The sequence below is a fragment of the Sardina pilchardus genome, chromosome 5 (assembly GCF_963854185.1).
Source record: "Sardina pilchardus chromosome 5, fSarPil1.1, whole genome shotgun sequence".
Classification (NCBI taxonomy): domain Eukaryota; kingdom Metazoa; phylum Chordata; class Actinopteri; order Clupeiformes; family Clupeidae; genus Sardina; species Sardina pilchardus.
In genome coordinates this window covers 35,162,524-35,269,332 of record NC_084998.1, presented here as the reverse complement: position 1 = coordinate 35,269,332, position 106,809 = coordinate 35,162,524, and the positions used below count along the sequence as shown (strand labels likewise).

The 106,809-nt window shown below is 40.1% G+C and overlaps 2 protein-coding genes across 2 annotated transcripts in view; one reads left to right on the top strand and one right to left on the bottom strand.

Moving 5' to 3' along the window:
• Positions 1–2,557, bottom strand: part of LOC134080769 (ectonucleoside triphosphate diphosphohydrolase 5-like) — a 10,734-nt gene extending 8,177 nt beyond the window's left edge. Inside the window, exons 1-4 of the mRNA XM_062537373.1 lie at positions 1,996–2,557; positions 1,483–1,562; positions 1,122–1,265; positions 519–594 (exon numbers count right to left, since the gene is read on the bottom strand). Coding sequence (XP_062393357.1) covers positions 519–594; positions 1,122–1,265; positions 1,483–1,562; positions 1,996–2,359 — 664 coding nt within the window. The 5' untranslated portion in view covers positions 2,360–2,557. The remainder of the gene's footprint in view (positions 1–518; positions 595–1,121; positions 1,266–1,482; positions 1,563–1,995) is intronic.
• Positions 2,558–45,193: 42,636 nt separating this feature from the next.
• On the top strand, positions 45,194–105,302 carry LOC134079682 (basal body-orientation factor 1-like). Its single transcript, XM_062535770.1, has 12 exons — positions 45,194–45,300; positions 45,496–45,748; positions 58,625–58,690; positions 63,032–63,175; positions 63,258–63,338; positions 63,649–63,719; positions 69,616–69,760; positions 83,447–83,799; positions 83,887–84,027; positions 94,729–94,833; positions 100,724–100,783; positions 105,080–105,302. Exons 1-12 carry the CDS (start codon positions 45,260–45,262, stop codon positions 105,168–105,170), a joined length of 1,551 nt encoding a protein of 516 aa, XP_062391754.1. The 5' UTR covers positions 45,194–45,259; the 3' UTR covers positions 105,171–105,302.
• The last annotated feature ends 1,507 nt before the right edge of the window (positions 105,303–106,809 follow it).

Below are 106,809 nucleotides of genomic sequence, written 5' to 3'. Positions count from 1 at the left end.
ACACACACCTCATACTGGATCACAGTACCAATCCTCAGTACATTCATGCACATTTTATCCATAGTATTTTACTGCTCCTTTAGTCATGTTGATTTGTTGATTTGCTTTGTATTTTCCTGTTTACATTGTATTGTATGTTGTGTGTGGTGTCTTAAGCTGCTGGGACCTTGAATTTCCCCTTGGGGATCAATAAAGTATCTATCTATCTATCTATCTATCTATCTTTATTTATGTGATCCCACCACCGTGTCGTCCATTATCCCTTACATGTCAAATTATAGAGAATTTTATTCATTACTTGGTAGGTTATTGGTTTGGTTATAGGTTTGTAATTTGTCAGAGAAGCTATCATTGTTTTATAAATTATGAAAATTTGCAAAACATTGTAGTGTGTTCCTATGGCAAAGGACTTCCAGCACTGTGTTGAAGACCAACAACATTCAGATCCATAATGTATCTGCTGCTCACAGATCATAAGTGGTCTAGATTACATCATCAAAAAAGAATATATTATATACCTTCATTAGTGCCATTCATAATTGACACACTGTTGTTTGGAATGAAAAAAGGTGACTCATCAAAGACTTCTTTAACCTATAAGGATATATAAAAAAGAAATATGCCTTATATTCAGACTCAAAAACATTATTAATTACTTACTTTTTCAGAAATGTTTAATTTATAATATGTTTTTTTTCTCATTTCATTGCAGTATATATCTCTCTCTCTCTCTCTCTCCCTCTATATACAGTATATACTGTATACACATAGTATTTGTTTTAGTATAGATGATCTCAATAGCACAGCCATGAGGGTTTTCTCTTCCTTGCATGACAGGGATCTGAATGAATCTTGGTCTGAGGGTGTTGGTGTACAAAGCTCAGCTTCTATGATAATATACAACAAATGACTAATATACAACACATGCCCCAGACAGTCTCTGGAGAACAGTTTTAGATCCCTCACCCAGCCACTTTTACACATCCACTATTTATATCTGTTCTCTATGTCTTAGTTCACATTTCATGAATCACAATCTGTCATTGGTGTGATTTGTTTTCTTTTCTAGTAAACTGACAGAAATATGAGAGGGAAATAGAATAACAACACCCAGGTCTCACCTCATCTAGAAGGGCTTTGGCCTTCTCTTCTGGTAGCAGGCGGAGGCCTGCTGTGGCTTTCAGTATTACAGGGGTCTGTTTCCACTCAGTCTTGGGTACAGTCTTCTTGGCCACCTTCAAAAGCTGCCTTATAGTGTCCCCACCCTTATAAAAAAAATCATTAAAACAACTTTAAAGGAATGCACTCTTATAGTATGACTACCAAGCCACATGGTTATATCTGTACATACAAACGTTTACATTACTTTACCAGTTGACTTATCTTGGCTGCCAGTAAATGTAAGTGAATTATTATATTATAAATGTATGCATATTTAAAAAACAAATGATAATAATAAAATAAATACATTTATGAACCTACCACGTCAGGCTTATCTGCATATGCAGAGAGTCCAGGCTTCACAGCATGATACATTTCATTGTCCAAAACCGGTAACTCAACTGAAACCCAGTATCAAGAAAACAGGTGATGTCATATTGTGAGAAAAATATCATATTTCAGTCTGAGCATAGTCAGAGAACCATATGTAAGACAATTTGCAGTGCTAAAACATTTTAATTATGAAATGCTACATTACAATCTTAATACAATAACCTAATTTGAAGAGGGATAAATCAGCATTTTCTTTCAATGATATTGCTGACATTAAAGGTACAGTATATCATAGGTTGAATTCCTACAACATTGTAGAAGTGCTAATGGTGTTTCCAAAAAAACTCCATAAGTCTCCATAAGTATTAGTTACACAATAAGCCTGGTGAAAGCAACACACACTATATGTATTTAAAACTCCCTTTGCTGCTACAGTATATTTATCTTGATTATACAGCTGAGTGAAACATCAAAATATTGTTCCAATGCAACAACACTCACCTGGATCCTTTTGGATGAACTTGTAGATGTGGATTCGTGTGCCTGTGCTGCCCGCATCAAACATTATCCCATAGTACACACGGCTCACATTGACTGGCTGCTGCATGTCAGGAGATCCAGACACCTCTGGAAGCCCAGAAATGTCAGTACCTCCGGAGAGCTCTGGAGCATGAGGCTCAGGCTCTGATGGGAGCTGGTTGTCCATGCTGCCATACTGTCTAGGGGCAGGATGACTGGGCATACGATGGCTGATGATATGGGAGTTGTAGATGTGGTGGCCATAGTATGTTCCCTCCACCAGGAAAAGCCCCCACATGAAAGCCCATATGGAGCCCATAAGTGTGAAACACCTCTGCTGAGCCATGTTATCACACGGAAGGCAATAGAGAAAAAACAGAACAGAAAGGATGTATAGGCGCAGTAGCTATTTTGCTGTGAGAAGGTTCTCTCTGGCTTAGGTTACTGGCATTGACAGTGAGAAGTGGCTGAGTGGGCAGCCTGAGCATGCAGAGGAGATGGCAAGGGAATGAAGAGTGGAAAAGTTAGAGGGACAGAGACAGAGGCAGAGACAGAAAACACAGGCACACTCAGGACTGGCTAGCCATCTGTTTACAGTATTTAAAGACATACGGGCTTGGCCAGATGCCCATCCAGAGCAAAACGATCCACCAATCATGTGGCGTTACATCACAATTCATCAAGAAGGACCCCTCCTTTTTAGAAAAAAAAACTACCTGCTCAGCAGCAAGTTTTTTTTTCAAGGGAGAGAGGATTTAGCTAGTCCTCCTTCCCCCACCATTACCACTTTTGAATGGTTTAACCACAGCTGGAAAAGCTCCTAAAACAATGACCAAGACTAGGCTACACTTACACATCAAAACAGGTTTGCTCTGCATAAAGTAAAAGGCATGGTCTTAAAATACATTTTATATGTCTGCTTAATTAAATTGCAGACACTCCACACTAACAAGGATCTCAAATTTCTGATGAATTTTTAGTTACTGTGTTGGACCTCACTGCTGAAATGAATATGATGTCATATATAGTATTAAAAGTACGAGCAACAACTTCTTTGAACATTTTTTTTAAACGATAGTGTGCAGAAGTATGCGCCAGTCTATACACACTCTTGTCTAAATGTGTACAGTTATTTATGTAATTATTTCCTGTGTTCTCTCTCTTAAACCGTGTAGTTAAATTTTGTGTGTTAAAAAAGATATGTAGACATTATCTAATTTATTGTGGGACTTTGTGGTAAGGTTATAAACATCATTACTGTTAGAGAGTCCTAAAGCACTTCTGCAGAATGCCCTTAGGCTGAGACTGTGAGTCACTGCAGGACAGGGGTTGTGCACCATGTTTCTGCACTTTACCACCTGACCTGTCCACTCTTCAAGAAGCCTGTGAAAGTTGCACTTGTTGGTGAGAGCCTCAACCCACGTGCAGCCAGGCAGACTAACAAAATCTGCACACAAGACCATTTACTGCTCCAATATCAGTGTCAGAATTTTATGTGTGCGTGAAAATCCATGGTATGTTTTGCACAGACCAAATCGCACACTCTCAGTCACATGAGCTGGCATACTCTGTGAACTTAAGAACATATGCTTTTGCCTTATACCACTGACCACTGGGACAACCACAAGATTTTATCCAAGTCAAAGTGAGTGTGTATAACAGGAAAGCCTTGAAACAAATATTTCTTATTTCTGTTCTCTCCGTGAAACTGTTTTTTTTTTTTTTTAGAACAGAAAACATATTTTATACAGGTGATGAAGAACAGCAAGAACAGCAGAATGTGGACGAAATGAAACATGAACATAATATAACACACACTTAGAAAAGCTTGAGACCTTATCTGAACTACAGTGTGAGTGTGGGTTTTCCTTTCTTCGATGAAACTGGAATTCCACCATCCCAAACAGAGCCACATGTACATCGTGTTACTTCTGAAAAACTCTGGCTCACCGAGAACATTGTGTGACCTCAGTAGGTTTTCTTCTCTTGGTCCTCTAGCTTCTATCTTTTACAACAGTACACAAAGGACATTGGTGAAAAAAAAAGGTCTGTCCCTGACGCCATGGGCTGAGAGAGCTGAACTTGGATGTGAAATCTGCAAAGGTTTTTTAAGAGAGTGGAAAACAGGTCCATGCAGAGGGCAGAGGGGAGGAGTAGAGTTTGGCATACCAGTCCCAGCTATTCAACCAAGCAGCACAACTGTTCCAACGCTGTAATTTTAGCCTAAAAATATTACACTTTCTTTCCTCCTCCCTCTTCTTTTTTCCTAAATACTGTGGTTTTCTTTCTCTTTTTTCTAGTTTGTGGTTCTCTGTTAAGGTCTTTTCCTCTCTGCCAAGCATGTATGTGTTGCATCCCTCACTAACATCTGATGATTTGGGGAGCACTCCCTGCCATGGCAACTGCATATTACGCCAGCTATGAGCTAATTCAGTAGGTGGCTGGCCCTGATTGAAGTATCATAAAATCTGACTCACTTTGTAAAGGGCCATAATATCCGGTCTACTGTCTTCTCACATGGAATCCCAGCAGATATCCTTTGTTGTTGTGTTTTGTTTTGGTTCTTTCTTTTTTCTCAAAAGCTTGCCAAGACACGCTTAGTAATTATGTTCACACATAACAGACAATTGCAGACAATTACTGAAAGGACTGCCTCTATATCTCAGGGATACAAACATGAACTGAGACAACACAATTACTGCACCTGGTGCAGAAGGATAAGATGTTAAGGACTGGTAGAAGCCATTAGGGTTGCAGGAGACAATGACATGAGACATCCTGAAACAATAGATACAGGCGGTTAGAAAGTTGCCGCCCATCTGTGGGGGAAAACATGCTAACATCACACATGAAAGTCAATGGGCTAACACACATGCCAACCAAATGCCCACCAAATTTGGTCAATTTTCCTGAACGTACGTGTCAACCACAAAAGACAACACGCTAGGTGGCGCTATAGAGTCTCTAAGCCACACCCTAGGCCAGAGCTCTAAATCTGACTATCGATAGCAATAACGCACAAGCCAACCAAATTTGGTTCATTTTCGTGAATGTGTGTGTCAACCACAACAGACAATGCGCTAGGTGGCGCTATACAGTCCCTAAGACACCCTTGGCCAGAGCGCTGTCTCTGAATAGCTATAGCGATAACACATATACCAACTAGGGATGGCGAAAACTAAAAATTTTCTTGACCGACCACCGAGGCTCATTAGCCGGTTGAAACCGGTTAACCGATTCGTTTAAAATAAATTATGCTATTTGAAATAACAGCCACGCAATTTCCCAACTCTCATCTCTCTGTCCCACGCTCATAGACACAGGCACAGCCCCGGCGCCGCCCTTTCACTTACGTCACTTTTTAAAATCCTACAGCGCCAAACATGAGTCCTGCAAACCAAGGAGCTTGTAAGTGGAGGACAAATGGTTCCTTTACTCCGAAAATGGTTTGGGTACAAGGTGATCGCGTTGCAAATAAAGGCGTTTGTCTAGCGTTAGAAGCTCATTTGAAGCTGAAATGGCCGCGGCTCACTTAAGAAAGTGACAGCTCCGAAGAGACGCAGCTTAGTTTGAGGAAGTGCGAACAATAAAGATGATCATTACCTTATCTGTTACCATTGATGACCCTTCCTGAAATGTAGATGTAATGTATTTCCAAATCTAAGCCCATCTTATGCGGAAAGTTGCCTAGACTGCAACACGATAAAACCAATGGATAAAACAGCACACTTCCAGATTGCAAAAGACGCACCCCGGCCACCGCTGTGACCTCGTGCCAAATGTTTTTATTGGTTTATTACGTAGCCTAGCCTACAAGCAGGCGTTATGAAAAATTGAGTGTGAGGGATAATGTGTTAACTTCACGCAAAAAAAGATCTTCTTGGAATGAGATGGCTAGCTGTAGTAGCGTTTAGTCCACTGTCTTTAGCCTAATTTAAAGATGCCTCTTTTTTTTTTTTTTTTTTTTTTTTAACCGACTAGCGACAACTTTGGTCGGCTAACGTGGATACGGTCAACCATCGGTCAAACAGTCACCGGTTAACATCCCTAATACCAACCAAATTTGGTTCATTTTCGTGAATGTATGTGTCAATCACAACAGACAATGCACTAGGTGGCGCTCTAGAGTCCCTAAGCCACACTCAAGGCCAGAGCTCAGTCTCTGACTACCGATAGCAATTACACACAAGCCCACCAACATAGGCGTATCTAGGTCCATTTTGGGTGGGCTTCAGCCCACCCAAAATATTTCCAAGCCCCCCCCTATAATTTTGGGTCGGATTTAAATAAATAAATAAATAAAAAATAGTGCAGATATTAACTTAACATGACAACAAAGCGAGTCAAACTATAAATACAAGTCTGTTTATTCAATGAAAGTATCGTTATGATTCCCATGCCTCAGAGCCATAGATAGCGCTCTGGCTAGCGCGGTAGGCAGGCGAGCGTGGTTAACGTTCCTGTGCTGTGGGCGGAGGACAAAATTCGCAGTGAACGACATAGTGAGATTGTAAGTTGATATTAGTAGGCTAATTGTTAATTGCTTAACGTTGCCTACATTTAACTATGCGGAAGGAAAGGTGATATTGCAGCCTGGCGATATTGTAGGCTATTTGTCTATTTCATTTGCTTTTGGCAGCTAAATGGAACGTTATGGAAAATGCCAACATCGAACAACCAAACTCAGGCTAACAGCTTCTTATTGCGAGTGAAAACTAAATGGCATTGTATAGCATTAGTTTTTGGCATGGGAACATTTAAACTGTCTTTCAATTCATTGGCTAGATGATACAAAGATGTTTCAAGAAGTTAGTGAGGAGCAGGAGAGAGAGACAGGGAGCTGATGCTGAGGTGGTCTGCGTGATTGAGGTCAGTAAAGGTCAATGAACGATGTTAAAGATGATTGAACGTTGCAAATGTCACATAAGCCGAATGGGAACCGGAGGAAAAGTTTAAAAACGTTGTGGCCGCTGAACTTGGCTTTTGCAACAGGCTTTTGACTGAGTTCGTTTTATTTTGTATGATGGGTGTGTCAGAAGCAGAAATGTCACCCTATCGCAAAATGTGTGTAGCCTAATTAGACAACAGTGTAGGCTACTATAGGCTGTGTAGACAACATGCACAGCAATATGTGTAGCCTATGTAGAGACAACATGCACAGCATTCAACTCAGTTGATTGGCATAATAACAATGAAAAGGCGAAAAGAAAGTAATCTCCATATTTATATGCATGTTATCAAAGTTGGATAAAAACACAAAACAAATAGTGATGATCCATGTGTAGGCTATAGACCTAATGCATCTCAAACTCAACCCAGGCATTCCTAAGGAATTGTCTTATTCATGCCCCTTATGCCCTTATTTCATAATAATTCTGGCCAACTTGTTGCTCTCACTGTGTAGGCTTAGCCTAAAACCTACATTAAATAGTCGGGATGTAAAAAACAGGCATAGGCTACCTTATGCATTTATTTTAGTAATAGTAGGCCTACCCCATTCCCAACATCATCTAGAAATGTTGGTTCTGATAAATGTTCTTCAAACAATGACGAAGCCTTTGTAGGAACGATGAAAAAAACGATGTAGGAACGATGACTTTTTTTTTTGCGCGCGCATTATAGAACACACTCCTTGGTGGGCATATGTGTTGTATTAATCTGAACAACTTTTACATTTAAACGATATAGTAAATCTTAGAAGAATTTGAGTTATGATTATGATTATGATTTTTGCACATCATGTATTTTGAAACACTTCTCCTAGACGGTTTATCGAAATCATGTCATATGAGCACTAAAATGATCTTGAGGGGTTGCCCGAGAGGAATTGCGACCAGATTTTTGAATTTCAAAAGTATATCGAAATGGCGAAGGTTTGAATTATGGCGTTTTATTATGAAACAGGAAGTTGGTGTTAAAGGCAGAAAAAAGGTTATGAATTGGATGTAATTTGGAAGCTACATGTGGAATTGCTTCTGCTAGTCAGAGACAGAGCTCTGGCCTAAAGTGTGGCTTTGGGACTCTATAGCGCCACCTAGAAGCACGTTAATGTGTTGTGGTTGACACAAACATTCACGAAAATGAACCAAATTTGGTGGACTTGTGTGTTATTGCTATGGCTAGTCAGAGACAGAGCTTTGGCATAGGGTGTGGCGTAGGGACTCTATAGCGCCACCTAGTGTGTTGTCTGTTGTGGTTGACATAAACATTCACGAAAATTAACCAAATTTGGTGGGCTTGTGTGTTATTGCTATCGGTAGTCAGAGACAGAGCTCTGGCCTAAAGTGTGGCTTAGGGACTCTAGAGCGCCACCTAATGCATTTTCTGTTGTGGTTGACACGTACATTCAACAAAATGAACCGAATTTGGTGGGCATGTGTGTTATTGCTAAAGTTATTCAGGGACAGAGCTCTGGCCTCGGGTGTTGCTTAGGGACTCTATAGCGCCACCTATGGTTGACACATACATTCACGAAAATGAACCAAATTTGGTTGGCATATGTGTTATTGCTATAGCTATTCAGAGACAGCACTCTGGCCAAGGGTGTCTTAGGGACTGTATAGCGCCACCTAGCGCATTGTCTGTTGTGGTTGACACACACATTCACGAAAGTGAACCAAATTTGGTGGGCTTGTGCGTTATTGCTATGGCTAGTCAGAGACAGAGCTCTGGCATAGGGTGTGGCGTAGGGACTCTATAGTGCCACCTAGTGCATTGTCTGTTGTGGTTGACACACACATTCACGAAAATGAACCAAATTTGGTGGGCTTGTGCGTTATTGCTATCGATAGTCAGAGATAGATCTCTGGCCTAGGGTGTGGCTTAGGGACTCTATAGCGCCACCTAGCGCATTGCCTGTTGTGGTTGACACATACATTCACCCAAATGAACCAAATTTGGTGGGCATGTGTGTTATTGCTATAGTTATTCAGAGACAGAGCTCTGGCCTCGGGTGTGGCTTAGGGACTCTATAGTGCCACCTAGTGCATTGTCTGTTGTGGTTGACACATACATTCACGAAAATGAACCAAATTTGGTTAGCATATGTGTTATTGCTATAGCTATTCAGAGACAGCGCTCTGGTCAAGGGTGTCTTAGGGACTGTATAGCGCCACCTAGCGCATTGTGTGTTGTGGTTGACACACACATTCACGAAAATGAACCAAATTTGGTGGGCTTGTGCGTTATTGCTATCGATAGTCAGAGATAGAGCTCTGGCCTAGGGTGTGGCTTAGGGACTCTATAGCGCCACTTAGCGTGTTGTCTGTTGTGGTTGACAAATACATTCAGGAAAATTGACCAAATTTGGTGGGCATGTGTGTTGCTCATGCACATGCCCACCAACACGCACGTTGCTTTGTGAGATTCCGAAATGTCACAGGTCTCCGCACCGCAGGTGCTCGGGCCCGCCATCGCCGCTTGCGGCTATATTTATACTTGAAATTAGACTCAATGTTCCAGAAATGTAAAATGTAGACTACAGAAGTGAAACCTACATGACAGTGTGATGACACTTCATGACATGTTCAGGAAACATCTCAGATGGTTCACTGTACTTGAGGTCAAAGGTAAGTATTCATGACACTGTCAGAAAACTATTTTGGTCAGTAATAGTTCTTTGTGACAGCTTAATGACAAGTCAAAACTGTACCACTGTAGTTGAGGTCAAGAAAAGTATTCATGACCAATTCATAATGGTGTCATGACAGCTAATTGTTCAGGCTCATCACTTAAAAAACCTAGAAGATAAGTCAGGCCAAACACAGTTATATGTCAAGTTGCCATGACAATATTGTAAACGGATTACATTTTCTTGCCTAATGTCAAGTTGTCATGACAAAGATGCCGTCAGATAATGTCATCTTGCCTAATGTCAAGTTGTCATAATGATGACGCTCAAACAATGTCAACTTGACATAACAAAAACCGAATGACATATTATGACAACAGTCATAAACATCAATAATGTGTCATTAATGTGCATGACATGTGTCATGTCATTCTTATGCCGGTTACATGACACCCTTATGTAGACCCCTTCAAATAAAGTGTTACCCCATGCGAACTAGCTAACTTGCTAGTGAGGACTTTTATTTTGAAACATTTGTTGATAGGGTATCCATGGTGGCCACTATCAGGAATAAAGAAGTTACTGAAATAAAATCATGTTGGTTGCTATGGAAACGGTCATAAACGCTTAATTTTAATGGTTGCTATGTTGGTTGCTAGGTACATGGAGGTTTCATGTAGTTGACTGGAGGCATAGTTGATGATAACTGACAGTTGGAATGGTTGAACATATAAATAGTTGAGTAGTTTAAATGGTTAAATGATTTAATAGTGTATTATTGCAGTGAGGACTTTTATTTTGAAACAGTTGTGGACAAAGGAAACAGTTAACAGGATATGCAGTCTTCAGAGAGATTGTATGCTTAAAGCCAGAGAAACTGACAGTTGATACAGGTGTAATCAATTTAACTGGCTAGTCTTAAGAGAGCCAGAGTGTATACGTAAAGCCTGAGACAGAGTAAATAATTTAAAAGTTGAATGTAGAGTCTAATTAATGTTGATAGACAGAGAGTTTAATGGATGTTGATAGACAGTTTAATGGGTGGATGAGTGAATGGTCTGAAGAAGATGAATGGATAGAAAGTTGGATGGAATGTGCCTTATATTCTTGTAGAATGGAGAGACACAGCTCTCTACTGAGAGTAGTGGATACAGATACAGGTGTAATCAATTACCAGTGCATGAAATGCAAAAATAGATAGATAATGTAGATATGGTTACTAAGGTGTAGCTAGGGTAAACATGGTGGTTGCATAGTTTACAGAGAGTTGATAGTGTGAAGGTAGACAGTTTAAAGCTGAAGCATTCCAGTTCTAACTTAACTAATGATTTCTATTCATGTTAAAAGGATAACTATGGTAACAATGATAACCAGGTTGATTGGTTAACTTAGCTACTGATTTCATGTAGTAATGGTAAAAATGTTAACTATGTTCACAGTGCTAACCAGGTTGATTAGCTAACTTAGCTAATGATTTCTAGCAGTTATGCTAAAAATGCTAACAATGCTAACTATGCTAACAATGCTAACTTAAACTAACAATGCTAACCAGGTTGATTAGCTAACTCAACTGATGATTTCTAGCAATAATGCTAAAAATGCTAACTATGCTAAAATTGTTAACAATGCTAACCAGGTTGATTAGCTAACCTAGTTGATGGTTTTTTTGCAGTTATGCTAAAAATGCTAACTATGCTAACAATGCTAACCATGCTAACTAGCTAATTTTCTAGTGAGGACTTTTATTTTGAAACATTTGTTGCTAGGGTATCCATGGTGGCCACTATCAGGAAACAAGAAGTTACTGCAGTATAATCATGTTGGTTGCTATGGAAATGGTCATAAACGCTTAATTTCAATGGTTGCTATGTTGGTTGCTAGGTACATGGAGGTTTCATGTAGTTGACTGGAGGCATAGTTGATGATAACTGACAGTTGGAATGGTTGAACAGTTAAATAGTTGAGTAGTTTCAATGGTTAAATGATTTAATAGTGTATTATTGCAGTGAGGACTTTTATTTTGAAACAGTTGTGGACAGAGGAAACAGTTAACAGGATATGTAGTCTTCAGAGAGATTGTATGCTTAAAGCCAGAGAAACTGACAGTTGATACAGGTGTAATAAATTTAACTGGCTAGTCTTAGGAGAGCCAGAGTGTATGCTTAAAGCCTGAGACAGAGTAAATCATTTAAAAGTTGAATGTAGATAATCTAATTAATGTTGATAGACAGAGATTTAATGGATGTTCATAGACAGTTTAATGGGTGGATGAGTGAATGGTCTGAAGAAGATGAATGGATAGAAAGTTGGATGGAATGTGCCTTATATTCTTGTAGAATGGAGAGACACAGCTCTCTACTGAGAGTAGTGGATACAGATACAGGTGTAATCAATTACCAGTGCATGAAATGCAAAAATAGATAGATAATGTAGATATGGTTACTAAGGTGTAGCTAGGGTAAACATGGTGGTTGCATAGTTTACAGAGAGTTGATAGTGTGAAGGTAGACAGTTTAAAGCTGAAGCATTCCAGTTCTAACTTAACTAATGATTTCTATTCATGTTAAAAGGATAACTATGGTAACAATGATAACCAGGTTGATTGGTTAACTTAGCTACTGATTTCATGTAGTAATGGTAAAAATGTTAACTATGTTCACAGTGCTAACCAGGTTGATTAGCTAACTTAGCTAATGATTTCTAGCAGTTATGCTAAAAATGCTAACAATGCTAACTATGCTAACAATGCTAACTTAAATTAACAATGCTAACCAGGTTGATTAGCTAACTCAACTGATGATTTCTAGCAATAATGCTAAAAATGCTAACTATGCTAAAATTGTTAACAATGCTAACCAGGTTGATTAGCTAACCTAGTTGATGGTTTTTTTGCAGTTATGCTAAAAATGCTAACTATGCTAACAATGCTAACCATGCTAACTAGCTAATTTTCTAGTGAGGACTTTTATTTTGAAACATTTGTTGCTAGGGTATCCATGGTGGCCACTATCAGGAAACAAGAAGTTACTGCAGTATAATCATGTTGGTTGCTATGGAAATGGTCATAAACGCTTAATTTCAATGGTTGCTATGTTGGTTGCTAGGTACATGGAGGTTTCATGTAGTTGACTGGAGGCATAGTTGATGATAACTGACAGTTGGAATGGTTGAACAGTTAAATAGTTGAGTAGTTTCAATGGTTAAATGATTTAATAGTGTATTATTGCAGTGAGGACTTTTATTTTGAAACAGTTGTGGACAGAGGAAACAGTTAACAGGATATGTAGTCTTCAGAGAGATTGTATGCTTAAAGCCAGAGAAACTGACAGTTGATACAGGTGTAATAAATTTAACTGGCTAGTCTTAGGAGAGCCAGAGTGTATGCTTAAAGCCTGAGACAGAGTAAATCATTTAAAAGTTGAATGTAGATAATCTAATTAATGTTGATAGACAGAGATTTAATGGATGTTCATAGACAGTTTAATGGGTGGATGAGTGAATGGTCTGAAGAAGATGAATGGATAGAAAGTTGGCTGGAATGTGCCTTATATTCTTGTAGAATGGAGAGACACAGCTCTCTACTGAGAGTAGTGGATACAGATACAGGTGTAATCAATTTAACTGGCTAGTCTTAAGAGAGCCAGAGTGTGCTTTAAGCCTGAGACAGAGTAGATTGTTTAAAAGTTGAATGTAGATCGTCTAATTGATGTTGATAGGCAGACTGTTTAGAATGGGTGGATGAGTGAATGGTTTGAAGAAGATGAATGGATAGAAAGTTGGATGGAATTAGGAAGACTTATGTTGATACAGGGGAACAGAAAATGTAGTCTCAAGAGAGCCAGTGTATGTTTAAAGCCTGAGAGAGAGAGAGAGAGCTGCTGCACCTGGACTGGCCACCTGGCGTAACATTCTAATTGCTGCCGTGATGTCATAATGAGCAATGTTAAGTCTATGGGGACATTGTTAATAGTTTTTAATTTATAGTTTAAAAAGTATGAAGGTGGGATACTGTTGCGCTCTTGATGAAATTATTTTTAGTCAGGTGCGTTAAACCAAAAGATATCAGGGAAAGGTAATGAGGGTTCGCACTCTGTAAAAAATAGACAAAGTCTTTGCTGAAGAAACTCTTTTACTGAGTGAGCAGACGTTTCAGCCATTCGGCTATTCTCAATGCTCGTACTGAGTCAACCACAGACATGCAATTAACAAATAGGTTACCCGACGGGTTATCAGGCTAACAAGAGACAGGTGTAATGGGAGGGGCTTAGACCAGGCCCAAGTAGTAGATACAGATACAGATACTCTTGTGTTTTCCTATATACAAAGTTAATATTCTCTAAAATGAAAACGAAAGGACAAACTGCATGAACAAATTATGCATTCATACATGGAACTACACTCTCATCTGGCGTAATAATCAAGGCAACTTCCAAACGTACCATAGGCGCAGTGATATCGTGCGCAGCATCTGAAAATAGTCCCCATAGACAACAAGCAGTAGTAGTGCCAGTAGTTTGCAAGTTGCCTTGATTATTACGCCAGATGAGAGTGTAGTTCCATATCAAATCAGCCTAGAAAAACGCCAGGTTTCATTTTCAGTTGGTCTTATTGCACTTTTTAACTTGAGAGGAGACACGTTTTAAATGGGAAAATTACCAGAAATCTTAGTCACTTTTAAACATGAAGCTAGCAGGCGAGAAGCTAATGGTCTAATCCGATTCAATGATCTATGCTAGGCTGAAGCTAAAAGTTTTATCGCCAGACTCACAGAACGGCCGGATGAACGGGAGCAAGGTAAATATCGATTGTTTTGCTCGAGGGGAGGTGGAAAATGAGCGTATTTCCAAAAATGCCGGAATATCCCTTTAAAGATGAAACATTCCAGCTCTAACTTAACTAATGATTTCTATTAATGTTGATTAGCTAACTTAGGTAATGATTTCTAGCAGTTACGCTAAAAATGCTAATTATGTTAGCAATGATAACTTTACTAACAATGCTAACCAGGTTGATTAGCTAACTTAACCGATGATTTCTAGCAGTAATGCTAAAAATGCTAACTATGCTAAATTTGCTAATAATGCTAACCAGGTTGATTAGCTAACTTAGTTGATGATTTTTTGCAGTTATGCTAAAAATGGTAACTATGCTAACAATGCTAACCATGCTAACTAGCTAACTTGCTAGTGAGGACTTTTATTTTGAAACATTTGTTGCTAGGGTATCCATGGTGGCCACTATCTGGAAACAAGAAGTTACTGCAGTATAATCATGTTGGTTGCTATGGAAACGGTCATAAACACTTAAAGGGATAATCCGGAGTGAAATGCACTTTAGATCAATTTTTCGGACTATTGGGAGTACATACGTTGAGTTGACACCAAAATCATGTCATTCGGATGTATTTTGAGAAAGTTCGAGTTCACCGTTTTTAGCCAAAACTCGTTAGCCTGTAAGTGACCGGGGCAGGTCCTTCCGCCACTACAAAACGCTATTTTTATACCTCTTCTACTGTTCCAAACAACACTACACTTACGTGTAGAAAGTACCTTTCCGGAAATGTTAGTAAAGTGTTGTGGAAGCGTTGCGCAGCTGCCGCAGCGACATTTCCGGAAGGTACTGACTCGATTAAATTCATTCTGGACTCTCTATCGGACCACATAAAGACGTGGGGATACTTCGGTTTGGCTTTAGGGACCCTCTACTCACTACCACGTAAGTGTAGTGTTGTTTGGAACAGTAGATGAGGTATAAAAATAGCGTTTTGTAGTGGCGAAAGGACCTGCCCCGGTCACTTACAGGCTAACGAGTTTTGGCTAAAAACGGTGAACTCGATCTTTCTCAAAATACATCCGAATGACATGATTTTGGTGTCAACTCAACGTATGTACTCCCAATAGTCCGAAAAATTGATCTAAAGTGCATTTCACTCCGGATTATCCCTTTCATTTTAAAGGTTGCTATGTTGGTTGCTAGGTACATGGAGGTTTCATGTAGTTGACTGGAGGCATAGTGGATGATAACTGACAGTTGGAATGGTTGAACAGTTCAATAGTTGAGAAGTTTCAATGGTTAAATGATTTAATAGTGTATTATTGCAGTGAGGACTTTTATTTTGAAACAGTTGTGGACAGAGGAAACAGTTAACAGGATATGTAGTCTTCTGAGAGACTGTATGCTTAAAGCCAGAGAAACTGACAGTTGGTGCCCAGGTGGCCGGCCACCTGGCGTAAGATTCTAATTGCTGCCGTGATGTCATAATGAGCAATGTTAAGTCTATGGGGGAAATTGTAATAGTTTTTAACTAATAGTTTAAAAAGTATAAAAGTTACAAAGTTGAAAAATACAAAGCCCACATCGCGTAAGTAAGACCTACGCGACAAAATTTGAATGGAGTTTCTACGTTAAGCGGTTGAAGCTGAATAGCGTGCGTTAGAAGAAGAACTAGAAATGCAATTCCAAGGAATTACCAGTGCATGAAAATGCAAAAATAGGTAGATAATGTAGATATGGTTACTAAGGTGTAGCTAGGGTAAACATGGTGGTTGCATAGTTTACAGAGAGTTGATAGTGTGAAGGTAGACAGTTTAAAGATGAAACATTCCAGTTCTAACTTAACTAATGATTTCTATTCATGTTAAAATGTTGATTAGCGAACTTAGCTGATGATTTCTAACAGTTACGCTAAAAATAACTAATTATGCTAGCAATGCTTACTTTACTAACAATGCTAACCAGGTTGATTAGCTAACTTAACTGATGATTTCTAGCAGTAATGCTAAAAATGCTAACTATGCTAACAATGCTAAATTTGCTAACAATGCTAATCAGGTTGATTAGCTAACTTAGTTGTTGATTTTTTGCAGTTATGCTAAAAATGCTAACTATGCTAACAATGCTAAATATGCTAACAATGCTAAATATGCTAACCATGCTAACTAGCTAACTTGCTAGTGAGGACTTTTATTTTGAAACATTTGTTGCTAGGGTATCCATGGTGGCCACTATCAGGAACAAGAAGTTACTGCAGTATAATCATGTTGGTTGCTATGGAAACGGTCATAAACACTTAATTTTAATGGTTGCTATGTTGGTTGCTAGGTACATGGAGGTTTCATGTGGTTGACTGGAGGCATAGTGGATGATAACTGACAGTTGGAATGGTTGAACAGTTCAATAGTTGAATAGTTTCAATGGTTAAATGATTTAATAGTGTCTTATTGCAGTGAGGACTTTTATTTTGAAACAGTTGTGGACAGAGGAAACAGTTTAACAGGATATGTGTAGTCTTCAGAGAGATTGTATGCTTAAAGCCTGAGAGAAACTGACAGTTGGTGCCCAGGTGGCTAACCAGCTGGGGTAACATTCTAATTGCTGCCGTGATGTCATAATGAGCAATGTTAAGTCTATGGGGGAAATGGTAATAGTTTTTAACTAATAGTTTAAAAAGTATAAAAGTTACAAAGTTGAAAAATACAAAGCACATATGGCATAAGCAAGACCTACGCAACAAAGTTTGAATGAAGTTTCTACGTTAAACGGTTGAAGCTGAATTGCGAGCGTTAGAAGAATAAGTTTAACTAGAAATGCAATTCCAAGGAATTACCAGTGCATGAAAATACAGAAATAGATAGATAATGTAGATATGGTTACTAAGGTGTAGCTAGGGTAAACATGGTGGTTGCATAGTTTACAGAGAGTTGATAGTGTGAAGGTAGACTGTTTAAAGATGAAACATTCCAGTTCTAACTTAACTAATGATTTCTATTCATGTTAAAATGTTGATTAGCTAACTTAGCTAATGATTTCTAGCAGTTACGCTAAAAATGCTAATTATGTTAGCAATGCTAACTTTACTAACAATGCTAACCAGGTTGATTAGCTAACTTAACCAATGATTTCTAGCAGCAATGCTAAAAATGCTAACTATGCTAACAATGCTAAATTTGCTAACAATGCTAACCAGGTTGATTAGCTAACTTAGTTGATGATTTTTTGCAGTTATGCTAAAAATGCTAACTATGCTAACAATGCTAACTATGCTAACCATGCTAACTAGCTAACTTGCTAGTGAGGACTTTTATTTTGAAACATGTGTTGCTAGGGTATCCATGGTGGCCACTATCAGGAAACAAGAAGTTACTGCAGTATAAACATGTTGGTTGCTATGGAAACGGTCATAAACGCTTAATTTTAATGGTTGCTATGTTGGTTGCTAGGTACATGGAGGTTTCATGTAGTTGACTGGAGGCATAGTTGATGATAACTGACAGTTGGAATGGTTGAACAGTTAAATAGTTGAGTAGTTTCAATGGTTAAGTGATTTAATGGTGTATTATTGCAGTGAGGACTTTTATTTTGAAACAGTTGTGGACAGAGGAAACAGTTAACAGGATATGTAGTCTTCAGAGAGATTGTATGCTTATAGTCAGAGAAACTGACAGTTGATACAGGTGTAATCAATTTAACTGGCTAGTCTTAAGAGTCAGAGTGTATATGTTTGAAGCCTGAGACAGAGTAAATAATTTAAAAGTTGAATGTAGTCTAATTAATGTTGATAGACAGAGAGTTTAATGGATGTTGATAGACAGTTTAATGGGTGGATGAGTGAATGGTCTGAAGAAGATGAATGGATAGAAAGTTGGATGGAATGTGCCTTATATTCTTGTAGAATGGAGAGACACAGCTCTCTACTGAGAGTAGCGGATACAGATACAGGTGTAATCAATTTAACTGGCTAGTCTTAAGAGAGCCTGAGACTGAGAGTAGATTGTTTAAAAGTTGAATGTAGATCGTCTAATTGATGTTGATAGGCAGACTGTTTAGAATGGGTGGATGAGTGAATGGTTTGAAGAAGATGAATGGATAGAAAGTTGGATGGAATTAGGAAGACTTAAGTTGATACAGTTGATACAGGGGAACAGAAAATGTAGTCTCAAGAGAGCCAGTGTATGTTAAAGCCTGAGAGAGAGAGAGAGCTGCTGCACCTGGACTGGCCACCTGGCGTACGATTCTAATTGCTGCCGTGATGTCATAAAGGGTAATGTTAAGTCTATGGGGAAATAGCTCAATGTTAAATCTATGGGGAAATCGTTTTTTAATTAATAGTTTAAAAAGTATAAAAGTTACAAAGTTGAAAAGTCATAGCACACATGTCATAAGTAAGACCTACGTAACGCAGTTTGAATGAAGTTTCTACGTTAAACGGTTCAAGCTGATTTGCGTGCGTTAGAAGAAGAACTAGAAATGCAATTCCAAGGAATTACCAGTGCATGAAAATGCAAAAATAGATAGATAATGTAGATATGGTTACTAAGGTGTAGCTAGGGTAAACATGGTGGTTGCATAGTTTACAGAGAGTTGATAGTGTGAAGGTAGACAGTTTAAAGATGAAACACTCCAGTTCTAACTTAACTAATGATTTCTATTCATGTTAAAATGTTGATTAGCTAACTTAGCTAATGATTTCTAGCAGTTACGCTAAAAATGCTTATTATGCTAGCAATGCTAACTTTACTAACAATGCTAACCAGGTTGATTAGCTAACTTAACCGATGATTTCTAGCAGTAATGCTAAAAATGCTAACTATGCTAAATTTGGTAACAATGCTAACCAGGTTGATTAGCTAACTTAATTGATGATTTTTTGCAGTTATGCTAAAAATGCTAACTATGCTAACAATGCTAACTATGTTAACCATGCTAACTAGCTAACTTGCTAGTGAGGACTTTTATTTTGAAACATTTGTTGCTAGGGTATCCATGGTGGCCACTATCAGGAAACAAGAAGTTACTGCAGTATAATCATGTTGGTTGCTATGGAAACGGTCATAAACGCTTAATTTTAATGGTTGATATGTTGGTTGCTAGGTACATGGAGTTTCCGTGTAGTTGACTGGAGGCATAGTTGATAACTGACAGTTGGAATGGTTGAACAGTTAAATAGTTGAGTAGTTACAATGGTTAAAGGATTTAATAGTGTATTATTGCAGTGAGGACCTTTATTTTTAAACAGTTGTGGATAGAGGAAGTAGTGAAACAGGATCTGTAGTCTTAATGAGATTGTATGCTTAAAGCCTGAGACAGAAGGTGCCTCTCATATAGTGTTTACGCGGCCTCTCTCGCTCCTCGATCCTCACTGATCTTTCTTTATGTAGATCATTGAGGAGCGAGGAGCGAGGGAGGGCATATAAACGCTGCTTGAGAGGCACCCACAGTAAATACTTTAAAAGTTGTATGTAGATAGTCTAATTAATGTTGATAGACAGAATGTTTAATGGATGTTGATAGGCAGATTGTTTAATAGATATTGATTGACAGTTTAATGGGTGGATGAGTGAATGGTCTGAAGAAGATGAATGGATAGAAGGTTGGATGGAATGTGCCTTATATTCTTGTTAAGAGAGACACTGATACAGCTCTCTGAGAGTAGTTGATACAGGTGTAATCAATTTAACTGGCTAGTCTTAAGAGAGCCAGAGTGCTTAAAGCCTGATTTTTAAAAAGTTGAATGTAGATCGTCTAATTAATGTTGATAGACAGAGAGTTTAATGGATGTTGATAAACAGTTTAATGGGTGGATGAGTGAATGGTCTGAAGAAGATGAATGGATAGAAAGTTGGATGGAATGTGCCTTATATTCTTGTAGAATGGAGAGACACAGCTCTCTACTGAGAGAGTAGTGGATACAGATACAGGTGTAATCAATTTAACTGGCTAGTCTTAAGAGAGCCAGGCCTGAGACAGTAGATTGTTTCAAAGTTGAATGTAGATTGTCTAATTGATGTTGATAGGCAGACTGTTTAGAATGGGTGGATGAGTGAATGGTTTGAAGAAGATGAGTGGATAGAAAGTTGGATGGAATTAGGAAGACTTATGTTGATACCGTTGATACAGGGGAACAGAAAATGTAGTCTCAAGAGAGCCAGTTTAAAGCCTGAGAGAGAGAGAGAGAGAGAGAGAGCTGCTGCACCTGGACTGGCCACCTGGCGTAACATTCTAATTGCTGCCGTGATGTCATAATGAGCAATGTTAAGTCTATGGGGAAATGTTTAATAGTTTTTAATTTACAGTTTAAAAAGTATAAAAGTTACAAAGTTGAAAAATACATTGCACAGGTCTCCTAAGTAAGACCTACGTAGCAACGTTTGAATCAAGTTTCTACGTTAAACGGTTCAAGCTGAATTGCGAGCGTTAGAAGAAGTTGGATTAATAACTAGAAATGCAATTCCAAGGAAGTACCAGTGCATGAAAATGCAAAAATAGATAGATAATGTAGATATGGTTACTAAGGTGTAGCTAGGATTCATCTAGGATTAAAGATGAAACATTCCAGCTCTAACTTAACTAATGATTTATATTCATGTTAAAATGTTGATTAGCTAACTTAGGTAATGATTTCTAGCTGTTACGCTAAAAATGCTAATTATGCTAGCAATGCTAACTTTATTAACAATGCTAACCAGGTTGATTAGCTAACTTAACCGATGATTTCTAGCAGTAATGCTAAAAATGCTAACTATGCTAACAATGCTAAATTTGCTAATAATGCTAACCAGGTTGATTAGCTAACTTAGTTGATGATTTTTTGCAGTTATGCTAAAAATGCTACCTATGCTAACAATGCTAACTAGCTAACTTGCTAGTGAGGACTTTTATTTTGAAACATTTGTTGCTAGGGTATCCATGGTGGCCACTATCAAGAAACAAGAAGTTACTGCAGTATAATCATGTTGGTTGCTATGGAAACGGTCATAAACACTTAATTTTAATGGTTGCTATGTTGGTTGCTAGGTACATGGAGGTTTCATGTAGTTGATTGGAGGCATAGTGGATGATAACTGACAGTTGGAATGGTTGAACAGTTCAATAGTTGAGTAGTTTCAATGGTTAAATGATTTAATAGTGTATTATTGCATTGAGGACTTTTATTTTGAAACAGTTGTGGACAGAGGAAACAGTTTAACAGGATATGTGTAGTCTTCTGAGAGACTGTATGCTTAAAGCCAGAGAAACTGACAGTTGGTGCCCAGGTGGCCGGCCACCTGGCGTAAGATTGTAATTGCTGCCGTGATGTCATAATGAGCAATGTTAAGTCTATGGGGGAAATTGTAATAGTTTTTAACTCATAGTTTAAAAAGTATAAAAGTTACAAAGTTGAAAAATACAAAGCAGGCATGGCATAAGCAAGACCTACGCAACAACGTTTGAATGAAGTTTCTACGTTAAACGGTTGAAGCTGAATTGCGTGCGTTAGAAGAAGAATAATAACTAGAAATGCAATTCCAAGGAATTACCAGTGCATGGAAATGCAAAAATATATAGATAGATAATGTAGATATGGTTACTAAGGTGTAGCTAGGGTAAACATGGTGGTTGCATAGTTTAAAGACAGTTGATGTGTGAAGTTAGACAGTTTAAAGCTTAAACATTCCAGTTGTAACTTAACTAATGATTTCTAAAAGGTATGTTAAAATGTTATCTAACTATGTTAACAATGATAACCAGGTTGATTGGTTTACTTAGCTAATGATTTATAACAGTTATGGTAAAAATGCTAACAATAATAACAATGTTAACTATGTTAACAATGTTAACCAGGTTGATTAGCTAACCTAGCTAATGATTTGTATCAGTTATGCTAAAAATGCTAACTATGCTAACTATGCAAACCAGGTTGATTAGCTAACTTAGCTAATCATTTCTAACAGTTATGCTAACAATGCTAACTAGGTTGATTAGCTAACTTAGCTAATCATTTCTAGCAGCTATGTTAAAAATGCTAACTATGCTAACAATGCTAACTATGCTAACCATGCTAACTAGGTTGATTAGCTAACTTAGCTAATCATTTCTAGCAGCTATGTTAAAAATGCTAAATATGCTAACAATGCTAACCATGCTAACTAGCTAACTTGCTACTGAGGACTTCTATTTTGAAACATTCGTTGATAGGGTATCCATGGCTGCCACTATCGGGAATAAAGAAGTTACTGTAGTAAAATCATGTTGGTTGCTATGGAAACGGTCATAAACGCTTGATTTTAATGGTTGCTATGTTGGTTGCTAGGTACATGGAGGTCTCATGTAGTTGACTGGAGGCATAGTTGATGATAGCTGACAGTTGGAATGGTTGAACAGTTAAATAGTTGAGTAGTTTCAATGGTTAAATGATTTAATAGTGTATTATTGCAGTGAGAACTTTTATTTTGAAACAGTTGTGGAAAGAGGAAACAGTTAACAGGATATGTAGTCTTCACAGAGAGATTGTATGCTTAAAGCCTGAGAGAGAGAGAGAGCTGCTGCAGGTGGGGCTGGCCACCTGGCATAAGATTCTAATTGCTTAACGATCCGACTGTGATGTCATAGAGGCCAATGTTAAGTCTATGGGGAAATTTTTAATAGTTTTTAATTTTTAGTTTAAAAAGTATAAAAGTTACAAAGTTGAAAAATACTTAGCAGCATGCCCCTATTGAAGACCTACGTTGCAACGTTTGAATGAAGTTTCTAGGTTAAACGGTTCAAGCTGAATAGAAAAAATGAATTTGATCAGCGGAATAATAATAAGAAGAAGAAGTTTTGGAAGAACAGTACAGTGCATTTTCATGCACTGTAATAATAATAAGAAGAAGAAGACCGAGGAAGAACAGTACAGTGCATTTTCATGCACTGTAATAATAAGAAACCTAGGGAGAACAATATAGTGCATTTTCATGCACTATAATAAGAAGACTTGGAATAACAGTACAGTGCATTTTCATGCACTGTAATAATAAGAAGAAGCCTAGGAAGAACAGTACAGTGCATTTTCATGCACTGTAATAATAAGAAACCTAGGGAGAACAATATAGTGCATTTTCATGCACTATAATAAGAAGACTTGGAATAACAGTACAGTGCATTTTCATGCACTGTAATAATAAGAAGAAGCCTAGGAAGAACAGTACAGTGCATTTTCATGCACTGTAATAATAAGAAGAATAGGAAGAACAGTACAGTGCATTTTCATGCACTGTAATAATAACTAGAAATGCAATTCCAAGGAATTACCAGTGCATGAAAATGCAAAAATAGATATATAATGTAGATATGGTTGCTAAGGTGTAGCTAGGGTAAACATGGTGGTTGCATAGTTTACAGAGAGTTGATAGTGTGAAGGTAGACAGTTTAAAGATGAAACATTCCAGCTCGAACTTAACTAATGATTTCTATTCATGTTAAAATGTTGATTAGCTAACTTAGGTAATGATTTCTAGCAGTTACGCTAAAAATGCTAATTATGCTAGCAATGATAACTTTACTAACAATGCGTACCAGGTTGATTAGCTAACTTAACCGATTATTTCTAGCAGTAATGTTAAAAATGCTAACTATGCTAACAATGCTAAATTTGCTAATAATGCTAACCAGGTTGATTAGCTAACTTAGTTGATGATTTTTTGCAGTTATGCTAAAAATGCTAACTATGCTAACCATGCTAACTAGCTAACTTGCTAGTGAGGACTTTTATTTTGAAACATTTGTTGCTAGGGTATCCATGGTGGCCACTATCAAGAAACAAGAAGTTACTGCAGTATAATCATGTTGGTTGCTATGGAAACGGTCATAAACACTTAATTTTAATGGTTGCTATGTTGGTTGCCAGGTACATGGAGGTTTCATGTAGTTGACTGGAGGCATAGTGGATGATAACTGACAGTTGGAATGGTTGAACAGTTCAATAGTTGAGTAGTTTCAATGGTTAAATGATTTAATAGTGTATTATTGCAGTGAGGACTTTTATTTTGAAACAGTTGTGGACAGAGGAAACAGTTAACAGGATATGTAGTCTTCTGAGAGACTGTATGCTTAAAGCAGAGACGGTTTATAAAGCGAGACGATTCATATGAGGGTAAATTCTGGTTTCATTGTGACGCAACTTCCACTCCCATTTAGGAGGCAAACGGAGGTATTTATACGGGAGAAATAATTCTACACCTTTCTAAACCGATTATTTCGTCACTGAACACGCCCCTTTAGGAGGCAGGAAGTGCTGCTATTTTGTTCCATTGAAAAACCCCTTCATGATTCATCTTAGTAAACTATACGATCTTTGCTTAAAGCCAGAGAAACTGACAGTTGGTTCCCAGGTGGCCGGCCACCTGGCGTAAGATTCTAATTGCTGCCGTGATGTCATAATGAGCAATGTTAAGTCTATGGGGGAAATTGTAATAGTTTTTCACTAATAGTTTAAAAAGTATAAAAGTTACAAAGTTGAAAAATACAAAGCCCACATCGCGTAAGTAAGACCTACGCGACAAAATTTGAATGGAGTTTCTACGTTAAGCGGTTGAAGCTGAATTGCGTGCGTTAGAAGAAGAGGAAGAAGAAGAAGAAGAAGACCGAGGAAGAACAGTACAGTGCATTTTCATGCACTGTAATAAGAAGAAGAAGAAGAAGAAGAAGAAGACCGAGGAAGAACAGTACAGTGCATTTTCATGCACTGTAATAAAAAGCCTAGGAAGAACAGTACAGTGCATTTTCATGCACTGTAATAAAAAGCCTAGGAAGAACAGTACAGTGCATTTTCATGCACTCTAATAAGAAGACTTTGGAAGAACAGTATAGTGCATTTTCATGCACTATAATAAGAAGCCTAGGAAGAACAGTACAGTGCATTTTCATGCACTGTAACAAGAAGAATAGGAAGAACAGTACAGTGCATTTTCATGCACTGTAATAAAAAGCCTAGGAAGAACAGTACAGTGCATTTTCATGCACTGTAATAAGAAGCCTAGGAAGAACAGTACAGTGCATTTTCATGCACTGTAATAACTAGAAATGCAATTCCAAGGAATTACCAGTGCATGAAAATGCAAAAATTTAAAGATAGATAATGTTGATATGGTTACTAAGGTGTAGCTAAGGTAAACATGGTGGTTGCATAGTTTAAAGAAAGCTGATAGTCTGAACGTAGACAGTTTAAAGCTTAAACATTCCAGTTCTAACTTAACTAATGATTTCTAACAGGTATGTTAAAATGTTAGCTATGCTAAAAATGATAACCAGGTCGATTGGTTAACTTAGCTAATGATTTCAAGCAGTTTTGGTAAAAATGTTAACTATGCTAACAATGTTAATAATGCTAACCAGATTGATTAGCTAACTTAGCTGATGATTTCAAGCAGTTTTGGTAAAAATGTTAACTATGCTAACAATGTTAACAATGCTAACCAGGTTGATTAGCTAACTTAGCTGATGATTTGTAGCAGTAATGCTAAAAATGCTAACTATGCTAATAATGTTAACTATGCTAACCAGGTTGATTAGCTGACTTAGCTGATGATTTGTAACAGTAATGCTAAAAATGCTAACTATGCTAATAATGTTAACTATGCTAACCAGGTTGATTAGCTGACTAAGGTTACGTTTCGAAGTGGAGGCTGCGACTCGCTAGAACACTTCCTTTCGAGTTGAGCGTTCTATGGAGACGAGCTAGAGTGCTGCCTAGCATTCGTGAACGTTCGAAGTTTGGAACGACTTGCTAGTGTGGAGCGTTCCCTGCTTCTGCTTTTACTACTGCGTTTTTTTTTTATTGCGCGCTTTTTTGAAAAAAAGAAATGGATGCGATTGAGTTGCTGTTCATGTACCTGATGTGGTGCGAGCTGGAGGAGGATGCTGAGCTGGAGTGTCAGCGCAGTACTCAGCGGAGGAGGAGATCGCTGTACTGTCGGCGCCTCTGCAGCGAAAACGGCGAGGTGAGCTAATTTAGTTGTTGTATTCAGAATACGTATTCTCATGATTACCAGGGCAAAGCATATTTTGTTTCAGGCTTATATAATATATGATAATGAAGAGCTTCGTGGCGGATAGGTAGTTTATAGTTTATCAAATATAAAGTTTAAGTTGATAGTTTATCAAAATACAAAGTTTGAGCTCATTTTGCTTACAAAAAAGACACATTTCTTTAGCCACTTGCACTCGTTTTTCTGACAGCTACCGTAGTGTCACGTTTAAATCCCTTTATGGGAAACGCCCCCCTTGCCACTGTTAGGGCGGGATAAGTTAGAACCACGCAACTTTTATTGACATACAATAGTCTAGTGGGGAGGGAGATGGATATTCTCATAGGATATTCTTTTGACAAACATTGCACATTCAACTATGACTGACATTGGATTGCTTATATTGACACTATTTTGTTTAAGTAGCTGTTCTCTTTAGTCGACACTATAGTATGATCAACTGCTAAATTTAATTATTGTGTTTTATTTGTATGTCACTTTGGACAAAAGCCATAACCATGACATGATAATGTGAGTCATAAATATGAGTCATAAATATGATGATGCATAGTAACAAGTAACACAGTAACAGCCCACAATTATGTTGTTGCAGGCCAGGCATTACTGCCAGATAAATGTTACGGTGCCAGTGCTGCAGAGGTTTTTTGGGGGTGAGGACACCCGCCCCGATTTCCGCCTTAGCAGGGAGGCTATTGGAGTATTCCTGGGGGCCCTGCAAACAGAGAGGCAGCACAGCTGGGGACCAACCCTGGAGACCCTGGTCTTTCTGTTTTGGATAGCAACAGGCTCTGCTTACCGGATGGTCTCCAGGGTGTTTAACGTCCCCATTACCTCAGTGCATCGGATGGTCCACAACATCGCGGAGGAAGTGGTGGCTGTCCGCCACCAGTTCATTAGGCTCCCTCAAAACCAGGAGCTCCAGGCCATGGGGGAAGGGTTTGCCCGGCTGGCAGGACACCCTGCATTCTCCAAAGCAGCTGGAGCCATCGACGGGTCACACATCCGCATCAAATGTCCTGGCGGTCCTGATGGCCAGGACTACATCAATAGGAAGCTGTTTTCTTCTATGGTGCTTCAGGCGGTGTGTGACCACAAGGGTCGATTTATCGACACTTACATGGGCTACCCAGGAAGCGTGCATGATGCACGCATCCTTAGGAATAGTTTCTTGTATGTTTCAGGAAATTACCCTCCACCAGGCTACTTTATATTGGGTGATGGTGGTTATCCATGTCTTACTGAGCCCATGGCCCTTATCACACCATATAAGCGGCCACTCAGAGACATGTCAGAGCAACGGTTTAATACACATCACTCCCGGGGCCGCTCAATTATTGAGCGTGCCTTTGGGATGATGAAAACTCGCTTCAGGTGCATCTTTTTAGAGGCACTTGAAGTACATTGTGATTTTGTGCCGAAGGTATTTATAATTCCATAATTATCCATGTTTCTTTCACTTACTGTGCATAATTATTGTTAAATCTGCTTATGGACTGACCTAATTATTAGACCTTCATTTACATTCCTTTGTCTCATGAAACCTTTACCTTGTGCAGGTGGTGACTGCTTGTGCAGTGTTGCACAACATTTGCATCGGTGTGGGAGATGAGGTTGCTGTGGAGGACGAGGCCATGGGAGATGACCCCCCTCCTGAGAGAGAATGCGGTGCTGAATCCCGCAGTGGAACTCCTTGGCGTGCAGCATTAACAAATGCCATAACCCCCTTACAAGTGGCACCACAGGACCATGACTACTTTGCTTTGGTAAATATGATAAATATGATAACCAACATAGTGATGTTATCTGACTGTGTTACAGTTTCAGTACTAACCTAAAGATCTCACCTTTTCCACAGCCTGTGCCACGGTGACCCCAACCACATTTTGCTGAATAAAGTCTATTTCTTCTTTTTAAAACCAAAATCTAAATTGTCTGAGAACTTAATTTATGCATCATATTTAAACATTATGGTAATTAATATTATGCAGGAGGGAAAAAAAAAACAAAGAAACAATGTGTCAATTTCATGTGTGCATTTATTTATTTTCCTTACATATTTTTACTGTTTAGTTACTGTTATAAACTGTCACTAAAACTTCCACTCACACCTCACTCACGTCTCTCACGCCTCTCCACCAACTGCTCAAGGAGCGAGAAAAAGCGCTCCGACCTCTCCCTTGCAGCAGCCTCTCTCCTCTCATCTGCCTGCCTCTGGTACTGGATATCCTCCCTCACCAGGACTAGGAAGGGATCCTCCCGCTCTCTTCTCCCCTGAGCTACTGCTACCACTGCTCCTGCTCCTGCTGCTCCTATAGCCCCTACGCCTGCTGCTGCTCGAGGCTGTTGTCCTGCCGCTCCAGTGTCTGCCCCTGCTCCTCTCACCTCCTCCTCATCTTCCTCCACTCTCACCCTGACCTGGCTCATGCTGGCGGGGAGAGAGCCCACGACCACTGGTGGAGATACTGATGGCGATTTGCCTAGTATCTCATCCATTACGGAGTACCAGCGCCATGTGCCTGCTGTAGGCTAGATAGATAGATAGATACTTTATTGACCCCCAAGGAGAAATGCTATCATCCTGCTCCTCACCTTGTATTTTGTTTTAAGATTGTCCCACTTCTTTTTTGCTTGAATTGGGGTCACTTTCCCCGTCAAACCCATTCGCTCAATCAATACTCTATCAACACAAGTAAATTACATAAGCTAAATTACATTTGTATGCTTTCTTTACAAATTACAAACACTGCAATTCATTGGTGGTTCAATTGTTAAATTGTTTAACATTTTATCAAGCAAGACATTCTCACCTATAGCCATTAATGGCAGTATCCCTTCCCCCCGTAAAAAGGTGTTTTGAGGCACCCCTCAAACGCACAAACTCCTCCGTTTGCTGGGCTGACCCTTAAAAAAAGAGTAAAACAAACTATACATATCAGGTAATCACTGTTTTGTTCATATTTATAGTTCTACGGTATAGCCACGTAACACTAACAAATTACTTCGTAACGTTACAACATCGGTTATAACCTATCAATGCTTTTGCAAACACGTTCAACACGGATGTCTTCGCTCAAAGTGCTGCATGTTATGGTGATTTTAATACGGTACAAAACACTTAACAACATTTAAAATAATTTCACTTACATTTGAACGTGTACTGAGTCCCTTCCGCCATTTTCAAATCGACCGCCGGAACACAGGTGAACGCAGAGGATTGTGGGTGTTTTCACTCAGAGAGGATCCATCGATGTATCCTTGAAAATTCTCCCGAATGCTCGAAAACAAAGGGTGCGAAAAGAGCGCAAAATTGTGAGTGTTCTTGACTTCGGAACAGTGCTTGGCGGCGTTCTATGACGTGGCGTCCTTGAAGGAACGTCAGTTAAAGGGATAATCCGGAGTGAAATGCACTTTAGATCAATTTTTCGGACTATTGGGAGTACATACGTTGAGTTGACACCAAATTCATGTCATTCGGATGTATTTTGAGAAAGTAAGTGTAGTGTTCCAAACAACACTACACTTACGTGGTAGTGAGTAGAGGGTCCCTAAAGCCAAACCGAAGTATCCCCACGTCTTTATGTGGTCGGATAGAGAGTCCAGAATGAATTTAATCGAGTCAGTACCTTCCGGAAATGTCGCTGCGGCAGCTGCGCAACGCTTCAACAACACTTTACTAACATTTCCGGAAAGGTACTGACTCGATTAAATTCATTCTGAAACAGTTGTGGAAAGAGTAAACAGTTTAACAGGATATGTAGTCTTTACAGAGAGATTGTATGCTTAAAGCCTGAGAGGGAGAGAGCTGCTGCAGGTGGCCCTGGCCACCTGGCATGGGATTCTAATTGCTTAACGGCTCTATTGTGATGTCATAATCACAATGTTAAGTCTATGGGGAAATTGTCATTTTAATTAATTAATAGTTCAAAAAGTGTAAAAGTTACAAAGTTGAAAAATACAAAGCCCACATGGTGTAAGTAAGACCTACGCAACAGCGTTTGAATGAAGTTTCTACGTCAAACGGTTGAAGCTGCATTAACTGCGTTAGAAGAAGAAGAAGAACTAGAAAATGTAATTCCATGGAAGGAATTACCATTGCATGTAAATGCAAAAAGGTTGCTGACTTTGTAAAACATTGTATTAGGTTAAAAAGACAACTAGGCTACACAGAAGAATAGATAAATAACAATTACCCAATTACAATTCCACTGAAATTGTATAGGCCTACTTGGAAAGTCATATTTAAAAAGTGATTTATGAAAATGCATCAAAATTGTGGATATAGGCTATTATATATATATAGGAAAATAACTCTTTATTAGAATTTAAAAGACTGAAATGAAGTTGCCAACAAACGAGTTGCAAGAGCTGACTTTAGTAGCCTACAGTGAAACGACTGGTAGAATAGCGTATGTATGATATTATATAGGCCTACATGGCTATGTATAGCCTTCATATCTACACTAATGCAGGTTAAAAGCCATAGGCTATAGACTTAGACACCATTGGAATACGGAATACAATCTCAAACAACGCCAATCAACGATGATGCAGCAACAGGTACGATCTAGCAAATGTAACGTTAGCTTACAGTAGGATATTTTATGTAGGCTAGCTACACTACACATATTACAGGATGAGCTAGTATGTTCTTCGAAGTGTTTCCAGGTGTGTGATTGTCCTAATAGGAATGTACAATAAGCTGTTAACAAAGGTTTTTAATTTGTGAATGATACTGAAAGCTTTAAATGATCGCCTGGCTGGCAAGTCCCTATAGCTGAAACGACTGCTAACAAACAAACAAACGTGAAAATGATACTGTAGCAATGCAGTTTGTACAAGAAACGACTGTGAGAAAAAGGCTTGAACCTAATTGGTGCAACTAGTAGGCGTATCTATCAGGTTGGACTTCACTTACAAAACGCTGGGTGAATGTCAGTGTCGTAGCTTAGGCGGCTCTGTCGAGATGGCTAACTTGCTTGTCGTTAGCTAAATAGCTGCTACAGTGTTTACGTTGACGTTAGGTTAGATTGTCTTTAGCTGTTGATAACGTTACGAGAGCAAACCGGTTACTGTAACGATATAAACAAATCAAGAGTAGCCTAACAGGAGACAAGACGATAACGTCCCGGTTTTCAGCAGTTGTGGCATGGTAGAATGTTTTCACAGCTGTTACAGCTGAATGAGTAGACGAACATTCAGGTTTAGCCTGGCAGCGGTGGCATGGCTTTGGATCAGAGATCCTTGATTACTGACAGCTGAGCACTGACGTAACAATTAATCTTTGCCGCCAAAGGGTCTCAATGTAAACTCTATGGGAATTTTAAACTCTATATATCGTAAATATCTCAAAAAGTATGAAGTTCCCAAATGTGAAAAATACAATCGTCAAATCTCCGTTACAAGACGTTTGTATGAGTGTTTGAATGACGTGAAACGGTTCAGTGGTTTTAAGGCAATTAACCGTTGATTTTGGTCGGAAAGAGAATAATAACTATAAGAAGAATAGGGATAACAGTACATTGCATTTACATGCAATGTAATAATAGATATACAACTAGAAAATGTAATTCCATGGAAGGAATTACCATTGCATGTAAATGCAAAAAGGTTGCTGACTTTGTAAAACATTGTATTAGGTTAAAAAGACAACTAGGCTACACAGAAGAATAGATAAATAACAATTACCCAATTACAATTCCACTGAAATTGTATAGGCCTACTTGGAAAGTCATATTTAAAAAGTGATTTATGAAAATGCATCAAAATTGTGGATATAGGCTATTTTGGAAAATAACTCTTCATTTATTAGAATTTAAAAGACTGAAATGAAGTTGCCAACAAACGAGTTGCAAGAGCTGACTTTAGTAGCCTACAGTGAAACGACTGGTAGAATAGCTTACATGTATGATATTATATAGGCCTACATGGCTATGTATAGCCTTCATATCTACACTAATGCAGGTTAAAAGCCATAGGCTATAGACTTAGACACCATTGGAATACGGAATACAATCTCAAACAACGCCAATCAACGATGATGCAGCAACAGGTGCGATCTAGCAAATGTAACGTTAGCTTACAGTAGGATATTTTATGTAGGCTAGCTACACTACACATATTACAGGATGAGCTAGTATGTTCTTCGAAGTGTTTCCAGGTGTGTGATTGTCCTAATAGGAATGTACAATAAGCTGTTAACAAAGGTTTTTAATTTGTGAATGATACTGAAAGCTTTAAATGATCGCCTGGCTGGCAAGTCCCTATAGCTGAAACGACTGCTAACAAACAAACAAACGTGAAAATGATACTGTAGCAATCATAGACCTAAAAGAAAGGTAGCAATGCAGTTTGTACTAGAAACGACTGTGAGAAAAAGGCTTGAACCTAATTGGTGCAACTAGTAGGCGTATCTATCAGGTTGGACTTCACTTACAAAACGCTGGGTGAATGTCAGTGTCGTAGCTTAGGCTGCTCTGTCGAGATGGCTAACTTGCTTGTCGTTAGCTAAATAGCTGCTACAGTGTTTACGTTGACGTTAGGTTAGATTGTCTTTAGCTGTTGATAACGTTACGAGAGCAAACCGGTTACTGTAACGATATAAACAAATCAAGAGTAGCCTAACAGGAGACAAGACGATAACGTCCCGGTTTTCAGCAGTTGTGGCATGGTAGAATGTTTTCACAGCTGTTACAGCTGAATGAGTAGACGAACATTCAGGTTTAGCCTGGCAGCGGTGGCATGGCTTTGGATCAAAGATCCTTGATTACTGACAGCTGAGCACTGACGTAACAATTAATCTTTGCCGCCAAAGGGTCTCAATGTAAACTCTATGGGAATTTTAAACTCTATATATCGTAAATATCTCAAAAAGTATGAAGTTCCCAAATGTGAAAAATACAATCGTCAAATCTCCGTTACAAGACGTTTGTATGAGTGTTTGAATGACGTGAAACGGTTCAGTGGTTTTAAGGCAATTAACCGTTGATTTTGGTCGGAAAGAGAATAATAACTATAAGAAGAATAGGGATAACAGTACATTGCATTTACATGCAATGTAATAAGAACTAGAAACGCAATTCCAAGGAATTACCAGTGCATGAAAATGCAAAAAAAGATAGATAATGTAGATATGGTTACTAAGGTGTAGCTAGGGTAAACATGGTGGTTGCATAGTTTACAGAGAGTTGATAGTGTGAAGGTAGACAGTTTAAAGCCGAAACATTCTAGTTCTAACTTAACTAATGATTTCTATTCATGTTAAAATGTTGATAAGGTAACTTAGCTAATGATTTCTAGAAGTTGTGATAAAAATGCTAATTATGCTAGCAATGCTAACTTTACTAACAATGCTAGCCAGGTTGATTAGCTAACTTAACCGATGATTTCTAGCAGTAATGCTAAAAATGCTAACTATGCTAACAATGCTAGATTTGCTAACAATGCTAACCAGGTTGATTAGCTAACTTAGTTGATGATTTTTTGCAGTTATGTTAAAAATGCTAGCTATGCTAACAATGCTAACCATGCTAACTAGATAACTTGCTAGTGAGGACTTTTATTTTGAAACATTTGTTGCTATGGTATCCATGGTGGCCACTATCAGGAAACAAGAAGTTCCTGCAGTATAATCATGTTGGTTGCTATGGAAACGGACATAAACGCTTAATTTTAATGGTTGCTATGTTGGTTGCTAGGTACATGGAGGTTTCATGTAGTTGACTGGAGGCATAGTTGATGATAACTGACAGTTGGAATGGTTGAACAGTTAAAAAGTTGAGTAGTTTCAATGGTTAAATGATTTAATAGTGTATTATTGCAGTGAGGACTTTTATTTTGAAACAGTTGTGGACAGAGGAAACAGTTAACAGGATGTGTAGTCTTCAGAGAGATTGTATGCTTAAAAGCCAGAGAAACTGACAGTTGATACAGGTGTAATCAATTTAACTGGCTAGTCTTAAAATGGCATAGTCTTAATGCTTAAAGCCTGAGACAGAGTAAATCATTTAAAAGTTGAATGTAGATAGTCTAATTAATGTTGATAGACAGAGAGTTTAATGGATGTTGATAGACAGTTTAATGGGTGGATGAGTGAATGGTCTGAAGAAGATGAGTGGATAGAAAGTTGGATGGAATGTGCCTTATATTCTTGTAGAATGGAGAGACACAGCTCTACTGAGACTAGTGGATATAGATACAGGTGTAATCAATTTAACTGGCTAGTCTTAAGAGAGCCAGAGTGTATATGCTTGAAGCCTGAGACAGAGTAAATAATTTAAAAATTGAATGTAGTCTAATTAATGTTGATAGACAGAGAGTTTAATGGATGTTGATAGACAGTTTAATGGGTGGATGAGTGAATGGTCTGAAGAAGATGAATGGATAGAAAGTTGGATGGAATGTGCCTTATATTGTAAAATGGAGAGACACAGCTCTCTACTGAGAGTAGTGGATACAGATACAGGTGTAATCAATTTAACTGGCTAGTCTTAAGACAGCCAGAGTGTGTGCTTAAAGCCTGAGACAGAGTAGATTGTTTAAAAGTTGAATGTAGATCATCTAATTGATGTTGATAGGCAGACTGTTTAGAATGGGTGGATGAGTGAATGGTTTGAAGAAGATGAATGGATAGAAAGTTGGATGGAATTAGGAAGACTTATGTTGATACAGTTGATACAGGGGAACAGAAAATGTAGTCTCAAGAGAGCCAGTGTATGCCTGAGAGAGAGAGAGAGCTGCTGCACCTGGACTGGCCACCTGGCGTAACATTCTAATTGCTGCCGTGATATCATAATGAGCAATGTTAAGTCTATGGGGAAATTGTTAATAGTTTTTATTTAATAGTTCAAAAAGTATAAAAGTTACAAAGTTGAAAAATACAAAGCACACATGGCATAAGCGAGACCTACGCAACAAAGGTTGAATGAAGTTTCTACGTTAAACGGTTCAAGCTGAATTGCGTGCGTTAGAAGAAGAATAAGAAGCCTAGGAAGAACAGTACAGTGCATTTTCATGCACTGTAACTAGAGATGTAATTCAAAGGAAACTAGAAATGCAATTCCAAGGAATTACCAGTGCATGAAAATGAAAAAAATTTATAGATAGATGATGTAAATATGGCTACTAAGGTGTAGCTAGGGTAAAGATGGTGATTGCATAGTTTAAAGAGAGTTGATGTGTGAAGGTAGACAGTTTAAAGCTTAAACATTCCAGTTGTAACTTAACTAATGATTTCTAAAAGGTATGTTAAAATGTTAACTAACAATGATAACCAGGTTGATTGGTTTACTTAGCTAATGATTTCTAACCGTTATGGTAAAAATGTTAACAATGCTAACTATGTTAACAATGCTAACCAGGTTGATAAGCTAACTTAACTAATGATTTCTAACAGAAATGTTTAATCCTAACTATGCTAACAATGCTAACCAGGTTGATTAGCTAACTTAGCTAATCATTTTTAGCAGTTATGCTAAAAATGCTAACAATGTAACTATGCTAACCATGCTAACTAGCTAACTTGCTACTGAGGACTTTTATTTTGAAACATTTGTTAATAGGGTATCCATGGCTGCCACTATCAGGAATAAAGAAGTTACTGTAGTAAAATCATGTTGGTTGTTATGGAAACGGTCATTAACGCTTAATTTTAATGGTTGCTATGTTGGTTGCTAGGTACATGGAGGTCTCATGTAGTTGACTGGAGGCATAGTTGATGATAACTGACAGTGGGAATGGTTGAACAGTTAAATAGATGAGTAGTTTCAATGGTTAAATGATTTAATAGTGTATTATTGCAGTGAGGACTTTTATTTTGAAACAGTTGTGGACAGAGGAAACAGTTAACAGGATATGTAGTCTTCTGAGAGACTGTATGCTTAAAGCCAGAGAAACTGACAGTTGGCTGCAGGTGGCTGACCAGCTGGCGTAAGATTCTAATTGCTGCCGTGATGTCATAATGAGCAATGTTAAGTCTATGGGGACATTTTAATAGTTTTTAATTAATAGTTCAAAAAGTATAAAAGTTACAAAGTTGAAAAATACAAAGCCCGGATGGCCTAAGTAAGACCTACGCAGCGCAGTTTGAATGAAGTTTCTACGTTAAACGGTAGAAGCTGCATTAACTGCGTTAGAAGAAGAATAATAAGAAGTTTTGGAAGAACAGTACAGTGCATTTTCATGCACTGTAATTACAAGTGCATGCAAATGCAAAAATGGTGAGGACTTTTATTTTGAAACAGTTGTGGGTAGAGGAAACAGTTGAACAGGATATGTAGTCTTAAGAGAGCCAGAAAGCCTGAGACAGAGAGTTGCTGCCAGGTGGCTTTGAACACCTGGCTTAAGATTCTAATTACTTAACGACTTTATTGTGATGTCATAATCCAATGTTAAGTCTATGGGAGAATTTGTTTTTTAAAAAATTCATATAAATTAAACGATAAAGTTTTCAAAGATGAAATGTACATAGCTGAAGTCACCTAAGTAAGACCTACGTAGCACAGTTTGAATGAAGTTTCTACGTCGAATGGTTGAAGCTGAATTGAACGTACGAAAAGCGTTAGAAGAAGAATAATATCGATAAGAAGATGTCGGATAACAGTAGAGTGCATTTGCATGCACTCTAATAAGAAGCCTAGGAAGAACAGTACAGTGCATTTTCATGCACTGTAATAATAAGAAGCCTAGGAGGAACAGTACAGTGCATTTTCATGCACTGTAAAAAGCCTAGGAAGAACAGTGCAGTGCATTTCCATGCACTGTAATTAACAAATAATAAAATAACATGGATTAACAAAAACACTTGTCCCAAAAGGCAAAGTTGGAGCGGCGTCAGGCTACCCGTGACACAGACATACAAGACAGACAAGACAGACAAATAAACAAAAGTCAAATAAATAATAAAACAAACAAAAACAGAAAAGTCCACGTTAAAGTAGTCCAACTGACTGCATCCAAAGTCCCATGGCATTGATGGCGCATAGCTTAATCCGGAGGGTTCAACGGCGCTATACAGGCCGGCTGGAGAGCAGCATAAGCACAGAACAGTCAGAAGTCGTGGGTGATCCTGCAGATCAGCAACTCAGTGGACCCCGACAGCGACAGTTTGCCTTTAGCTTCTGATGTTAGCTGATAGCTCGATCCAGATTCCAGGCAGCAGACCATGGCAGCTCGCAGGCCAGCAGTAGCTCGGCGGTAGCAGCACATCGCCCACAGTTGGTAGCCGGTCCTCAGCTCTCCTGACCAGTCCTGAAGCAGCGCCGCTCACGGATGGAGGATGAGCAAAAGCATGGAAGCTAGATAGACCACAAGGACCAGTGTTTTGGTCGAATGCCCTCAACCATTTTGATGATGTTGAGTGACAGAAGCATTTCTGTATGTCGTGGCGTAGGCCTACTTTTGAATTTGTGTTGGGACTTGTTGAACAACATCTGAGGCGCAAAACAACTAACTGGTGATCACTGGTGGTCACTGGAGCCTCGAGTCAGACTTGCCATTGTGTTGTGGTGGTTCGCTACCCCGACAGAGTACAGGTCGATCAGCTGTATTTTTGGTGTTGGAATTAGCCTACTACTGTGTGCATGAACATACGTGAAGTTGGCATGGTGTTGAAGACGCTTCTGCATCGCTTTGTTTGCATGCCGAGTGGGATTCAGTCTCCAAGAAACAGTCGACGGTTTTCTGCACGGGGTATCCAATGTTCAGTGATCTGACAGCTGTGCTCAGCTGTTTGCTGATTTTACGTCTCGTGGCTGTGGGTCGGACAACTCTCATCCATTTAAAGAGTGTGATGCCCTTGCCATTTATTCGTCGTAGTTAATCCGCTGAATGGAGTGATTTGTGAAGTTGAATTGAAGTGCTCTGGATTTTACCCATTCTGGCCGAATTGGCAGCTGCATGAATTTGTATTTTAATAAAGTGTATTATTGTTCTTCTGTTGTGAAGCCTGTGTGTTGGGGTAATAGGGTTGCAATCCTCTAGCTCTGACTCTGTATTCTATATTACACATGCATTCAATAAATGTTCATGCCACCACTCAATTGTATGACTATCACATCGAATTAGCAAGTAATTCCTCCTGATTGCAGAAATCACACCATCAACCTGTCAGATCGGTCAATAATGTGGCCCAGTCAGACCTGAGCCATATCCGATGTAGACACTTGCTAAAAATAGTGTGGACAGTAAGAAAGATGTGAGAAAGAATCAGATTCGCCGGCAGTCTGAACGCAGCCGAAAGCCGGCACATAGACCACTTGGATTCACACTGCAGTGGAGCTGGCAATAAGTGTACCCCCAGAGGAGGAATATTTCCGGCGTAAAATTGAATGCCAATGTGCCGCCTCCTGTGTGAAAGCTTGGGCCGAGTCGCAAAAAAGACAGCAGAATGGCGCCGTGTTGTTCAGTGTGAAAGCACCTAAAGATTCCCCTCACAGCCTAAGACAAGAGGATTTACAACGTTGAAACACTGTCACAACAACGTCAGTCTGCGACTGGCTATTTACAACTGCAGCAGTAATTGTCAATAACACAACAATTTGGGATTTATTAAGTAATATGATTACCTTACACCTGCATTTGTTTGTAAGACAAGGATTCCCCTCACACCCTCTTATGACAAGAGGATTTACAATGTTGAAACACGCCAATGGCAGTCCACCGACTGGCTGCATCCATGACCATTGGCGCAACATGCACACAATCACAATAGGCCTATGTAGCCTCACTATATTAATTTAATCAGCATGGCACAGCAACCAGGATTCCAACAGCTGAAAGGTAGGCTGTTGAGTAATAAGGTATAAGGTGGCCTGAGTGGAATAAGTGTGCCAGATTGCAGAACTTTTTACTGTACTGTTCTATGGGCTGGCTTAGAGACATAGAGTTCAATATCTGTGTGGCAGCTTTGTGAATTCTTCCAGAAAACAATGTAATAACAAGGTATGGCCTTAAGATGGTGTGTGCAAATTTTGGTGAGAATCGGATGAAATTTGAGACCAGTGAAACTTTTGGAATGTTTTGACCTTGGTCTGTTGGTGGCGCTACAGCGTTCATGGAAAATTCTTCTTAATTGGTGGGTGGGGCCATATCTTTTGCCCTTATACACTGAGAAGGTTTCAGCTTATAAGTCTAATAGCCTACTGTAAGTGTGCCAAATTTCACAACTTTTTACCATATGGATATGGGCTGCCATACAGTAGACTTCCATAGGAGAAGAATAATAATAGGAAAATGTACAAACACTATGGGTTCCTCGCAGCTTCGCTGCTTGGCCCCCAATGATTCTTTCCAGCCTCCCACAGTAGCCTATAGGGTTTTGGTTGATAGCTTTTTTATCATGACAGAGAAATCATGTAGGCATAAATAATAAATAAGCCTGATACTAAATAACCATCAAGCATAGATTAAGAATAGATTCAATACAATGTCCCCTTGCCACAGAGGTAGAACTGACAGCAGTTGACTTAACATCCTAAGAAACAGGAGGCCTTCTGGAAAACAATGTAATCTTAGCACAGAACATAATTTCAATCCATGCAGTGGCACCGCCCATGCACTGCATGCTTTTACTTGAGTCCTTTGTTGGTTTTCAAACTACTCATTTTTGTTTTTACTTTTCTGACAGAACTGGATGGAACCCAGGAAGCATTCCAGAAGCAGCAGAGGCTAACGATGAAAAGAACATACTGCAAAATGTCAGGGTGTAGCTACTGTAAACTTAATCTTATAGCTCTCTTCACTGGCATCGTGTATGGAGTTTAGGAGCTAAATATAAAGGTAATTGCTATGACAGAGACTCCCCAAAACAAGAAAGAAAGAGGAAAACATAAATAACCTAGAGCATTTTCAAAGCTGTGATTATCACTAGAATTGTAATGACAAGGTTTAAGTTTCTTCAGTTGGGCTTTTGGGTAGAACACCCACAAGCATGGAATTCCTTCAAATTGAGATTACAGGACATTAATCAGGGATTGTAGGCCTCCAGTTACAATGTGATGGATGTGTAGTAATGCAAGTCAATGTGCAGAAACTAGTCAGAGATTCCAGACCAAATGTATGCCACATTCCATATACTTTAGTTCATGGTGTGTGGTCAGTGTTACAGGACAACATTTCCCAGGGTGAGATGTTAGATGTGTGTGAGATACTGAGATGTATCTTTGCTCTTGAAATATGAAAATGTAATTGCAGTTTTTGTGCTGTGATGAAAATGGCCTAATTGCTTGTGAGTCACCTCTCTTTTCCTAAACAGATTTAAATACTGGAATATTTTTAAAAAAAAATGTGACAAAAAATTGACAGTTTAAATGAGAATGAATCAACTGCATTCTGCTATGGTAATACGTTTCCAGCATACAATGACTTCTCTGCTATGTTTTTGAAGTGGTTTGTTTTCTGTCAACAGGAGTAAATAAATATTACTACATGAACAGGAATTGGTAAATAGATGTTCATTAAATCTGGTTGAAGGGTGTAGCATGGGTCAAGGAAGAACCCATTACATTTTGGAACACATCTAAATCATAGGATGTATCCATAAGTTATTTTCAGTTTAACAAAGCAGGAGCAGATGTCCGTGCTCCTGTGCCCTGAGGGATACATTTGGAACCCATAAAGTATTTTCAAGACAACAATATCTCCTCCACTCCATCTAGTAGCTTAAATATTTCATTTGCCCTCACCAAGCCCATGGTCAAACTAACAGACTACTTTAGTTTGAGCAGTCAGTGGTTGCATATGAGAGCCAGGTAAGATTTGTAAATGTGACTGGTGTCACAACCACAACCCACAACTTTGTCCATCAAAGAATACAAATATTTTCTATGTCAAACTAAATTGTGAATTACATTGACCAGATGAGCAGCTACTGTACACCCAAGGGCGTCGGAGGCATTTCAAACCTGGGTGGGAAAAAGTAGTGGGGGGTCAGGGGGTCCCCAGGATTTTTTTTTTAAGTAGATGTGATTTCCTTTAGTCTGGTGCATTCTAACAGGTGGCCCTCCTTGAGGGCACTTCTTTTTTTCATTCACATTACATCTTGACTGTACAAGCGAACCTGGCTGAGCTGAGCAAACTTTCCAGAGTGACAGGAATTGTGCTGAATTTGGGTTAAACCACGGTTTGAACTCGATATAGCCTAGGCCTACTGTCAATATTAAACAACAACTAGGCTCAGGGCCGGTTTTAGACTACATTTGGGTGGGCTGCTAGATATTTCGAGTGGGCAACATAGCGAAGTGGTCAAATTGGATCAAAATTGACATTTAAACACAAACACAGGGAAATCGGTACTAGTTTGAGTTGCTGCAGCCAACAGCCAGGACTAGGCAGTATTTCGGTACATGTAAAGTACAAAATAGTATATTATATAGTCTTAAAGAGATATTCCGCCATTTTTGGAAATACGCTCATTTTCCACCTCCCCTCGAGCAAAACAATCGATATTTACCTTGCTCCCGTTCATCCAGCCATTCTGTGAGTCTGGCGATACAACTTTTAGCTTCAGCCTAGCATAGATCATTGAATCGGATTAGACCATTAGCTTCTCGCCTGCTAGCTTCATGTTTAAAAGTGACTAAGATTTCTAGTAATTTTCCCATTTAAAACGTGTCTCCTCTCAAGTTAGAAAGTGCAATAAGACCAACTGAAAATGAAACCTGCTGTTTTTCTAGGCTGATTTGACATGGAACTACACTCTCATCTGGTGTAATAATCAAGGCAACTTGCAAACTACTGGCACTACTACTGCTTGTTGTCTATGGGGACTATTTTCAGATGCTGCGTACGATATCACTGCGCCTATGGTACGTTTGCACGTTTGGTACGAATATTAATCATTCTATTAGAACACATGGAACCGGTTATGTGGTTATGGTTATGGTATTTAGCAGACAATTTTGTCCAAAGCAACAAACAAATAACAACAACACAATAGTTAGTAAAGAATTTAACATTTGATAGTACTATATTAAGAACAATAGCAATAATAAACAACTATGTCAATTAAATCAATAGATTAATGAAAGTAGCTAAATAATATAAAAACCATAGTGCAAGAAACGCTTAATAAATGAAGTGAATGTTGAACAGATATGCCTTTAGACCCTTCTCAATTCACCAATCGACCACAAAATGTATCAAAATGAACGTCAACGCAGACGCATAGGTTTAAAATGCCTTCGTACGTGTAGGCGCGGCGTGGATTCTACACAGAAACAACAAACACGAAGCAAGCCCAAAAGAAGCGACCACATGAAATACACGCCTCCAAAACAGCAACCCGCAAATTCACAAAAAAACAAGCCCAAATCGCTTATAATAAGCGGACTATGGCAACCCTGGAAAAAGGCAGTGGCAGGTGACTCGGGCTCAGGTGCACCAGATCACCCTTGATTGGCATGGGATAAGAAGCCTGCTCTCGCCGCCTCTACCTCCGACGTTGGCTTTTGTTTTCCATTTTGCTGTACATACTCATCATTACTATATTCTTAAATAAATATAGTTATCTGCATGTGGCCTCCCCTCTATGGTCATGCTTGAGCCGGCATGTTACATGTGGGGGACTCCCATTTATGCATCTCATTAACTTTTGATTTTGCCTGCAACACCCATTGTTGATGACGCATCCTTCGTTCGGTTCAATAATGGAGGAAATGCGGGCTGGTTCACTAGATAGCACCACAGTTCAAAGAAATCTGAACGGCATCGGTTCAATCACGGGTACTGAGAGAGAGAGACCCTGCATTCTATTATCCATCCGTGTCGCTGTCGGAGTTCCCAGGAGAAACGCAGGATGCTGCCTAGTGAAAAGCACCAACACGCCCCCTTTACTCGGACGGCGAATATTTTTACTTGATTGAACTCTGAGGAGACTGAGCAAGTTTTCCGATACGGAATCCAAGATGGCGGCGCCCTGTGTGACTTGTATATGTTTACTGTTACACAGTTTTCATTGTTTTTGGACCGCTTTGGTTGTACTGCAATTCATAGGCCTATACTGTAAGCATCACTGCCTATGGTAATGGGAATCGGTGTTGTGAGTGCGATATTGAATGATGAAAATGAGCTCATTTGCTAACTCTGGCACATTTACATTTTGAGTGTAATTGAAATGTCAATTAATGTGCATTGCCCCTTAAACATATAAATAAAACTAGAAAAGCACTTATTAGAGAGCGCAATAAATGCATCCCAAGTCACTTGATATGTTGTCTAAAGGTCAATATCTTCCTTATGTGACTTGGCATGCATTGAGATACTTCGATCATGCCATATCATTGACAATCATTTGTTCTATAATGTACTTCCATTGAAACGCATTGATTTTGACTTGACTTGATTTCCTCATTTTTGAGGTGATATGAAGTGATATCTAATATTCCCTTTGCATAGGCTTATGGTATCCAATATATAAGCAAAATGCAGCAATTATTTTGAAGCTGACTGTACCTATTGTTCAGATTTAGTTTTCTATATGCAAATTACTGCATATTTAAGTAAAACTGGTCTAATTTGCATATCTAATCATCACATTTCAGAAAACTTGCAATACAAAAATTATTTGCCTTAATGTGAGTAAACAACTGTGAAAGTTTCAAGTTGATATCTGTAGTTTAAAATGTTACCCATTTCACCTGTAGTAAATCCCAATGGCAAAATGCATTGGAAATTGCTACCTTTAACCTTGAAAAAACGTATGTTCCACTAAATATAAATGGGTAGATTTTTAATATGTGATGCAGGAGGGTTTAAGGATCAATAAAAAGTATGAAACATTACTATAGCAATTAGTTTAAGTTTTGGCCCTTTTTTGAGCTAGATTGACTGGCCTATTTGGCAAGAGCTGAAGTAGCCTAGCACGTCATTCAAGATAACGGACTTGGTTTATCAAAACACATGCAAGGATGTTTTACAAAGTCCCAGATCCTTGTGTGAAGCTCAGCGAACTACTAGTATCTGGCGAGAGTCAGGTTAGGCCTAGGCTATGGCCTTTTCCGAAACGGAGTCCCTACTCACTTCGACTCTGTTAGCGAGTGAACTTCATTTTCAAGTCACACTCTGGACAAGTTCTGGATACCCGAGAGTCAGGTTAGGCCTAGGCTATGGCCTTTTCCAAAACGGAGTCCCTACTCACTTCGACTCTGTTAGCGAGTGAACTTCATTTTCAAGTCACACTCTGGACAAGTTCTGGATACCCCAGGCCAGGCAGTCAATCTAGCATTTGACATAAAACAAATTGCAATTCCAAGTTTTTTGTGATCCCTAGGTATATCTAATAACATATTGAAAATCTACCGATTTATATTTAGTGGAACATACTTTTTTTCAAGGTCAAAGCCATTTCCAATGCATTTTGCCATTGGGATTTACTACATTTGAAATGGGTAAAATTATATATATAAACTAGATATCAAATTGAAACTTTAACTTGTTTACTCACATTAAGGCAAAGATTTTTTGAATTGCAAGTTTTCTGAAATGTGATGTTTAGATATGCAAATGAGACCAGTTTTACTTAGATATGCAGTAGGCTAATTTGCATATAAAACAGAATCTGAACAATAGCTAGGATAATACAATTGCTGCATTTTGCTATATTGGATACCAAAAGCCTAGGGAATATTAGGCTTTTGTGCACATACATGGTATTATGCTCTTATTCACTCGACTCAAATTTTGTTTTGGATGATACTCAATGTGGCCGACCCTTTTGTGATTTGTTTTGCACGTTTCGGAAAAGGCCTATGTGTGAATTAACATGCAACTGTAGGAATAGGAACGAAACCACTGGGGCCGCTGTTTTTCACTTTCCATACTGTTGCTGTGGCAACACCGGTACACAAAAGGTTACTTCTAACAAGTATTAGAACTAGTTGTGTCTTCACATTCAAGGACCATGATTAAGAAGAAAGGAAAAAAGGGAAGGAAGGGTAAAAGGTGAGAGTTTCTTAATTATTGTAACGTTAGGTAATGCACATACTAAGCGTTGAATATTAACGTGAGTAACGTAACGTTTAACCTTAAACTTCAGCTAGCTTGCCTTAACAATCCATTAACGTATGCGTGTATGCGTACATAAATAAACCAGTTGCTACCGTTAATGTTAATTGCTTTTCGTTCACTTTGTTGCAGTAAAGGTAAAAAAGAGGGGAAACAGGAGTCAAAGGGGGAAAGAGAGTCTGAAATCGAGAGGGCGAAAGCAAATGCAGCTCTTTGGGAAACCAGGCTGGGTATCACAGAGAGCTCACGCTTGGAGTACCGTGAGGCCGCCCGCAGACTTGCCCGTGCTAACGAAGAACTCACAAACCAACAGTACCGCGCAGAAAAAGAGACTGTCGATATCATTGCATTCTTGAAGAAGAAAGAAGCCGAAAAAGAAGCCAAGGTAGCTTCATGTCAACGTACAATGTGAACTGACTGATGATGTCTTCTACTGAGTAACGTGAGAGTAGATTAGAAGAGTTGTAGGCTGGGCGTCTTAATTGATATCTATCTCTCTGTCTGTTATTGTACCATTTGAGAATGTGTAAAGGCCACATCAATAATCGTCCACGAGGTGAGAACCTGGGCAATGTGCAATGCGCATGCACATTTTTAGTTAGTTTTTATTTTATTTTTAATTTATTTTTATGTTCAACAGTCCCGCCCCTCCTCAGAGGGAGCTTAGTTTACGGAAGAAAGTTTCCAATTCATTTCTCCAGTCGACATCTGGCAAAATACATGTCGAATTGTAGACCCTGAATTAGACTGACCAGTTATGACGTTACTCGACTCAACATTTCATGAATCATGTTGTTGATTATGTTTGGGGGGGGGGGGGGGGGGGTGTACGTGTGTAGGCTATGTGTTGTGTGTGGTGAAATGGGGTGTGTTATTTGGGGGGGGGGGAGTAATGGTGCGTGTGTGTGAGGTAGGTGGGGGCTACCTGTGTGTGTGTGTGTGTGTGTGTGTGTGTGTGTGTGTGTGTGAAATGGTGTGTTAAGTGGGGGGAGTAATGGGGTGTGTGTGTGTGTGTGGGGGGGGTGTTTATGGGGTGATGAAAAGGTGTGTGTACGGGGGTTAGGTGGGGGATTCCTCTGTGTGTGTGTGTGGGAGGGTAAAGACCGGTTTCAGGTCCCCTAACAACTGTCGTTAAGGATGAATTTGGACGACAAGCAAACCCAGAACCATATTCACCTTATTCCTTAAGAGAAACTATGCAGGGGTGCTATTCCCGATAACAATGGATAGACGCACTTACGAGGGTTTTCTACGATTCATCTTAAGATTGATCGTTTGGTTTTGCCGACTGTTTCCCAAACATGCTTGTAGCGTGAACGCGCGTGCATATATTTTTACTCGTTTTTGCGACGAGCTGCTCGCGATGTACAACCCTGTCTTAAGAGCATCTTAAAGGGATATTCCGTCATTTTTGGAAAAACGCTCATTTTCCACCTCCCCTCGAGCAAAACAATCGATATTTACCTTGTTCCTGTTCATCCAGCCATTCTGTGAGTCTGGCGATACAACTTTTAGCTTCAGCCTAGCATAGATCATTGAATTGGATTAGACCATTAGCTTCTCGCCTGCTAGCTTCATGTTTAAAAGTGACTAAGATTTCTGGTAATTTTCCCATTTAAAACGTGTCTCCTCTCAAGTTAGAAAGTGCAATAAGACCAACTGAAAATGAAACCTGGCGTTTTTCTAGGCTGATTTGACATGGAACTACACTCTCATCTGGCGTAATAATCAATATAATCAATCATATACATGCTGCTCGCACACATGCAGAAAAAACAAGCTCGCTCGGCTGATGTAGCAAATTGAAGCATGTCTTCGCGAAAGTTCAGTGCCCATTCTGTGTTTGTCCCGGACCCATACAGTTCGTGCATGATTGTTCAAGGACTGAAAAACGTTTGCTTTACTGTAGCGCACGGGCCTTTTCTCCTCCGTGTAGCGCTGGAAATCGTGTGGCATGTAGGCTATGCCATGATCCAATTATCCTGCCGGGCGCAACATGTTGTCAGATCATGGAGACGTGCAATAACTATAAAATGCGTCTTCATAAGTTAGGGAGGGTGGTGTTGGTGATTGCTATTGAAATGTTAAAAAGAAACAGTTGTCCACTGAAATCAGAACTTAAACAGCCTCAAAATTCTTAATGGTGACTTGGTGAGTAATGCCTTAAAAATTCAGCCAACCTAAATTATTAGTAGCACAAAATATTTTGTTGTTGTTGTTGTTGTTAAAAAATTAGGTTCCCCATGCAAACTTTGAAATGAACAAACTGAACAAGTTGTTGGTAGTGTTGCATACTGATATTAAAATATTGAAGAATCAGATGAAAAAACAGTTGTTTAAAATATATAAAGGCGTATGGGCCTACAGCTAGGGATGTAACGATGCATCGTGACACGAATAAAAATCGATACAAATGTGTGACGATTCGCACCGGTTGATAGAAAAAATGAATCGTGATGAGTCACGTGACTTATGTCACTAGGTATGGGGCACAGAACGAGGGAAGACGACGGTAGGCAAGAACTTTGAACTAGAGTGTGTGTGTCAGGGTTCGTATGGGTGCTTGAAATCCTTGAAAATGCTTGGATTTTAATGTGGTGTTTTCAAGGTTTGAAAAATACATCATTTATGAAGTTGTTTTGATTTTGCCACGCGTTCGCGTCCAGTTTGACGTGTCTGGATTTTCCGATAATGACAGCAATCTTGTGATGCTGATATTGACTTTTAATTTCTGCGCGTGTAAACTAGTCTAAGCTACTGTGCTTGAACGAAGTTAGCTGTGACAGACTAACCTATTGGTTTTCATCGTTTTAACCACAAAGCCTGTCGACCTTAGGTCTACTCAATTGTTTAGTTAACACCTTGTCATTTCGCGTTTGTCCCGCCGTTCACCTCCGTGCGCCCCATGTACATCAGAACATATGTCGGGATAGCCATCTCACTATGAGAAAACGTATGACGATAGTGCTAAGAGATTAACACGTTTGCATGCTTGGTAAACATCAGTCTTGCACATAATATTGAGCTGATTTTTTTAGTGGAAATGGCTTCCTGTAGCATTGTGCTGATAGATGGAAAAAGTTGCCTATTTAAAGGTACAGTCTGAATTTTAATCCTAGCTCTCCATTTAGTGTGTGCACTTGAACAACTATAATGATGTAGCATATAACAGTACTGCCCTACAAAGCAGAAAGGCAGTAACTGGATTTTTGGTCGGAAATTAGTTATTATAATTTTCATGACATTAAATTTGTTATGAAGATTGATAAGTACCAAAAATAAGCTAATGTAAAGTAAAAAAAAAAAAAAAAAAACTCCAATAACTGCTACATTAACTACAACCATAAGGCTAAGCAACAGCATAACTTTAAAATGTTTTTTTTTTTTTTCAGTTTGCACTCTGCATAGTTACTGCCTTTTTGCTTTGCAGGGCAGAGTAGGGCCTGCCATTTATTTTAAGAGGAGAGGTGTAGGATGTAATACTGGAAGGAGAGAGAGTGGTGCAATTTGATTTTCTTTGGAGCATTCTCTTCAAACAGCATCAATATCAAAAAGAAAAATCGTGATAAAATCGTATCGTGAACAAAAAATCGTGATCCATATCGAGTCGTGAGTTGAGTGTATCGTTACATCCCTACCTACAGCACATAATATTGATAATTTGACATTGTAAATCACCCACTATTTAGGAGGGTTACCCTCGCATAAAAGGTTGTGAGGGGCTGTTTGTTTCAAATGAGTAGCCCTCCATATGATTTCGAGTTCTTCCGGTAGCCCTCATCCCCAAAAAGGTTGGAGAGACCCCTGGTCTACACTCTCCGAACGTTCGCCTGCCCCCTTGGGGCCTTCAGACTTCCAGATGTTACAAGGAGCGATCGCCTCCTGAACAAACTGCAAGGCTGCAATAGCGGATAGGGACACTGGGGGCGGGAGTAAATATTACTGTTTTCGATAAAACTGGTCAGTCAAGCAAAACAACGATTTCTAAGCGATTTTATGACTGGAAATGTTGCATAGGGTTTCTTTATTTTTTTTTTGTTAAAGGCCAGTATGTCATTTTTGGTATTTGCTGGATTTGTCACGTAATTTGGTGATTACGGAAGGTTTGGGATAGGTTGAGGCTGCGAATGGACTCCTATGGAAGTCGTAGAAACTTTCATCATAAAGTTTGTATATTTAGACTTAGAGTTTCGTGACATCATTTATATCACAAGTTACTTAAAGGTAGGGTATGGAATTCGCTTTTTTGGCCATTTTTGCAAAATCATTTGAAATCCTATTCCTAACCCACTTATAGCACTGGACTATTTGAACTTTCATTGTCATTGTAACTTTCAAACTACAAATGACTTTACTGTAACTGACCCCAGGCAGATGGGTTGGGCCCTTGAGTCGTGGATCTGTCTGAGGTTTCTTCCTATATGTATCTCCAATTCTAGGGAGTTTTTCCTTGCCCCTGTTACTCATGGGCTCTCTTTGAATGTTTAACACTCTGTAAAGCGCCATGAGACATGTGTAATGTTTTGGCGCTCTATAAGTGAAATTAAATTGAAATTGAAATAGCCACTGAGTTGGAAGCACTGAAATGGAAATTAAACACGTCAATCATCTGTGGAATGGGCAGGGCTTGAAAAACTCCAGCCAATCACATTCTTGACCCCCTACCGTCATTTCACAGCTCGTTCGTCGATCTAACGGTCTTCCTCCTCCTCCTCCTCCCCCTCCTCCCCCTCCCCGCGCGCGCACACGACCCTTTCGGGCACATATTCAAAGCTGTTGAGCTGCGAGCAACAGCAAGTCCTAAAACGAAACAAACTAGGCCTACTGCGTCCCCTATGTTCCCCTCTTGTTGTATGTGTCACTTCATTTCTATACAAACCAAGACAGCAGATTCCTACAGAAACTCAAGCACCCACGCAATAAATAAGCTATGTAGCAAAAAGCCCTGGTAAGAACCAAAACAGATTCTGTTCAAATAGACACACCTATGGCTACTGAAAAAATGCAAGGTACATTTATCAAATGTTATTTTGGTGTATTAAAAAGCATCATTGTTTTAGAATTCCGAACGAAAGGGGCGATAGCCTATTTGGTGCTTTTACGATAATGTATAAAATCATCTGCCTTCGGGGATTTGTGGAACTATTAGCCTATACCTACAACCCTTTGGAAGTGAATAAAGAATGTAAAACTAGTTGGCTAAGTAACCAGGGGCCCGTTGCACAAAAGCAGAATTAAGACATCCGGGATAAGTTACTGAGCCGCGATCACTGAATCCTAAACAAGAGCATACCGGCTGAATTGGTTGCACAAAGACCAATCCAGGATGAGCAGACACGGATTCATCAAGCCAGGTGTAAGTTATCCGGTGTATGTGCGCGTTCTCGTTTCTCCCCCAATAACTCGCGGTTGGAATAAAAAAGACGCGAAAAATAGCGTCTTGCACACAAAGTAAACAACCGCTTTTGATATAGACTAACAACGAGGTAAAGTTTTACTTTTTTGGATGGGGGATCATGATTATTTCTGTTACATAGCGGGAGTAGGTGTGGCAGATCAACTGAATGCAAATTTACGTATGCACCCACGTGTGTGAGAGCTTCCTTGTCTCGGCACGCAACGTCATTAGGAAGCGCTTTGCCACCGCAAAGATGCACAAAGTATCTTGATTTGTCTTAAAAGCCGAATTAGTTCAAAACACCTTCGAAAAATGTCCCCTCCACTTCCAATCAACTACTACAGCAGCCTATTCATCAAACATCTGTCAAAAAAGAAGCAAACAACGAGTAGGCTATGTTATTAATTATAAGGCCACCATAATTTAAATGACATCCATATGGTATTTGGCAAACATTCTGCTGTGTTTTGCGAGTAAATGCATGTTGCAAATAATATATAAATGGAATCTACAGCTCTTTAAAAAAAAACACGTGGAGGTCTCATTTGAATGACAGCTAGCTGAACCAATCAGATAATGTAATTACCATTAGAATCAACTTATCTTGGCTGTGAGCCTGGTCAGGAGCAGGCTAGCTCCACAGAATAAATCGCCATGGTAACTTATACCATAACATATCCTGCTGCCCCCTATCCCGCTTTTGTGCAACTGGATCACGGATAAATTGAGCCAGGATAACCAAGATATCCCGGGTTAATCCCTTATCCTAGTTTTGTGCAATAGGCCCCTGCTTGGGGAAGTTGTTGTGAGCGATTGATTGTATGGAGGCTAGTGCTGTACAGACGTGCATGATTGCGCATCCATGTTCTTCGGAGGGAGGAACCATTTGGGTTGTGAATTTTCAAAATCTGCCGCCCGTTTTGCGTATTCCAGACCCAACCTTTAACTCATTCACTGCCATTGACGTCTATAGACGTCAATTGCGTTTTTCAATGGGGAGTGCTCATGGGTGAGCTTGGGAACGATCTGGCAGAGTTTCAGGCTTGTAAACAGACTGTACTAGCGATCCGAGCCTCTAGATGGCAGCAGTGCCATTTGGATGATTAGTATCTGCTTGTAGAGCCAACATGCAGAGATGCAACATGCAAGATGCAAGCTAACATACTGAAGATCGACCACAGTGGATCTAGTTTGCACGTGGTCCAGCGAATAAATATGCTTACTTCTTACATCAAAGATGGAAAACATGTGAACGGTATGATGCATTTACATTGAATATTGCTATATAGACTAACGGTGCAGTCAGACGCCTCCGTCCGCCAACGTATGCCTCATTTTGTCACATTTCTTTAAACGCGAACTGATTGGTTTGTCAGTGTTCGAAAATTTGCATACACGGAATTTCATTGGCTGGCGCTTGCGCTATCCGTCAAAAGTTGAACATTTCTCAACTTTTTAGCGGAGGCAACGTATCTCAGGCAACGCATCGGACCCACAATTCAGTGCGGCATGAAATGAAGTCCAGCCAATGTAAAGTGAATGGGAAAACAACGGACGAACGTTGGCGGACGCAAGCGTGTGACTGCGCCGTAACAACAACTTTGCTAGTGCTAGCTTGCTAAGTCTACCGTCCTGTTCAGAGTCTATAGCGACCATCAGAGCCCCTAGCAACCTTGACGAGACTGACGAGATAACAGTGCAATCGTGGTTGACATACTACTGAAACATTAACGTTAAAAAATAGATTTTCACAAAAAGATCGTTTTCTCTTTTTGGTCAAAAACAGGTGTTTTTAGCAAAACCAACCCATGTTCTACTGACGATTACTGAAGAACGGAAAACGATAAACAAACCGTTTTTCCTGATGAAAGAAGAGAGTCTACTCTTTCATTTGGTACCTTCGGTGTTTAGTCATAAAGCTCACCGTTCGGTGGATCTTGGAAAAACGGTCAAAATGCTGTAAAACGTCTGGCAGTATGGAGCGCTCTGCACTGAAAATGGCTGGCAGCCAATGAGTTAATAGGTTACCAAAGATAACGTTGTCCGATTTCAAAAATATATTTTTCTGAATTTGGGGAGGTTTTGGACATTTTTATTTTTAAATATTGGTGTATTATAACAATAAATTGCTGATATCACTAAATAGTGACGTCTTGTGGCATTAAATATCAGCAATTTATATAGGAAATACAGGAAATATTCATCACCCAGCAAGTAAATAAAATCTGGTACTTAGGAATAAGACAACAATTATGAAATCATGAAATAACAGCACAAAAAAAACGCTAATTGTTGTAAGACCAATGTTTAAAAAATAGAATTTCAATAACCATAGCCATAATATCATCTTGAAATTTCACAGTCTGAAAGCCCATTCCATACTCTTTCTGGAGATGTGTTCAATTCATTGGTATAGCTTAGGGCTGAACGATTATGGAAAATAATCTAATTGCGATTTTTCTTGCCAATATTGCGATGCGATATGCCATTATTTTTAAAGGTGTTTGTTTTCTGAATTATCCAACAAAAACAAACAGTAAATCTGGGCAATACTATAGGCCAGTCAATCTAGCTCAAAAAAGGGCCAAAACTTAAACTAATTGCAATAGTAATGGTTCATACTTTTTATTGATCCTTAAACCCTCCTGCATCACATATTACAAATCTACCCATTTATATTTAGTGGAACATACTTCTATTCAAGGTCAAAGGTAGCAATTTCCAATGCATTTTGCCATTGGGATTTACTACAGGTGAAATGGGTAAATTTTTAAACTATAGATATCAAATTGAAACTTTCACAGTTGTTTACTCACATTAAGGCAAATATTTTTTGTATTGCAAGTTTTCTGAAATGTGATGTTTAGATATGCAAATGAGACCAGTTTTACCTAAATATGCAATAATTTGCATATATTTCTAGAAAACTAAATCTGAACAATAGGTACAGTCAGCTTCAAAATAATTGCTGCATTTTGCTTCTATATTGGATACCAAAAGCCAAGTCAAAATCAATGCGTTTCAATGGAAGTACATTATAGAACAAATGATTGTCAATGATATGGTATGATGGAAGTATCTAAATGCATGCCAAGTCACATAAGGAAGATATTGACCTTTAGACAACATATCAAGTGAGTTGGCATGCACTGAGATACTTCCATCATACCATATCATTGACAATCTAATCTAATCTAATTACCATTAGAATGAACTTAGCTTGGCTGTTAGCCTGGTCGGTACCAGGCTAGCTTCAGAGAATAAATTCCCATGGCAACTTATGTAGCATCTCTTTTGTGAAACCAAGTCAAGGGTAAATTCATCCAGGATAACCAAAAGATCCTGGCTTAATCCCTTATCTAGGTTTTGTGAAATACCCCCCTGGAAGTCATACCTCAGGTGATGCATGAATTGATGAATGACATTTTTGTTTAACTAGCTACTTCAATCACGATAGTAGCCTATATTTGAACTTCCAACCTTGTAGGCCTACACATCAGAACATAAGTACTGACAAGGAAGCCTGGTTTAAACATTAAAATGAAAGTCAGTAACAAGTCACACAAACAAAAGTGCAGATTGCAAAAATATGAAAATATTATTAAATCTGTGGCTTACCACACTCAGTTTCTCAGATAATTCACTTTAATGAACGTGATATGTTCTGCATACAGAAATTCCTGATATTCATGACTACACACTGCACTGCTCTTCTTATTCCAACTCTTTAATTCAGCTGTCTGGTTGAAGTCTCAAACTTTTGTAAACAAAGAAGCATAGTTGGCTATCTTATCATAAGGCGTATTCACACCTGCCTTGTTTAGTTCAATTAAAACGAACTCAAGTTTGTTTCTTGCTTGGTTCGGACCTTTTTGACTGGTGTGAATACAATCAACTCTGGTGCGGACCAAACAAGCGGACCGAGACCCAGCTGAGGAGGTGGTCTCGGAGCGGTTCCTATCGAACCCTGGTGCGGTCTGTTTATGGTGTGAAAGCAGCCCGACCTCGATCCGACCCAGCTGCAGAAATCTACCTTTTTTGGATTTGACGAGCTCCCGTAGTGTTCGCGCATTATGGGATATGTAGGATAGCTCAGTGACACACAACAGCTGTACGCTGTAGGCTAAACGTTTTATTTTGGCAATGATTTTGCATCTCCTACCTGTTCCGTCTTCCGTAGGCCTGCTGTTAGTGTAGCATGTTGGACACACATGAGAACTCTCCTTCTCAGCTGTTTTGGTGCACGTCTTCGTCATTCCAAAATTACGAACATGATATTGTTAAACTCATGTTGCATCAAACGGTCTTGACGCTCGAGCGCTTCTGCGAAGCTGTAACTGTATAAACTATATTGCTAGGATAATAATTTCAATTTCAATTTTAATGTCGCTTATAGAGCGCCAATACATTACACATGTCTCATGGCGCTTTACAGAGTGTTAGACATTCAAAGAGAGCCCATGAGTAACAGGGGCAAGGAAAAACTCCCTAGAATTGGAGATACATAGGAAGAAACCTCAGACAGATCCACGACTCAAGGGCCCAACCCATCTGCCTTGGGTCAGTCACAGTACAGTCATTTATAGTTTGAAAGTTACAATGAAAATGAAAGTTCAAATAGTCCAGTGTAGGGAAAAAATTGTCCATTAGTAATCCATTAGTTATTTCGGAAAGTGATGGGTCACTGGGATGCGTGGGCCAAAGATTCGGGCAGGGAACCACAGCAGGCGATGGTAGGGCAGTCATAGGGATAATCATAATGAGTACAGTGAGTGCGCAAAGTTTTCATAGTATACATGGGCCAACTTTGACTTTGGCTTCCTTATTCTTTACCCCGCCTACACGTTTACCGGCCAATGGTTGAACGACCTTAGCACGTGTATTTGTTTATAAATTCTGGTCCGGTTGCAATTAATCACAGTGTGAAAGCGAACTGCACTAAGAAAAAAAAAGGAAAAAAAAGATATAGTGTAAAGCAAGTGAACTAACGGACCTTCCTGGTGTGAATACGCCCTAAGTTCCAAGGTAGGTTAATACTTTTTTCTCCTTGGGACAAGCCCTCTTAAGTCTTAAGTTGGAAAAACATCGAAAACATTGGTATATTAAAAATATGTTGCTTCAAAGAAAAAAACAAATCAATCAAAATCCCAACTTCAATAGAACTAAAAAAAACTATTTCAGTCATTGAAAAAAGTTTTTGAATGCCAAAACTATTTGAGACCCAAATAATTGCATTTGAACCCTTTTTTTCTTTGATTGAAAATGTTTTCCTTTTGGAGGTGAAAAAAAGTTTTTTTAAGTGTTTTTTCTTTTGATTCAATCATTTTGAGACAAACGTACCGCAGAGGGCGGATGCTTTCCCATTGGCAGACATATTTGACTGACAAGGGTCTAAACCAATCACGTCTTTCTGACCAACAAGTCCTGGCAGAGAATTTATGGTTGCCGGCCTGCCGGGGCAAGCCAGGGACTAGGCTAAGGAGAGCTGTGGTGGAGTTGTTGGGAAGTACATGAAGCAGTATTCAACTGATTGTTATCTTGTAATAAGCATATTCTGTTAGATATTTAGATTACATAAAGTTTGCTAACAATAGTCAGCGTTGACCAGCGTTAATGTTCGCTGTTGCCGTGTAGCCTATACCTTTACACATCTGTAGAGAGACATAACCATTTGCCTAACATTTTGTTTATAAATCGTGTAATGGGGCACCCAATGTGCGAGTTTGAAAAAGATCTGCAAAGATCGAAACACAGTTAGTATCAACACACATACAGCTTACAAATGTATATAGAATCTCTATAGCAATCATTATTCACAGAAAATTTGAAGTCTTTAGCTTGAACACATTTTGAGACTAGAAAAGCACTCCGAGAGCGCAGCTACCTCCGCATTGTTCTTCCTAGGTTGTCATACATTTGAACCGAAACTATTCAGATCGCCACCACGTGGCCATACCATGCCATTACACCACTAAGCTAAGTAAATAAATGCCTTTGGAATCCTGACAGAATTACGGATCAGTCCCAGCATTTAATCGTTTCTTCCTTGGGTCATGTCTGAGCTACCCTGAAAATCTCATCTAAACCCATTCATTACTTTTTGAGTTATCTTTCTAACAAAGAGACAGACAGACAAACAAACAGACAGACAGACAGACAGACAGACAGACAAACAAACACCGGTCCCCGATGAAAACATATACAGTACCTCCTTGGCGGAGGTAAATAATGACATCTGAATGTTGCTGCAGATTTAAATGAGGGTGCAAATGTGCCAAAAATCAGAAGGGGGGTACCATGTTCAAAAATGTTGTTCTCTGGATGTATTAGGTATACCAAGCTAATATATTGGCTAAGTTAGTTTAACTCATAGGGAACCTAAGTGACCGCCCCTTCCGGTCGGTCCACTGGACCTAAGATCGGAACATTTTTTAATGAGAGTCTATGGAGAAATATAAATTATTTTCTGGTCCCGATCGTCTTGTGCCATGAATTACACATATATGATGTTTGTCAATTTTAAAGACACATTTTTATGTAAAGACATTTGCAGTACATTTCGTAACTAGTGAATTACAACATTGTGAAATATCTTAATTCCAACGACTACAACTCATCAGTCGCGTTAGTGACGTTAGCCCACTTCACAGGCAGTCAGCCACAGCCACCGGCACCGGCACCGGCACCAGCAACAGCAGTCTGAACTTCCCCCCTTGCCGGTGAAAATACCATGAGTGAGAGCATTAAACACTCCAAATAAGTTGTATTCGTCCATAGACTGTACATAAACTACAGTAAAGTGACATAGTTGGCAGCAAGATGTAACCGCTAACTAGCATAACAGCTAACTAACTAGCGAGCCGCTCGTTTAATGTTGGTGGTGACGTACATCGTTTGAGACAAGACATGTAGTCCACTGGGCGGATTCGCACAAAACTAACATAACTTTTAAAGTCTATTGAATAACAGTACTTCATTTACGTGAAAAATTATCTTTTAAATTCACACACATCATATGTGAAATGCACAGTACAATTCGAACTTCCTTGGGTCATTTCAGATCTTCCCTGAAAATGTCATCGAAATCCATCCATTACTTTTTGAGTTATCTTGCTAACAAACAGGCAGACAGATAAACAGACAAACATACAAACATACAAACAAACAAACAAACCCCGGTGAAAACATAACCTCCTTGGCGGAGGTAATAATCCTCCTCCCACTTTGAATGAAAATGGTATTTTGTACATTTTTGGCTTCTGCCAGTATACTTGTCCACTATCCCTAGTCTAGCTTCTTGCGCCCTTTTGAGTCCTTAGTTACAACCTAGCAACCATGCACAGATAGAAAGGGGCGCCTGAGATTCCTTTTTTTCCATTATGCCTGATATAGCCTGTCATGTACAAGTGTAGGCTATACACATGATCGGACAGATCATTGTGCCCATTTAAGATATTTTAAGTTGGAAGTTTTTATGTATTTTACACAACAACAGTAGGCTAGGCCTAGGCTACACACAACTCATGAGTGACACAACATTTCCCACGATCGACTGATAGACCGCGATAGACTGGTTTTGCACCCCTGCCCTAGCAACAACCTAGGCCTACTGTTGCTATCTTTAGACCTAAATGATGGGCGATGCAGTCAGACACATCAGACAAGGTCAGTTGCCACAAAAGTAGACAAAAAAAGGTATGTGAAAGAAATATGGGATTGGCTTATTGTCTTAGTGTATCAAGCCACATATAATTTTGGGTTGTGCATTAGGCTATCCCCTTAATCGCTTATCCATGTCAGCAATAAGGATATTAAATTGTGTTTATGGTTGTTATTTTGTCATCACTTATTTCTCCCTTTCAGATTGCAGAACTTGAAGAAAAACTACATCATCAGAAAACAAAGGCATTAGAGGAGAAAGAGCAAATTGTAAGTAATAAAAATGACCACTTGGCTTGTTCTTCAAAATGTCAAAGAAATATCACCTAACATTAGAGGGGTAAGTGACTTGAGCAGAGGTGCTTAGTCTGTGAATATGCAGAGAAACTGAACACTCTACCACACTCTGCCCTGCACAATGTCTACTAAATCACATTGTCATGCTCTCCAGGGTGCATCTTGTTTTCTTGAAGGAAAAAAAAACCTGTGTAATCATACTTGATTTCTAAAAATGGTTTTGGAGTTGAGCCACACTTCTCTTTCTGTAATTACACTGATGTAGTGTTCATACATGAAGAAGTAACAAAACAAGTATAAAAACTATAACAGAACCACTGCATTTTGTGTCTTGTAAGCCTTTAACTGTGGTGTTGGGGGGGAGGGAGGTGGAGGACCTGCAGCTTGTAATTAAAACCCACACGTTTGGAAGACTCATCAGTTATCCGTCCCTCACGTGTCAAGGGTTGTTTTTAAAACTCAGCAAAAACATTTTATTGTCCTATACCTGAATGGGCATGCCAGTCCATGACAACCCATTTGTTTAAACAGTTATGCAAAACAAGTCAACAGTTAAACTATATGTTTTGTGAAAAGTTGTTTTACATTTGACTCTTATTCTATTAAAGTGGTTTCCAATAAGATCTCAGAATAGAAATAAACTCTGGTAAGAGTTGGAACAACTTGAAATATCAGTTTCAGAAATGTAGTGGCAGCGTTGCTGTACCCATGTAGCATTATTCTGGAAAATATGTTGTGGTCAGCTTTTGAAATGTAATGTGAAAGCCAGGACCACATTCTGAAACAAGAATCATGTTTTTTTTTTTTTTTTTTTTTTTTAAAGGAACAGACTTTGGGTACAGCCTCACTTCTTTTTAGGACATATAAACTATTGTACTATTACAAACTTAACAATATTGCAGTTTACATCTATCTTAGACAGATCTTACATCATTTGGAGCAATACATTGTTCTAGGATGAAATTGGCCCCAGTCCAGTGCTGTGGTAAAATGAATGGATGGGTGGCTAAAATATTCTTTTTACACTTTACCAGGACCAAAGCACCCACAGACCATGCTGGAGAGATGCTGCCACACAGTTCCCCAAATTCTTTTCATTTGTTCTGTTCCTCAGATTTCCATGTAAAACTGCTAGTAATTTCAATTCAAGTGAAGGTTACTTACAACTAGAAATGGTTTATTTGCATGACCATAATTCCAGTATGTTCGATTAATGCAGGGGGGGCGGGGGGGGGGGGCGGGGGGTTGGTTGGGCTGGGGGATCTTCCTTTATGCAGACCAGAGTAATTTTTTAGTGTTCGGATTTGTAAAAAAAAAAAGAAAAACTTAATATCAGACCATGTTTCTGCCAGTTAGGGCGGCTACCGGTTGTTAGCGAGTCAGCTAGCCCCTTAGCTAAGGTAACATTTTAAACTGAGAAATGTAATTTCTTTGAAATGACAACTAGCTGAATAAAAGCCTGCCACACATAAGATAAAAGATTCTGCTCCGATTTTCCCCCTTCCGACCAAAGACAGAAAACGGCCGATTATTTTAAGCTCTTAAGATTATTTTATGAGATTCCCTTGTTATGTAATGTGTGGTGTGTTAAGAGTAGGGGTGGGCAATGATTAAACATTTTAATCGCGATTAATCACATGATTTCCCTGATTAACTAGGAGAGGGATTACATGTGTCCTCTTTGGCTGATTGAAGACCAGTCGTGCTGCAGCATTCTGAATCAACTGTAGTGGTCTTAAAGGAATAGTTTGGAATTTTGGACATAGGACCTCATTTCCAACTTTACCGAGGTGATATAGGTCGGTGGAGACCGTTTTTATCGCGTTTAACCCCTTCCTTCAGTTGCAGCGTTCCCCTTTGCTAACACTCGCTCTGAGCTAACGCATTTCAACGGTAACATCAGTCTGACATCAACAACAGTCTTACTCACTCCACAGCACACCCGAGACAAGTCAATTAAAACGTCAGACTATCGATATACATGTCCGTGTTGATAGAATAATTTTAGAAATAAAACTAACCTTGCAACTCAATGATTTATTACATTTTGAGGGACTAGTTTCTCAATATCAATCCGCCACTGCCATACAGGGAACAAAGTAGGCTATTGCAATGCGATGCAAGGTTAGTTTTATTTCTTTTGTTTTTTTTTAAAGTATATTTTTTGGCCTTTTTGCCTTTATTATGATAGGACAGTGAAGAGGTAGACAGGAAACAAGTGGGAGAGAGAGATGGGGTGGGATTGGGATATGACCGCAGGCCGGATTCGAACCTGGGTCCCCGTGGGCACTCGGACCCGCAAATGGTATAGACGCTGTAGCCTGCTGCGCCACAGCGCCCCCAGGTTAGTTTTATTTCTAACATTGTTCTATCAACACAGGCATGTGCATCGATAGTCTGATGACGTTATAATTTATTTGTTTCGGGTGTTCTGTGGAGTGTTTTCAGTGGCAGGCTGGATGTTACAGTTGACTTGCGTTATCTCAGCACCAGGTTAGCACGAGATGAACGCTGCAACTCAAGGAAGGGCAGAAATTCACTGAAAATGGTCTTCACCGACCTATATCACCCCGACTAAGTTGGAAATGGGGTCCTATGTCCAAAATTCCGAACTATTCCTTTAAATACACAAGCAGGTAGGCCAGCTAACAGGGAATTACAGTAGTCCAGCTTGGAAATAACCATTGCCTGTACAAGAAGCTGAGTGGAATCTTGTGTCAGATAAGGTCTGATCTTCCTTATGTTGTACAGGGTATACCGACATGACTTTGCAATTGAGGCAACATGACCGAGTAATACGGCGAATATCACTATTTATTTATTTATTTATTTATTGAAGACGCTAGTCAAGGTGGCTGCCCTTTGTTGTTAAGGCGGCCGCCTTAGCAGGAAAGCGCTGCGGGAAACCCTGATCTATTAAGCATTTGTTATCTATTAGTTAACGGTTTGTTCATCATTAGTAATTTATTGTTCTTGCATAATTTATCATCAGTTTAGCATTTGTTCACAAAGTTATGAATGGTTTGTTCATACTTTATAAGCCTATTTCTAAAATACTTCTAAAAATGAATTATAGCTAATACTTAACTCATTGGCTGCCAGCAATTTTCAGTGCAGAGCGCTCCATACTGCCAGACGTTTTACAGCATTTTGACTGTTTTTCTAAGATCCACCGAACAGTGAGTTTTATGAGTATGACTACGTAAACATACAAGCTACCAAATTAAACAGTAGACTCTCTTCTTTCACCAGGAAAAACGGTTTGTTTCTATAGTTTTATAGTTCTTTAGTAATCTTCAGTAGAACATGGGTTAGTTTTGCTAAAAACACCTGTTTTTGACCAAAAAAATGGAGAAAACGTTCTTTTTGTGAAAATTAACTTTTTAACATTAGCGTTTCAGTAGTATGTCAACCACGATTGCACTGTTATCTCGTCAGTCTCTTCAAGGTTGCTAGGGACTCTGATGGTCGCTATAGACTCTGAACAGGACAGTAGACTTAGCAAGCTAGCACTAGCAAAGTTGTTGTTAGTCTATATAGCAATATTCAATGTAAATGGATCTCACCGTTCACATGTTTTCCATCCTTGATGTAAGAAGTAAGCATATTAATTCGCTGGACCACGTGCAAACTAGATCCACTGTGGTCGATCTTCAGTATGTTTGTATGCTGTATGTCTCTGCATGTTGGCTCTGCAGGCAGATACTAATCATCCAAATGGCACTGCTGCCATCTAGCGGTTCAGATCGCTAGTACAGTCTGTTTACAAGCCTGAAACTCTGCCAGATCGTTCCCAAGCCCACCCATGAGCCCTCCCCATTGAAAAATGCAATTGACGTCAATAGACATCAATGGCAGTCAACATGTGTCTAAATTGACGTTTGAAGACGTCAATGGCAGTGAATGAGTTAATATATCATGCAATACCATTTTGTTAATAAAGTATTATTTCCATTATTTAACAGTTGCTATATACATCTGCACTAATGATTATTAGTTAGGATGTGACATGTTTTATAAACCGCTTCGTAATACTATAATTCATGATTAACTCAGGAGTTACAAGTCGAATAGCACAAAGCACCACAGACTCCCAGAAACTTTTTTCAACTTTCAAATCGCTACTCAACCCCTCCACCACCTCCTCCTGCGTCCAACCTTACCGTGGATACCCTTGCCTCATTTTTTACACACAAAGTGGCGGCAATCAGCAGTCAATTCTGTTAACAAGACATGACAGGCTCAGATATTAATCCAGGTCCAAACTTAATCCTTGTTGGTGCAACCCACCCATTGTCTTGTTTGTTATCCTAGGTTGGCGAATACACCCAAACAATCAGTGATATGGAGGAGAAATTTAAGAAGAGACTCAGCGAGTTTCGTATGATCCAGGGTGAGCTGAAGACGATTAAGGAGTTTCGCAAGCAGAAAGCCCACATGGAACAAGAACTTACCAATGTATGTAGGACAACTAATAATAATCCTTTTTGAAACTGTGCAGTCTAAGGCATTGAATATAATTTTCATTTCTTTTATTCAGCTCAAAGAAAATATGTACATTGAAAATAGGGAGCACAAAGAGATGCTTGCAAGAGTGGAGCACAAATTTTTCATTGAAAAGGTACATTCAAATGAATTACGTTCAGTGCCTCTTTTGTCAGACGGTGAATCATTGGTTAATTTGAGCAGGAATCCATACAGTTGTGTCCGAGACTGTGTTTTTAGTATGTTAACAACTGTCTTTTTGCTTAAAAAAAAAAAAATGGCAAGTTGGCCCTGCGCAGGTATTGGACTAGTTGTTAAGGTTGCCTTATAGCTATGGGTTCTGTGGAATTGATTCTTTAAGATGAAGACAAGTGAAAGAAGACAATGAAAGGATAATAGAAGACTGACAAATAAAATAGAAAATGTTGAATATAATCTTTTGCCAGGTTCGCCTGGAGAAGGAAGCAGAGCAGAGAATTGCTCAGTTGGCTGAACGTGCCCACAATGAAGCTGTTGTGTGAGTACTTCCCTATCACTTACAGTGCTGCCCTGCTAAGTAGGCAAAAGACCTTAACTCGCCAAAGTGTGAAACTGAGAAAAACGACTTTAAAGTTATTTTAATGTTCTGACAATTGAGTTATAGGTATAACATTGTAGTTTTCACATTTTGTAGTGTATACCTCCATTAATCTCATCAAACATTTTGTTACTCAAATTTGACCTTTGACCCTTTTTCAGAAGTAACTGTATGCTGCCTTAGCATTGCCTACAAAATAGTAATCGGTCATAACAAGGCAAAAGACCTTAACCTCTATTTTATAGCCTACTCCGTAACACTTTACATTACGGCTCGCTAATAAGGTGGTAATTGTATGGTAATGTCTATGTAATTTCATGGTAACAATCCGTTGTTACCACTTGTTACAAGTAATTTCCATGCAGTTTCTAGTGCAATTACTCTGCAGTTTATAGGTAATAGCAATGCAAACAGCATTAATTAAGGTGGTAATTTCTATGGTATTTTTATGTAATTTCATGGTAATATTTTGTAGCCCCTTATTACTAGTCATTTCTATGCAATTTCCAGTGCAATTACTCTGCAGTTTCTAAGTAATAGTGATGCAAACAGCTTTCATTTTAAGTTTAATAAAATGGTAATGATTTAAAATGAATCTAGTTCTTGAAATGATAGTCCAGGATTTACTTATTGTTTTTGTTTAATTACCTGAAAAACAAGGAGGTAATTTCCAGGAAAATACACAGCATCAGGGCCGTAAAATACACTATCACTTATTTCCACTCAGTTACTTAGTTATTACCATCTCTGATCTGAAATAGGTAACCGTGTAGTCTACTGACATTCAACACACAACCACATGTTGAGCACAACCTTAACTTTGTTCTGCAAAAAACCATTGTTTTCACACATTTAACATGTTCTGCAATAATAAAACAACATAATCAAATTCTGAAACAGTAGGCTAAATATTTTATTTGCAGTGCACCCTAAACCTACCAAAACATTCATACAGGTACAGAGGTGACGTGTTTGTTAGATGAAAATATTATAATATTTTGTTGACTTCTTTGGGTCAGAAGCTCCTCTCGGAATAACAAAGTCGTCCATCTCAAAATTATGACAGCAGACATGGTAATCCATCACTTTAGCGTTTCGATTGAGGTGTCAATGTCCACATTCAAAACAATAAGACACCGGAGACCGACCGTATCGCAATGACAGCTGATGAAAACTTGCGGGATTGTAAACTTTTCATTTTTGTTTCGCTGCCGGGAAAGGAACAGACACAAACCACTCTGTCTTCCTTGTCCTTTTTCTTTTGTCTGTAGCATGTATCTCACCAGAGAAAAGACGGGCTCTGATCTCACTGTAATTTGAGCACCGGACTACCCGTAGTCTTTTCCGGCAATAGCTCCCGTGCGTGCTTCCGTGTGAGAACTCCATAGACAGTAAAAGATAGGAGAACTCGGACATTTCTGTGCTTCAGATAGAGTTGCAGTCTCGAACGATTTCATAGTGTGTGTACAGACTATTCCAAAGTTTACAGACTGACTGGTACTTTGTTTTATGTGTAGACACCTCGAGTTAGCTGCTGACGAGGTTTTGCACTGTTTTGAGCAATGTTAGTGGTTTAATTTTGAAAGCGTAGCCTATGGCTTTATGCCACTGTTAGCGATTTTGGGTTGTAGCTCATGCTAGCTCTGCAGGCTAGCCTACTGCGTGATCAACGAACAATACTTCTTCCATGGCTTAGTTAAATTTTCGGCGGACTTATAGGCTACTTTAAATGTTGTATGTTTAATGTTAACGTTCTTTTTTTGCAGAACAAAGTAATAAAGGTCGTACTCATCATGTGTTTGTGTGTTGAATGTCAGTAGGCTACAACATAGCCTATTTCAGATCAGAGATGGGAATAACTAAGTAATTGAGTGGAAATAGGTGATAATGTATTTTACGGCCCTGATGCTGTGTATTTTCCTGGTAATTACCTCCTTGTTTTTCAGGTAATTAAACAAAAACAACACTAAAAATGTCATAAGGATAATTGATGGGTTTATCAACACAGCTAGGTAATTAAATAGGAAGAGGCAATAGTGCATTTTACAGCTCTGATACCATATAGTTTCCATAAAATTACTTAACTTGTTCCAGTTTAGTTTTAATGTCTTCTTTACCAACTTACTACGACAATGACTTGGTTTGTCTCTTTCTTAGTAGGCTAATAACTAAGTAATTGGGTGGAAATAAGTGATAATGTATTTTACGGCCCTGATGCTGTGTATTTTCCTGGAAATTACCTCCTTGTTTGTCATGTAATTAAACAAAAACAATAAGTAAAGTTTCAAATAATTACCATTTTATTATACTTAAAATGAAAGCTGTTTGCATCGCTATTACCTAACAACTGAGTTATTGCACTGGAAACTGCATGTAAATAACTTGTAATAAGTGGCTACAAAGGATTATTCATAAAATGATATCAAAATACCATAGAAATTACCACCTTAATTAAAGGGATAGTTCGGGTTTTAAGACACAAAGTTATATGGGTTCCCTGTCAGCAACGTTGTGCATCAGCAATGACTTACCCCCCGACAGCGTCCTGTGAGCCGAGATCCAGCCGGTTTTAAAGTGTTTTTCTTCTCAAAACCATACGTGTTCAAAAGAGTGATATATTTGCACCACAAAAACGTTGTCCAGGAAAAATTCAAACCTCGTTATCACTGCACTATTTTTCTCGATTCCTATCACTGCGCGCTACTGACAGCTGGCCAACGTTTTTGTGGTGCAAATATATCACTCTTTTGAACGCATATGGTTTTGAGAAGAAAAACACTTTACTTTCGTGACCCCAGAAACTTGCCGGACTACTTTCTTCAGCATCAAAAACGATCAAAAACCGGCTGGATCTCGGCTCACAGGACGCTGTCCGGGGGTAAGTCAGTGCTGATGCACAACGTTGCTGACAGGGAACCCATATAACTTAGTGTCTTAAAACCCGAACTATCCCTTTAATGCTGTTTGCATTGCTACTACCTAGAAACAGCAGAGTAATTGCACTAGAAACTGCATAGAAATTACTGGTAATAAGTGGTAACAAGTGTAACAAGGGATTGTTACCATGAGATTACATAGAAATTACCATACAATTACCACCTTATTAGCGAGCCGTAATGTAAAGTGTTACCGCATACTCTTTGTGACAGGCATAATTACAGTGCATGAAAATTCATTGTACTGTTCTTCCTAGGCTTCTTCTTATTATTATTATAGTGCATGAAAATGCACTATATTGTTCTTCCTAGGCTTCTTATTATTACAGTGCATGAAAATGCACTGTACTGTTCTTCCTAGGCTTCTTCTTATTACAGTGCATGAAAATGCACTGTACTGTTATTCCAAGTCTTCTTCCGCAACTTCTTCTTATTACAGTGCATGAAAATGCATTGTACTGTTCTTCCTAGTCTTCAACTTCATCTTCTTCTTATTACAGTGCATGAAAATGCACTGTACTGTTCTTCCCAGGCTTTTTCTTATTATAGTGCATGAAAATGCACTATACTGTTCTTCCAAGACTTCTTCCGCAACTTCTTATTACTCTTAGTACTGTTCTTCCTAGTCTTCTACTTCAACTTCGACTTTTTATTAGTATAGTGCATGAAAATGCACTATACTGTTCTTCCAAGTCTTCCGCAACTTCTTATTATTATACTGCATGAAACCACTTTTTCCGTACACAATTTCTCTTCAACCGTTAAACTTACAAACTTCATTCAAACTTTGTAACGTAGGTCTACCAATGGACCAGGTTGGTATGACTTTTCAACTTTGTAACTTTTATACTTTTTAAACTATAAATTAAAAACTATTACAAATTTCCCCATAGACTTAACATTGGCCTCTATGACATCACAATCGGGTCGTTAAGCAATTCGAATCTTATGCCAGGTGGCCAGGCCAGCTGCAGCAGCTCTCTCTCTCTCAGGCTTTAAGCATACAATCTCTCTGTGAAGACTACATATCCTGTTAAACTGTTTCCTCTGTCCACAACTGTTTCAAAATAAAAGTCCTCACTGCAATAATTCACTATTAAATCATTTAACCCTATGAGCCCTAAGCTGTTTTAAGGGCATTTTCACTACCTCTAGTTATAAGCATTTATCCTGGTCATTGTAAGTGCCATTCACACATGCTACATATTGTTTTTTTCAGCACATTCTAGGCTACCCAGATCTGCCACAATATCATGTATAAATACTTGCATTGATTTGACAGCTCGACATGACTTACATGAACAATACAGGCGGAGGTCTGTGCTCTCTGAGTGCTTTTCTAGTTCTAAATGGTTTGTTTGTCTGTTTGTCTGTCTGTCTGTTTGTTAGCAAGATAACTCAAAAAGTAATGGATGGATTTTGATGTGATTTTCAGGGAAGGTCGGACATGACCTAAGGAAGAAACTATTAAATTGGATGTGTTTTGTAAATTAAATTTGATGTTTTGGAGTGATCCGTAATTCCGTCGGGATTCTCGAGGTATTTATGTATTTAGCTTAGTGGTGTAATGGCATGGTATGGCAACGTGGTGGCGATCTGAATAGTTTAGGTTCAAATGTATGATAACCTAGGAAGAACAATGCAGGCGGAGGTCTGCACTCTCCGAGTGCTTTTCTAGTTGTCAAATGTGTCAATTAAAATACAGGAAATACATTATGGTTCATGCTCTCTCATGCTGTGTCATTCAGAACCGAAAGCCGAAAAGGAGTCACTGTTGAGGACACACACCCAACATACTAACTTGTACAAAAGATTGCTAATGGCCCATTTTGATCTGATGTGTGAAACTGCTCATGGAGGGTAGGGAACAGAAGTCAGCTCACAGAGGGGGGGATGGTAGACCTACAGTTAGATTCCTACACTTGGTGGCTCCATTTTTTAGATGTTTACATTAGGCTAAGTTTTTTTTTTTTTTTTAAAGTATATTTTTTGGCCTTTTTGCCTTTATTAGTATAGGACAGTGAAGAGGTAGACAGGAAACAAGTGGGAGAGAGAGTTGGGGCGGGATCGGGATATGACCGCAGGCCGGATTCGAACCTGGGTCCCCGTGGGCACTCGGACCCGTAGATGGTACGGACGCTGTAGCCTGCTGTGCCACAGCGCCCCCCAGGCTAAGTATTTTTGCTTGAAACTAGGCTATACACATCCAAAACGACTGCTGTTGGGTGCATCTGCAACATATTGCCTACTCTGTTCACTGAATGCTTAGACAGTGCTGTGCAGATAATTATACAAATACTGTAGGCTACCTAAATTGGTGTTATTACTATTCATTATTTGCGTTTTCTCTCCATCTCAGAAGATGACGTTACATTTATCCTACATTGCACTAGCTTACATGCCGAGTTGGACCGCTTCAAACCCCGAACTCTTGCGTCATGGCCACGTGTAAATGGTTGACTGACTCGAACCTGTGACCGAAAGGAAAGGAAACTAAACGTTTTCCAAATGAAGAAATATTTCTTAATTGTGTGTGGTCAAAAAAAGAAGCATAGCCTGCAATTGGGATAATAATGTGAGCACTCATTCAATGTGTGCGCAATCCTCAGAAGGCTTAAATTTGAAGTGAGACAGGACATTCTATCCAGACTGATACTGATAGAGTCTGTCAACATCTTGATCCAGCTAGTGGGATAGCATAGTGAGCTACCGTTGGACACTGTGGAGGTAGGAGGCCATACGGGTAACTTTTTGTCTTGCCCACTAACTATTCGGACGTGCTAAGATTGTGACGCGCTGCTTCTCGCCTAGTAGGCTAGTACAGATATTTGGATGCAGCCAAAGACTTTAGCAAGTTCAAATAATCCCTGTTTCATTATTTGCTTTTCTTATTTGTGCAGGCAACTAGATGATGCCTCCTGTTCAGTGTTCAAGGAGAATATGCGTCTTAATGAGGCTCTCACCTACCACATGAATGAGGTGGAACATCTGAGAGAGAGAAGTGAAATCCTTGAAGAGGGAAATTCATCTCTCACCCTGCACAAGGTACACATTACACTGTTCTACAACATTCAAGGCCTATGGGGTGTTGTTCTCATTAGCATGGCTTTTTACTTAGCCTAGACGTATAAGCCATAAAGAGAGGGAAGCAGCATGTACTAGCATGTATACCAACATAAAAGCATCACATTTGGTAGAGAAACTCTCATAGGGGGTCTGATCAGATTTAGGATCGTAGGTGCCTCGTATTTGGCCCCTGGGGGCCTTGGTCGTAATTTCATGGAAAAGGATGAAAACAGAAACTAGCAACTAGCTAAATGATACATTCAATCATATTCATTTCCAACTAAAATTTAAATCCATTTCACTTGTGCCTTCAAACGAATATGACAAAATTTAATACCATGCCATCACGGTGACTGCTTTACTCGGAGGTCCGGGGGCCTTTCAGACACTTTGAGGCGGATTGCTACACCTTGACAGTTTTAAGTTTTCCATCTAACTAAAGCATCTATGCAAAAGTGGTACATATGTATAAAGTGTCCACCTTCTGCTGACAAGCCTGAGGAAGAGCTTTTGGCTCGAAACGTTGCTTTAAAAAAAAATAAAAATCACTGGGAGCTACAAACTGGTGTGCGGATACTTTTTATCTTTTTGTAGTATCGCTCTTGAGGATCCTGCACCCGGGCAAAATTGACATACCTGTAGGATGTGCGTGGGTATTCAACCTTTATCACCTTCTGCTGACACACATGATATTGCAACTCCTCCGATGGCGAGTGAAAACAGTTCAAACCCATGAAAATGTACAGACATACATGTATTGAATTCAAAGTTTTGTAGAAGATAGATACAGTATGTCATTAATTGACATTGTTAAGTTTAAATGTAGTGTAAAGAAGGTTATTGGAAAATTGGCCATAAAATATGAAATATTGTCAAAATGAAGGTGCATTGTTAGATCATAGGTGATAGATCATTATCAATCTTCACCAATTCATCAAATGGCATATTATCAACCATAGAAGAGTTTTTGAGGGAACAAGGGGCACTTGATGCACCCTAGTGTCCGCCTCTGTTGTAAGGAGTTTGATTTTCTTGTTGACATAGGGGAGGCAAGAAAACACAAAAAAGTCTCTTGCTGGTTTTTAACAAAACCCCTAACCAAAGGTTAGGGTTATGACTTTATTTAGTACAATGCAAAATAAAATGATGTTGGGGGGCACTGTGGCGCAGCAGGCTACAGCGCCCGTACCATTTATGGGTCCGAGTGCCCACGGGGACCCAGGTTCGAGTCCGGCCTGCGGTCATATTCCGATCCCCCCCCATCTCTCTCTCCCACTTGCTTCCTGTCTACTTCTTCACTGTCCTATACTAATAAAGGCAAAAAGGCCAAAAAATATACTATAAAAAAAAATAAAATGATGTTCTCGCTCTCGATCAGTGAGGTCTGACAATCCAAAGAGAAGAGAGCCCAGTTGAAGGAGGTCATTCTGTTTTTAAACTTGTCTAGCAGGCTTTATGTCCTAGTCCAAGCCTATCGCGTACTGCCACAAGCAAATGGGTCTCTATTTTTGCCTGGTAACTTCTCTCTGACCTCTGGGCTCGTATTCCGGAGATTTTTATCTTAGCACTAAGAGTACTCCTAAATCACACTAAAAGATTTTAGCTAGGAGTTTTCTCTTAAAAGTTATTCACAAAGCCTTTCACACCTACTTTTAGTAAGGAGAAACGACAAGTCCTAAACTAATATAGTGAGTCTTCATTGCTATGGTTAACGTCATTACTCTTGCACAAGCTTGATTGGCTGATGATTATAACGCGGGAATGATGGCAAAAACCTCCCCTACAATGACGAGTTGAGTGACAGGTGTTAGGTCTTAGCTGGTGAGAATGCGTGCGCTATGTCGGGCTGTGAAGGATGGAAGATGATGAATAAATAGGCATAGCCTAAATGAATAAAGAGTAAAGCAAATAGGCTAGGCATAATGAAACACTACGGACTGGAGCAGTATCTTTGCAACATGTTTTAAATTAATCTGTATGAAAACACGTAGCCTACATTTGCAAAGAAGAGAAACGATGTAATTTGATTAGGCAGAATGAGACGTTACATTTAGTTTACATGCAATGGTGGTTTTGGTTGTCGGTGGCATTATTGCATTTGCATCCTGACCCCGCGTTCACACTGTCTACGTCCGTCAACGGATCTCATTCACTTTCCATGGGGCGGACTCGAAATGCATTGTGGGTCCGTCCGTTCCCTCAGCTCCGTTGCCTCCGTCAAGAAAGTTGAGAAATGTTCAACTTTTCAGGCAGCGACGGATCCGTCAGCCAATCAGATCGCGTGTATGCAAATACACATACGGCAGACATCCTCCGAGATCCGTCGACGGACGTGGACAGTGTGAACGCGGGGTTAGTTGCAATTAGGGATGTTAACCGGTGACTGTTTGACCGATGGTTGACCGTATCCACGTTAGCCGACCAAAGTTGTCGCTAGTCGGTTAAACAAAAAAAAAGAGGCATCTTTAAATTAGGCTAAAGACAGTGGACTAAACGCTACTACAGCTAGCCATCGCATTCCAAGAAGATCTTTTTTTGCGTGAAGTTAACAAATTATCCCTCTCACTCAATTTTTCATAACGCCTGCTTGTAGGCTAGGCTACGTAATAAACCAATAAAAACATTTGGCACGAGGTCACAGCGGTGGCCGGTGCGTCTTTTGCAATCTGGAAGTGTGCCGTTTTATCCATTGGTTTTATCATGTTGCAGTCTAGGCAACTTTCCGCATAAGATGGGCTTAAATTTGGAGAGACATTACATCTACATTTCAGGAAGGGTCATCAATGGTAACAGATAAGGTAATGATCATCTTTCGTTATTGTTGTTAGCACTTCCTCAAACTAAGCTACGTCTCTTCGGAGCTGTCATTTTCATAAGTGAGCCGCGGCCATTTCAGCTTCAAATGAGCTTCCAACGCTAGACAACGCCTTTATTTGCAACGCGATCACCTTGTACCCAAACCATTTTCGGAGCAAAGGAACCATTTGTCCTCCATTTACAAGCTCCTTGGTTTGCAGGACTCATTGGCGCTGTAGGATTTAAAAAAGTGACGTGAGTGAAAGGGCGGCGCCGGGGCTGTGTGTATGAGCGTAGGACAGAGAGATGAGAGTTGGGAAATTGCTTGGCTGTTATTTCAAATAGCATAATTTATTTTAAACGAATCGGTTAACCGATTTCAACCGGCTAATGAGCCTCGGTGGTCGGTCAAGAAAATGTTTAGTTTTCGCCATCCCTAGTTGCAATGCACAATTATTCCCTTGCATGACAGCTCCTGTAACCGCACGTTCATTTCAAAACATCGCGACGTGACATGGCACTAAAAGCGGGTTGTGAATAGGTCTTAGTGAGTTACAGGGGAGCTACACCAGACGCGTAACTGAAGCGTTCCGTTCGTGACGCGTAAAATCCATTTTAGAAGATGGGTCTATTTTTTTCGAATGTACGCGTCTGGTGTAGCTACTTCCATTGATTATAGTGATTATTGACTGCTGTAACATACGCGTCGCGAACGGAAGGCTTCAGTTGCGCGTCTGGTGTAGCTCCACTGTTAGAAGTCCTCTCGAGTAATTTTTACCTGTCCTAGACTTAAGCCTACCTTACATTGCCAGACTTTGCAAAGATTTGGAAAAGATTTTTGAAAGACTACAGTCTCAGACCCTCTCACATCTAAAGACAATTCATTGAGTTTTTAGTCACAGACTAGTCACAGGCCAGTCTCAGATTAGGATTTTGCAAAGACTGTGGTCACTATTTACAAGACTGCTGCTAGATTCCTTCAAATTATTTCCATCGTGCACTAGGCTATACGTCATCATCAACAGGAACTCACATGATAGGCTACTCATATCAAAGTAATTTTTTTCGCGTTTCTGCAGCATTGTTTGATAGTGTGACATCACTAACAGATATAGAGTTGTTCTGTCACGTAGAATAGCCGACTAATAAATTATAAGAAATGAAATAACAAATAATCATAGGCTACAGCTGTAGCCTATTTTGCCCCTTCCGTTTTCGTGTTCGTCGACCGAGGTCACTATTGGTTTTTAATGTTCACGTCACTATTTGCATGAGCCACGACTGAAAAGACTTACGATAATATCAAACATGTTTGATATTGTCGTAACGGCAAAACTAGAAAAAGACTGACTCCGACGGACTTAAAACCGCTAAGATTGGCACCTTACACTAAACGATTTAGATGACGGGAGCGCGCCGAGATTCTAGTACAACTGGCAAGATTTCCGCCCGATTTTGGAAAAGTAGTCGGCGACTGTTAAAACAGACCAAAGTCGTGCAATGTAAGCCAGCCTTTAGGAAAAAGTTAGGAGTGACACGCCCATTATTTTTAGGAGTTTCTCCTAAATTTGCCAGTTAGGAGCTACTTTCAGCCTTAGAATTCTTTGTGTATACGGGCCCTAATTTACATACAGTTAGAAACACTCTTCAAGTTTAAGTAAATTCCTGGGCCCATATTCACAAAGAATTTTAAGGCTAAAAGTAGCTCCTAACTGGCGAATTTTGGAGCGTGTCACTCCTAACTTTAGGACTCCTAATTTTTTTCACTAAAAGTAATTCACAAAGCATTTTAACACTAGAAGCGCCAAGCGTGGTGGTTTGACCTAGATATACCTAGAACTGCCGGGCTGCGGTCATTTGTGATTACAAAAAATAAATAAATCTTTTCACTCGATTAAATTCCAGGGGCCGGTTGCACCAACAGGGCTTACGCCCGGTCTTATGCTACGCCGGTCTTAACTCAACGTTCTAAGTCCAATAAGATTGTTACGCCCGTTGCACCATCGGGACTTAAGCATTCTACTCGCTAAGACCGGGCGTAAATTTTAAGCCTAGTCGGGGGTAGGCGTAAATATTAAGATATAGCCCAGTTTCTATAGCTACGACGAGAACCGCAGCCCAACTGTAAAAAAAAATGGCTCGTCTGATACATAGGGTGTACAATGAGAGAGCCTTCAGGCGAGAGAGGATAATTAGGGACAGAAGTAATCCGCTCGATATTTATGATGACGTGGAGCTAATCGAAAGGTTTCGGTTCACAAGAAGAGACCTCTTTTCCCTAATTGATGAACTTTCGCCAGATCTTCAATTCGTCTCCGATCGTAACGCAGCATTAACACCAACTTTACAAGTGTTAATAACCCTGCGCTTTTACGCAAACGGAGCCTTCCAAAACACCGTAGGGGACATGGTTGGAGTCCACAAGTCAACAGCCTGTCGCGTAATCCGCAGGGTCTCCTTGGCACTGAGTCGCCGTCTTCCGCGATATGCCCACCTCCCGACTGAAGCAGAGTCTGCCATAATGAAGCAGAAATTTCGCCAGGCCTCTGGCATACCCGGCATCGTGGGTTGCATAGACGGGACCCATGTCCGCATCCAGGCACCATCCGAACACGAGTATTTGTACATCAACCGAAAAGGATACCACTCAATCAACGTGCAGATTGCTTGCGATGCTAGTTACAGCATTTTTAACTTGGTGGCAAGGTGGCCTGGGTCAACCCACGATGCCAGAATACTCCGGGAAAGCCAACTGAGCAACACCTTTGAGGCTGGAGGAGTAAGTGGCTTCCTTCTCGGCGACAGTGGCTACCCCTTGAAACGGTGGTTAATGACACCCATCATCGCTCCCAGGACCCAGCAAGAACGGCGATACAATACTATCCACGCCGCCACTAGGTCTACCGTCGAGCGATGCATCGGAGTGCTCAAGCGTAGGTAAGCTTATACACCTAGGACACTGACATTAGCCTATCTGCTACCCATGATGTTGATTCTGGCATATGTCTATCTTAATAATAGGCCTATTTAACTCAACCAAGAAATCTAAACGTCATTATGCGAGAAATGTTTTTAGTAAGCCTAATCAACGGTGAACTGGTTCTAGGTTCCACTGTCTACATGGGGAGATGCGGATGCACCCGGAGAGAGTGTGCACGGTGATGGCAGCATGCACCGTACTCCACAATATCTGCATCAGCAAAAGGATCCCCCTACCAATGGAAAATTACCTTCTGCCAGAGGAAGATGAGGCTCATGTCCCTGTGGCTCATGATGATGTCTCTGGACGACTTGTCCGAGCTCACATTATTAATAATTTATAGGTGTGTGTGTGTGTGTGTGTGTGTGTGTGTGTGTGTGTGTGTGTGTGTGTGTGTGTGTGTGCGTGTGCGTGCGTGCGCAGAAACTTAATGAATAAATTAACCATTTAAAACTGATGTCATTTGACTAATTGTGATTTTATTCGCCTATAGGCTACTCTTAACTTGGTCAATTATAGCCAGGGCTACAGAATAACAAATGATCGTTCCTCCTCCTCCTAAAAAAAAATCGAATTGCTTGGCCCAGTTATTTGCCGCTGGAGCAACTGAATTTCCAGCCGAAGCTTTTGTTTTTCCAGCTCCAATATTTCCTGCTCTGTGTGCAGCTTGTTGGTTTCAGCCTCCACTCGAATTATCTCTTTCTCCAGGAGGATATGGTGTAGGCCTAGGTCAGCTCTCCGTTTTGCTGGTGGCGGATGGCTTGCGGAACAATGAGCAGGGCTAGTAGACGAACGCGCAGCATCTGAGTCTATAAAAGTAAAGGGTCGATTAGACAGTAGCCTAACCTTTTGGAAAATGTTTACTTAAATGAAAAGGTATTGTTTTTTGTGTTCTTGGCTTACACACCTTCACACTCCTCCTCCACATTCTCGTTAGCACAGCTAACAGACAACTCCCCCTCTCCGCCTTCGCAGCCAAGGATGTCGCCGCTCTCTACACCATCCAAACCAACAAAGGCCGGGCTATCTTCGCCAAATATGTCAATTATGATACCGCTATATATTGACGGTTTCGGAGGAGGGCCCCCACCTGTCGGTTTTCTTTTTTTGTCCGATGCATCTTTTCTGGCTTTGCTGAGCAGGTCTTTCCATTTTTTTTTATGTCTTTCGCGGAACGGTGGCAGTCAGAGCAGTCATTGACCGCCTCCGTTATCTCCCCCCAAATTAAAAGTTTTCGTTTGTTGGTTACCGAATTAGACTGCTTGGCAGTGAGCACATCTTTGTGCTGGCTATACAATTCAATTAATCTTCTAATCTCCATGTCGGAGAAATTAATCTTTCTTGTCTTTTGGGTCGACATCGTAGATTTCTAGAATCTAGATCAAAGCGTTGAATGACAGATAATGACCGAAACCGTTTAGTGTATCCTAGCAACGTCTGTTCTTAATTCTAATTCGGAATTCTCACATGGACGTGCATCGCTAAGACCGGGTGTAGTTAAGACCAGGCGTAAGTTCTGCTGGTGCAACTGACTTAGGTTGAATTCCAAAGACAGGTCTTAACAAAGACCAATTTAGCAGTTAAGACCAGGCGTAGCTAAGCCCTGTTGGTGCAACCGGCCCCAGGACCCTACGTTCACGACTTTTCCTAAATACGCGTGTTTTATCACCCAGTATTTTCACATGATCAAAAGCACACCGGTACAAGCTAGTTTAGAGCTATTTTGCTCTTACTTATACAAAAACACTGCCAGTCTCCCGTTCGGCCATGTTTTTTCAGGCTGCTGTTATCTTTTCTCACAGCAGATGGCGCAAGGGCTCCTGTCAGTCGGGCATGAGAATAATATTTTACCATAAAATCATAGTTTATATAGGCCTATATGTGCAATATGTATTATATGTGTGATTTATTTTAATAAAAAATTTTCATTTACATGGCATAGTCTATGGAGGCGATTTACAGTGGTAAAATGCAAGTTTTTTTGAAAATGTTGCGATGTTGTTCTATTAGGCATAGGCCTACGTGTGTAAAACATATTTTCAGCTGAAATTCGTCGTAGCCGGCCTAGCCTAGTCAAGTTAAGTCAAGTCAAGTTTATTTATATAGCGCATTTCATACACAGAGGTGTGCTTTACATAAACAAACAAAAAAAAAATGGCAAACTGTCCTAAACATTGCGTTCGTTTTTGTGACCGTGGTATATCCGTGGTAAGTTGCTGGTCAATTGACCATTTGTCATCCATACAGCGTCAAGTGGTGCAATGCTTTCTTTCTCTCTCTCACGAAATCAGTCGGACATAGACAATGTGATAGCCTTCGTGCAGGAACTGCATTGGAATGGACAGATGCAGGGGTATCGTTATAGCGTATTTAAATTCTCTATGTGAGATATACATTGATATGTGGCACAACGCTGTCTCCCTCGTCTCCTATGCAAGCGACCCGGGTTCGATCCCAGCCATGAGTGAAATTTTGTAGGCCTAGCTTACATTGACTGAATTCATTGACCATTTTTCAACGTCGATGAACAATTATTTTTCGTTAAGGGTTTTTAATAACAAACTATCTGGAATAAACAAACGGCGGGGCTTGATATCAGCAAGCTGTACTTGAACGATACCCCTGCATCTGTCCATTCCCATGCAGTCCTGCACGAAGGCTATCACACTATGTCCGACTGATTTCGCGCGAGAGAGAGAGAGAAAGCATTGCACCACTTGACGCTGTATGGATGACAGACCAGCAGTCTGCTCAACTTACCACAGATATGCTTCATAAGTCACAAAAACGAACGCAATGTTTAGGGCAGTTTGCCATTTTGACAAAATGACAGGTTGTCATTTTTGACACCCCATTTTAGAGCAAGACGATCGTTTTTATTATTATTATTATTATTAGGCTATTATTATTATTGTTCTGTTCAGTTATTATTGCCTATTATTATTGTTCAGTCTCCATCGGATTTGGAGAGGCACAACGACACTTACAGGCGGCCGATGATCGGCGCAGCACTTTAGGCCTACATAACACACATTGCAAACCTATGAAACCTTTGCACATGGAGGCATTTAATAGAAGAGCAATTAGCATAGGCTATTGTCTTGTGTGATCATTCCCCCTCCCCCATACACTCGTCTAACCAGTTCACTTAGGACATCACCTATGCAACATTGAGGACAACTACCCCCCCCCCCTGCATCTTTTAGCAGGCTAGGCCTAGTTGTTTGATTTGTGAGGCAGAGCAGTATATGCTGGCTGTTTAGGCAACTCGTGGAAGAGTAGGCTACGCAATCATGTTTGATCGCATTATGCAGAACGTTTCCAAATGTTCGAATTCGCCTGCGTGCTTGTAGTTGTGTGAATAGAAAAGAATAGAATAGAATAGGCTACATACTTTTTTGACACCATGCTAAATGGAACTTTAGCCATGGACTGGTCGGGAATCGAAACGGCAACCCACTGTCTACAAGCCCGAAGCCCTAACCAGTAGGCCACGGCTCTACCCCCTAATTTGAGAAAATTTGTGTCTGAATGCTGAACCACGAATTCAAATAGAAGTTAACTTAAAATGTACAACATTCGCAAAACGGAGAACATCTTTCACTCATCATGTTTTTACTTCTCGCGCCTATGCCTGCTCAGCATAGCCTTTTGCTCTCTCTATCTGCCTCCCTCCAAGGAACAAGATGCTTCTCCCTAAATTAATGAAAATTGTTTTAGAAAGTAGCCATGGTAGTCTGTAAAATGCGGCATAAAATCCTGGCTACTATGTTATTGAAACCAGACTAGGTTAGGCGTCGTCTTTCCAGGTCCATGGTCATTTTCGGCTGCGCGAAAACATGGGCTACCTATTAAATGAATAGAAGTGAATTTGGGGAGTGAATTAGAACTAGCCACCAATTCATTTTAGAACTTAGATTATCTGACCAAACCCGAACTGCGGGCCGGTGTTACGGATCTCGAGATCCAACAACACCGGTGTTGGGTCAAAATTGTTCATCCCTCGGTTATCCGTCGGGTCAGGCTCCTAATCACAGAATGCATGCCTCCGTTTTAAAATAGCCTATAAATAACATTTCTAAGTAGCATACAAAATGTAAAAAGGAAATATAAAAATAAAATACTAGGCCTATGAAAAAGTTGAAAGTCTAGTTTGCTTAAGGTTTGTTCTCTATCTCTTCCAGAGTTTTTTACCTCAAACAACACAAATCAACACAAATAAATGAACAGATAACTCAAACGTGCCTGTGACATAATGAAACAACCACAGACTATCAACACGGTCTGACACGAATGACACATGGCTTAGTGCAAACTGAATTTATGACCAACCGATTTGATTCGTGCACGAAGCGGCATCTAGCTGTTATTATGTGTAAGTACCAGCGTCCCAGTCTGAGGACTCAGCGGTCTTTTGACCGCCTCAGCCGCGCTTTAAGTAGTTCACACCAGCGCGGCGCTTCTAGTAGGTCGTCAAAGCGGTCAAATGACCGGGGCGCGGCGCTTCTAGGTATAAGTGGGTCAGAACGGCACGGCGCTTCTAGTGTTAAATGTGCTGTCAATCAATTAAAAATAATTATTGCGATTAATCTCATGAATGTCCTAGTTAACTTGCGATTAATCGCATATTAATTGCACATTTTTATCTGTTCAAAATGTCCCTTGATTTATCATTTAATACTCTTATCAAAGTAAATTGGATAGGCTTGCTTTGTGCAAATGTTTATTTTTATTTTATTATTTATTTTTATTGCAAACACACATTCATGTCTGTAGTAATACTGTCAATAAGTATTGGGACAGATGACACAATGCTGGCAGCACCACTGAGCAAGAAACAAACTTCTCTCCTCCTAGAAGTTCAGATACTGCAATAACATAAAAAGCTCTTAATTGTTGTAGCCTAATTCAAGCCTAATTCAAACATAGTTCTTCTCTCTCTCACACACACACACCCCGAATGTGCACAAATGCACACACTCACTCTCACACACACACACACACACACACACACACACACACACACCGAATGTGCATGAACGCACACACGCGCACACACACACACACACACGCACGCAGCACATGCAGGCACAAGACAGATGACGTTAGCCTAAAGCAATGGCAATGTTTTAAAAAACTAAACTTTCCATTCATTAGTTTTTTAGCAGTGTCCATTTTAACGTCTTCCGCTGGACATCTAAACAATGGCATTGTGGGGCGAGCTTACTCTTTTGCTTTTGGGCCCGTATTCACAAAGAATTTTAAGGCTAAAAGTAGCTCCTAACTGGCGAATTTAGGAGAAACTCCTAAAAGTAATGGGCGTGTCGCTCCTAACTTTAGGACTCCTAAGTTATTCACAAAGAATTTTAAGCCTAAAAGAAGCTCCTAAGTCTAGGACAGCTAAAAAGAACTCGAGAGGACTTCTAACTCACTAAGACCTATTCACAACCCGCTTTTAGTGGCATTTCACCTCGCGATGTTTTGAAATGAACGTGCAGTGCAGGAGCTGTCAAGGGAATAATTGTGCATTGCAACTAAGGATGCAAATGCAATAATGCCACTGACAACCAAAACCACCATTGCATGTTAACTAAATGTAACGTCTCATTGTGCCTAATTAAGTTAAATCATTTCTCCTCTTTGCAAATGTAGGCTACGTGTTTTCATACAGATTAATTTAAAACATGTAGCAAAGACACTGCTCCAGTCCGTAGTGTTACATTAAGCCTAGGCTATGTGCTTTACTCTTTATTCATTTAGTCTATGCCTATTCATCATCTTCCATCCTTCACAGCCTGACATAGTGCACGCATTCCCACCAGCTAAGACCTAACACCTGTCACTCAACTCGTCATGGTAGGGGACATGGAGGTATTATATATAACTGGAGAGCGTGACTAAGTCCCGCCCTCCATACAAATGAATGGCCGATGCTAGGCTAGTAAATCCGGCCAATTTTCGTCAACGCCATATTGAACACTGGAGCTCCGATCCAGCGCCAGTCGGCTCTGACCATGCGCAAAGTTCCAAAGCTGGAAATGACGCATGGACATTCTGGAAAAAGAGAGTCATACTCCAGTTCAGAGGGTGGCGATAATGCACATACCTTGCTTGCCGCGTAACAACAAGCAGAAAAAGTTGCTCGGGAACGCACACCTGAGTCCAGTGGAGTGTCGCACAGAGTAATGATTGGCTGTAGGTACCCGTTCACCAACATGTACGCGCATGAGAGCTAGTGCCCAACACGGATTTTTGTGCACGGAGCTGGTTCTAAATGCTCCATGAGGCGCCATACTTGAAAATGGCGCTTGCTAACTTGCCGAAGCTAATCAACACGGCCTTGACCCCCTGGTAGGGGAGGTTCGCCATCATTCCCGCGTTATAATCATCAACCAATCAAGGTGGTCACTTTAATCAAGCTTGTGCATGAGTAATGACGTCAACCATAGCAACGAAGACTCAATATTAGTTTAGGAGTTGTCATTTCCCCTTACTAAAAGTAGGTCTGAGAGGCTTTGTGGATAACTTTTAAGAGAAAATTCCTAGCTAAAATCTTTTAGTGTGATTTCGGAGTACTCTTATGGCCTGTGCAGACTACACGACTTTTTTGTCTTTCACGATTATCTTTTACGATTGTCCATGTCAGACTAGGCGATCAGAGAACCACAAAATCATGCAGTGTCGTGGCCGCAAGAGTGGCCACATTACAAGATCATTTATCGTAGCCTTCTCGTCGTGTGTCGTCACAGTATCAGTGTCAACACGGGAGTCGTAGGAGATTCCCCAAAAAATCTAACATGCTAGACTTTTGGTCGTAACGTCTTAGAATGTCGCAGACAATAAATCGCGGGTCGGTGAACATGTCAGATTACAAGACGCTTCCTCCTTCGAACGTCGTTCCCGACTTTGAATATTCGGACCGACAATGGAAATTTGTCGGCCACGACACAATCGTGGCAAAATCGGGCTGAAATCGTGTAATCTGCACAGGCCATAAGTGCTTAGATAAAAAATCTTTGTGAATACGGGCCCTGAAGTCCAGTTTTAACACTCTTCAAGTTTAAGTAAAAACACAATTTAGGCGAAAATGGACAAAAATGTGTTTTTCTGAATGAAAATACATCAACTAAGCTGTAGAAGAAGTATTTTTAGTCTAAGCAGTTTAACACAGGTTATCTACAGTATCACTGTAGATAGTAGTTTGAGTATTTTCTTAAAGAGACCCTATGCAACTTTCTGCAGGAGACGATCGCTCTTTGTTTACATCTGGAAGTCTGAGACGAAGAACCACGCTTGCAATTTATATATTTAAATATAGCCTATACATAAATATACACGCTAAAGCTGTCGGGGAAGCTCTGCAGAGAAAATGCAAGCATAAAACGAGCGAAAATGAACAATGAAACCGAAACCAGAGATGAAATCGCCAATCCTGCATAGTTCCTCTTTAAAGTTTTATAAAATTGGATTATTCACCGTCAAACATCAAAAATGTTTTTGCTGGCCCCAGCCGTGTCGCAACTGGCTGGGCACCTGCACCGCACGCCGGCGACCCGGGTTCGATTCCCGCCCCGTGGTCCTTTCCGGATCCCACCCCCGCTCTCTCTCCCATTCACTTCCTGTCTTTCTCCACTTTCTCTGTCAATAAAAAGGCATAAAATGGCCAAAAAAATCTATTTAAAAAAAAAAAAAAAATGTTTTTGCTCACTTATCGAACTCTAGGGGGGACGCTGCATAACCCAATTTTATGAAACAGTGGCATGTTGCCATAAGACTTATGCCATGAGATGCCATAAGTCTGGCCACAATTTGTTTTTCAACATTTTATTTATTAAAAGGAACTTGGAACATGGGAAATAATGTTTTTTTTTTTTTCTCTAATCTTCTAGGATACAAGTGAGTTCATGACGAAACAGAACATTTGTAAGATGGCTGCCCAAAAGAAAAAGATCTTGGAACTGAAGAGTAAGGTAGATGTTTTGGAGCGGGCAGTTAATATCATGTCAGTGCAGTTTGAGCATGAGAAGAACGAGATCCAGGAGAAAGTTATTCTCAGAACACAGACCAACTGTGCAGAACTTGAGAAGATGCAGAGGCTATTGGAAATGCGTGAACGTGAAATGAGTCGAATCAAGCGCCTTGCTGGCACTTTTCTGGAGCAGCGCACCGAACTAGAAATCTTCTTTCATGGGGCCCTGGAACATGTGAAACAAGAGATTCTGTCCAACCGCTTGCAATATAGGTGAAACATTTCTTCTTGTTCTTTTGTTTATATATATAACTAGATATAGAAAGAAAAGCTTATGAAGCTTAATTCTAAAATCTACAGACAGGAAGCACTGGAAGCATACCAAAGGAGGATGAGTGATGCACGAGCAGGAAGACAGGAGTATCCACACATCCGTACCTTTCATAGGAAGCCCTATTCTACCAATAGTGTCTTCACTGACTTGGAGGAAGCAGAAAAATGGTGAGTAAAGCTGATTGGTATGGAGATCCTACCATCCTCTGTCTGGGCCTTGCACTTTCAGCAGCTATCATTTAAAAATAAATATTTCTATGAATTCCCATTGATGCCCCATGTTCCAAGGCCATCCTGGACAGGCACCATGGGTGCGTAGTATGCCTCCGAGCCGATCACACGCAGAAGCTTCTCTGATTGGCTCGGAGGCAGACTACGCACCCGTGGTGCCGGTCTATGTCTGGGATGGCCTTGGAACATGGGGCTGGGCATCAGTGGTAATTCATGGAAATTACTCTACAGTATTTTTGACAACTGTAGAGCTCCCTCTAGAGTAACAATATATTTATATTTTACTCTGCTGTTGTAAATAGCAAACGAGTCACAAGCAAATTCTCGTGACTTATCCCCCCTGTACACAATAAAAATGCTTTTGTTGTGGGGGGGAAGGATTGACAGCAGGCAAAAATGATCTCCAAAGAGCTATATCTATGTACTGACATGGTTATATTAAGGTGAAAATCTTGCAACTTTATTTCTGTATGCCTGGCTTGATGATGTTATTTGTTTTAGTTGGAAAACACTGAATTTGTTAACAACTATGTGTCTGTGCCAGATGTGGACTATATTAGTTAGAAAATGCTACCCAACATGGGAGCAGCAAGTTTGGACCAGTCATGGGAAATATTAGATAAGATCTTGCTGGTTGCAAGGAGGGATAATGTCACATGGATAAATGTAGATACATGGAGAAATGGAGGTAGACAGACAGATGGTGAGTATCACTATGCTTTGCTTTAAGATCTTTGGATACAGTTTGCAGTCCGTTAATAAAGTCTCTGGAGAGACACAGGATGTGTTCTGCCCCTGCTTGTGTGTGTGAGGTTGCTAGCCGGCTACACTTGCTTGGCAGTTAGACAACAGTTTCCCCAAGACAGACGCTGATGTTCCTTTTAAGTTTTTACTTGGAAACACTGTAAAACTAAACATACAGTACATACAAAGTATAGCTTAGTTACTTGAAATTACATCAATAAGGCATACGCAATCACGTAACATTACAACTTCATTACATACACGGAGGGATTAGCTTACGGCTAATATGAATGGTGAATTACATTGAGCTGCTAACAGTTAGCATATTCTACATAAAATACACATTCAAAACGAACTTAAGTCCATACAAAAGGTTCCACATAAGAAGAACGTCTTTGTTTACAATTACAAAGTATAAAACCAAGAAATACTTACAGGCAAATGTTTTCTGGCCGTGTAATACTGAATGGTAAAAAAACGTGTCTGAGTAACTCATCAATGTTATTGAACTATCTACGGAAACACCGCAGGCACAAAACGCTATACTGCATTTGCTTTTGACCACTAGAGGTCACCCTAAACCTAAATGTAACAACAAAACAGCACACTCCCCGCCTGTTATAATACATTAGAACACTATTCCCCTTTCACAAGTAGAACAACTTCTGAAACTGGCCTAGAATACACCTTCTGGGTACCCTGTCTAACCACCTTTACTTCCACTTTGCGAACTTTAGAGTCTTTGCTGGGAATGGCGTTCACCACCACTCCGACAGGCCAATCATTCCGCTTGACCTGTGCGTCCTTGAGCAACACGACATCTCCTTCGCTCAGGTTTGGCTTGTTTTCATGCCACTTTCTCCTGGGTTGGAGTGACACCAGGTATTCCTGATGCCAACGTTTCCAGAATGCATCAGCCAACGCCTGTACTTGCTTCCACTGCTTGTTGTAGAGGTCTTTGAGGTCATAATCTCCCGGAGTTGGTGACACTGGCTCAACTGTGTTAGAATAGAATGAATAGAATGTATACTTTTTTGATCCCGTGAGGGAAATTCAGTTCTCTGCATTTAACCCAATTTAACCGAATTAGTGAACACACAGCACACAGTGAACAAACAGTGAGGTGAATCACACAACCCAGAGCAGTGAGCTGCCTGCCCAACCAGCGGCGCTCGGGGAGCAGTGAGGGGTTAGGTGCCTTGCTCAAGGGCACTTCAGCTGTGGTGGACTGGTCGGGGATCGAACCGGCAACCCTCCGGTTACAAGCCCGATGCGCTAACCAGTACACCACGGCTGCCCCAAATGTTATGCCTATGTTAGAAGCATAGCAGGCGTCAGGACAGTGGGCATGTTTGGATCGGATGATACAGGAACTATAGGTCTGGTGTTCATTATGGCCATGACTTCGGACATAAGTGTGACCAGAACCTCATGAGACAGATGGGGAGCGTTTGTCTTTAGCAGCAGTCCATCCAATATCCTGCGTGCAATGCCTATCATCCGCTCCCACACTCCACCCATGTGTGAGGAGTGGGGAGGGTTGAATGTCCAGGTGCTGCCTTGATCTTGGAGCTAAGCTGTCAGTTCATGGTCCTCAGATTTGATCTGAAGTTCCTTACATGCCCCAATGAAGTTTGTCCCCTGGTCAGAACGAAAGAGGCGGACAGGGCCACGAACAGCTGTGAATCTTCTTAATGCATTTATGAAGCTTGAGGATGACAGAGACTCAAGCACTTCGATATGCACAGCTCTTGTAACCATGCAAGTGAAGATGACCGCCCAGCGTTTACTCTCTGCAATGCCACCTCGGGTTCGTCTGGAGCTTATGGTCCATGGACCAAACACTTCAACACCTACATTTGTGAACGGAGGACCTGGGTTGAGTCGATCAGGAGGTAAGTTCGACATTTTTTTTTCTTCCTTTTTCCCTCTCAGCTTGTTACAGGTTACACATTTACGTATGATGCTTGACACCAGTCTCTTGCCTCCAATCAGCCAAAGTCCAGCAGAGCGAACAGCGCCTTCTGTAAGATGCCTGCCCTGATGTACGACCTTTTCATGGTAGTGCCTCACTAATAAGGTAGCTATGTGATGCTTCTTGGGGACTATGATTGGGTGTTTCTTCTCCCAGGGTATGCCTGCCAAAGTGATGCGTCCTCCAACTCTTAGTAGGCCATCTGTATCCACTATGGGACTCAGTTTTCTCAGAGGACTGGACTTAGAGACGATTCCTCCACTGGAAAGGTGTTTTATCTCTTCAGCAAACACAGTGTGTTGAGCATTTCTGATGAGTGCTAATTTTGCTTGTGTCAACTCATCTGCCTTGCTGTTCGGGCTTTTTGTGCAGGATCTGACCTTATGTATGAGCTTGGCCATGGCTCGACAGAGTGTTTTCCAACTGGAGAAGCGTTCGAATCGGTGAGGCCCAGCTCACCTTCGAAGGCTTTGGTTATGAAAGCTTTGACCTGTGGCCGTATGTCAATGTCTGCATCAGGGTCTATGAGTTTGAATGTCTCTGGCTGTGAGCAGGTGTCTCTGGACAAGAAAGCTGGGCCCTTAAACCAGTTGGTGTCTTTCAGCATGGCTGCTGGCACTGAGCGGTTCCCATGGTCTGCGGGGTTGTGTTCTGTACTGACAAAGCACCACTGTTTCGGGTTGGTGGACTTCCTGATGCGAGCGACTCTGTTGGCCACATATACATAAAATCTTCTGCTTGTGTTGCTGATATAGCCCAATATGATCCGGCTGTCTGTGACTTTGTGGATGTCTGTGTCCAGTTCATCTGTGATTAAGTCCACCAATTCAACAGCCAAGACAGCAGCGCAAAGCTCCAACCGTGGAACAGTGTGTGGGGGATGTGGAGCCAACTTTGACTTGCCCATGATGAATCCAATGTGAGTGTAACCTTCTTGGTCTGTTGCTTTGAGATAGGCCACTGCTGATATAGCCATGGTGGAGGCGTCAGAGAAGACACAGACTTCTCTGCATTTTGTGGAGCGCAGAGAAACAGGCACATAGGGTCTTTCAATCTGAAGCTGCTCAAGTTCACAGAGTGAGTCTGTCCATAGTCTCCACTGTTCCTCTTTGAGTGCTGGTAAAGGTGCATCCCATTCAGTCTGTTCAGCAGACAGCTCTCTGACTAAGGCCTTGCCTTGGATTGTTACAGGTGCTACATATCCTAGGGGGTCATAAAGGCCATTAACTGTGGACAAGATTCCCCTCCTAGTGAATGGCTTCTTCTCTCTAGACACACTGAAGGTGAATGTGTCAGACTGTAAGTTCCAGGTAAGTCCTAGACTGCGTTGTTGTGGTAAGGGGTCTACAGTTAGCTCCAAATCCACCAGGTTTTGGCTCTTCAGGGGGAAAGGCATCCATCACTGCACGGCTGTTAGAGGCTATTTTGTGTAATTTAATACTTGACTCTGCTAACATTTCTTTTGTTCTTTTCAGGATAGAGATGGCTTCGTTGTCAGTAGGGAATGAGGTGAGTCCATCGTTGACATAGAAGTTTCTCATGATGAATTGTTTAGGTTCAACACTGTGTTCTTTTTCTCCATGCAGGGCTGCTCGTCTCAGGCCGTAGATAGCTACCGCAGGGGAAGGAGAGTCTCCAAAAACATGCACTTTTATGCGGTATACCATCAAACCACAGGAACCTCAGGAAATCGTGATGGTCTTCACGGACGATGAAGCAGTAGAACATCTGTTGGACATCAGCTGAAATCGCTACAGGCTCTTTGCGAAAACGCATGAGGACCCCCAGCAGTGTGTTTTTCATGTCAGGCCCTTTAAGAAGGACATCATTGAGAGACAGGCCTTCGTGCTTGGCACTGGAATCGAACACCACACATATCTGGTCTTTTTTCTGTGGGTGATAGACACCGAATATTGGTAGGTACCACCGTTCCTGTTCTGAAGTTAGCGCTGGGGCGGGCTCTGCTTGATCGGATTGGAACATTGCTTGCATGAAACGGAAGAAGTGTTCTTTCATGCCTTGTTTCTTCTCTAGCATGCGGAGCAGGGATGTGAGACGGTTGACAGCATGTTGTCTGTTGTTGGGTAGACGAGGCCTGTTCGACCTGAAAGGCAGCGGTGCTACCCAGCAATTTGCTTCGTCCATGTAGACCTCTTTGTCCATGATGTCAAGGAAAAGCTCATCTTCAATGGACATGCCAAGCTTGTCATCATGCTGTGTTCTTTGAAACACATTTCTGCCCAAGCTGTCTACTTCATAGCTGAGACTGGCTGCATAAGACACACTTGGAGATATCTGGGGTGCGTTTCCCGAAAGCATCGTAAGCCTACGATGATCGTAAAGTCCCTCTTACGACCGTCTTAAGGTTTGCCGACTGTTTCCCGAAACCATCGTAGCTTAAGAGCATCGTGAAAACACTCCTAGATATAGGAGTGATCCAGAGTTCTCGTTACTGACTAAGAGCGTCTTAACGCTATGCCTCAGTGGAGTCACCAGCAGGACATGCAGGGGGATTACAACTAAGAATATAATGATCCAACTTACGTTACCATTCTTTATTGTATTTACTTGTGATGATTCAGATTTTAGCGTGCAAAATAGCATTCATTCAATGTACATAATGATGTTATTAAAACAAGAATAGCCTATATGAAACGAGACGTTGCCAGAAAAGTTTGCCATTATCTTTTTGTGTAGCCTTTTATTTTTCTATTTTTATTAGGCTTATGAGGTAGAAACAGAGAAAGGAATATGTGACTGTCTGTGCTGCGTCAAAATATATTGTGTTATTAGTATTAAGCCCTATTCGCACGGGATTAGTATTACCTGTGGACCTTTGGTGATTTGTGATAATTGCGGAGAATGCCTGAGATCTTAGTCCCGTGCGAATGTGCCATGTCTGTAATTTGTAAAGTGAAAATTCCACCGCAAATTACCTACTGTATTTCGCCAAACACAGACGTCCGGTGATAATACTAATCCCGTGCGAATCTGCATCTCAGTGATTGCCATTGCAATTGCATATCTTTTCTACTTTCTGCGTTGTTTTCGGACGTTAGCATACGACATATCCGGGTGTAATGTCAGTGAAAATAGAGTTATTTACAGACTTTGCTTATCCCGTGCGAATGCGCTGCAAGTAACACAGAGGTGGGGTGATAATTTGAAAATGACCAGAGGTCCACAGGTAATACTAATCCCGTGCGAATAGGGCTTTAGTATGTTATTTAAGCCTACACATTTCCTAATTTTCTTATCAACCTCTTTATTCAAACGTCTGCTTAAGTGACACCTCGAAACATTATTGCACAGCACACCGTGCTCTCACAAGTAGGAGAACAAGCAAAGAACTCGCATAAACGAGAAGAGTAAGCTAGCGGAAGCCTGTTACATATCTTCCAACAAACATAAAAACGGGGCAACAATCTAATGTTGAATAATAAAAAGTATAATTGGAATGCTTACATGCAGATGTCAAAGGTTTTCTATTTTCGTATTGATGTTAATTAATGTAGGCTATAGATCCGAAGACGGTGGCTTAGCTGTGACGTGCAGTCACTTGACATCACCATCAAATTAGGGGATATTTCAGAACTTTTATCGTGGACAGCTCCCTTAAGAGCATCTTAAGAGCAGTGCACGCGCGTTCACACTACGAGCATGTTCGGGAAACAGTCGGCAAATCCTAACGATTGATCTTAAGATGAATCGTAGAAAACCCTCGTAAGAGTGTCTATCCATCGTTATCGGGAAACGCACCCCTGGGGTGGTACAGGTGTAACGGTATGCAGGCTGGAAAAGCAGACCCTTGAGGCACACACACAACACGAGAATACTTTTATAAAAGTCAAGTTTTATTAAGTTACAAGGTTTTTTAATACATGCACGTTCCCCCCGTTACACAGGGTTGTCGATCTTTTCCTTTACTATTAACCTGCTGGTGCATGGACTGAGGAAGGAATGGCGCCCGCTTGTTAACAGACTGGTCCTGAAGACACTGACGCCGGTGGCTTTGTGTGTTCTTCCCAGACACACGTCTCCTATTATTACCCATCCAAGATCGAGACGCTGGGCGAACGGTGCGTTGGGAAGTCCACTGCATTGTTCTCGTACTTTGTGCACCTGGATTAAGTCTCGCCCAAGGAGAAGTCAAATTGAAGCATCTGGATCCAGGGCTGGGATTTTGTCTGCAAGGTGCTTAAGATGAGGATGGTGTCTGGCTACCTCTGGTGATGGTATTTCAGACCGGTCGTCTGGCAGCATGTCACACTCAATTAGAGTAGGCAGGGGAATGTGAGCGTTGCCATCCAATGATTCCACGATGAAGTTGCTGGTGCGTCGGCCGGCAGTCTCGACCACCCCTGAGCATGTCTTCAGAGTGTATCTGCTCCTGCTCCTTTGACTCCGAAATGCTCAAAGAATTCTGTTCTGCCGAGTGACTTGTTGCTTTGCTCGTCAAGAATAGCATAGGTCTTCATAGCTTGGTCTCTTTGCCCTGCCAGATACACCAGAACAAGACAGATCTTGGAGCATGATTTTGAAGTGTTCACACTCCCACAGATTTCCGTGCATTTGGATGTTACAGACGGAACAACCTCCAGCTGCTGCTGCTGCTCCCCGCCATGATCTGCAGTACTCACATGGGCCTCAGTTTTCCATGAGGCGGCACCAGGGTGTAGCGCTGAGGGATGTCTGTTGCTGTTGCACTCTTTGCACTGCACAGGCTTGTCACAGTCTTTGGCGAGATGGTTAGATGATGCACAACACCTGAAACAGATGTGCTTCTCCTTCAGATAAGCTTTCCGTTCATCCAGTGTTTTGTTTCTGAAGCTGCAGCACTTTCTCAGTGGATGAGGCTTGTTATGTAGTGGGCACTGCTTGTCAGGATCATCATCTCTGCTGATGGCTGTTGTGCTGCCACTGTCACTACTACTTGTTGAGACTTCAGTCTTTCTTACAGCAACGATGTTCTCGCATACTGACTGGATGACTGGAAAACAATTTTTTCTGTCTTGGTGGCACACCATGCTCCCGTTATGCTGGCAAAGCTGGGGTCGTCGCGTGTTTTTGCTTGTTCGATGACAAAGTTTACAAAGACTATAAAGGGAGGGTAGGACACCTTGTGTTGTTCTTTGTAACGTGATCCTACAGTAATCCACTTTTCTTGTAGGTTGTGTGGAAGCTTCTGGACAATCGGGCTGACTCCACGGGAGGTGTTGAGATACGCTAAATCTTCAACCTTTTTGAGGAGAGCATTTTCAATCACCTCCGGTGAGCCATACACATCTTCCAGCCTTTGCCACAACATATTAAGGCCTGTTGGTGCATTTTGAATGTGTACTGCTCTTATTCTTTTTGCTTGTTCAGACGATGATGTACCAAGCCATAGCAGATCAAGCTCCTCTCTAGCAGAGAGCTTTAAGTCTTCAGTAGAGCTGAGGAAAGATGCTTTCCAGGCCCAGTAATTCTCCGGCTTGTCATCAAACTTTAGCAGGCCTGAACTCACCAGCCCACGTCGAATCAGGTACTTCCCTAGGTCTGTTGTAGCTGTAGTATTGGATGGGCTTGGGTCATACATAGGGAGTGGATGCACTGGATATGGCAAGGGAGGCTTGTAATCATTGCTGATGTGTCTGATTTTGTGGGGGACTTCTTTGTAACTGTTTGGTTTACTGTGTGCATTTACAGTACTAGTGACCGGATTCGACTTCCAGGCAATTTCGCCTCTGCACAAGTGTCGTCGAGCCAATTCAAGAAACTCATAGTCACTGATTTCACTCGATGTTGTATCACCTTCGTTCTCACAGCTCCTCACTTCACCGCTGTCCATGTTAGATTGGTGCACTGGTGTGTGTGTGGAGTTGTAGGTGGCTTTGCATCGGGTGGTGAGACTGTGGCTAATGTGCTGGCTGTTAGACTTAAACTCTGATAGGACTGGTGACCTGGATGTTGAGCAGGGGTCTGCACTGTAGCACTTTCAACATAAAATTCAGAGGGGGTCTGAGGCAGCATGTTGGTTTTAACGGGCTGTAATGGGCTAAACAGTTCATATTCCTCTTCCGCAGCTGCTTCTAATCGTTCAGCTTCAGTGATTGCGGCTGCTGCTGCCTTTTCTAGTTTCAGTTCATGCAAACTGGCGTGTAGTATAGATTGTTGTTTTAATAGCTCAGCCTCTCGTTTAGCAAACGCCAGCTCAGCCTGCGCAGCTTCTGCTTTAGCCCGGGCTTTTACTGCGAGGGAATTAGCTAGAGTGTTTACTGGTTCTTGAGCAGTTGGATATTTGTGACCTTGTCTCTAGTTCTTCAAAATCCATTTCTTCGTTTCTCTGTGTAATGATGATTGCGTTGTTGTTTTCTACTTACAGAACCGATGGTTAATGGCCGTCAGAAGAGTTGCCTTTTTACTGTTCTGCCCCCGCTCGTGTGTGTGAGGTTGCTAGCCGGCTACACTTGCTGGGCAGATAGACAACAGTTTCCCCAAGACAGACGCTGATGTTCCTTTTAAGTCTGTACTTGGAAACACTGTAAAACTAAACATACATACAAAGTATAGCTTAGTTACTTGTTGAAATGACATCAATAAGGCATACGCAATCACAACTTCATTACATACACGGAGGGATTAGCTTACGGCTAATATGAATGGTGAATTACATTGAGCTGCTAACAGTTAGCATATTCTACATAAAATACACATTCAAAACGAACTTAAGTCCATACAAAAGGTTCCACATAAGAAGAACGTCTTTGTTTACAATTACGTAATTAAGTATAGTAACTCATCAATGTTATTGAACTATCTACGGAAACACCGCAGGCACAAAACGCTATACTGCATTTGCTTTTGACCACTAGAGGTCACCGTAAATCTAAATTTAACAACAAAACGGCACAGGATGTATCCTTACTAACATTACCAATGAGCACCACACAGAGAGATTGGTGTTGAGAACACAGGTGCAGCAGCTAATCGGCTATTACGATGACAGTAGTTTAAAGTCACAAACGTTCCACTTTTAATTTTCAATGGGACATTTCCACTCATTTATGGGAAATATCTAGCCTAGCAAGCTAGACCCACATCAAGATGTAGGATCTAGAAACTCACGGTGGGATAAACGGTTGTCTTTCAAATTCCCTCTCCACGCAATAGGATAGCGCTAAACAAATCATATCCTTGTCTTCAAGTAGCAGGATGCTTAACAGTCGCAACTTCTGGTCGCATGTTAGTCATCATTATGTTAAACCCACCCACTGACTCTATACATGATGTGATTGGTTCGGTGATCACTGCCATAGCCCAGCTTCCAAGTCAAACGGAGAGTTGCTAGACTACTAGATTTCTAGAAATATCTTCAAAAGTTCTTAAAAAATACAAAACAAAACAAACAAAACAAAACAAAACAAAAAAAAAAAAAACAACCATGGAGCTTATTTATACAATGCTTTTACAACGTTTCTAAGATGTATATTTCCTTTACACTGGAGAAATCACATACTACAGCACATATTCATACCAACAAATTTGTGACTACAGAGTTCTGTTTTAGCATGAGTTTCCTCCATGAAAGAGACAGCTTCACAGCCTGTGGTTGAAATCCTTAAATTCGCAGATTTTTATTTTTGAGGCAAAAAACATTATAAATACCTGCCAGCGAATCTGTATTATGTAGCTAAGCTGCTGCCTAGCAGGTAAAACACGTTTACATTGCTATATAGTTCTGTAATATTATTCGATCAGAGTAGCGGCAATGAATCAGTGAATAAATCAAAATAGAGCCCTAAGGGCAGGCATAATGGGAATTATGAGAACCAATTAGACTGTAGGCTAAACCCGCTTTCAACCGCTAGCCATCTCCTGTTTTAAATTCCCTTTAATTGAATATTACATGGAAGCCTGTATTTTTTGTTTTTTTGAAGGACAAACATGCAAAGCACAAAAGTGGACATTGCTGAGCTCACCTGGGAACAGAAAGAAAAGGTCCTCCGGCTTCTGTTTGCCAAAATGAACAGTCTCAAATACAGGTAATAAGTATATTTAAGATGTATGATTAAAGTGGATTTTTAGAAGCGTATTCCTGATTTCCCTATAAAAAATACAAATACACGAGTAGGTAACTACGAGACATAGCGAGACAAAATAAAACGTGGCGCTTTTCTAAGCACGTACAGTGTTTCCCACAGATTAGAAGGCAATGTGTGGTGGTCGCCCGTCTTGGTCTGGGGGGGGGGGGCACAAAATGTAGGTGCACCCATATTTTATCGCTCTCCTGCCATATAATGTGAATGATTTTTTAACAAGATGTAAAGCTTGTCTTTATTTGAAACACACACACATTATGTAATTATGAATTATTACTCTATTATAGGCCTACATTCTATATACTGACATTTCTGATATTCATAACAGCAATCTTTATGCAGATTATGGCCTAGGCCTACTATTCATATTATAACTCCACCTCTTAAAGCGTAAGTTTGGCGGAAAATGAAAATAAAGCTATTTTCTGAATGAAAATACATCAACTAAGCCGTGGAGGAAGTAATTTTCGCTCATCACGCAGTACAGAGCTAGCACTGGCAGGACCTACAGCCCAAAATCGCAAACAGTGGGTTAGCATTGGGCTTTCAGCCATGCGCTTTCAAAATCGCATTTTTAAACCACTAACATTGCTCAAAACAGCGGCAAACCTCGTCAGCAGCTTGCTCTAGGTGTCTACACATAAAACGAAGCACCAATCAGTCTGTAAACTTTGGAATAGTCTGTATACACGTGGAATCAATTCGAGACCGCAACACCGTCTGAAGCACAGAAATGTCTCGCGAGATCTCACACGAGAGCTTGTGGACTTTCCTTCGTGAGGAACTGGAAGGGGTTAGTGTTCATAACAGTCTTCTTTTATAAACGTCGGGTTCGTGAGCCAAGTTGTTGGTGGTTCGTTTTATGTGTAGACACCTAGAGCAAGCTTCTGACGAGGTTTGCCGCTGTTTTGAGCAATGTTAGTGGTTTAAAAATGCGATTTTGAAAGCGCATGGCTGAAAGCCCAATGCTAACCCACTGTTTGCGATTTTGGGCTGTAGGTCCTGCCAGTGCTAGCTCTGTACTGCGTGATGAGCGAAAATTACTTCCTCCACGGCTTAGTTGATGTGTTTTCATTCAGAAAATAGCTTTATTTTCATTTTCCGCCAAACTTACGCTTTAAATTCAGCTGTCTGGTTGAAGCCTCAAAATATTGTAAGGAAAGTAGCAGGCTAAGTTTATCATACTCTACTGGTTGGACTGTTCAGTTTCTGTTCAGGTAAGCTAATACTTTTTCTCCTTGGGACAGGCCCCTTTAAGTCTTGGAGTTGAAAAACATTGGTATTGAGATGGTCAGTCAATAGAAAGTAAAAATAAAAAGTTTTCAGAGTTAACTCTCCCTCAGTTCTGGCACAGGGTTGTGTACAAATATCCTGTCCTTGGTCCCCATTCAATCAAAATGCTTTTACCTTTTAGTTTATGTGAAGCTGGCTTCTCTGCGCTCACGCTGAAAAAAAAAGGTGCATTCAAATCTGGCAAACAGCTGACGTTCATGGTGAACATATTTTTACAGTTAAATTATATTGATTCGGCGCTAATATTATATTCTAACTGTAATTGCATTGTTGCCTTAATCAAACTCACGTACACTGTATGTTCGCGGATAACTACCCCCTCAGACTGTTTGTGAGATCAGATATTCGCCGAGATCAAGGCCAACGAGGTTTAGAACCACTGGTGTAAACAACGTTTCGTTGCCAATTATTACCCCGGCTTATATTTGGGGATCGGCCTTTATTATATGGACCATGCCCCCCGGCTATTATCGGAGGCCCGGCTATAAATCAGGCAGGCAAACTCCTCACCTTTCGGCGAAATTTGCCGTTTTGAATAAAAAATTGGTGACTTACATGATTCGTGCAGATCCAATGAGAAAATATGTAGGGGGGGGGGGGCGCTACCGCATCTTGAGGTGTTTCTAGAGCCGCATTTAAAACATGTCTGATCAGCAACGGATGCGTGAATGTAGCCCCTATGCGTTTAATAAACATTGGTAATTGTTGACAAAGACGCAACGCGAACAGAACGCGCACGCCAAGTATAGCCTTCCTGTTGTGAGCGCAGATGCGTCTGAGATGTCAGGTGGAATAGTGGTCCTAGGAGAGATGCCGAGGGATTTCACAGGTTGGCAAGTTGAAACTTTCAACTTCTATTAGAAAAAGACGCTGAGATTAGTGTAGCAACGTACAATAGGTTGTTTTCCTCTAATGTTATGAAAGTTAGCGAAATTAGACAAAAATGTAGACATAACGAGTTCTTTTGATGAAGAATACGTGCAGTTTGAACCATCTAGATCGGGAAAAGGTGAAGCAAATAAGCAGACTTCATCAGTATATCAAAGGCTAAGCGGCAGTTGAATTAAATGTTCATAGAGTGGGCTGGTTTGTTTTGTCCAGAGACACAGTTGATTGACATGATAATGTTGTCTTTAAGAAACGTGGGCCCTGCTGTAACTCGAAGCACACTGCAGTGCTCACTGCCCATATCGTAAGCCCATCTTGAAAATATAGCCTATGTAACTCAAATGATTCGCTAGTAACGTAGCCAAAAAAAGTTGCGACTGCTTCAGACCGCACGTAACCGTTTGAGTTATGTGTGTGACTTGCGACAAGTTTCAGTTACACCCGGATCATTATGATTTACGAGTTTATAAGCCAGGCGTAACGTAAATTTACATTTGATTGTCGAGTTACAGGACCCTGATCAGTAGCCTAGTCTGTACCTACAGTTTAACGCGCACTCTTCTCACCTTTTTCACCCCTGACCAGTTTGCATGCCTGATAAATAGAATCCCGGCCTTAATTTGAGGATTTACGGTAATGTTAAAATGATAATTCTCCTGGAAATATGGCTCTATTTAATTGTTGTTTAAATGCACTATGATGAGTATTAAACTTTAGAGACAGCAGGCAGCTAAAATAGCTTTTAGTCTTTACTGGAACGGAGTGTCATAGAGTATTTGATGTTGTAGTTCTAGTTCACATTAGCATTACCAAAGGAGTGTCATAGAGTATTTGATGTTGTAGTTGTAGTTTCCATTAGCATTACCAAAGGTATAATGTCCTCTATTCTCACATGTAGCCACAATTAACCTTTACCTGCATGAATGAATTTCCAAAGGCAATAACTTACATAGAAATAGGCTGCATTGATCACCAATAAAAAGCAATCAACCATGAGAAGAGTAAAAACAAATTGAAATTGAATTGTAGAAATGTCAATCAGCTAAACTTGTTTTTTTCTGCTTGTAGTGGGAGACCTGGGGTCAGTTGTGACTGTGGACAGGGCATATAGTTTTACATGGCTTGTAGGACAGATGGGAAGGGCAACCTTAAAGCCAACAGCTATAGTGGCGATATTTGAGTCTATGGATTTGACGCTGTAACAATTCAGACTTATATTTAAGACATGAAAGCTACTAAACCAAGAAAGAAATAATTCGGAAACCAGTTGCGTTTAGATGACAGCTTGTTTAGTGATAACGTTACGTTGTGTTACAGCTTTCAATGAACCGAGTTCATACATACATACATTCAACAACAAACCCACAATATTAACTAAATGACTCCCACCCCAAACAACAGAAAATAAAGCTCTGTCCAAGCTCGCACATACAAAGTGCACCTGTAGTTTCAAATCTCCAACCAAAAGTCATATAAAGCGCTACCTCTCCAGGTGCGCACAAAGTCTCACGGAAAAGTCGCTCCTTGAAACAGAAAAGTATCCAATTGTCCAATTGTCAAAAATCCACAAAAATAAACTGTAGGCCTTCAACATAGAAAAAAAACACCGCTGGCTCACCACACCGAAGGCCTGTATGTTCCCAAAGGTCCCGCTGCTTTTCTCCTTCTCCCCAGACAGTATTCACTCCAGCGGGAGAATCGTTACTACATTTTCGCACAACAAACATTGGCCGCGTTTCCCAAATGCGATCTTTCTTAAGGACTTAAGAAGGCTCCAAAGAAGGAATCGCTAAGAAGGAGCGCTAAGATACGGGTGTTTCCCAAAAGCGTTCTTAACTGCCTTCTTAGGAGAACCTTAAGATCAAGCCAAAGAAGCTTCAAAAGAAGCTCTTAACGAGAGCTGTTCACCTCGGTGGTGCTGAAACTGAATCAATGCCAGGCAAATCGATCACCCACCCCTTTATAAGCGCACAAGTCACACGCAGCGCCCCGTGGTCCCCCTACAGGTGCAATTAGGCTACGCATGTATCGTGTGTGCGTGTGTGCGTGCGTGCGTGCGTGTGTGTGTGTGTGTGCAGGCCCGGGTGGCTAATCGGGAGATTCGGGAGGATTCCCGGTGGACCGTTAACGTTTCGGGCCGTTGTGAATATCATGAGCTTAATTATTGTTTCTGAAGATAATTTGCTGCGCCCTTGCGGCACTTCTTCAGCCTGGGCTGTGCGGTCGCGGCTCCTTACACCTACAGTATAGTCTGCCAAAAAACTCAAACTAACTGATCAAACAGGATGATTATCAATATAGCCTATGCCTATTTTTTTATTAGCTCAGGCCATTCATATATTAACTCATGCAAGACGCATCCCATCTCTCTTATAGATAGTGCGGTAGTAAGCATGTGATGTAGGCTAGTCTACTTTAATATATCCGAGAAGATGTAACCCTCCAGCCCATGTGGCCTGCGAGTGGGGTGCACGCATGCATTATGTAAACCGGACTTTTACATAGCGGACTTTGACAACGCCTAGAGTAGCAGGTGAAGCCTCACTGGATTAGGTTCAGCTGAGTTCAATTACATCTGTTTCCTCTGTGAAATGCCACAGGGTTGTTGATGTTTTTTTATATGTGAAGTACTATAAACTCATATGCAGATGTGTTGAACACTTAAATGTGTAATTCAATATAATTTTTGTCTATGTTTCTTGCGCCAGTGGTCCACAGCCACGAGTTCATTGCAACATTGAAAATTGTTTTATTGTTTAAAAAAATGGAGGATATACATTTTCCTGATGCAGCTTGATCACTAAAGCCTAGAAATCTAGGTGCCCCTAGCGGCAGGCTATAATCACTGTGCATTTGATCGCTAAGAAGGTGTTAAGAGTAGGTCAGCTCGATCTGACATTTCCTTCTTAGTGAAAGATCTTCTTAAGCTAAGAGCGACTCTGGGAAATGCGTTCTTCTTTCACAGCGTTCTTAAGAGCGCTCCAAAGAAGATTTTAGCGTTAAGAGCTTCTTAACGTGTTTATGGTAAACATTCCCTTTACCAAACTGAATGACTCACTACTCTTCCCGCTTCTCTAAATCAAAGACAGGTGTAACTCACGTGACTCATTACAGGTAGGCTACCAGGTGGTTGAAACAAAATATATATAAATATATATATTGTCGTTTTACACAGAAATCTCAGATAGGAGATAATTTCATACACATTAAATTAAAAATAAAGGCTTATCCCGACATTATTTAAGAAGGAAAGTAAATACAGTATATATTTCTCAATCATTATCCCCTCTCATTCAATTAGGACAATATCATGTGTACAAAACATATGTACAGGTTACAACGCTCAACAGAGAACAAATTTCTACTTTTTACTTAACAACTTTGTTGATGTCAGACACATGTCAGATGGCACCAATGGGCTTTGCTCCATTAAAAGTGGATTACATTACTGACATTTGACACGTTAAGCATCACTTGTGCCAGATGCCGACAGTGAGCATTGACCACAGCCCTAAGAAAATATTGAAATGGTACCTCTTGATATGTTTAGTTTTGGACTTGGATTATGTTTTGAACCAACAGTTCCATTGTGAATCTTTCTTGTATAAACTGACCATATGTTTCCACTGTAACTGCTCTTGCTCCTTAACAGAAAACCAGCCCAGATGTTGAAAGCTTTAAGTGAACAGGACCAAAGCAACAGTGCTACGGGGTAAGATCTATCAATCCGGATTTGTTATTTCATGTCAAATCAACCTAAATCTGGAAACATTCTTTGATTATCAAAATCATTAATTTATTCATTCAACCATTGCTTGATTTATTAATTTATTTATTTATTGGGAATTCATTGAGGGTAGTCCTCATTTTCAACAAAGCCGAGATTACAAGATTTTACAAGAGAGATTACACCAACACAATATTAACCCTCTGGAGTCTAAATCTCAAGGTATAGCTGACTGCCTCAAAGGGCCTGAAAAGGCCCCGGACCTCCCTCCAAGTGGAAAAATGAAAAAATGTTGCAGACATTTTCCAGAGGAAGCAAAAAATCAATGATCGTTTTTCATTAGATCTTCATGGTTGTGGAGAATGGTGATGCTTAGCATCTGTGAAGTGTTTTATTGTCAAGAAAGCTGATGGTGTAGTCAGAGAGGGTTAAAGCGGAGCGAGAGGCGCAAACGTTCGACCATTTCTGTCTGCGTTCTGTTTTCGGCAAAGGGGAGGGGGCGAAATCCCCCTTTAGGCAGACCTAGGAAGTGACGTTAAATTTGAATTGAACTGCTTGCCAATCTGACAGAGATCGATATCCCACTATGACGTCTTTGCGACACGCCTCTTTAAGCAGACAGGAACTGTTAGAATTTTGCTTCCATAGAGATGCATTATGTTGCTCTATCTTGTCAGTAATGAAGGATCTTTGGTGTAGTCTACAGGAAATGTAGGATAAATACATATCACACAATAATAATAATAATAATAACAATAATACATTTTATTTATAATGCACTTTACATCAAGTCAATGATCTCAAAGTGCTACAATGCACACACACAATAAAAGAACATAATTCGATTAAAACTAGCATATAAAATCATCATCATCATCATCATCAACCGTTTTTTATTCAGGGAAAATTGACTGAGCATCAAGCTCTTTTACAGCAATGCCCTGAGTCACAAAACATATAACAACAATAATCAAAATAATAAAACAAGAATAAGACAAATAATACATAAACAATTTATAAAGCAATAATAATAAAAACAGAGAGAAGAGAAGAGGGAAAAGTATGTATAAATAATAATAATAATAATAATAATAATAATAATAATAAAATAAAAGGTCTAAATATTAGTCAAAGCAAGAACATTTTACAACAGCCATATCATCAATCATACCTTTGAAATGGTCTAGTGACACAAACCTATCTAATTTGAATAATTCTTGGAATTTGTTCCATTTATTAGATGCAAAAAATGTAAAAGCTAATTTACCAAATTCTGATTTAATTTGAGGAGTTTGAAGAGATATAAAACCCTGTGAACGTGTATTGTGGCAGATTGATTTCATATTCAGAAGAGAAGTTAGGTAAGGAGGCAACTTTCCCAGTAATGCCTTATAAACAAAAAGGAGGCAGTGCCTTTCCCTCCTATCATAAAGGGAAGTCCATCCTACATTTTCATATAGTGTGCAGTGATGAGTTCTAAACCCATCACCAGTTATAAAACGTAGTGAACTGTGGTAAACTGCATCAAGTAATTTCAGAGTGGAAGGAGCTGCATGCATATACACAATGTCACCATAGTCTAGGACTGACAGTATGGTTGCTTGAATGATGGTCATTCTGCTTTCTAAAGAGAAACAGGACCTAATCCTGTAAAGTGCACCTAATTTAATTTTTACTTTTTTTGTAAGATCAAGCACATGAGTTTTAAATGAAAGTTTATTGTCTAGCCATATGCCAAGATATTTATATTGAGAAACTTGCTCAATTTTTGTCCCATTTAAGGAACTAATGTTATAGGCATCAAGGTCACACTTTCTAGATCTAGTAAAGATCATACATTTAGTTTTAGCTTCATTTAGAACCAGTTTAAGATCATTTAAAGACTTCTGCACACAATCAAATGCACATTGAAGATATGACACTGCTTGCTCTACAGATGGTGCATAGGCATAAAGGATTGTGTCATCAGCATAGAAATGCACTTTACAATTTTCCATTGAAGCACAGATGTCATTTATATACAATGTAAACAACAGTGGCCCCAAAATTGATCCCTGCGGGACACCATTATTTAGTCTCAATGGTTCTGAGATAGAACCTGACATGTCTACCCACTGTGTTCTATTAGAGAGGTAGTTTTGAAACCATGTAAATGAAACTTCATCTAGACCCAAAGAGGACATTTTCTTTAGAAGTAACCTGTGATTAACAGTGTCAAAAGCCTTTGACAAATCAATAAACAAAGCGGCACAGTGATTCTTACTGTCAACAACAGAAGCTATATCATTCATTACAGCAGTTGCTGCTGTAATTGTGCTGTGGCCAGCTCTGAAACCAGATTGATAAGGACTTAATACAGAATAAGATGACAAAAATGAACGAAGCTGGTCATTTACAAAGGATTCTAACATCTTTGCTAAACATGGGAGCTTGGAGATTGGCCTATAGTTATTCAAATCATTTGTGTCTCCTCCTTTGTGTAAAGGGGTCACTAGGGCTGATTTCCAGACTTCTGGAATAGAACCAGAGCTGAATGTTAAATTAAAGATGTGAGTCAAAGGTTCAGCAATGACAGGGGCTGCAATCTTTAAGAGATGTGGGTCTAACTGATCAGCACCCAGAGAACTCTTCATACACTTGAAATTACACAATCCATAGAGAACCTCAGATTGGCTTAATGGACTGAATGAGAAGGAAGGGTTATTAGGCCTACTTGAAAATAAAATCCTCTCTTTTTCAGGACTAGTGACACTGAGATTAACTTTAGTCTCTACAACACTATTTTGTTGATCAAACAGAGTACCACATTTGATAAAGTGGTTATTAAAAGCATTACAAATCTCCATTTTCTCATTTACCACTTTAGAATCCAGCATAATTTGTTGAGGAAGAGTGGTTGAAGAAACACCTTTAAGTGACTTAATCACTTTCCAGAATTTTGCTGGATTGCTACCACAGTCAGACAGATTTTTCAAATAATAGGTAGATTTAGCCCTTTTCACCAAGTAAGTGCATGAATTTCTAAGCTGTCTGAAGGTTTGCCAATCTTCAGCATTACCAGAGGATCTTGCTAATGCCCAAGCTTTGTTTCTTTGAGAAATAATCTCACCTAGATCATGACTAAACCAGGGGTTACATCTATTTTTTATTCTCAATCTCTTAAAATAAGCTAAAAAGCAGCACATAAAAACAGATAAAAAATTATCTTAGCTAAAAGCTTTTCTAAAAAGATTAGTTTTTTTTTCAGGCCTTTTTTAAAAAGAATCCACAGTCTGTGGTGCCCTTACAGGGGAGCTACACCAGATGCGTAACTGAAGCGTTCCGTTCGTGACGCGTAGGTTGCAGCCGGTCGCAGCAGTTAATTATCACTGTAGTCAATGGAAGTAGCTACACCAGACGCAACAGTGGCACGTACATTCGAAAAAAATAGACCCATCTTCTAAAATGGATTCGCGAACGGAACGCTTCAGTTATGCATCTGGTGTAGCTCCCCTGTTAAATAGTCAGGGAGAGCATTCCACAGACTGAGTGCAGCAGAGCTACACAACTATCTACAATCATCCAAAAATGAATGACCAGAGATTAATTTTCATAGAGCTATAAGGAAAAAAGGCATTTAAGCATGGCAAGAATATATTTTACGGATCTGTTGCGGCCTCCGACGCAATTTTTATTCGGAGCCATTATGTCAGGAGTAGGGGTTGTCTGGGAGTAGCAGACTTTAAATAACTTTTACGTTTATTATGTTAAAAGTTCAAATAAGACATACAGTGGGGAGAAAATGTATTTGATACCATGCTAAAGTTGCCTAAAAAGAGGAATATAAAATAATCAATTGACAATTGATCTTAATATCTTAATTAAAAAGAATGAGTAAAAATAAAACCGCAAAGTACACAAGGAAGTATTTGTAACTCTATGGGAATTTAACTCATAGGGTTAACATAGGGGCAGGCAGATTTTTATTTTTAAAGGCCAGCTATTTCATGGATCCAGGATATTATGCATCCTGATAAAGTTCCCATGGCCGTTGGAATTAAAATAGCCCCACATCGTCACATACCCTTCACCATAGCTAGAGATTAGCATGGTGCTTTTTCCAGTAGGCCTATTAGCCTGTTTGATGCTCATTGAGCTCAGTGCAAATCAAACAGGTTAGTAGGCCTACTGTTAGGTGTGATTTGTGCTATGAAGTGGTAAAACCAAACAAGCTCTCTGTAGAGGTTGCTTTTTTTTGTCATATTAAGTCCTTAATTTCATTATCCATATGATTATTTGCAGCATTGCAGATGAGTTTTCCCACCACACCTTCATCACCCAGGCCCCTGTACCAAACCAGACTGCTGATATTCCGGATCTTCACACCTCTTGATTTGCGGATTGAATGGATTCATACCTCGAGAACAGAAAGTCAACATCCTACATCATGATTACATCTTAAAAATTCCCCTGAATTGCTTCCATGAACATTTTGGAAATTAACATAGAGATGAAAATAATAATAAAAAAGGCATACTAAAAATACTGTACATTGTTTTCTTACCGTAACTTTCCATACAGTTTGCACACCTGTGAAATGTGGTCTCGGGGTGAGGACGCCGAAACAGCAAATTGTTGTAATGACCGCAAGCAATGTTCAGGCCAATTCATTTGTTAAATGTTTTGGGGGATTATGAAAACGATATATTTTTGGAATCCTTAGAACCTGAAGAATCAGGAAATCTTTGTTTGACAATTTCAGAAGTCATTAAATCAGTAATTTTGGGTCTTGAAAATGGTGTACTATTGCATTAAAAACATAACATAATGCTATACTGGTAGATAGGGTAACATTTTAAACTTTTATGTATCACCACGAAACGTTTCCAGTTATTCACCTACATTAAAGGGATATTCCGCCCTTTTTGGAAATACGCTCATTTTCCACCTCCCCTCGAGCAAAACAATCGATATTTACCTTGTTCCCGTTCATCCAGCCATTCTGTGAGTCTGGCGATACAACTTTTAGCTTCAGCCTAGCATAGATCATTGAATTGGATTAGACCATTAGCTTCTCGCCTGCTAGCTTCATGTTTAAAAGTGACTAAGATTTCTGGTAATTTTCCCATTTAAAACGTGTCTCCTCTCAAGTTAGAAAGTGCAATAAGACCAACTGAAAATGAAACCTGGCGTTTTTCTAGGCTGATTTGACATGGAACTACACTATCATCTGGCGTAATAATCAAGGCAACTTGCAAACGTACCATAGGCGCAGTGATATCGTACGCAGCATCTGAAAATAGTCCCCATAGACAACAAGCAGTAGTAGTGCCAGTAGGTTGCAAGTTGCCTTGATTATTACGCCAGATGAGAATGTAGTTCCATGTCAAATCAGCCTAGATAAACGCCAGGTTTCATTTTCAGTTGGTCTTATTGCACTTTCTAACTTGAAAGGAAACACGTTTTAAATGGGAAAATTACCAGAAATCTTAGTCACTTTTAAACATGAAGCTAGCAGGCGAGAAGCTAATGGTCTAATCCGATTCAATGATCTATGCTAGGCTGAAGCTAAAAGTTGTATCGCCAGACTCACAGAATGGCTGGATGAACGGGAACAAGGTAAATATCGATTGTTTTGCTCGAGGGGAGGTGGAAAATGAGCGTATTTCCAAAAATGGCGGAATATCCCTTTAAGACAAGATTTTTTTGTATGATTTTTTTTCTAAAATGTAATGTTTTAATATGCAAATGAGGCTTAATCTACTGAAATAGGCGCTAATTGCACAAACTTCCAAACTTGTATATTGGATGAAGCCACTCTAAAAGTTAACGTTGCAGTTGAATCAATAGTAGCTAGCTATCCTTTATGGAGGATTAAGGTTTTAGCACTTTATTATAAAATACTTAATAGTTCCTGATAAAAACAGTAACTATTAAAAACAATGGCTGAAAACACCTTCATTTATTTTTTCCCTTGATCAATAACCTTTTCCATGACATGGCAATGCTGCTGACTGTGGAATTTACTGTTT

What these genes read in the sequence shown, in the direction of transcription:
- LOC134079682 (XM_062535770.1), top strand. Translation starts at nt 45,260, where the DNA reads ATGATTAAGAAGAAAGGAAAAAAGGGAAGGAAGGGTAAAAG. An exon ending in ACAAATTTTTCATTGAAAAG is followed by an intron (nt 63,339 to 63,648) that starts GTACATTCAAAT and finishes ATCTTTTGCCAG; the next exon opens with GTTCGCCTGGAGAAGGAAGC. An exon ending in CAAAGCAACAGTGCTACGGG is followed by an intron (nt 100,784 to 105,079) that starts GTAAGATCTATC and finishes GATTATTTGCAG; the next exon opens with CATTGCAGATGAGTTTTCCC.